General features: G+C 42.6%; 1 protein-coding gene across 5 annotated transcripts; it reads right to left on the bottom strand.

Annotated features, from left to right (window-relative positions):
* Positions 1-33,136: 33,136 nt before the first annotated feature.
* Positions 33,137-108,336, bottom strand: LOC124722028 (solute carrier family 41 member 1-like). 5 transcript variants are annotated; one of them, XM_047247214.1, is made up of 10 exons: positions 107,899-108,336; positions 104,264-104,313; positions 75,028-75,334; positions 72,677-72,856; positions 41,762-41,906; positions 41,542-41,688; positions 37,219-37,366; positions 36,896-37,104; positions 36,666-36,814; positions 33,137-33,550 (listed from the first exon to the last, which is right to left on the bottom strand). In XM_047247214.1, the coding sequence occupies exons 3-10, from the start codon at positions 75,310-75,312 to the stop codon at positions 33,365-33,367; spliced, it is 1,449 nt and encodes a 482-aa protein (XP_047103170.1). In that variant the 5' UTR covers positions 75,313-75,334; positions 104,264-104,313; positions 107,899-108,336; the 3' UTR covers positions 33,137-33,364. The 5 variants fall into 5 exon arrangements, with proteins under 5 accessions (XP_047103170.1, XP_047103167.1, XP_047103171.1 ...); XM_047247211.1 differs by having other exon boundaries at positions 104,294-104,313; XM_047247215.1 differs by having other exon boundaries at positions 108,099-108,336.
* Positions 108,337-144,179: the final 35,843 nt, after the last annotated feature.

Here is a 144,179-nt window from a genome sequence, read left to right as displayed (position 1 = left end):
GTTAAACCAGTAACATAAGATTGTACTTCTTAATGAGAAGATTATGAGAGCATTTTAATTTGTTTAATTCACTCAATAATTATATGAAATAATGACAATCAATTGGATAGCCATCCTAGACATTCCAAATAAATTTACAACAGGTGGTCAAAAAGTGTTTCCTTGACTTTATTATCTTTTCAATAATGACCATCTTTAGCATGGCAGTGCAGTTTCCTCTCATGCACCACATAACTGACTTGAAAAGTCAGCTCACCTCTGATGAGTAATGTACACAACACTCTTGACATAACTTAAAAGTAAAAGAGTCTATGGCTGTTAAAAAGGGGTCATTCACCAGAGATGAGGGGGAGGGAGCTAAGGAGGCAGAAAAAACATGCCATAGAGGTACCAGCTTTTTCATCACGGTATCCTTATCTGTCTTGCCAACATGCAACTGTTCCATCATGGGTGATATAGATACTTCAATTTCTTTTAATGAAAAGGCTCCTTTTAATTATGTGTACAATGCTAGTTGTGTCTGGAAAGGTAATTATTAAGTGACTATCTTAATTTAACTTCTGTATTAAACTGGAATGATGATCCACCTGACAATTACAGTGACTGACAGGATGTGCCATGTATTTGTTATGCCTGCGCTACAATCAGAGCAGCAGTCATACAAATCACAGGCGTGTTGGACAGTGTCTCTAGTATGCCTGTTGATCATATCATATCGCCGTACAACTGGTCTTGCCCACCAACTGCAATACTCGCACATAAACACTGAAACATATTGAGGTTCCATCATAGTGGAAGCATACCAAGTGGTGCCGTGTCCACCTGTGTGGCACTTGGAAACCAATAGTAAGCTGCTCCAGCTAAGCACACTGGCCCAAGTAGAGATCCAATAAGATGATTGCCAGCCATTCCAGCACAAACTGCATACAACAGCATTCAGAAAGTAAGGTCTGATAGGTCGCAAAGTGGGAACAACAGTGAAAACCTGATGAAGCTTTACACAGATGTGTTGGGCAGTGCCTCTAGTATGCCTGTTGCTCACATTGTATCGCCATTTCCAGTTCTGATCACACAGTGAGCATGTAAACATGCCAGAACAATAGTCTCTCCTGTAAAGTATGGGTTCCCCCTGTGAGATTTTGCCTGATTTTATGCAACCCCACATAATGTACCTGTCATGCATTTCCTTCTACATGACAATTCTCAGCCACACACTGCAAGGGCAATGAGGATGCCCCTGCAGCAATTTTGGTAGGAAGTGTCTGATCACCCGTCATGCAACCTGGACTTGGCTCTCTCCAATGTTCCACCTCTGCTCACATGAATCGCTGGCCACAAAGACAACACTTTGGCACAGACAATGAACTGCAGACCAGTGTAGAGAAGTGGCAGGAAGCACAGGCAGCTGCTTTCTATGGCAAAGGTATTATAAAGTTGGTACAACACTATAACAAACGCGTAAGTCGCAACAGTGACTATGTAGAGAAGTAGCCAGAAGGTGTAGCAAACTATTGCAAATAAAACATTTTTGATTTTTTACTGTGTTTTCCATATCATGACTGATAGGATCTTACTTTCTGAATAGTCCCTGTAACGTTCTCATAGCCCCAGGTGTCAATATTCTGCTTGGTAGAAAAAATAAGCACGCATGTAGTAAGCTGTATCTCGTGATAAAGTTATGAGTGTGCACAAGAGTATGTAATATAAGACAGTTAGCTCTTTGGTGACAAAACTACTGTATAAAATACATAAGAGTTGCAAAATGAGTTGGCTTTAGAGCTTGCAACTCTTAAGGTGGCACACTTGTAGGATCTACCACATGTTAACATTACTCAAGTTCACAGCTTGAGTACTAGTTGAAGGTGCATTGCTAAACCTCTAATAAATAGTGTAGTGTAAATCCACTGTCCTCACATCAGACCTTTCACTATCGATATGCTCAGAGTGAAGATGCCCTGTGTCTTCATGCTGCCAGTAAATTTTAGAAATGGTACTGTGTTGTGGCTGTCTCCTGTTATGAAAATGATGGTCAGAAATATGAGTGTCTCTCCCTCTCTTGCACTAGCCTTGCCTCATGTAACAGAATCACACCATTGCGCTTAAACAATTCACATTTCATGCTGGACCCAGAACCTCCCTTGTAAACAACAACTGGTAAGGCACACTGAATGCTTCAGAAGCAGAACTATGAATGCATTTAAATAATGCACTGAAATGAAATTAAATGTGTTGGTGGAGATGAAATTTCCTTGACAATGGCTGGAAGAGCAGTATTCTGACTGCACGCCTCTCCATATCCGCATCCAATGATGCCTGTGGGCTGAGGGTGACATGGCAGACAATTGGTACCCTTGGGCCTTCATGACCTGAGTTTAGTTTTAGATGGGGATGAAATGAATGAAGTTGCAATGACTTTAAATGGCATCACAGAAAACTGTTCAAGAAAGGTGAATCTGCAGTGTATTGAATAGTTTGTGTGTATACCTATGGCAGCTAAGTCTGGTCTCTGACATCATTTCCTTAGTGCTACTATTTCCACGTTCCCCGTGACAGAACCTCTGGTAACAGTGTTCAAATTCATAGGTGGAAACAGCAGTAAAAGTGACTGTTTGAATCAAACCTGAAGGCTTGCTCAGACAGCCTAATGGTTAAGGCGACTGCTCACAAAAAGCAGTAAATGCAGGTATGAGTCCCACCATGGTGGAAATTCTCCTTTGTCACATGCACCTTATGTGTGCACACTCTTTATAAACAAAAGAGTTAAAGAAGATAATTTCTTAGCAAAAAATGTGCTCTGCATTTAAACTGTCATCACCCAGTGTGCCAGTAAAGTCCTAGAACACCTGGTATAAAACTTTAGTGCAACTTGGGGGTGCCCGGAATAAATGTAACTGGTATACTCTCCCTGTAATAATGACAAATGTTTGAGACAGAGACAGTGCAATTCTCTGGAGGCCCAGTGATGGTCACTTCAAAGCTATGGAGCTACACCAGCACTCCCATTACTCTAGTACTGATATCAGCAGCCACGAGGGTTTGTGATCACACAGCTCCATTACCAGGACACCTTGAGGCCACTGCATTGCTTCCTCCTGTTGGATATATTTACCAACAATGAACAACTGCAAAAATATCCAGTCCAACCCCAGAAAAAGTAGAAAGCCTTCTATAGTGACATCACAGCTTATAGAAAGTGAAGTTTCCACTGAAGCAGTATCGTCACACATGCTGAAGGTTACCAAAGGTCAAAAGGATATTGTAACATCACTTATGATCCACTTATTTTCCTCAAATGGTTTATTTTCTGGGACACTGTAATCAATTACTTACATTCACAGTAAAATAAACTCTTCAAAATGTCAAGTCAGTTTTGACTATTGGGTGTGTGAATGAAATTATATCCTCATGGAAGGTTTGGGGAAGGTGCTGCGTAATCCATTAACAATGAAATTAATAAGCAACACTATCTTCAGGACAATAAAACAATGTTTCTGATCTTATTTTAAATGTTTATATTATTGTCAAAGACACAGCTGAAGGGCCTGTAGTATGATGTTAAGCCTCATCTCCTACTTTGCTGAATGGATCCACAACATGTTTCTGTATGAAGTGATGCCAACTATCTTTCACCGACTGGTTACAAAGACATAGAATTATATCTGTGAAGGATTTCAGTATCTTATGCATTTCTTCATCACAAGAAAGTGAAGGAAAGAAGAAAGAAAGGAAATTTACAGTTTCACATCCTGTTAAATGACAATATTATTAGAGATAGAACACCAAGCTTGGAAAGGACAAGGATTGGGAAGGAAATCTGCCAGGTCCTTTTCAAAGGCATAGTCCCAGCTTTCACCTGAACTGATTGAAAGAAATGATGGAAAATGTAGACCACAACTGCCAGATGAGGGATTGGAACACAGTTCTCCCAACTGCAAGTCCAGTTCCTTGACTGCTGCACTACCTCCTTCAGTACCATGACAATGAGCTGATACTGTTTGAAGCTTTCTTGTCGTGGATTCAGTTGATGTTGCGTTTTCTGAACTTGACATCAAATGCATGTTCATAAGGACTACAGTTCAAACTCCATCTAATACTCCAGCTTTATGGTCTTCCTAAATCATTTAAGACAACTGATGGCTCGTCTCCTGTGGAAAGGACACGGGTGATGTGTTTACCCAGTCTAAGCTTGTAGTAATGGAGCGGTGTGGATACTCTTTACATAAACAAAATGGCCACTTGGCCCAACCCTCTTAAACCTTTCCATGGTGAAGGCAGCTCTGCTGTGGCTGTAAAATGCTGAAACTTGTGCTGACAAATCACAATCCAGCCACTATGAAATACTTATCATCCAATTTTTAAAAAACTATCAGATGAAAAAATTTAATTTTTGCTCATCTTCCAGATCATAGATCATCATTACTGTGCTGCATAAAATTAAGTAAAACATTGCGTGAAATTTTAAAGAGTTTGCAGAGGTACAAACACATTATGAAAACTGTGTATGGTTGATTTTAACTCATACATCACAGTGTATGAAATGTAGATAAGATATCAAAATTTTGTTTGAAATTGAGAGTAAAACCATACCTCAGATCATTCTTGAGTTACTGATTATTTATTTATTTATTTATTTGCCAATGAAGGCACACAAAGAGGCACCTATGTTGTATGATAAATAATAAAAACTTTTTTATTCAGCATTACATGGAAGTAACTCATCCACAACAGTGAGCAGTCAACAGCTAAGGATGCATATAGATGTCAATAAAACTGTAGAATACCCAAGCAGTGTGCACATATACAGGGTGTTTCAAAAATGACCGGTATATTTGAAACGGCAATAAAAACTAAACGAGCAGCGATAGAAATACACCGTTTGTTGCAATATGCTTGGGACAACAGTACATTTTCAGGCGGACAAACTTTCGAAATTACAGTAGTTACAATTTTCAACAACAGATGGCGCTGCAAGTGATCTGAAAGATATAGAAGACAACGCAGTCTGTGGGTGCGCCATTCTGTACGTCGTCTTTCTGCTGTAAGCGTGTGCTGTTCACAACGTGCAAGTGTGCTGTAGACAACATGGTTTATTCCTTAGAACAGAGGATTTTTCTGGTGTTGGAATTCCACCGCCTAGAACACAGTGTTGTTGCAACAAGAGGAAGTTTTCAACGGAGGTTTAATGTAACCAAAGGACCGAAAAGCGATACAATAAAGGATCTGTTTGAAAAATTTCAACGGACTGGGAACATGACGGATGAACGTGCTGGAAAGGTAGGGCGACCGCGTACGGCAACCACAGAGGGCAACGCGCAGCTAGTGCAGCAGGTGATCCAACAGCGGCCTCGGGTTTCCGTTTGCCGTGTTGCAGCTGCGGTCCAAATGACGCCAACGTCCACGTATCGTCTCATGCGCCAGAGTTTACACCTCTATCCATACAAAATTCAAACGCGGCAACCCCTCAGCGCCGCTACCATTGCTGCATGAGAGACATTCGCTAACGATATAGTGCACAGGATTGATGACGGCGATATGCATGTGGGCAGCATTTGGTTTACTGACGAAGCTTATTTTTACCTGGACGGCATCGTCAATAAACAGAACTGGCGCATATGGGGAACCGAAAAGCCCCATGTTGCAGTCCCATCGTCCCTACATCCTCAAAAAGTACTGGTCTGGGCCGCCATTTCTTCCAAAGGAATCATTGGCCCATTTTTCAGATCTGAAACGATTACTGCATCACGCTATCTGGACATTCTTCGTGAATTTGTGGCGGTACAAACTGCCTTAGACGACACTGCGAACACCTCGTGGTTTATGCAAGATGGTGCCCAGCCACATCGCACGGCCGACGTCTTTAATTTCCTGAATGAATATTTCGATGATCGTGTGATTGCTTTGGGCTATCCGAAACATACAGGAGGCGGCGTGGATTGGCCTCCCTATTTGCCAGACATGAACCCCTGTGACTTCTTTCTGTGGGGACACTTGAAAGACCAGGTGTACCGCCAGAATCCAGAAACAATTGAACAGCTGAAGCAGTACATCTCATCTGCATGTGAAGCCATTCCGCCAGACATGTTGTCAAAGGTTTCGGGTAATTTCATTAAGAGACTACGCCATATTATTGCTACGCATGGTGGATATGTGGAAAATATCGTACTATAGAGTTTCCCAGACCGCAGCCCCATCTGTTGTTGAAAATTGTAACTACTGTAATTTCGAAAGTTTGTCTGCCTGAAAATGTACTGTTGTCCAAAGCATATTGCAACAAACGGTGTATTTCTATCGCTGCTCGTTTAGTTTTTATTGCCGTTTCAAATATATCGGTCATTTTTGAAACACCCTGTATATACATACACAGCACCTGGGGAACAGTTGAACAGGACATGTATACACATCCACAGCAGCAGAAAGGTTAATGACCCTTACATAAAGAAATCGGGCCCTGGCCCAAGGCCCTTATATAAAAAATATGGCCACCAATGCTTGTAGATTAGTGTAAGCTAATCACTCACTTGTCTGTGGCTCTTATGTAAACAAAATGATCATCTGATACATTTAACCTAACCTAATTTATGACCCATAACTATCGTCTTACCATAATTTATGAGGAAAATGGCTGCTTTCCCTTCATGCACTCCGGTAGTCTGATCCTACTGGTGCAATTTGAGCTCCTGCTCACCACTCTTTGCAGTATTTTAGTCATGAGATGGGCTTTGCATTCATGCTCTGCACATCACCCTATAAACATCATGAGGCATTTGCAGCTGTTGAGGCAAATTCAAGAGATATTTGCAGTTTGCAGCACAGTATCATGCCCAGTGATGTTTTCTGCAAGCACAACTACTTATGCTGCTATTTACAGTTTTGTGGCAATTTATTGTTGCTTTACTAATGTTCTCACACTTTTCAAGACTGCAATCCTAAGATACACAAAAATACATGACGTTAAATGGTTTCCACAGTGTGATGTTTTAACATGCACACTGATATTTCATGTTGAACTATTGGCACAATGAAACAAATGTACTCTTTCCACTTAACACACCCCTTTCACTGTTAGGAACTCATTCTAGCATTATGAGTGGGTTAAAAAGAAAAAGTCACTATCAGGTCACCTGAGAGGGGCGTATATTTTCATCCTGGACCTTTAGTGAGTATTCAAAGCTTGGACAGACATATTTGGACAGTACTTGGTGTTATCAACACAGGAGAAAAATCATTGTTAGGTGGTCATGGGGCTAGATTTTGTAAGCATAAAGATACATTTAAAGCTGTATTTAAAGTTAACGTACCTGCCCATGGTGTGCTTACAAACATTATAACACACCTCACATCCACCACAATCCTTGTGTCATAGTGTATATAAGGGTTTGCTTTGACAGCTAGAAGTTTCTGAGGATTGACATTTGGAAGACATACACTTTGTAGATACTCTGGCTGGGTGAGGAATCTGGATCACAGCTGGATGGTAAAGACAGCTATATATATATATATATATATATATACACACACACACACACACACACACACACACACACACACACACACACACACACAGCACCTGGGGAACAGTTGAACAGGACATGTATACACATCCACAGCAGCAAAAAGGTTAATGACCCTTACATAAAGGGTCTTAACTAAATTAGGGAATATGCGAAAAATGTGTTTATAAACCCATCTGCCCAGTTGGATCTGCTTACAAAAGGATGGTTATACTGTTTCAGGATGTGGAGGACTGGGACTGGGCAATGTACATCTTGTTATCCCACTGGTCTTAATTAAGATGCACCATAAACTGCTGCTGTTTCCCCCAAATACTGTCATTCCATGTGAGATAAATCAAGTATTTTTAAAATTATATATAGTTTACATTGCATTATAGATACACAGTCACAAATCCTAAGGTAAAATTAGCAAAAATGCTGTATAATTAGGTACATCCAAAAGATATAGCTGTTTTTCATTAAAGTGATATATTGCACATTCAAATACTACTGTTCCCTATGCCCCATTCAAAAGTCATTATTACATAACTTGATTACAATAAACTGTATTTCTTCAGCTAGTTAAAACAGCTATTTGAATGTGTAACTACGTGTTGCGGGGAAAAAGCAGTGTAGAAAAACAGTTCCGAAATGGCTGTTGCAATGGGTAAATTTATTTGTGGCTCCAAATGTTGTCTCCTTGTTTGGGGGATGATGATGATGATGATGATGATGACGATGATGATGACTAAGCTTTCTGTACATTGCAAAAAGAGAGTGTTCTTGCCAACTTCCACAGATTTCAGAATAAACATTGTTCTCAAATCAACAAGACTTTCAAACATTTCAGACCTTCTTACTTTTGGTGCACATCACAATGATATGTTAGCAAATTTCAAAACCAAATATTTTAAAGTACAGAATATATGCCAATTATGGACAAATGAAACAAATGGAATTTATAGGATACTTAACTTCTTTGAAGTCAAAGATAAAAATAGTGTTCTAAAGTATTACAGAAAAAAATTGGGCAACAAACAGATTTAAATACATATTTCCATACAATAAATCGATCACATGGGCTCCTCTTTTGAACATCAGACCTGCAATTTTAGATAAATGATTACACCATGAACTTAACATTTCCTCCAAAAATGCTGACCACCATTAAAGAATTATGATTTTAGCGACAAAATATAGAATTGTCATACAATATCACCATTTGTTTATGCAGGTAATATTCTATACCATTAATTAACATCATTTTATTCCCTACAGAATCTATAATTAAAACCTGCTGTATCATCTATTAACAAGTACTTTTCAATGTGGTAATAGCATTCCAGAGGCAACTTGCACACTTCACTAAGCTTGTAATGACTCAATGCTGTGTCAGGCTGTATTGCCTTCAGTTCCTACACATAGTAGTTATAATTCACCTCAAACACTGATGCTGCACCACAAATAAGTACAGACATGGAATTGGGGAATTCTTATAAATTACACACAGCTGTGGCTAGAAGGTAGTAGTAAAGGGACTGACAGGCACACCAGATGGCAGGTGCAGGCAATGTCGATATTCTTCAAATGATTCTGCGAGGCAGGTTTACGACACCATTCGCAGGTGGGAATGCATGGCCCGGGTGGCACTAAGTATGAAGTAATGAGGGCACCACAGGGCACTGACGTGATGTGAAGAACACATACATAACAGTTACAGCAGCGTGTAGTGACCTGTGGTAGGGACCAACATGGGCTGAGTAAAGCTGACTTAACCATTAAAGAGCACTCCACTTATCCCCTCCAGAGGAACTATGTCAGAAATGAGGGTGGGGGGGTGGGGGGGGGGAGGGGGAAAGACGTGTAAATAAGCCAGCCAGAGGCTCAAAGCAGGAAGTCGTGTTGACATTCTGTCCACGTCTAGAACTGTAGAGAATGACAATTGTTTAAGTTGCAGACCAACCACGATGACCTTTTGGTGATGTATAATGGCGGTCAACTGGCCCGCTGAAGCTACCTCCAACCTCTGCTGCATGAACGCATAATAGCTGTGGCGGGGCACCCCACACCTTGCAGCTGAACCAGTGTGAGGAAGAAGGGGACTGCTGGCATCTGATCTCTGGGTGACATCGTCTGGCGGACTGCACACTGCCATCCACAGGGGCAGGGCCAGGGTGCAAATTCACAGCCTCCCAGGTGCAGAACTGTCTGTGTTCATTGAACAGGCTGCCCTGGAAGAATCGTCAGAGCTGCTAAGGCTCACTACAACGGCAGCTGGCTCTTTCCCTTTGGCGCTCTACATAGGGTCCACGAGTCGTGCTTGACAGAGCAGTCAACCATGTTCCGGGCTATCGGCTGCAGTAACATATGCGGCTGACACTTAACCATTGTGTGAATAGGAGCGCTGCATCAGCAAGGCTGGGCGACCAGCACTGACAGATTCCGACATTGGCATTGGCACTGACCCACGCCCACCCAATGTGCGGCACCACCACCGAGTTCAGCAGAAGGGCCGTTGTGTACCTTCAATGTAATTAAGCCAAGACACACTTGCCTGTGTTTCTCTGCAAGCTTCAGTGTGAGAGGACATAGCTGTTTTTGGTTAAAGTGAGACATCGACATTCTATAATGACGCATGTAATATATAGATACAACTCTTAATATGATATTAACGATTCTCCTTCAAAAAAAATTGGCCAGCACTATACATTTAAGTGTCACCCATTAACAAGCATGCTTTGTGATGTTAAAATAGCACACCCAAGGCAACTTGTATAGCTTGCTAAGCTGAATCCGGGTGTATAGCACACAAAAATATTTGATTCCGTTAACACCCATAACACAGAAATTAAAATTTGTCACGTACACCTATATGTCACTTTACAGTGATGTTTTTGAAATCAGTATCCACATGAACCAACTGGAATTTTTAAGAAAAGATGGGGAGCTTTAATATACATATGTGTTCTTCAATAGAGGGAAGATGATGAAGAGTTCTATGTTGCAGATCAAATTACATAGTGCATGGGGCAAATAAACTATGTACGAGAAAAGATCAGAAAGTAACGCACAATTTTACTACCAAAAAGTTTAATAGGTAACAGACCAAAAAAAAAAAATCACAACCAAACTTACATCTTTTGTCTACTTTTCTACATAGTCAACAAGGTTCCCAACACATTACTCCCACCATGGTACCAGTTTCAATATGTCCTGTTCATAGAAGTCCGTTTGGCTTGAGTATAGTCATCTGCAGCCTGCTGATATCACTTCCATATCTATCGCGAAGTGTTGGCCAATCAGACAGACTGACAGTGAAAGGTCTGGTCTGTACAGTGGATGTTGAAGCACTTTCCACGCAAATCTGGCAGTTTTCTCATGAACAGGAGCAGCAAGATGGGGATGAGCACAGTCATGAAGAAGTTTGACACCATCAACATTAATGTTGTGCTGTTTGTCATGAAGGGCATGATGCAACTTAAAGTTTTAATGTAAGCTACAGCATTCACAGTGGTCCCGCGTTCAGCAGAGTCCACCAGTCACACTGTGCATATCCCAGAACACAGTCACAAGCAGTTTCCTAGCAGACTGAGTCACTTTGAAGTTTTTTCATTCTGGGGAACCAACATGACCCCATTCGATAGAGGCCTGCCTGATTTTGGCTGTGTAGTGATATCCCCATGACTCATCACCAGCGATGATTCTCTTGAGAAACTCATGTCCTTCTGCGGCATAACATGTTAAGTGGTCCACGCCGCTTGTTTGCTGCCACTTGTGGTTGTCTGTCAGGTTCTTACACACCCAGCAAACACTAACTTTGAAATTTTGTATTGTGTCATGAACAATATTCTACACCACACCATGAAAATTGTTGAACAGCTGTGATAAGATTCGCAGCTGCACACACTGGTCATCCAAAATTGCTGTGTCAATGGCTGTGGGGTTGCAGCTGTTACAGGCTGCTCAGAGTGTGGTGGATCACTAATGTTCAGACGGCCTTCTTGGAAGAACACACACCACCAGAAGACATTGCTATGGTCTATACAATTGCCCTTACACACCACACACATCCCTGTGAATTTCATTTGGTTTATGCCCTTTGACCCAAAAATATCGAACTCCGCTTTGCTACTCTTCACAAGCTGATGACAGTAACATGACGCCATGTTTGTTTCATGGTTCAGGTTCCTCTCACTACAGCTGTACATGAAAATAAAATAGCCTCTACAGTGTAAACTTCAAACTACATCATCATAAAATTTCAACATTCCAGCTACAACACCACAGAAGAAAAAATTATTGTGTGTTTCTGATCCTTCCTCATGAACACATGCCGTCAAATAAGATTATGCTGCAATAAAGAAGGGGGATGAAATTGTGTAAAGTAGTGCAAGTATGGATTAGGTGGGGTTATGCTTCTCTAAGAAGCCATAAAAACACATTTCCAGTCAGTCAACGATTCCTATGCTAGTAAAGGCACACGATTCAGTGCACACTGTCAGACATGGAGATGCAACTCCACAGTAAACTACCATTTGTTTTTCCACACTGATCCAACAACATCGTGAATTAAGATTGCAGTGTGCACAGGATCATCAAGATTGGACCACGGATCAATGGAAACGAGTCACCTGAATCACAATTCTTGTCACCCAAGGTCAATGGCCATGTTGAAAAACATCATCATCCACACAAATGGCTGCTTTAAGTATGCACCGCACCACACCACACGCACAGGAAAGACGGGGTGGTATTAGGCCATGTAGGACATTAGACTAGGCTTTCATCAGACTTTTAGTAATATAAGACACAGTGACAGCTGTGCACTATGTGAATAATACTGTGGACCACCTTAATCTCTTCACGCATATGTCTTCCAGCAGGATGACTGTCCATGTCAGAAGACCAGTATCATGTTCAGTTATTTTAAGAGCGTGATAGTAAACTCATGTTGATGTATTGGGCATCAGATTCACTTGATATGAACCAATGGCACACATCTGGGACATAATCAGGAGCCATATCCACTCCAAAAAACCACCGACCCATTAATCTAGGGAGATTGTGTGATCTACGCATAGACATTCGGTGTTGCATATTCCAGAAACCAGCCAAGGACTTGTCAAATCCCTGTCATGCAGAACCACTGTGCTGCATTGTGTTCCAAAAGAGGGTCAATATGCTATTAAGCAGGTTGTGATGTGTTGGCTCAACAGTGTTTCTTATTAACGCCTGTCAATTTCTTCTCGAAAGTGCCATGGAATATTACCTAATTCTTAATACAACACTGCAAGTGCATTCAGTTTTATTCAATGGACTATTCTTACATAACAGTGCCTATATTTCACTCAACTCGTGCATATGCGAAACACTTAATGATCTAACTAGAATATCGAGTAACTATCATCAGGTGACTTGTCTGGCTTAGCGGTAATAAATAATACACACAAATATTCCTTCTATCTTAGTGAAAATCTTATCATAAACCCTGTAGTGGTTCTTGAGATTAGTCTTCACATACAGATGGAAAGATGGTGCAGAGGACTTTAATTCTTCATAGGTCATCCAATTTTCTTGATATACCTGTCAAAAAAAGTGAAGCACACAGAAGTTATGGTCGAATGTCAATGTGACTTTATACACATGGACACCATCAGTGGGTCATTACAACTACAGCTCTCTCTCTCTCTCTCTCTCTCTCTCTCTCTCTCTCTCTCTCTCTCTAAAACACACACACACACACACACACACTCTCTCTCTCTCTCTCTCTCTCTCTCTCTCTCTCTCTCTCTCTCTCTTCTTTTGTTTTAGGGCGCAAAAACAACTGAGCTCACAAGTGCCGATGTCATAGCCTTAGAACAATAATAAGTAAAAGAAGTTAAAAGCAAATGATAAATCCTATTGACAGAAGGAAAGAGAGCTAAAACAAGGACTTTGCTAAAACAGCCAGTAACTCAGATGGCAAACATACACTGGAATGTAAGCAGTTAAAAAAAGGAGCATTGGGAGAGGAAATGCTGAACTGTCAGAGGTTGATGACAATGAGCAAAGAGTGATGGGGAATCACCAATTAACACATGGCGATGGCTAAAATAACAGTGCCCAATAAGTAACATAGCTAAAATGATCTCCTCGCAATGTGAGGGCCATGAGGAGGTCATCCAAGTCATTGGGAGGGGTTCAATTCTCCGGTGCTTCTTCCCATGAAGAGAAGAGCAGTGGTGTTGCCAAAGTTACATCATCTGCCAAAAGATGGCAACACGGAGATAATCCAAAGGAATGAAAGTGCTAGCAACTGCAGCCTTGGTAGCGGCAGCAGGAGCCTCATTTCGCATCAGACCAAGTAACCAGGAAACCACATGGCTTCCTCAACAGCGAGCAAGTGGAACCTTTCCTGGACCAATTGCACTAAGGAATGGACTGTGTACACCATGCAGAGGCTCTGAAAAGGACAGAGGATCTAAGGATACGACATGTCCACAGGCATTCTGCGTGGCCTGATAGAGGGTGAAGAGCTCTGCTGTAAAAATCTAGCAGTGTTCTGGAAACTGATATCAGAAATGGTCAGTGCCAATGATGAAGGCACACCCCACACCACAGTTGGTCTTAGAGCCATCAGTGTACACCAAGATGCTATTGCTAAGTTGTGTGCGAATGTAGAGAAACTTACAGTGATGTCAAATCCAGAGTAAGGTCCTTGGGAAGCAAATTAATTCCAACCTGAACTTGAGCCACTGCACAAAGCCAAGGTGGTGAAGGGTTCACACCAATTGGGAACGTGGCAGGTAGTGTAAAGTTAGCTGCCAGAGCAGTAGCCTAAAGTGAACTCTTGGAGGTAACAAAAGAAGGGTGCGCCCCATGCTGGCGTTCAAGGGAGTCATCAAAAAAGGGGCATAGGATGGGTGGCCAGGCACAGCAGACAAGCAGCATGACGAGGAAGACATTATACCAACATGACAGTGGTTGTTTGACTGCTTCTGTCGCTAGTGTACAATGTGTCAATGGCCAAATGTATTCCACGATGGTGGGTTGTTTTAAGACAGCGTAATATGGATGGACTTGCAGAGGAAGAAACAAAACACCCATAATCTAGTTTTGAAGAAACTAGGGGATTGCTACAAACGGAGGAGGGTGGTCTGATTCGCTCCCCGGGAAGTACAGCTTAGGACACACAGAGCACTAAGGGACTGGGTATAGCATGCAGTCAGGTAAGGCATGTGGGAGGACCAATAAAGTTTCCCATCAAGCACGAGCACCAGAAATTTCATAGCTTCAGCAAACAGAAGAGCAACAGGCCCAAAATATAAATACAGTGAAGAAATTCATTGTGCCACCAGAAATTCATACAAATGGTTTTGTCAGTGGAAAAGCGAAAGCCATTCTCAATACTCTACATGTAAAGACGATCGAGACATTGTTAAAGATGTCACTGAAGGAGATAAGTCTGTGGAGAACTGCAATAGATAGCAAAGTCGTTGACAAAAAGGGAGCTGGTGATGCATGGCAGGAGACAGGCCATAATAGGGTTAACGGCTACAGCAAAGAGAACACTCCTCGCCTTGAGGTGCCCCGTTCTCCTGGGCAAAGGTGTCCAACAAGACCGAACCCACAAGTACCTTGAAAGATTGAGGTCTTTTAAAAATTTCTGAAGGAAATGGGACACATGGCCTTGGAAGTCCCATGCGTATAGATTATCGAGGATACTGGTCCTCCAGCAGGTGTCATAGGCTTTCTCCAAATCAACAAACATGGCCACAGTCTGGTATTTCCACTGAAAACCGTTCATGACATGAGTTGACAAAGTGACAAGATGGTCAACTGTAGAACAGCATGCACAAAATCCACATTGTGCAGTGGTTAGTAGATTGAGAGACTAGAGCCGCCATACCAGCTGGTCACGCATCATACGATCCATCACCTTGCAAACACAACTGGTGGGAGAAATGAGGTGGTAGCTAGAATGAAGGTGTTTGTCTGTACTAGGTATGGACATGATGGTGGCTACATGCCAGCATCTGGGAAATCTACCATCTGTCCAAATGCGGTTGTACAAATGAAGGACAAAATTGCCTGCAGGAGAAAGGTGCTGCAACATCTGAATGTGAACATTGTCCAGCCCTGAGGTGGAAGGTCAGCATGAGGTGAGAGCAAGGTCAAGCTCCCACATAGTAAAGGCGGCATTGTAGCATTCACAGTTATGAGAGGAGAAGGATATCATCTGAGCTTCCTCCACTAATTTCCAAGGGAGGAAGGCAGGGTGATAGTGGGTGGAGCTCGAAATCTCCGCAAAATATTAGCCCAAGGTGTTGGAGATAGCAATAGGGTCCACAATGACATCATCTGCTACAGCCTCGCTGAAAAATCGGGGAATCAATATTGGTCTCAGAGAGCTGGCGGAGGTTGCCCCACGCGATAGAAGAGGGAGTGAAACTGTTACAAAAACTAGTAAAGGAAATACAGCTAGCTTTTTTGCTATCCCAAATAACTTCATACACAACTGTTTATAATGAATGAAGTTCGCCATCATAGGGTGATGGAAAAAATGCAGAGAGCATGTCTCCGTGCAAGAACCACGTTGTGGCATGCTTCAGTCCACCTGGGGACAGGGAAACAGCACGGTAAGGAAGAAGTTCAGGGTAGGGAACATTCTGTGGCAATAAGGATAACATTCATAATGTACCCTACCTGGTCATCACAACCGGGGAAATAATGTTTGATGAAGGTGACCAGGGAGGAGAAAAGGCTCCCGTCAGCCTTAGAAAGCTGTCACAATTGGTTTACACACAGGTGAGGTTGGAGTCAGCAAATGGATAGCACACAGGAAATGGTCACTTGAGTACATATCAGATTGAATGGACCACTCAAGGCGACAGGAAAGCTAAGCAGTGCAGTACAATAGGTCCAAATGGGAACAGGTGTGCGTGGAGCCTGAAAGGAACGTGGATGCCCCAGTGTTAAGACAGATGAAGTCGAGTTGACTGAGAAGGTCAGCCAAGAGGCCACATCTCAGGACAGGTTTTGGAAGAGTCCAAGAGGGGATGGTGAGCATTAAATTCAATGAGCACAAAAAAGGGGTGAGGGAGTTGACAACGTCTGCTCTGGTGACACCGAATGACAGAGGGATGTAAACATTCTGAAAAGAAACCGTGAAGTGAGGAAGGAAAATGTGGACTGCAACAGCTTATAGCTGGGTGTTCAGTGAGATGGTTTGACTATGATCATCATCCCAGATGAGCAGCATGATTCCCCTATCCCCCAGAAGATAGAATGTTGTCCTTGAAAGAGGGAGGGGAATCAGAGTAGACCAGAAGGAAACATGAGAAGTCAAAGTAGTTGCTAGGATGCAGTTTTGTTTCTCGACAGCAGAAAACAACTGGACACTGTGATTCCAAGGGCAGCAGATATTCTTCTTTGTTGGACCAAATGGCACAAATGTTCCATTGGAGAAGAGTCAGAATGGGGAATGGAGAGGACGGAACAAACGAAGGGCAGTCATCACAGTGGGTGCAGAGGGTGGAGAATCCTGTTCCATGAAATCTACGGAGGCGTCGGCATTCTCCCTGGCTTGGCCTGCAGACTCCACGTCAGGAAAACAGGAGGTGGTGTGTGCAGGCAAAATGGCTGTCAGCCAGGTGAAGGTATTGTGCATCAACACCACTGAAGAGGATCTGCAATTCGGAGAAGGAGAAGACCATTTGCTTTTGCTCAATTTCTTAGAGCCTTTACGATTGACAGATGGAGACTCAGACATTTGTTTTTGGCTGGAGTGACATAAGTGTTTGCAGGAGACTTCATTTTGTTTGTTTTGTTTTAGGGCACAAAAACAACTAGGGTCATATGTGCCCATGTCAGACCTGCAGAACATGAAGACAAAAAAGGAGTTAAAAGCAACTACATGTTAAACCCAATTGACAGAAGGAAAGACAACTAAAACAGGGACTTGGAGAAAGGTTCATAAAATACGCCATAGACACAATGGAGATCCTAAACTAATGATTAAATGTCCTTTGCCATATTGCTACGACAAATAAAAAGTAAAACGCAGTTGACAGCACATGTGTCATTCACTAAAATGGCCTATAATTCAGACGGCAAACATGAATGAGAATGTAAGTGTTTAAAAAAAGGGGCATTCTGTCAGAAAAATGGTGAACCATCAAAGGTTGAGGACAATGAGCACAAAGCAGCTGGCGATGGCTAAAAAGACCTAGCTAAAAATACCTAGCCTAAAATATCTCCTCACGGTGAGAGGGATGAGAGGAGGTTGGCCAAGCCACTAGAAGAGGTTTAATTCCCTGGAGCTAGTTCCCATGAAGGGAAAACCAGTAGTGATGCCAAAGTGACACCACCTGCTGGCAGACGGCAACACAGAGATCATCGGAACGATTGGAAGAACTGATGTACAAGGACTGCACCCCTGGCAGCAGTGTCAGCGGCCTCATTTCCTGTCAGACTGACGTGACCAGGGACCTACATAAACATCACAGTGGCTCCCTCAAGCATTAGTAAGTGAAAGCTTTCTTGGACTCGATGCACTAAGGGATGGACAGTGTACAGCACACAGAGGCTCTGAAGGGCATTGAGGGAGTTAAAGCAGATGACAACGGGAAAGCTTGTGTCGCCAGATGTACTGTGTGGCCTGCTACAGGGCGAAGAGCTCTGCTATAAATACTCAGCAGTGTTCTGGAAGCAGAAACTGAAAAGCATCGGCACCAATGACGAATGCACCCCCGACACCACGGTCAGTCCAAGAGTTCTCAGTGTACACAATGGTACTATTGCGAAGTTCCATGTGAAGGTCGAGAAATTTATGGCGATAGATCGAGTATGGAGTAGTGTCCTTAGGAACTGAATGAAGTTCAAGGTGAACATGGGCTGCTGCACGAAGCCAAGGTGGTGAAGGGCTCACACCCATTGCCAAAGTGGCAGGTAGTGTGAAGTTAACATGGCACAGCAATAGCCAAAAGCAAACTCCAGGAGGTAACAGAGAAAATAGACACACCCCATACTGGAGATCAAAGGAGTCATCAAAGGAGAGGCATGCGATGGGTGCTCAGGCATGGTAGATAAACGGCATGCGTATCTGCTGAGGAAAAAATCACACTGGGAGGACAGCACTAGTTTGGCAGCTTCTGCATACAGACTCTCAATCGGGCTAGTGTAAAAGGTGCCAGTGGCCAAATGGATGCCACGATGGTGGAGTGTATTGAGACAGCGTAAGATGGATGGACGTACAGATGCGTAAGTGAAACACCCATGGTCTAGTTTCCAACAGACAAGGGACCAGTACAAACGAAGGAGGGTGGTCCGATCTGCTTCCCAGGAAATACCGTTGTGGGCATGTAGGACACTGAGGGACCGTGTAAAGCAGGCGGTCAAGTAAGACACATGGGAGGACCAAGAAAGTTTCCTATCAAACATGAGCACCACAAATTTCGTAGTTTGAATGAATGGAAGAGCAACAGGCCCAATATCTAAAGACAGTTGCAGGAACCAATTGTGCCACCAGAAATTCCTACACACGGTTTTGTCAGTGGAAAAGCAAACGCCATTGTCAATGCTCCATAAGTAAAGATGATTGAGACAATGCTGAAGATGCCACTCAAGGTGAGAAGCCGTGGAAAACTGCAATAGACGGCAACATCATCAACGAAAAGGGAACCAGCAAAGAGGACAACCCTGAGGCACACTGTTTTCCTGGATGAAGGTGTTCGACAAGGCAGAACCCATATGTACCTTGGAAACTTGGTGTGTTAAAAATGCCTGAAACTGGGCATGTGGTCTCGGAAGCCCCACATGTAGAGGGGTATGGAAGATACCAGTCCTCCAGCAGTGTCATAGGCTTTCTCCAAATCGAAAAACACAGCCACATTCTGCTATTTACACAGAAAACAATTCACAATATGGGTTGACAAAGTGGCAAGATGGTCAACTGAAGATCCGTGCGTTTGAAATCCACATTGTGCACCCCAGGGCTGGACAATGTTCACATTCAGATGTTGCAGCACCTTTCTCCTGCAGGCAATTTTGACCTTCATTTGTACAACCGCATTTGGGCAGATTGTGAGACTCGAGCCACCATACCAGCCAGGCATGAATCACACATTCCATCACCTTGCAAACACCTGGTGAGAGAAATGGGGTGGTAGTTATGAGGTGTTTGTCCTTACCAGGCTTGGGAATGGTTATGACAGTTGCTTCATGCCAGTATCTTGGAACATGCCTCCTGCCCAGATGTGATTGTATGTATGAAAGAAAAAGTACTTGCCCACAAGAGAAAGATTCTGAAACATCTGAATGTGAACATTATCTGGCCCTGGGGCAGAGGATCAGGATGAAATGACAGCATGATCTAGTTCCCTCACAGTAAAGGCGGCATTGTAGCACTCATGATTCTGAGAAGAGAAGGGTATTGACTGAGATGCCTCCACCTGTTTCTGATGGAGGAAGACAGGGTGATAATGGTTGGAGTTCGAAATTTCCAAAAACTAGAGGCCCAATGTGTTGGAGATAGCAATAGGGTCCACTATAACATCATCTGCTATGGTCAGGCCAGAAATTGGGGAATGGAACTTGGTCCCAGAGAGCTGTCGGAGGTTGGCCCACACAGTTGAAGAGGGAGTGGAATTGTTAAAAGAACTAGTAAATTAACCCAGCTAGCTTTTTTGCTATCCCGAAGACTGCAATGACACTGCAAACACAACTGTTTATAATGAAGGCAGTTTGCCATTATACGAAGATGGTTAAAAATGCAGAGAGCATGTCTCCACATGCAAACTGCATTGCAGCACATCTCAGTCCACCAAATGGCCGCGACACAGTATGGTAAAGACAAAGTGTGAGAAATGGAATGTTCTTGCAGCGGTAAGAAAAATGTTTGTAAATTATTCTATCTAGTCATCACAAATGGGGAAATGTTCATCAAAGGTGGCCAGGGATGAGTTAAGTCTCCAGTCAGCCTTGGAAAGCTGCCATTTGGGTGTGCACATAGTTGGGGTAAGAGTCAGCAAACTGATAGCACACAGGAAATGGTCGCTCGAGTATGTCAGAGAGAAAAGACCACTCAAGCTGACAGGCATGCTCGGCAGTGCAGAGGGAGAGGTCCAAATGAGAATTTCCTTGAAGCCGGGTAGCCAAGGAGATAGTTTGACTATGAACATCATCCTGGATGAGCAGAATGACTCTCTCATGAGGTGGAATGCCATCCTCAGGGGCGTGGGGGGGGGGGGGGGGATGAGGTCAAAGCAGGCAGGAAAGAAATGTGAGAGGTCAAAGTGGTTGTGTGGACACAATTTTGTTTCCCAGAGGCAAACACATGGATGCTGCAATTCCAAAAGCAGCCATAATTCCTCTTTGTTGGATCTAAGGCTGCAAATATTCCATTGGAGGAGAGTACTGACGAGGGACGAAATGAAGTGGTGTCACCTCAGCGGTTCCGAAGCGTCAGCCTTCGAAGATTCACGGCTACAGGGCACAGAGGCTAGAGGCTTCTGCTCCACTAGATCTACAGAAGCGTTAGCATTCTGCCTCTGTCAGTTTGCAGAGTCCAGGGCAGGAAAACAGTTGGCGGTGCACACTGGTAACACAGAGGTTGGGCAGGTGAGGGTAGCATGTGGTGACATTGTTGAAGAGGGTCTCAGAGTTGTTGAAGCAGAAGACCGTTTGACTGTTTAATTTCCTGGAGGCTTTGCATGTGGCAGATGACGATTCAGATGTTTTTTGGTTGGAGGGACATAAAAAGTCACTGCAGGAGTATTCCCTCTGCCCTTTCCAGCCTGTCGATTGTGTAACAGGATTTAGAAAAGGAACTGCAGTGCGGTCTTCCTCTGTGAAACAGCTTTGGAAAAAGGTGTTTAGTATTTCCGCTTTACGCGTGTCATCCTCTGTTTCAATGCCATCATCATCCCAGAGTGTCCGGATATGCTGTTTCGAGCCACTTACTGATTTAGCGTAAGACCAGAACTTCCTAGGATTTTCTGTCAAGTTGGTACATAGACTTTTACTTTCGAATTCACTGAACGCTTCACGCATAGCCCTCCTTATGCTAACTTTGACATCATTTAGCTTCTGTTTGTCTGAGAGGTTTTGGCTGCGTTTAAACTTGCAGTGAAGCCCTCTTTGCTTTCACAATAATTTCCTAACTTTGTTGTTGAACCACGGTGGGTTTTTCCCGTCCCTCACAGTTGTACTCGGCACGTACCTGTCTAAAACGCATTTTACGACTGCCTTGAAGTTTTTCCATAAACACTCAACATTGTCAGTGTCGGAACAGAAATTTTCCTTTTGATCTGTTAGGTAGTCTGAAATCTGCCTTCTATTACTCTTGCTAAACAAATAAACCTTCCTCCCTTTTTTTATATTCCTATTTACTTCCATATTCATGGATGCTGCAACGGCCTTATGATCACCGATTCAATATTCTGCGCTTACAGAGTCAAAAAGTTCGGGTCTGTTTGTTATCAGTAGGTCCAAGATGTTATCTCCATGAGTTGGTTCTCTGTTTAATTGCTTGACGTAATTTTCAGATAGTGCACGCAGTATAATGTCACTCGATGCTCTGTCCCTGCCACCCGTCCTAAACATCTGAGTGTCTCAGTCTGTATCTGGTAAATTGAAATCTCCACCTAAGACTATAACATGCTGAGAAAATTTATGTGAAATGTATTTCAGATTTTCTCTGTTGTTCTGCTACTAATGCTGCTGGGTCGGGAGGTCGATAAAAGGAGCCAATTATTAACCTAGCTTGGTTGTTGAGTGTAACCTCCACCCATAATAATTCACAGGAATTGTCCACTTCTACTTCACTACAGGATAAACTACTACTAACAACGACAAACATGCCACCACCAGTTGCATGCAATCTATCCTTTCTAAACACCGTCTGTGCCTTTGTAAAAATTTCGGCAGAATTTATCTCTGGCTTCAGCCAGCTTTCTATACCTATAAAGATTTCAACTTTGGTGCTTTCTATCAGCGCTTGAAGTTCCGGTACTTTACCGACACAGCTTCGACAATTTACAATTACAATACCGATTGCTGCTTGGTCCCTGCATGTCCCGACTTTGCCCCACACCCTTTGAAGCTGTTGCCCTTTCTGTACTTGCCCGAGGCCATCTAACCTAAAAAACCACCCAGTCCACGCCACACAACCCCTGCTACACATGTAGTCACCTGCTGTGTGTAATGGACTCCTGACCTATCCAGCGGAACCCGAAACCCTACCACCCTATGGCGCAAGTCGAGGAATCTGCAGCCCACACAGTCACAGAACCGTCTCGGTCTCTGATTCAGACCCTCCACTCGGCTCTGCACCAAAGGTCCACAGTCAGTCCTGTCGACGATGCTGCAGATGGTGAGCTCTGCTTTCATCCCACTAGCGAGACTGGCAGTCTTCACCAAATCAGAAAGCTGCCACAAGCCAGAGAGGATTTCCTCCGATCCATAGTGACACACATCATTGGTGCCGACATGAGCGACCACCTGCAGATGGGTGCACCCTGTACCTTTCATGGCATCCGGAAGGACCCTTTCCACATCTGGAATGACTCCCCATGGTATGCACACAGAGTGCACATTGGTTTTCTTCCCCTCTCTTGCTGCCATATCCCTAAGGAGCCCCATTACGCACCTGACGGAGCTCCCAACTACCAGTAAGCCCACCCTCTGCGACCGCCCAGATCTTGCAGACTGAGGGGCAACCTCTGGAACAGGACAAGCAGCCATGTCCGGCTGAAGATCAGTATCAGCCGGAGACAGAGCCTGAAACTGGTTCATCAGACAAACTGGAGAGGCCTTCTGTTCAGCCCTCTGGAATGTCTTTCGCCCCTGCCACACCTCGAGACGACCTCCCACTCTACCACGGGTGAGGGGTCAGCCTCAATGTGGGCAGTATCCTGGACAGCCACAGCCCTAGTCCGATTGGGGGATGCGTGGGACGAGATGGCCATCCCTGACAAACCCCCATACGGACCCCCACAGTGATGCCCATTGGCAACAGCCTCAAGCTGTGTAACCGAAGCCAACACTGCCTGAAGCTGGGAGCGAAGGGATGCCAACTCAGCCCGCATCCGAACACAGCAGTCGCAGTCCCTATCCATGCTAAATACTGTTGTGCAAAGAACGTCTGAACTAATCTACAGAGAGCACAAACAATTTGACACACACTTTAAATGGTTATTAAAATACAAGATTGTCTAGTAAATGCAGTAATGCTGTTACTTGCGCACTGCTGACACACTGCTCGGCAGTAGAAGGAGACTACGCAATTTTACACTATTCAGGTATTAAAACGCAATGCTACAACTCGCAAATATTGTAATATGCCCGAAATTTATGAATTAAACAATGCAAGTACCAAAAAAACACGCAAAGAAATTAAGAATTAAACTACGTAACAAATAAGTGAGCTAAGAGTATACAACTTGCTGCTGGCAGCTGCTTATCCAACGGCGGCAGGGAGCACACTGGTATTCCTGAGAATACATAAGGTATGTTCCCCAAAGGAGGGGAGAAAGAACAGGAAGAGGATAAACACGCAGCACAGAAAGGGCAGAGATGCTGCAAAGGCTGGGGGGCCAATGGTAGCCAAGCATGAACTCACTAAAGAGTGGTTAGCCCCTGGGGGGCCGCAATTCTCTGCGACAGGTAGAATGGCCACCACAGTGCATTAATGTTGTATGTGTTTAATCGTGTTACTAGACCTGGTACAATATATGAGAGGAGTGAATGCCATCAGATGTTAAGTGATCATTGTGAACAACACGGAGATGCCACACACCCACCTGACACACAGTTATCAACACCTGATAAGAGTTTTGAAAGGGCCTCACTGTGGGCCTCCCTTTGGCTGGCAGGCTGAAACGTGTAATGTTGAGACAAGTGGCACATTCAGATGTGACAGTGGTCCAGTTTTGAACAACTGCTTGGGAACGTAAGGGCAGGCATACTCATTGTCAAGGTTCTGGTCAACCATCACAAGGGAGGATCGCTGTATTGTGCATCAAGCACATCAAGATTAATCCAAATCTGCTCCTTCCATCAGAGAACAAGTAATTGCCTCCTTGCAATATTCTATGTCATCCTGCCCCATTGGTCAGAGAACAGTAGCAGCCAGACCGAAGAAACACTGTCCCCCACATAGGCTGCTGTTAACAACACGAACAGCTGAATTTGGAGTTGTGCCATGACCAAGAAGCATGGACTTCTGATGAATGGCACTGCACTGTCTTGGACGACCATTCTCAATGAATATGGTGGCAACTTATGGAGAGGTCCCATTTTTCTATTGCTTTGCAGATGTCCTGCAGTGTTACTCCTCACATCCTGGTAATCCCTGATAGAATGTATGGGACCAACTCTAACATGAAATTCATCCTGGTGTTTGTATCCAGGACATCAAGGACCAGGTAGACCAATTGTGGGTCAGCTTGCCTCAGGAGAGGCTAAAATGTGTATGATACCCTTCCCAACCAAAACAGTACATGCATCCAAGCCAGATGGGGGTACAATGTCATACTCATAAATGGGCTCTCTCTCTCTCTCTCTCTCTCTCTCTCTCTCTCTCTCTCTCTCTCCATTGCAAACAAGATCACTGATGAGATATTGTCATGTATCATTTACTTGAATTTTCCGTAACGGAGTTTTATATTGTCTACCACAGCACCACAATATCTCTGAGGCAGTACTGCTAACAAAACCACCAAATACAAATAACTGGCCCGTACACAGACTCGGCAAGTCTTGAGAGAAACATAGAACAGCAACTACCAGTCAGTCATGTGTCTGAAGCCCAACCGTGTTGGTGCCATGTGTCTGAAGCCCAACCGTGTTGGTGCCATGTGTTCTTCTTCAACTTCGTAGATTCCACTGTGAATAATTTGAGATACATTTTTAGGGAATGGCTCTTCGAACATTTTGCTCTGAGCAAGATTACAAACCATACCAACGAATGAAACCCAAAATGATAAATATTATTGAATGGTTTTGTCAACCATTCTTTTTGTTCATCAAACAACCTAAGGTATATAAACGTATCCCATCTGGTCCTGCTGTTTTCCTGTCTTTCATTGCCCTTACTGCTGATCTCATTCTACAATAATACCTGGTCCTGTTCCTCCAGCAACTTAAAGTGGTTCTGACCTATCATCATGAAAAAGTTCTTCCTCGTAGTTCTTCTGACCATAGATTCTTTTGTTTTTGTTGACTATCATCATATACAAGTACATGAGGGTGTTGTATGGAAGTTTCGTGTCATATCTTTTACTTTCTTATAAACACTAAAATTGTCATATCTACTTCGTAAAGTTTCAGTATTTGAGTATTTTTGTTCCAGTTTTTCTTTTGCTTCCCTGATCTTCTCCTTCACGACTTTATGCAGTCTTATACATTTGCCTAGGTTTCTTTTGCAGCTGCTTCTTTGACCCTTTTAGTTGTGATATTTTGTCAGTCATCCACAGCATCCTTTTACTTGTTTCAGGTTGTAAAATTTCTTTTTTAATTGCTTTGACTCTCTCACATAAATTATTAATCATTTCCTCTACTTTTGTATCAGACAGTGCTCCGAGGTTTTTGTTCAGTTTGACTTCCACCTTACATTTTTACCAATGATTCTTTCAATTTTCTTATATCGTATTTTACTGTCACTTTATTTTTGATCCTTTTTAATTTTACCCTGAAAAATTTGACAAAAGGATTGTGGTTTCGGGGTACATCAGCTCAATGATGTTTTAAACAATATAAAACTATTATTTTGTTTATTCTGATATAGTCAATCTGATTTCAGATTATGCTATCAGAGCTATATTCTAGTGAATTCCAGGTGCACAGACTTCTTGGTGGGACTTTGAAACATGGTAAGTATTACATGTACTTGTTCAATAGCAAAAGTACTTAGGCTGTTACAATGTTCATTTCTTTCCCTTGCCCAAAAGCACCTATGTCGTTATCCAGTTATCCTACTTTGGCAATGAAATATCTCAGCATTATCGAAATTGTCTTGTTTTGTTGATTTATGTACGACATCTGAAACAGGAAAGCTCCACTGTCCTGGCCTCAGATGGGCCAACAGGGACTAACTGACCACTTTGCCATTCCCAGCCAATGGCATCATTTGGATGCAGTATGGACAGGTGTGGGATCAGCACACCTCTCTTCCTAACATTGTCAGTTTTGCCAACCTTGGAGCTGCTACTTCTCATTCAAGTAGCTCCTCAGTTGGCATCATGAGGCTAAGTGGACCCTGCACCAGTCCTCCAGACGATGGAAAATCCCAGGCTGTGCCAGGAATTGAACTTTGTTCTCCACATTGCAGTCAGCGACACTGACCACTCAGCTACTGACATCTGATATACGAGTACAGAATTATTATCTTTCTTCATTATTATGCTGAGTAGTACAATATTTATCTGTGCTCACTTAGTATTGGAGAGGATATTATTATATCAAATAAATGCAGTCACAAAATTAGTAACCCATTGTACCAGCGATTTATCCACTAACATACCTAATCCATGTTATCACCCTTTTTATTTCTTTGATGGCACTGTATTTTTCTGCTTTTTGCCATTGTGCATTTTGTGTGCACATCCTTGTGTCTATATCATGAAGTTTCTGTTTCCCTGGTGCATGACTCAAAACATTCCTACCCAGAGATCAGAATGGACGACTGTATCTGTAACACTTTGCTTTGAGCCCACTCATAACCATCACAATACACAATCTTCTTATTTTTCAGATTATGTGTTCCCTTTGTGTTACAAATTTTTCAGGTATTTTTATGTGACAAATTTACATAAATATGTAACTTAACAAATTTTTCAATTACATTTTATGCAAGTCTGTTCTTCATGGCTATCTTTGCTCACTCAGAATGTGTCTGTCTCAAATAACTTTTGATCGATTCCACACACGAATACTCACTTTCCTTTCAACTGTTGACTGATCAGCAACTGGCTCTCTTCTTCAATAGTAAGGGTCTTCGAACCATTGTCATGTGCTATTTCCTGAAGTGTTTATAAAAAAAATCTCTCTTCACTTATGAATCCGTGACAATCTTTATGCATATTTCTGCAGTTGCCGCCATGGTTGACGCAGAAATTCTAATTCTGATCTGCAGTTTCTTAGCTCCTATGTTGGAGTTTGTGCTGTTCTCAATAATTCATTACGTCCCACCCAGGCAGTGTAACACTTTGATATCCAGTTAATTTACAGAGCCACAAACTGTAGAAGAAAACCATTAATGTTTGCGTGACAGATGTCAGTTTTATCTCATGGAAGTAATACCTGAGGAAGTGCTCTGTCTGCCACAAACAAGCTGAAGATATTGTTCTTGATGTGACTTACCTTTCCTCTAAAGAAAAAGACTACTGGGGTGGTCCAGACTGAGCTGTATAAATTAATGGCTGGTTTTATTTTGCCTTCTCTATAGCTACTATTGGGCCACTGACCCAATGTCACCTGCCCAATACGATTTATCAATAAAGCATGTTTTCATTTCAGGAAACTGAAGTACATAATCTATCCATATTAGCTAATGATAATTTATCAGGCCAAGGTAATACAACTCAAAGTTGGTGGTACTTTTTTCTGGATTTTTCATTTTGGAGCATCCAGGTGCACATTTTCCCCTTCTCCTACCGAGTCCAAATTACACACATTCCAGCGTAACATCAAGCGCCAGCACGTCGGCCTGGAACATTACAGCAGAGAGAGCTGTGAGACGATGTCAGCCAATAGTACACTGACTAGGACAACACCGCAATAGGAGCAGCCCCTATATGAAGAGAATATAAGCACTGCTTTGCCTAGCCGTGGCCGCACTAGAAGACAAGCCGTCATCCAAACACTTTAGCCATGACTTATGAACTGTTGTTTTTAGCTTGAACTGAAATTGTATATTCCAAAGGACATTGATCATTAGCATGTCGCCAATTGATTGCAACACCTCTTTGTGGAAACAAAATTAAGTATTGTCAATTTAACCTCCTGTAACAAACTCCATTAATATGATTTGCTTGAATTCTTGTCCAGCTATCCGAGAAAATAGCTTCCTAGGCACCCTACATTAGACAAGTGGGCAGGAAACGACGACACATATCTCACTTTTACATGGGATACAACCACGCTGGTGTGGTAGCCCAAGAAAAATTTCAACAGGTGTCATGAGGAGGAGGAGGATATTAGTGTTTAACGTCCCGTCGACAACGAGGTCATTAGAGACGGAGCGCAAGCTCGGGTGAGGGAAGGATGGGGAAGGAAATCGGCTGTGCCCTTTCAAAGGAACCATCCCGGCATTTGCCTGAAGCGATTTAGGGAAATCACGGAAAACCTAAATCAGGATGGCCGGAGACGGGATTGAACCGTCGTCCTCCCGAATGCGATTCCAGTGTGCTAAAGGTGTCATGAGAGCCACTCTTGTGTATACAAGTACCATTTTATGGTTAAAGCCAAAGTCCTTGTGGAGTTTGCATATTTCTTCATTCAGCCTTGTGTGGCAAGTTAAGACCATAAAACCATTAACTAATGGTAACCGGTCACTGCACATACAAAATATTTAGCTGCTTCACATGGCTGACTATACTCAGAGAGACGATTGCTTATGAAGCCAGTAAAAAAATATTTGCAATACACAATAATAGTTCAGGCACAAGAAAATGTACTTTTGATAAATTCTGTTAAGTCACCACAGATGATGACCATCTCAGCCACAGAAGATACATAGTAATAACATTTGAAATCAGCCATTCTAACATGAACATGTAGAGAGAATTATTGTGATATATTTGGTGTAATCTGTTATGAGTAGAATTTATAAAAGTTCGTGATGAATTAAGAGACCACTTTTGTTTTTGCAGATTTTTATGAACCATCACGTCCATGTATCTGTTGCTTAGTCCCTTGTTTCCTCCAGTTTTAGTTTTCTGTTCATACATTTACTTGAAGTAAAACAATGTCTCTTCTCCAGTAAGGACAAAACATACAAACAGAGAAATGTTCTGTATTTTAGTGTGTCATTGCTGTCAGCCACATTGTGGTTATTCTGACAACTGATTAAAAATATTGTGACTGAGGTTATGTTAACTTGCATATGCAAATTTTAGAGTTTCATAAATTTAGGTAGCAAAATTTATAACTTTATATAAACATGATGAGCACTTAAGATTAATTGGAAAAAAATTTACACAGAAAAGAACCTCTTCATCATGGTGAGGGATTCCTCAATCAATTTTTACCTTTTTTCTAAAAAAAGCAGTCTTAATTCCATAAAATATTTATTAGAATGGTAACTGGTTTTGACCAGTTGTGATAATATTCAGACCAATCTCTGAAACACAGACAACATTACACCTAATTGGGATACAAAAACAATGAAAGTTAAAAACTAAGACCTATAAAGAAAAACAAAATTAATGAAAAGATGTATACCATCATTCATTGAGCAGAAGCAGTGGGCATAGCACGAACTATATGAGCAAAGGCTCAAACTTTGACTGCTGAATGGCGTAAATTTGCTTTGGGTCAAATAGGAAAAGCTCCGTCCAATGCCTCCTGCACGACATTGGTAGTAGGAGCCAATGAGGAGAAACATCCAGTAAAAATGTGTCAATAATATTATAATTACAAATCTGAACATAAAAAACAGAAATAGTACATTAAATTACATCAGCATTATTAATTGCTGTGAGCAGCATTTAATCTGTAAAATGATAAAAAAGTAAATATAGAAACCAACAACAATCGGTTTATGGGAATGATAGCTGCTCTCACTCTGGCCAGTACGTGAAAGTACAAAACAAACCAGAGGAACGTGTCTGCAGCAAACTTTACCTACTGATTAACTACTACTCATAGCAATTAATGATGATTTAATTTATTATTTCTGTTTTTTTAATACTCAGATTTACAATTCTAATATTGGATACTTTTACCTTGTATTTCACCTCAGGTGGCTCCCTCTGATGTCATGCAGCACAGGTGTTCGGCAGAGCGTCTCCTATTTAATCCACAGCATATTCACAGTATTCAGCAGTTGACGTTTGTGCCTTTGCACATAATGTTGGTGCTCCACCTGCTGCCTCTGCTCATTACCCGAGGATATACATCTTTACATTAACTTTGTTTTACTTTACAGGTCTTAAAATTTTAACTTTCATTGCTTCTGTATCCTTTTAAGTTGTAACATTACCTGGTTATGAACTACTGGTCGAACGATGATAATAATTTATTGAAACCAGTTACTATTTTAATAAATATTTTATGAAATCTTTTATGAAATCAAGGTTTTTTTGTTGTTAAATTTTACATACATTGCTGCTTTTGCACTAGTGTTTTCCATAATCATCCTCAAAACATATCAAAGATTCAAGACCATTCCTGACTTCCATAAGCAGACTTCTAAAGAGCAGACATTTGATTTCAAGAATATTTTATCCAGCGAGAGCCTGGAAGCCAGAATAGTAGCTTGTTATACGGTCCTCTCAATGTATCGCCAAGTCCATCAACACTACTCAAATTCCGTAACATCTGGATTTTGACAGATGGAAATTCATTCTAGTGAGTGCCATACAATAACTTCCCTTGTTGCAATATTTTCTAGTTTGTCCGACAGTTTGAATCACAGTAAATTTTACACATCACTTCATATTAGTAGGTGGTATTATTCAATTTTTTAATTAATTTGCGTAAGCTTCCTGGATGAGAAATTTTAACAGAGGATGAGAAATACCTTAACTTAAAGAGAGGGTGAAGTGGTATGTACCATCAATATAGTAAAAAATGTTTGGAAGATAATCTGGTACTCAGAAAACTGTGACATTAAGATGCAAAAACTAGTGTATCCTGTAGCAACGCAGTGAGAATTTCTTGTTTTGAATTCCAAGTTCAAAACATTATTCCAGCAATGCAACGATGAAGGAAAGTATGGAACAGAGCTTAACTAAGTACTACATGTCCACCATTACATTGGAGAAAAAACCTACCTAGTCTGTGTAACAAAGTCTGACAAAGGTGAAAGTAGTAATAATGGTGTGTTGTTACCAAGATGAATGACAGTCTGAACTTCTTAAAAATATAATAGATATGTCTACAACAACCAATTAACTTAGTTTGTAACCCCTGAAACATGGTTGTCTGCTATATTCATGTTATTCATTTGATTAGGATGAGAATATGCTGTTGCTTATGTATTAATAAAATTCTCTCATGCTTCTAGCTATTTCAAGTTGTAGAAGCACTCAACCGAAAGCTCATGGGAATGGCCACACCATTAGAAATAATTCATGATGTTAAATCAATCAATGAAACAAAATATTTTATATTCTTAGGTGTTAATAAGAGCCTGAACTGGAAGTCATAGATTATCTGAAACATCTAAGCTCTGTAACTTTTGCATTACAGAGAATGTCAGATTTTGAAGGAAAAATGTAAAAAACTTGACTGACTTTCCCTATTTTCATTCACTAATGTCTTATAGCTTCATATTCTAGGGTTATATGTCACTGACAAAAAAGTAGTTTCTCGCACAAAAATTTGAAATTAGGATAATGTGTGGTATCCACTCAAGAACTTCCTGTATGCAGTGCTTTAAAACAATTGGGCATACTGACAACAGCATCGCAGTACATTTACTCCCTTATGAAGTTTGTTGTCAATAACAGTTTGATTACAACAGTAGCATTTGTAATTATAATACCAGAAGGAGAAATGATTTATACAATCCACCACTCATCCTTAGTGTGGGACAGACAAGAGAGAGGCATTCAGCCATAAAAATCACAGCCAACCTACCCAATTATGTAAAGAACTTAAAAAGACTTAACTTCAAACACAGCCAACTGAATTCTTGTCTGCTTTAGACATTAGAAAAAGTTACGAAACCGTGTGGATTGTCAGTATGTTGCCATATTTTCCTCTGAGAATGTGTATCTTAACTGTAAAACTGACTCATTTCACATCAGGGTGAGAGGTCACAATTACGATCCCCGCAACATGCACGTAACTGATCAACTAACCAACCACCTGACATTCATACTTCTACGAAACCACGCATCTGCATACTTTGCTTAAGGACTTTAAAATTTTTCCAGTTAGTGAATAGACAAGCAAGAATAAAACTTTTAGGAACAAAAAATAAGAAATTTAAAAATTAACCAAAATAAAAGAGGTGCAGTATGTACAAATCTAAGAAAGAATATTTTGTATTTTATGATTCCACAGTAGTTCAATAAGTGTTTAATACGACTTGCTCAAATAAGGTGAGCACTTAAACATAACATCAACCCAGAACTTTCTTTAAAATGTTATTCTTAGAACTTACCAGAAGTTGTCGACAGTATCATAATGACAAAAATATTCAACACACATTTTAATAATGTAGTATGAATGCAAGGGTAGGATGACCTCCTTTGTCTGTAGGTCCACAATTTTCTGTCGTCTTTGTTTAGTTTAAAAATATATAGTCACACAATCTTTGGCATTGTTCACACTTATCTGAACCAACAAAAGGAAAGAAACAAACTGAAAATGTCATAAAAATGTGTGAAAGTACAGTTCATGTACTTAACCTGCTATTTCTCTCTCCTGCACATTTATTTTTATTACCTGTCTGTATAGACGTGGTCCAGCATGTGCCTTAAAAGAAACAACTGTCTCTTACACTTCTCTTTATTATTACAAATATCTATTTTACATTCAATATTTCTTTATAAATATTACAAGTAAAATTTATTCAGTATTCTTGTTTAAAGCATTGAGTTTTCAAATTTACAATATGGTATGGAACACATCATTTTACCGGTCATGATTTTACCACAGCTTTTAATTCATCCACAACGGAATGTTAACTGTAGTGCAACAATGAAACAAAGGTCCTCTGACTAATCACCAACATCACTATCGTGATCACCAATAATGTACAGGAATTGGAATGCAATTGCTAGAAGTCCAGTGCCTAAAAAATCACCAATGGCAGTTAAGTACGGAATGGCAGAATTGTCTGGATCAATTGCTTTCTTCCACATCCAGTGTACCATCACATGACAGATATACAGCAGCAGTAATACCTGAAAACACAATCTAATATTAATGCCTGAAATTTAAATTTATTTATGTTAATTCAGATCCTTTCAAGGTATCTGAACAGAAATTTATACCACAACATACATATGTGACATGAGATGGGGGAGCCAGGAGTGCTAACATCTGATATATATAGTTTCAGAGTTGTATTAGCAAATGCTTGTGATGTTTTTCCATGATGCTGCTTGGAATGCTAAGCTCCAGGAGGTTTGAGAGACTATTAGCAGTTCCTCTATTTGACTCACAGATGGCAGAGAGACAATTTCAAAATGGAACTCTGTTGGACTTTGTTGTTTTGAACTGTACTCATCATCTTTGGAGATGTGTTAGCACATTTTGTTCTATGAAGAACCAAAGTGATAGTGATACAGTGGGATCTCCCACCCCTTCTCTTGCAAGTCACATTACAGATTTAGTTTTTACACACACACACACACACACACACACACACACACACACTTATGGGAGTACTTCCCAAACCTCTTTTTTTTTGGCAATTCTAAATTTATAAGTCTAGATTTGATGTGGGAATTTCATCTCTCCCATGCACAGCAGTCTCATTTTCCCCATTACAAGAGGCACAGGTGGTTTCCTGCCTTCTCATCTAGTAAATTCCTGATGAAATGTGAGCTGGTTAAAATTACCTGGCAGCCAACCTGCTTGCGTCCTCCAGAAATAAATATAAATGAATTATGAATTGGAAAAAGCAAGATATATGTAGTATATCAGAAAATTTTAAATACTTCACTGATGAAATTTTGTCTTCTGCTGTTGCTGTGTATTTTCTCACTTTATGCAGGCTGACATTTATTGCACTTTTTTTTCATTTTAGCCAATACTGGGTATCACCTGGTAATCTCAAACACATTCAATCTATTTCTCTGCTTTTCCTCTTTCCCTGGCGAAATTTCTTCTCTTACAGAGGCATTTGGTACTGAAAATAGCCCAACAAAATGACACTTGTTTATTGATTCCCATAAGTTAGTTTCAAAAGCAGTGTTTCTGCATAACAGCAATAAATTCCCATTGGTACCTGTGGGCGCACTCTGCTAGTATGAAAGAAACCTATGAAAACTACCATTTATATAGAAAAAGCTTCAATACGCAATGTATGACTGGAATAATTGTGATTTATAGGTAATTGCAGTTATTATTGGTCTGGAGATTTGCTACACAAAGCACTGTTTTCTTTTTCCACTGAGACAGTAAGCACAGGAAAAACTATAACATTAGAAAAGAATGGCCTGTAAGTCATTTATTGCCGGAAAAAAAAGCGAAACATGACAATGTGTAATCCTAAAAATTTGTATCTACCTCCATTACAAATGAAACTAGGATTTATGAAGATTTTTTTCAAAGCCATGGGAAACACACTTGGTTTCACATACTGAAGACATCAGTTTTCTCAAAATAGTGAAGCAAAAATTAGAGAAGGAATATTTTGTTGTCCACAAATATGATCACTAATTTGTGATGAAAAGTCTGAGGAACTATTGAATCCACTGGAGAAAGCAGCTTGACAAATATTTAAGAAAATTACTCAGTTTTTTTGGGAAATCAAAAGGTAAATTCATGTGGTATTGTCCATGATCCTACAACATTTTATTTAAAGTCAGGTTGTAATATGTCACGAAGGGTCTACTTCTGCAATTGCACTTACATTCCTTCCTGGAAAATCTTCGCACAGTGAGCAATGAGCATGGGGAATACTTTCATCAGGAGATTTCAGCTAAAGAAGAGAGGTATCAGGGCAAATTGAATCTTAGTATGCTGACCAATTATTGTTGGACCATCAAGAGGGGATGCTCTACATGCAGAATATAGCAAGAAGTCTTTATTCTCATTTTCTATTTGAGTTAATGTGTTTGAATACTGTATAGTTAAGAATGTCAAAAACATTAGTGTTTGAAATTATGAATGGCTGTCTTTTGGAAACCTGGTGTGATGTGGAAAATTCAATGGCATATTCGAATTCAGGAGAAAAGATACTAGCAGAATCTGGTACTGGTAATAATTCTGTCTAAACCTATACTCCACCAAACAACTATTATTTCATTTTCATACTCTTGTATGAGCCATGCATACATTGGTGCACTAATATATTCTCTCAGATCTCCAAATTTCCTGATGTTGCACTTAACCATATGCTTTCTCTGTATCTAGAGAGACCATATGCAGTTCATGGATTCCCTCCCAATAATTTTCCATGAGAATTTAAAGATCATTACTTCTGTTTCTTTGTGTGGTATAAATCTCTCCTTATGTTTTATCTTTGAGAAGTTTCTTCCATGATCTTTTCCCAGACTTTCATGGTGGGTGCTATCAGTTTAACTTCTCTATTGTTAGTGCAGTCTTGCATGTCATCTTTCTCCTTGCAGATGTACACAACTGTACTGTTGCTTCATCCACTGTCTCAAGGTTTCCTCTTGCCACACCTAGACACTTTCAAGCTTCTATTGGGATTCTTCTTGACAAGACATCTGTCCAGTTTTGCTTTTATTTGCAGCTGTTATCACTTCTTTCCATAATAAATCCCATGTCACATTCTGGGAGGAATCACCCGCTTCTAAGACTGCTTAAGTTATTTTCCCCCTCCAGTCAGAAGCTTTTCAGGGTTATCGTTCTGTCATTCCTTAATCTTAACCTCATCTTGGACTACAAATCCCACTTTGTACTTTGCTTGTGTAATTTGGGTGTTTGGCTGATTTGACTATGGCCTTTCGTATTTGAAAAAGATTTACATTTCTCTCTTGTGCTCCAAATTTCATCACACCACTCTTGGCATTTTGCTTTGAAAGTCTCTCACACTTCAACACTCCATTCTTCAAGATAGCCTGGTTTGATGCCTTGATGTTAGAAAGGCAATGCAGCTAGAAGTGTCATTGCAAAAAAACAATTTTTTAAAAGTTTGTGACAAAAAATTTAAGCATTTCTGATAATTCCCTAAAGATGCTATATTCTGTATGTCCAGCAATATGCAATAAAATGTGATATTGTCTCTAGTACTACTTACCTACAGAAGTTCATTGTGTAACAATTATATTAATTCTTATAATTGATTACTGCTGACAAAAAAAAATTAAAATTACTGCAACTGACCTGAAGTAATGCAGCTAACAAATAAACTGCTACAAAAATAGGGGTTATTGATGTATGACCAGCCTGCAAGTAACTTATAGTACATGTGAAAATAAGATGGCCTGGTACAACCATCATAAGAAGAACACGAGCAGTTCTTGCATGACCACCTGCAACAAGATGTACATGCGATCAGAAACACACTCCATTTACATATCAATGCTTTCACCCCCAAAAGCATCACTGTTTACCTCGGCTGCAAAGTGCTTCCAGAGGATTAAGGCAGATGGTTCTGGCATGCTGAGGTAGCTTTCCCAGACGACTAGAGCGATGAAGCGATGTAGAAATACGACTGGCTTGCACAGCAACCAGATTTCCTCCTACACCATTTATAACTGGCTGAAACACAGCTATTCCTTTGAAGTTGGCTACAGTGAAATCTAAGATAAGGCCCCCGACACTGGAATGGTACAGAACAAATCATTACTCCATAACAAACATCCTTTGGTCAATATACAAACAAATACAGTCTGCTAATTCACAAAGAAGCAAAAAAAGGCAGTGCAAATATTACCTGCTAATAAGCATTGCAGATATCACTGGTGTCCATCCTGTGTATAACACTTCTTTTGTGAAAGTATTTCTTGATGCAATGACAATCCATACTGGAGTCAGTACTAAGAAAAAACCAATTATAGTTGGTGCCAGCCAAGGTTGTGTGTCTATGGATTAAATTAACACACATTTTAGTGTCATACAGTAATAAATATTATGTTACGCACATTTATTTTCTAAATACCAGACAATTAAGTATGTCCCAAAGCAGAATATACAACAACAAAACATTGTGGTAATCCAGTATGAAATATTCACTGTGTTGCAGTGTGTGTTATTATGAAATCCCTTAACAACTAAAACTGTGAGCCTGAAAGAGTCTTGAATGCAGTCACTGACAGTTTAGTCAGTAGGAGCTTTGCCCTTGCATGGCAAGGGTCTGGATCCAAGCCTGGGTCCACTGCACAATTCTAACCTGTCAAGCAGTTTCAGTTTATTTTCATTTTTCACTCATAGAATTTAGAGAGAAAATGGTTCAAATGGCTCTGAGCACTATGGGACTTAACTTCTAAGGTCATCAGTCCCCTAGAACTTAGAACTACTTAAACCTAACCAACCTAAGGACATCACACACATCCATGCCCGAGGCAGGATTCGAACCTGCAACCGTAGCGGTCGCGTGGTTCCCGACTGTAGCGCCTTTAACCGCTTGGCCACCACAGCCAGCGAATTTAGAGAGAGCATTTACGCACTTATTCCAGTGATTGAAAGTTACCATCTATTAAAAACTCCTTCTTATACCTAAATGAAACATCGTCAACATTTTATGGGGAAGAGTAATTAAAAGTGAAGTACCACAGGGACACATTCATTTCAATTAATTTTATTAAATTTAATATGGGAGTTTCATTTTCCTTCAGTTTTCAGGTGCAGGCTCAATAAATTAATGCAAATGCACACAGTGGAAGAAAAACTATTGCAAAAATGGCCAATTTACAATTATTTCAGCCATGAAGGATTACTTTAAAATAATCATAAACATTTATCGTAGACGAGTCTCTCACATCCTTTAGTTTCGATACGATGCTACCAACTCTACAACATATCATACGGAGAGGAAGGACCATAAAAATGTCTGAACACATCTTTGGAGCTGTTCGAGAACACTGTGCCACCAATAAGTATTTTAGACCTTCTTAATGTTGAAGATACACGCCATTGCGTGATGCTTGCACAATAAACCATGTGATATGGCCACTTCCATCATGGTCAGGCTACAGAGTGATCAGAAATGTTGCTAATAATGCCATCCATTTAGATTAATGCACAACTGAAATCTGTGTGTTAATGAATGTCTGACATGCTCAAAACAAACACAGGTGTTTCGCAAATAATGGCTGCAGCTTCAGCCAAACACATAACCAGCTCTTCTGTAGTGTATCAGTGCCTTCTGCACCAAATACTTCATATCCGCCTAAGAAAGGAAATCTGTAATACAACATTCTCATCAACACCTTTTACAGCACTATTCACTGCATGGCAGTTTGAACACCACCTTTGAACACCTAGCATTAAAATCCTCATGAACCGCTATTAGGAGGGAAGCTGCGCACTGACGACATTTTTTTCATTTAAAAATGCCTCTATTTACCTCCTCCAAACACTTAATTTTCTTATATGTCATCCCTTAAACAAAGAAAGCAAATTTCTTGATATCCCTACGTATGAGAAGAAACATGCACTCATGACAACAGAGGGAAAACAGCTATCTGGCTAAAGAAAAGAAAATAATCATAAGAAATTTCCACATTCAGCATGCACACTTAAGTTTTGTCTACGCATCGTGAACTGCCATTTATTTATGGACTTGCAACTTTCTAGTACCTGACCATACACCAACAAGAACAACAAAAGAAGATTATTATATTATTATGGAAAAAGGGTGAAATAATTCTATAAAGTTCAGTGCCATAAAATACTGCAGGAAATTGCCTTGTGTGTGCTGAAAACACTCAAAGAAGTGGTACAGGAAGCACAAGAAAGGATTACACTGGGATGGGATAAAAGCGATCTTACTTTTTCCAGATTTCAAAGTACGAGATGCAGTCCGAGACCTGAAGTTCTCAAATGTGAATAAAATCATGACCATTGTTGTCACACAGAGAAGAGGAAACCTATAAAATGATACTCATACACTCACTCCCACCTCACTCATGTTGACCCACACAATCACCATTTCATATGCCTTAAGAAAATGGAGAAAGGGTGAAAGGTGCTGTACCTGGTGTTAAAACAGAAGTAAAATGACAGGGAATCTAAAAGGAAAGCACAGGGAAACGTGACTGGTTAACCACTTATAAGAAAATACAGGTGAGGCAGTCACCCTGTAAACAAATTAAGAACATCTCCCTAAAATTTGAATAAACACATTGGACAAATCACAAAACCTTAAAATTCTCACCACACTCATTTAAATATTACTTAAAATAGATGGCAGATCTGTCAGCAAATCTGCTGCAGCCCTCTGTTTTGAAAACAATGTACAGTATAATAACCTATGGCACACAGTGATCTGTGTATCATTAGTACCACACATTGGGAAGGTCCTCTCACTGTAGCAAGAAGCCATATGTCATAGGGCTGTGGCCTATGCAAAAACAAGTAAGGAGAACCTCATCCTGTCTGCATGGCTGGAAGGAGGTACAGCACGGCCGAGTTGTGGGCTTTACTAGACACTTCCAGCCACTCATCTTTCTATCAACACATGACTGACTAAATTAAGGCAGCATACTTTGGGCATCAGGGAGGGGGGAGGATTCTCTCCGCACCTGACATTTTATGCTGGTTGCTCACATAGGAAGTTTGCATAAACTTGCTGAGCACAGCTTTCATGACTTGGATTGTTTATACAACAATGAGACACATTCTAAACATGTTGTCATTTAAAGTACTCCATTGGATGTAGTAAATACAGTTTTAGATCACTACAGCAGACCATGATTTTAACTTTCTCAGGAAGTGAATCCTTGTCAAAAGCGAGGATGAATGGTCCAGAGTGAAAACAGGCTTTGACATGCAAAAACGCACTTCATTAATTTTCTGCCTAATTCTGCATATATCTGCGGCATTAAACTGCGGGGGAAAATTAAACCTTGTACAATGTTTAAGATCTTATGGGGTGTATTGGTGACAGGTCTGTCACCAAGTTTTCTGCAAGCGAATAATGCTTCAGATTTGGGACGAGTTGCTCTTTTAAGACATAACCACTTCATAGTTTAATGAGGAAAGAGAGGTCTACAAATACATGTTCACTATTATCAATAAATAACAATGATTAGTTGTTAGACAGGGCCCTATGTCAGACTGGATACAAACCAGGAACTGAGGAGAGTACATTTCTATAGTTCGTTTGATTTTGCTTTCCTACCAAGGCACGGACATGGAGGGTAAGTTCTTTGGGTCAGAACTATCTGTGTTGAAACAATAAAGTCCACCTGGAGAGATTGCCATAAGCTCATGGCCTCTTATTGGTAACTTGGGTCTTTTCACTGTGTGAGATATTCACAATGATGCCACCTAATCTGGTTGAGGACTCTCCTGACGAGTGCCAACAGCCAGAGCAATGGCCACCTTGACTGATGGTCATTCTTCGGAGTCCCATTGCCAGCATGCCAGTAAAAGAACAGACACACACTTATAAGCATACACATGAAGGTAACAGCTTGGGCATTAATGGTGTGCCCCAATGCAATGTAGTTAGGCTGGTTATAACCATTTGAGTATCTGATTCCTCCTCCTTCACCCCCCCCCCCCCCCCCACTCCACTCCGCATGCCACATGGACTGGCTACCATACTAAGTAATGGGTATTTTGCGCACTTCCCTGTATGGCCTGGACATCCTGTGGGGGGGGGACATGAAGGTCAAACCTGGATCTAACAATCAAGCACGATGAACACAAGTTCCGAGACCAACGGTGTTGGAGGGGATCTAGCACCTTGAGGTCACCAGACAACAAAAGGAATTAGTACCGCAATGGCTCAGGGCTCCATGCTTGCCATCCACACACTCAAGAATAGTTCTGAGGCCCCAGGTTTCTCTTTTTCTTCACTTTTAAATGTGTCTATCCAGTCAGTACTGGAACTTTTCCACCTGAAGATATGTACTGGCCAACTATTCTTGTGCGTGTGTGTGTGTGTGTGTGTGTGTGTGTGTATAGAGAGAGAGAGAGAGAGAGAGAGAGAGAGAGAGAGAGAGAGAGAGAGAGAGAGGGGGGGGGGGGGGGGGAGACAGACTGATGAATTAAAGCACAAGCACTTTTAAGTGAAGTTTTTGCGACTTACCAATGGAATTGTACAGCCACATAGATATGCCCGACAGCAATGCAAGTGTTGTCAGATCTCCTAAACTAGCAGCAATAGGAGTTGCAATATTATCTGGATTGATATTGCACTGTCGAGAGCTCAGAATAACAGCAATCATTACCAGTCCTGCAAAAGGAATGATGATGTAAGCCACAATTAAATCACAGGGTAATCAATTTACATACTCACATGAACTTACCCAAAGCAAAACTTGCTAAAGATGCTGTTACAACACTGCTTGCACAAAGTAGTAGTCCATGAGCAACATCAAATTTCCCTTCAGGAACCCATCCCATCACCATTGCTACTACGGATGCTAGGAACCCAACAACAGTAGCCTGGCACTGTAAAGATGTCTCCCATTATACCAGTAATTTTCACTCGAAAAAAAAAAAAAAACAAATAAAATAACTAAACCAGCATATATTTACAAGCATAAAATAAACTACAACCTCAGACTACTTTCCAAGCTTTTTACTAGCTATTTATAGGTTTAAGAACACCAACTAAGGTCAACGTAAAATTTAACAGCTATTTTCTACAGTATATACAGTCATTGTTTGTGGCAGCATTATTATTTTTTTATTAAGCATTTCTAATCTATGAAAGCTCTTAGTAAATAAACCCAAATAATGTAAGTAAAAAGCTGTGGGAGTGCATATAGGCATTATCTGCTGCATATTATCATACTGTATTAATTGGTACCAGCACTATTATGGAGTTCCTTTAACACAACATTTATTTACTGCATCATATTTAGGGATATGACGTGTTACAGTAAAATCATACGTACAACTTCCACAGAGATAAGTCAAAAATGGTACAGTTTTCACTAACAGATAAATTGATTCGTAAGGAAGGTTTGTATACACATTGCTCAACAAAACTTAAGGAACAGTTAGGTAAAGTAATGTAGCACGTTAACTGCCAGGTAGAAATGAATGAAAGTGCTGGAGCATGTTGCCAGACATCTCCCAATTGTGTGCAGAAAGTTGGATGTCGTATGACATGAGGTCTGTGCAACTATTTTCACAGCATGGTTTCATGTGCATGGGGAGCATTCCGAACAACTGAAACTACTGTCTGAAAGAGGCAATGTTCGCTATGGTTAACAATAGCAACAGATGACTGCTACATTGTGCAAAAGGCAATTACAGGACCCACATCAAACAGCACACGCAATTGCAACCACATTTAACAGGTCTGCAAGGTAGGCAATCTCATGCTCCACGGGGTCATGGCGGTGGTCTCACTGCCCAACAACCAGTACGTTGTGTTCTGTTGACACCCACACATCGGTGGCACCATTTGCACTGATGAGTGGAGTTGTGTACTCTTCTTGGTTAAGAGGAGAATCAGCATGAATAGTCATTCTAGATATACCCTCCCATGGCAAGAGGTGGGAACATTTAATGCACCCATGAACAGTGTTGAACGTGATCGTTTTGGTGGTCCAGGTGTTAGGGTGTGGCAATCCATAATATTGCATGGATGTACTGACCATAAAATGTTTTAACACAACACACTCACCAGTCAACATTATTGTGACACCGTACTCCTATTCCATATGATTCTTTTCAGGGTTGCATTTAGCTCAGACTTCATTCTTCTCTCTTTGTAATGAGAGGATATTCGGCAAATGGACTGGCTGGCTGGTCAGCTCATACCATTCTTTAGAGCGCACGCTTATCAGACAATACTCAGCTTTCAGTACTTGAATGTTGTATCAACACGGCACTGCAAATAATAGCAGCTGTTATAAGGAGACGCCAGACCCTGTGACACACCAATTTTGAAAAGGTTTGTGTGTGAGACCTGCAATTTAGTAGTTATGAAGAAATCTAAGAATTTGTGATTTTGATCCACTGCTGATATATTTGTGGAGAGCCCTCGTTAACTGAAGTGGTGACCAAATGGTCGAATGCAAGCATTTAGATGACATTAAATTTCTGTGATCATGTGTTCGTGTTCAAACCACACTTCTTACAATATTGATTTTCTCTATAGTGTGCTGAAGGGTGTCAAAATCTGCAGATATCAGGGTCTGGCATCTCCTTGTTAGATGTTACATCACTTGATTGCAACCATTAAATGTCTTGGTAGTTTTTAAGTTTATTGTGAATGAGAAGAAAGCATGAATTTTGTATGGGAGATGCTCTAGTCCTAGATACACTTGGGACACAAAGTCATTTGAGGTCAGGGTAAAAATTAAATATCAGGAAGGCTGTTTCAAGCAACCATAGCTTCATTCACAAAGAGATTCCATATGCCAAAATAAGTAAACCTGGCCATGTGATGAAATATGTAAATTTTTGATGGTGCCACAGTGTAAATTCTCACTAATCAAAATTATTTATGATGGAGACAAATAGGATACAAGAGCATCACAGCACATTTCAGGAGCTTTTTCAGCGAGAGACTGTTAGTGCTCTCATGTGGAAGTTATCTTTTTCTTGAATTGAATGGTGAACCAATTATCTTATTTATCCAATTATAAGATGAGGTTTTCTCCCTGAATGCATCATTCAAAAAATCCAAGGTTATCCTACTTTCACCGATTAAATTATTGGTACTGAGGTTAACATTTTTAAGATATGTAATATATTAATATAGGGGTCTTACATTATAATGAATCTTTGACAATTGAGGTAATGTGCAGATTTATTTTGAAGAACTCAGAAGGTTCTGAGGGGAACAGTGAAACCAGCTCAGCTGAGAACTATGATGAATGTCTGAAGGTGAGTGGAAAGCAGGTAATAAGTTTCACTGTACTACCAACTCTGGGAATTATGCTACATACCTTGGCTTTTTATGAACATCTGCCATACTTAAACTGCAATTTGCCTGAATCCATTTGTAGTCAGAATTGAACTGGCTTTAAAATTGCACAAATACTCAATAACAACACAAGTTTCTGCATAAGGTGGCAGAAATCTAGATGGGGGTCAGTGGCGTACTTACAGTTTCATGTAGCAATGTTGTCAACACATACCAAGAGGAATTATAGAAATGACAGAGGGTATGTGCCGGCTCTTGGTTCTATGCTCCCAATGAGACAGTAGCAGGCTGAGAAAATGTATGAAAGGAAAAGACGAAAGAATATTGTCATATTATCATGTCAGTATACAGGGAGAAGAAAAATTTGCACACCGATTTCGTAGCGTGAATCCTCACATACTTGCAGGGCGAAAATGTCTGTCACAAAATTTCGTCCTGTGCATATTTTTGTCATTGAATGGATTTTAAAGATTGGAAAACTAGCAACACTGAATGGCAACTACCTCTGTCAGCATATAGGAGGAGTGCTGTGCAGTTGGTGCCAGGGACAGTGTTTTGGGTTAGCACGCAGGAGGCTGAGGGTTCAATCCTGGGTCAAGGCGTATTTGGTTTTATTTGCCAATTTCTTTCTGCCACATGATACTGTAGTATACACCTTTTTCTTAAGCCACATGTACCTGAAATTTACATAGTACATGTTTGGAAATTATTTGCAAAGCAAGTTGCTAGCCCTACTGGTAATGTATGGCCATAATGAAATGTAATGGACCTGAACGAGGCACGAATAATAGTTGGTAGTAATTGATGGCACCACTGGGGGAGGCTACACAGAAACAGGTTTCAAATTTTGTAGATGCAGTGATGTGAAACACTTTGGGTCCATGACATGCAAAAGGATTCTTTAAAAGCTGACCAGTGAAAATGTTTGTACTTCCATTTCTGTGTTCGTAGTATGCAAGAGCAAATGTGTTGCAGAAGACACATTATTAAGCTATGTATGATGATTTAACTATAGATACCGTACCATGCATATGACATTCAGCAAATAAAAACAAATATGCCTCGACCCAGAGTTGAAGCCTTCACCTACTGTATGTTAACCCAACATGCTATCCACTGCACAGCACTCCTCCCATATGTTGATAGAGGTAGTTAATGTACATGAGCTGTGTTCTCAAATTCCACTGTAATCACAACCTGAAAAACTGCTGCATACTGAGAAGAAACAGCCAAGTATTTGTGACAACCAAGAAAGCTGATCATTTCACTCGCAGAAACTTAAGCCCTGTAATTATTTCCCACCCTTACCTCCACCTCTGAGGCTTTTCAGTATGTACAGGATAAAAACAATGAGGCTTCCTGATTGCTCAAGAAATATCTGGATGCAGGTGTTGGAGATTACGAATTTTTCCAACTGCATCCCTCACAGAATTGAAAGCAAGTACAGGTTAGTTCATGAGGACAATGAAGAGGGCAAGACTTAAGTTATGGTGCAGAACAGCAATAAATAAGAAACAACTTCCCATGGTGTATAATGAGGAACTACTTGCCTATTAACATTACATAATGAATCTAAGGAAATGGCACATCCATTTGCTACACCATGTGGACTACGCTGACAGGATGCCTGTTTGTTTTGATATGGCATCAAACGTTACTGTCGATGTGAAGGGCCCTTTAAGTGTTCCTAGAAGAAGTTCTGCCAATGAAAATGCCTCAATGGTGAATGCACTAGCTGATGGGAGGAAGATACATCCATACATGATTCTTCACAGGAACAGGATACTGCAAGAAAAACGGCATCTAGGACTTGTCTGTAGATGCCAAGAAAAGGTATGGACAACAATGATCTGATTCTAAACTGCTTTAAGATTGTTTGGAACCAGAAAGTTATGGATCTACTGGCAAAGAACAACACAGACCCGGTAATAATTCATGTGACATGACCTGACAACTCCATGTAATGGATGTAATTGTGGAAATATCTTAAGGCTCACATGTGACATCTTTACAGTGAGCAGTGTCTTCAAAGAGACTACACCCTCACTCCAGGGGAGAAGTAAAAGAAACCCTCCATGTTCATGTTAGGTCAATGGATCATTACCTGCCTGGGGTACAATGTCATGTGATTCAGTTATGAAAGGATTCAAAAAGTGCTGCATATCCAATGCTATGGATGGCTCAGAAGATTATATACTATTGGAGGAGTGTCAGAAACAAATGCCAACAGGCTTGCAAATGAAGACTATGTCAGTGGTGGTTAAAAAGTGATACCACAGATTGGTTTAGATAGTAAGAAAAAAAAGGAAGGGAAGATAAAAATTAAAAATAACAATTAATGTACACAATTTCTCTTATTTCTCCTTGTACTATCAAAACTAGCTAATATGGCAGTCATGTCAACCCATCTCATTGTCTGTGAGAGGTTGAGAACAATCTGGTGCACTGGCACATGTATAAACTGAACTTTCCTATACTGTAGAATATACCTTGCTGATATATTTTACAAATTTCATCTGAACATTTACTGAATATTAACTCAAGATAAACACACCAAACCAGCTTCCACCTTTACCTTACAAGTGTTGCTACTGTTCTATTCAGCAGCCAAAACAGAGACACATATATATTATTCAGATGACATACTTCAAACGAAGTAAGAGGTTGATCAACGTATTTGCTGGACACACAGAAATTTCAGACATTGGCTGTGAGTGGGCACTGATTTAAATCAATGTCCTCCCACAGCCACTGTCTGTAATTCCTTTGTATCTTAATTCATATCGGGTGCTGGATCAAAACACCATCTGTTCTTTTGGACACGTCCAAAAGTACATACATCACATATGTATTTCCTAGACATGGGCCACAGTGCAAAACCATGCACATGAATGGAGGAAAAACCAATGACCAGCTGTAGGACAAACAGACAAAACATAACACACTAGAATAAATTGTGTGAATTTCCTCTAGTGGCAGATACAGTATGAACCAAGATGCAGCCTCAAAATGCCAAAAAATCTAAAACATAATTTGAGCAACGACTGACAAATGTTTATGTTCAATGCCTATTAATTGCACAAAAATTACTATTACAAGGAAAAAGTAGAGTTCAGAAATCGGGGGGGGGGGGGGGGGGGGGGGGCTACTGCCCTCCAAATTGCTGTGCCCAATAACAGAAAATGAAGGAAGGAGGACACTACATGATTTGAGTTTAATTTGAAGAAAGTGTATTCAGAAGAACAATCTGCAACAATAAAATATAATTTGTATGTTGCATAGTCATTGGAAAAAGTGGTATATGACAGTACACTGCTAGTGTGCAGTGGAAATTGTGATAGGTAATAGTCAATAGTGACAGTGATCCAAATTATGCAGACGTGTTATCTCAAGGGGAAAATTGATATGGAGCAGGACATTGTTAATATTAGTAATAATACGGTTTCATTGTTTACAGTCACAATATTTGATCAGGCAAATATCTGCAACTGAGGAAGTTATTGCTCAACTTCTGTATTAACACAGAATTTTTGTTCTCGCACCACATACACCAGATGCCGAAACATGTTGATATAACATGATCATAAAGCTGGGTTGTAAAGAACATGTTACAGTGTCCAGTGAAAGTGGTTGCATGTTGTCACACAGAATTAGAAAATGATAAATATGGGGACTGCATCATTTTATCTAATTGGCAGCTTTCACATTGGCCAACAGCTTCCATTTATTATATTCCTGCCATAAATTAAAATCAGTCAGTAATATGAATTTTGAATCTGAAAGTATAGTGGCTTCCACTTCCCTGTAGAACAGAAGACAAAAATTCTAAAAAATCCAACTCGTAGTAGTTATACTAGTCACTTGCCACTTTCTCTTGCACATACATAACACCAAATTGTGTGACAAAATCAATAGTATTGTCCAATGCACTGCAGTTAACTATGGTTCCAGCAATGTGTGCTAAAAGGGTCACCTCCTGCCTTTCATACTCAGCATTAGAACATACTGAAAAAATGCATATGAAGTGGTCCCGTGATGTTTGCTTGGCCATTTTTAAATATTTTAATTTTTTTATGTGTGATTGCCACGTATTTGAGAAATTCAAAACAGTTTTTTTACAATAATCTATCTTGCACCTTTACTGGATGGCAGCCATTTTTTATTTGTAGGCATGCGACGATTTTTCAGTCTGTAGACACTGGTGAAAATTTGAATATATCTGCACTGGGTTATGTTACAACATTGCAATTGACATGATTGTTTTTAGGAAAGTGTCCCCTACAACATTGTCTAGTACACAAAATACCCTAAATTCAAAAATGACCTCCGAAGTTTGATATCAAAATTTCCAAAAATCCACTTTTTAGGCCAAAAAATAACAAACAAGGAGTGATTTATGAGAGTCTATTTTTTCCTATAGTTAGATATCATACACTACTAGCCTCAAATAGAGCAAGAACACTTACAGATGTTTCCTTAATTTTTCTTAATGAATTTTTGAACTTTGATAATTTTCATTTCTTGTAAAGTTTGGGGTTAGTTATCTCAGGTGGGACTGAATATACAAATATGATTTTTGCACAGTTTGTACACCTATATGATAGCAAGATACTGTACAAATTTCAACATTGGTATCTGACTGAACAAAGATATGAATTTTTGAAAATGAGGAAATAATTCACATTACTCTACAACAGATCCTATGGCTGTTGCCTATTTAAATGGTTTATTGTTTCATTGTAATAAAATTTAATTGTGACATGTATTTAGTTAACACTATCACCCAATATTCATTTAGTTTATTTATTTTTAATTATGCAATATTAAACAATAGGAGCTTTCACTTTTGTTCTATGGTAATAAAAATGCCCATTTACATTTAGGTTTATTGTCAATAAAGAAGTACATTATTGCTGGGTGTGGCACTGTAGGAGTACATTATTGCTGGGTGTGGCAATGTTGTAGTCAGTCTGTTCTACAACCTCTGTTAGAGTGGATGTACATCCTTCATCGAGAGTGTAGAATGTGATATGTGCTTTGTTCTGTGTGTAATTTGAAATTAATTTTGAGAGATTAACTGGAATGCAATAACATGGATGAACAGTGCTCTGTTGGACAGACAGCAAGTGAAGTGTGTCACAGAACAGTTTATGGTTCAATTTCAAAAAACTTGAAAAATGTCAATGACTTTGATGAAGTTAGACAAACTTTGTTTAAATTTCGAATGGTTCTTCTGTATCATCAGTGTGTGAGTGTCATGAGAAGAAATATATTCTGAAGTACAACCACATTTTCGGAAGAAAGTGCTGTGATCCCTTAAAGTTCATAAAAAAAGCCTATTATTAAAGGTTTGAGGGAAATAAAACTTGAACATTTGTCCTTGTTATGTGAGAGGGTTTTTTTTGTTTGTTTGTTTTGGTTTTAGGGCGCAAAACTGCTATGGTCATTAGCGCCCGGTCAGTGACTTAGGAAACAGTAAAAACCGAAAATGGAAACCAGCAGCAATGGGAACAAAACTCAAAAAATTGGAGAAACTAAAAGCAGAAGGAAGGCTTAATATCCACTACAGAAAGGGGTTGGTTGTCCCAAAAAAAACCCTCAAATGACCGATGCCACCCCACTGGCACCAATAAACTCGAGAATGGGATCGGCCGAGCGCGTGTCATCTGCTAAAATTGACGATATATCAGGCAACAGCTGTAGACGGGCACGTAACGGATTAAAATAGGGGCACTCAATTAAAAGGTGTCTTACCGTCCACAGCTGAGAGCAGTGGGGACAGAGTGGGCGAGGACCACCGCTTAAAAGATGTCGATGGCTAAAAAGACAGTGCTCTATCCGGAGTCTAGTTAAAATTACCTCCTCCCGACGACGCGTTCGGGAGGAAGAGGTCCAAGCACAAGGAAGAGCTTTCACGTCCCGCAATTTATTATTGGGAAGTGTCGACCAATGTGCGTGCCATGAAAGAGCAACGCGACGACATAAAACGCTCTGTAGATCGGCGAAGGGAATCGATTGAATAGCTGGCCGAAGAAGAGAGACTGCAGCCTTGGCCGCAATATCAGCTGCGACCGACAGCATGGAATGGCATTCAGCCGAAGGCAGAAGATCCTGATCCATAGGTTGTTCAGGAGCAGCTCCTGCCACCAGAGATCGGCTGGTTGATCGGCCGCCAGCAGTGCGCCTCAGCGACACAGAAGACGGCCGAGGGCGATTTCTGCCAGGTGGTGCTGTAGATGAGACACGCCTTGGCGGAGAAGGAGATGAACTGGGTTTCTTATTAGCCTTCTTGGAAATATAATGTTTAGATGAAGAAGGAACCGATGGTCGTGAAGTTGGGTTACGTAAAAAATCTTCGTGAGTATGCTCTTTTTTCGAAGTCTTGGTGTCTGACTTTTGGGCTCGAGATTTAGCAGAACCCGATGAAGGTTGAGCCATAGAGTGGGCAGGCGAAAGTGGTGAGGTTGAACGGGCGATCTTTGCGCTGGCCGATCTGACAACCGTGGCACTAAAGGTGAGGTCGCAAGTCTGCGTGGCCGCCTCCTTTGTTGGCCGAGGAGAAGCAAGGACAGTGCTGTATTTTCCTTTCTGAGGCACGGTGGGCTGTCGACTGGCGAATAATTTTCGAGCAGCAAAGGTCGACACCTTTTCCTTCACTCCAATTTCCTGGATGAGCTTTTCGTCCTTAAAAACTGGGCAATCTCGAGAGGAAGCAGCGTGGTCACCCATGCAGTTGATGCAGCGAGGGGATGGAGGTGCACAAGCACCCTCATGGACATCCTTGCCACACGTAACACATTTGGCCGGATTGGAACAGGACTGGCTGGTGTGATTGAACCGCTGACACCGATAGCAACGCGTAGGGTTTGGGACGTAAGGGCAAACGGAAATTATCTCATAGCCTGCTTTGATTTTCGATGGGAGTTGAACAGTGTCAAATGTCAAGAAGACAGTGCGGGTTGGAATGATGTTCGTGTCAACCCTTTTCATAACTCTATGAACAGCCGTTACGCCCTGGTCAGACAGATAGTGCTGAATTTCATCGTCAGACAATCCATCGAGGGAGCGTGTATAAACGACTCCACGCGAGGAATTTAAAGTACGGTGCGGTTCCACCCGGACAGGGAAGGTGTGGAGAAGTGAAGTACGCAGCAATATAGCAATATTTGTGCCTGGAGGGCACTGACTGTTTGTAACAACTAGGTGCCATTCCGTAATCTGGAACAAGACTTTACAGGACCTGCAATAGCGTCGACACCTTTCTGAATAATGAAAGGGTTGACCGTGGAGAAGTCGTGACCTTCATCAGACCGAGAAACAACAAGGAACTGTGGCAACGATGGAAGAACTGTCTGTGGCCGAGACTCAGTGAACTTACGCTTGTGAGCAGACACAGTGGAAGGTGAGGAAACCATTGCGGATGAATCCCCATGATTACCGGCGTCTCCGATGGGGCGCTCCTCCCTTGTGGGGGCCCTCTCTGAGGGCACTCCCGCCTTAGGTGATTGTTCACACCTCTGGTCATACCTCCCGACAAACGGACGGAGGGACCAATCGGCACTTTCGGAAGGTATCAGCTCGGGTAATCACCCCTCCCAGGGCCTGGCCGTTCCCAGGGGGCACGTACGTGTCCTACCCGTCTACCCAAGGGCGGGGAATTACGCGTTACCCCGTCGCCGGCTACGCACGAAAATGCGTGGGTCGGCCTTCAGACACGCACAGGGAGGAAGAAAGAGAAAGGGAAAAACAAGGAAAGGGAAAGGAAAGAAGAGAGGTCTCAAACGCCGCAGCGGAGAAAAGGGTAAAGAGAAGAGGTAAGGAAAAGAGAAGGACAAAGGAAGGATGAAGACATACAGGCAGAGAAGGTGAAGAATGTGTTACATTTACAAGCATCCGTCTCCGGACGTAGGCACAAACCATACTCCCAGAGGGGGATAAAGGGAAGGAAAGAGCCAGAGGTGAGGGGAGGGGGGGGGGGGGGGGGGGGCGAAGACGGGTGATAGGGAAGGATGCGGAAAAGGAAGGTATGCAGCCCGGAAAGGAAGAAGGGCCACATTAGCTCGGGGTCCCGTGCTCGCTACGCACGTATCCACAAGAGAGTTGTGGACCCCCTGGGGGGTTATGTGAGAGTGAAACAGGTTCCCAAGTGAAACGTAATGTGATTCCTGGAAATTCCCTGTGCCCAAATTGTTACTCAAAAATATTTGTTGTGAATCCAGAACCAGAATCACCTAACCTTGTTAATGACATTTATATTCCTAATGAGGAAGCTGTTAGCATATTGGATTTTGCTTGTTCTAAGTTAGACGTATCTCCTGCTTCGAAAATAATAAAATTAAGTAGCAGAGAAAGAAAAGCAGCTATTGAAAATAAGGTACAACAAATTTCAGACAGAGTTCGAAAAGACTTGGAATCACGCTTTAATAATACAGATACCAACATTATTTCTAAAGAAGAAGAATACCTCTCACCAGCATCATCTGACGCTGAATATTTGAGCTTAATAGAGAAATTAAAAATTAAATGTTCAGTGACATCTAAAGAGGAAAACTTTAAAATTTTAAGTTCGCTCCCTGACTCATGGTCAAGAGAAAAAAATAGTTCACGAAATCAACATTTCTCATCGTTTGGTTAAACTAACCCAAAAATTAGTGAAAGAGCAAGGCATTCTTCCAGTTTTAGGAAAGAAGAAAGGAGTAGGTATTAGTGAAAACACAATTAAAAAGATACAGCAGTTTTTTTAAAGATGATGAAAACAGTACAATATGCCCAGGTTGCAAAGATAGCAAAAGAGTTGTTATAAATGGAGTGCCGTCAAATTTAAATGAACTTAATGTAGCATTCAAAAATTCTCATCCTGAATGCAAAATTGGAAGGTCAATATTTTGTGACCTCTGCCCTAAGTGGTGTATTTTGGCTAGATCCTCAGAGAGACACTCCATATGTGTTTGTTTATATCATCAAAATGTCAAACTGGTGATTATGGGTGCAAACCTCAGTGATCTTAACTACAAAGAGTTACAAGATTTAATGGTCTGTGACATTAACAGTTATGACTGCATGATGAGTTTGTGTAATAAAAGCCCTGGTAAGGAAACCATCATTGAATTGTTTCACGGATATGATGAGGAAACGTCAGACAGTATTACCTTCAAACAGTGGGTCATAACTGACTGGGCAGAAATGATAACAGTGGTTAAATCTCAGTAACAGTACCTGGAATCTTTAATTGATAACTTATAAAAACTCAAGAGTCACCACTATGATTCTAAAATGATTTTGCAGAAAATTTTACATTTGTGATTCAGGATGCAATGGTTGGTTGGTTGGTTTAAGGATCAAAGGGACCAAACTGCAGAGGTCATCGGTCCCTTTTTCCAAAATACTAAAAATACCCACAGAGAATAAAAAATGTTCAACGGAACAGGAGACAGACGACACAGAACGAAAGAAACATAGACAAGGACCAGACAAAACGAAATAGAATCACACAGAGTGTGACGGTGGTTGGCCGACCATAGGAACAAAAAAAATGGAAAAGCTAACCACCGAAAACACATTAAAAACTTAGTTTTAAAACCGTAGGCCAAAGGTCAGAATCAACACAAAACAATAAAATAAAACAGAAACACTCAGATTAAAGAATAAAAACTCCCCGCCCTAATAAAACGTAAAACTAAGGCAGCCATAACAGGGTCATCAGATAAAACGGCAGGGAGCGTATCAGGCAGCGCAAATGTCTGCCTGACCACAGCTAAAAGGGGGCAGGCCAACAGAATGTGGGCCACTGTCAAAGCCGCCCCGCAGCGACAGACAGGAGGGTCCTCCCGGCGCAGTAAATAACTGTGTGTTAGCCAGGAGTGGCCAGTGCGGAGCCGACAAAGGACGACTGAGTCCCTGCGGTTGGCTCGCATGGATGACCGCCACACAGTCGTCGTCTCCTTAATGGCACGGAGTTTATTGGGTGTGATCCGATCGCGCCATTCAGCGTCCCAAAGCGCAAAAACTTTTCGGTGGAGGACTGCCCGCAAATCAGTCTCTGGGAGGTCAACACCGAGAGATGGTTTACACGTGGCCTCTTTCGCCAGGCGGTAAACATGTTCGTTGCCCAGGATACCGACATGACCGGGGGTCCACACAAAGACCACAGAGCGGCCGCAACGCGCAAGAGTATGCAGGGACTCATGGATAGCCATCACCAGACGAGAACGAGGAAAACACTGGTCGAGAGCTCGTAAACCGCTCAGGGAATCGCTACAGATCACGAAGGACTCACCTGAGCAGGAGCGGATATACGCTAGGGCTCGAAAGATGGCGACTAGCTCAGCAGTGTAAACGCTGCAGCCAGCTGCCAAGGACCGCTGTTCGGAATGGTCCCCTAGAGTTAGCGCATACCCGACACGACCAGCAACCATCGAACCGTCAGTGTAAACAATTCCAGAGCCCTGATACGTGGCAAGGATGGAATAAAAGCGGCGGCGGAAGGCCTCTGGAGGGACCGAGTCCTTTGAGCCCTGTGCCAAGTCGAGCCGAAGGCAAGGGCGAGGAACACACCACGGGGGTGTACGCAGAGGCGCTTGGAAAGGAGGTGGAACAGGGAAAAACCCAAGCCCGCAGAGAAGCTCGACGCGTACGGCGATCGGACAACCCGACCAGGGCCGATGGTGGTTGTTGGTATGTTTAAGGGGGACTAAACAGCGAAGGTCATCAGTCCCCCATTCCAAAATCAGGCGAGCCGAAAATCTACGGAGCAGATAAAAACCAAAGGTGGAGGAGACTTCCCCCCAGGCGCTAAAAGAACACAAATGCAGCAAGAAACACTACAGACAAGAAGAGGACAGAGGAGCACCAGACAGAAAGAAACAGAAGAAAGGAGGATGGCCGGAGACTGGGTGACTGACCATAAGGAAAAAAAAGGGAAAGAGTCAACCATCTGACCGCACACCAGAACAGCAACAGACACAAGGACAAAAGACACAGAAAGGGAAAGGTGCAGGACCTCCCTAAATCGAACCATAAAAAGGACTACTACGGATAAAATGTAAAACATTGTCAGCCATGGAGGCATCGTCGGATAAAACCAAAGCCAAAGTGCCCGGGAGATTAAAAGATTGCCGGAGTGTGCGCAGTCGAGGACACTCCAGCAAAATGTGGCCGACCGTCAGCCGGGACCCACACCGACACAAGGGGGGATCCTCTTGACGCAACAGATGGCCGTGCGTCAGGTATGTATGGCCGATGCGCAGCCGACACAGGACTACCGAGTCCCTGCGAGAAGCCCGCAGGGAGGAACGCCACACATCGGTCGTCCCCTTGACAGCCCGCAGTTTATTCGGGGCTGTCATGCCACGCCACTCAGCAGCCCACATCCCAATCAGCTTATGGCGCAACACCATCTGCTGGTGGCGAGCCGTAAGGCCGACCTCCAAAGCCGGGGCGTCGATCGCCCCTTTGGCCAGCCTGTCTACACGTTCGTTCCCTGGGATGCCAACATGACCGGGCGTCCAAACCAAGACCACCGAACGACCAGAACGGGCAATGGCGGAAACAGTCTCCTGAATGGAGGACACCAGAGGAGAGGAGGGGTAGCAGCGGTCGATGGCCTGAAGGCTGCTCAGGGAGTCACTGCAGATCACGACGGACCTACCTGAGCAGAAACGCATATGCTCAAGAGCGCGCAAGATGGCCACCAGCTCTGCAGTAAAAATACTGCAGCCAGCCGGCAAGGAGCGTTGCTCAACATGGGCAGAGTGAGCAAAGGCGTAGGCAGTGCGACCATCAACCAGGGAACCATCAGTGTAGACAGGCTCACAGCCCGGAAATGATTCGAGGAGCGCAAGAAAACGGCGACGGAGGGCCACAGGAGGAACCGAGTCCTTAGGTCCCTGTGCCAAATCCAGACAGACAGACGGCCGGGACAAACACCAGGGAGGCGGAAGAGGGAATGGCCCCAGTTCTGACAGCAGGGACTGGACACGAACAGCTACGGAGAGCCCAGACCTAGGTCGCCGTTCGGGCAGATGGAGGACCATGGCAGGGAAAAGCAGGCGACGATTGGGATGGCCTGGCGAGCAATGTACGTGGACAGCGTAGTCGGCGAGCAGACGATGGCGGCGAATCCGCAGCGGGGGAACCCCGGCCTCCACCAGTAGACTATCCACGGGACTAGTGCGAAAAGCGCCAGTTGCAAGCCGAACCCCACAGTGGTGTATGGGGTCTAACAACTTCAACACTGAGGGTGACGCAGACCCATAGGCCAGGCTCCCATAATCAAGCCGGGACTGCACAAGGGCTCTGTACAATCGCAGCAGCGTGCAGCGATCTGCACCCCATGACGTGTGGCTAAGGCAGCGGAGGGCGTTGAGGTGCCGCCAGCATTTTTGTTTCAGCTGAGTAACATGAGGAACCCATGTGAGCCGGGCATCAAACACAAGTCCCAAGAAGCGGCAAGAGTCCACCACTGCAAGCAGGTGGCCGTCGAGGTAAAGTTCAGGATGAGGGTGGACCGTCCGACGCCTGCAGAAGTGCATTACTCGAGTCCTGGCAGCAGAGAACTGAAAACCATGAGTAAGAGCCCATGATGCTGCCTTGCGAACGGCGACTTGCAGCCTGCGTTCGGCGACTCCCGTAGTCGTGGAGCTAAATGAGATGCAGAAGTCGTCGGCATACAAAGAAGGAGACACCGACGACCCCACTGCTGCAGCCAGACCATTAATGGCCACTAAAAATAAGGAGACGCTCAACACCGAGCCCTGCGGGACCCCATTTTCCTGTATACAAGAGGAACTAGAGGTGGCACCGACTTGCACCCGGAAAGAGCGGCGCAATAAAAAGCTTTGAAGAAAAGCCGGGAGCCGACCACGAAGACCCCACCCATGCAACGTGGCGAGGATGTGATGCCTCCATGTGGTGTCATACGCCTTCCGCAGATCGAAAAATACAGCAACGAGATGCTGACGTCGGACAAAGGCCGTACGGACAGCAGATTCCAGCCGCACCAAATTGTCCACTGCAGACCGGCCCCGACGGAAGCCACCCTGGGATGGAGCGAGGAGACCGCGCGACTCAAGGACCCAGCACAAACGCCGCCCCACCATACGTTCGAGCAATTTGCACAAAACGTTGGTGAGGGTAATGGGACGATAGCTGTCCACCGCCAGTGGGTCTGCACCGGGCTTCAAGATGGGGACAATAAGACCCTCTCGCCATTGCGACGGGAACACGCCTTCGCTCCAAATGCGATTAAATATCGCGAGAATGTGTCTCTGGCAGTCCCTGGAAAGATGCTTCAGCATCTGCGCGTGGATGCAGTCTGGGCCTGGTGCTGTATCAGGGCAATCGGCGATGGCAGCAAGGAATTCCCTCTCGCTGAAAGGAGCATTGTATGTTTCATAATGACGCGTGTGGAAGGAGAACGGCGTCCGCTCGGCTCGCTCCTTTAGAGAGCGAAAGGCGGGGGGATAGGATGCAGTCGCAGAGCTCTGAGCAAAGTGCGCGGCTAGCCGTTCAGCAATGGCGGCAGCGTCCGTGCAGACAGTGCCGTCCAAGGAGAGCCCAGGGACACCCATAGGGGTCTGGGATCCATAAATCCGCCGGATCCGGGACCACACGAGCGAGGAGGAGACACGGGAGCCCAGGGAGGAGACGTACCTCTCCCAGCACTCCTGCTTACGCCGTGCAATAAGACGACGGGCGAAGGCACGGAGCCTCTTAAAAGCGATGAGGGTCTCCAGAGACGGGTGCCGCCTATGACGCTGGAGAGCCCGCCTACGGTCGCGAATAGCCTCAGCAATCTCCGGCGACCACCAGGGGACAGCCTTCCTCCGAGGGAGGCCAGAAGAACGGGGGATGGAAGCCTCGGCCGCTGAAATGATGGACGTGGTTAAAGCACGGACCACCTCGTCAATGTCACCCTGTGGGGGAGACTCAATGGTTGCAGCGGAAGTAAAAGCTGGCCAGTCAGCCCTGTGGAGAGCCCATCGGGGCAGGCGCCTAGAAGAATGACACTGGAGCAGTGACAAATAGATGGGAAAATGGTCACTACCACACAGGTCAGGATGCACTCTCCAGTGGAGGGATGGGACACAAGTCCAGGGCTGCAAATAGAGAGATCGATGGCCGAGAACGAGCCATGGGCCACACTGAAATGCGCGGGAGCACCGGTGTTCAAGAGGCTAAGGTCGAGCTGAGCCAACACATGCTCCACGGCCCGACCGCGGTCATCGGAAACAATCCCACCCCATAGAGGGTTGTGGGCATTGAAATCGCCCAGCAGCAAAAAAGGTGGCGGCAGTTGGGCTATCAGAGCAGCCAGGACATGCTGCGTGACAGCACCATCAGGTGGAAGGTAAATACTGCAGACGGTAATGGCCTGCGGCGCCACACCCAAACAGCGACAGCCTCTAAAGCTGTTTGTAGAGGTACAAACTCGCTGTGAAGAGAGTTCAGGACATATATGCAGACGCCACCAGACACCCTTGCATAAGCTGCCCGGTTCTTAAAATAACCCCGAGAGCCACGGAGGGCGGGGGTTCACGTTGCTGGAAACCAAGTTTCCTGCAGAGCAATGCAAAGGAAAGGATGACGGCTGATAAGGTGGCGGAGCTCAGCTAGATGGTGGAAGAAACCGCTGCAGTTCCACTGGAGGATGTTATTAGCCATGGATGGGAAAGGCGTGAAGGGACTGGGGAGGCAGATTACGCCTCCGGGGCCCCTGCTGCTACTGAGTCACCACCTGGACAACAGCTAGCTATTGCATCCGAGGGACTGGCGAGATCCATGTCCTCAGCGGACGCCAGAATCTCCACCTCATCCTCAGACGCAGAGCTTGTAGGAAGCGGTGGAATGGGTGCCACCGCAATGTCGGTAGCCTTGGGGAGTTTCTTCTTCTTCTGCTTCTCGCGCTGTGCCTTTGGTGGCGCAGGCTGGGAGGGCGCAACTGGGTCGATCTCAGGGACAGACGACGACCGTGTGTCCCTACGACCAGGGACCGGCGGTTGTTTAAGCCACTTGCGGCTGTCGGCCTTTGTACCGGACGGAACTTGGGAAGGGAGGTCCCCAAGGGACCCCTTCCTTACGAGAGTAGCCGCAGAAGTCTTACGCTTCTCCGGCTGGGAAAGGGGGACTGATGTCCCCGATGGTTGGGGGGGGTGTTGCTCCTGAAGTAGATGGAGCAGGAGCAACAGGAGGTTTAGTGCCCCCCACCATCAAGGGGGCAGGTATGGGACTTCGACTCTGAGAGCTGACTGGAGTGGATGGAAGTGTAGAAGGAGTGACAGTTGCGGCATAAGAAGCTGTCATGCGCACTGGATGAAGCCGATCATATTTCCGCTTCGCCTCAGTGTACGTCAGGCGGTCGAGAGTCTTTATTTCCATGATCTTCCGCTCCTTCTGCAGAATCGGACAGTCTGGCGAGCAAGGCGGATGGTGCGCACCGCAGTTCACACAGATTGGAGGCGGCGCACAGGGATGATCAGGATGGGAAGGTCGACCGCAATCGCGACAGACGAGGTCGGAAGCACAGTGTGAAGACATGTGGCCGAACTTCCAACACTTGAAGCACCGCATCGGGGGAGGGATATACGGCTTGACATCACAACGGTACACCATCACCTTGACCTTCTCAGGTAACGTGTCACCCTCGAAGGCCAAGATGAAGGCACCGGTGGCAACTTGACGATCCCTCGGACCCCGGTGGACGCGCCGGACGAAATGGACACCTCGGCGCTCCAAGTTGGCGCGCAGCTCGTCGTCGGACTGTAAAAGGAGATCCCTGTGAAAGATAATGCCCTGGACCACGTTCAGACTTTTATGGGGCGTGATAGTGACGGAGACATCCCCCAGCTTAGTACAAGCGAGCAAGGCCCGCGACTGGGCGGAGGATGCCGTTTGTATCAACACCGATCCGGACCGCATCTTGGACAAGCCCTCCACCTCCCCAAACTTGTCCTCTAAATGCTCTACAAAGAACTGAGGCTTCATGGATATAAAGGATTCCCCATCAGCTCTGGTACAGACAAGATATCTGGGCGAATACGTCTCACTGTCACGCAATGCCTGTCGTTCCTCCCATGGTGTGGCGAGGGAGGGGAACGATTTGGGGTCATAAACGTTACCTTTAAAATGGGCTCTCGAACGCTTAGAGACTGCTGATGGCTGGCCGCCAGCGAGAGATGATGTACCACGCTTCATTGCGGGTCATCCGCCCTGATGCCACCTACTCCGACCAAGGGCCCTCCCCACGGGCGCCACCCAGCCACAGCAATAGCCACCTGGCAGGATGGCCATTGCCGGGAGTCCTGATGCCCCAGGGAGATGGGCATCTACTCCTTGGCATACGTGGGGAGTGAACGGCGCAGGCATCAGTAGAGCGATCCCTGTGTTGTCAGGGGGCTACAACCAAGAGGGTACATGGCGGCCCCACCACAACGGACTGGCTACCGTGCTGGATGTTAGGTGACATGTGGTCCATGGGCGTCGTCAGTGCAGAAAATGGCCCTGCACAGTGCTTGGCAGAAAGTGCACGCAGGGGCGCATCGATGCCCAAGAGATGGAGAGCGGGCAAGACTGCAATGTAATGACGAATAAGATGGGGAAAGTTCTCAACACAACACGGACACAATGCACCAAGTAAGGCGCCCTTCCCCAATCGGCTCGCTCTTCGGAAAAATTTTGAGATATGGAGGTCAAACCCGACATGGGACCATCACATAAGGCCGAAACGTTTGAGACTCCTTTTAGTCGCCTCTTACGACAGGCAGGAATACCGCGGGCCTATTCTAACCCCCGAACCCGCAGGGGGGACCGGGGCCGACGGTCCGGCAGATGGACGACCGACTGCGGGAACAGGACACGGTAATTTGGATGCCCGGGCAAACTAAAAACATGGGCAGCATAAGCAGCCAGTAATTGTTGGTGTCGTACCCGCAGTGGAGGGACACCTGCCTCAACAAGGATGCTGTCCACAGGGCTGGTGCGGAAGGCACCAGTGGCAAGTCGGATCCCACTGTGTAGTATTGGGTCCAGCACCCGCAATGCAGAGGGGGATGCTGAGCCATAAGCCAGGCTCCCATAATCCAGACGGGATTGGATTAACGCCTGGTAGAGCCGCAACAGGGTAAATCGGTCGGCGCCCCAACGGGTGTGGCTCAAGCATCTCAGAGCGTTTAGATGCCGCCAACACGCCTGTTTAAGCTGCCGGATATGAGGCAGCCAAGTCAACCGGGTATCGACAACCACCCCCAAAAACCTGTGTGATTCCACCACTGAAAGAAGTTCGCCGGCAAGATAAAGCTGCGGCTCCGGGTGGACAGTGAGTCGCCGGCAGAAATGCATTACGCAGGTCTTGGCTGCCGAAAACTGGAACCCATGAGCTACAGCCCAAGACTGCGCCTTGCGGATAGCACCCTGTAGCTGACGTTCAACAGCTGCAATGCCAGTAGAGCTGTAATAAAGGCAGAAGTCGTCAGCATACAGGGAAGCAGAGACAGAATTTCCCACGGCCGCAGCGAGCCCATTAATGGCTATTAAAAACAGGCAGATACTTAAAACAGAACCCTGTGGCACACCGTTCTCCTGGACGTGGGTGGAACTATATGAGGCTGCGACTTGCACGCGGAAGGTACGATACGACAGAAAATTTCTGATAAAGATCGGCAGAGGGCCCCGAAGACCCCATCCATGAAGCGTAGAAAGGATGTGATCACGCCATGTCGTATCGTACGCCTTCCGCATGTCGAAAAAGACAGCGACCAGGTGCTGCCGGCGGGCAAAGGCAGTACGGATGGCCGACTCCAGGCTCACCAGATTGTCGGCGGCGGAGCGGCCTTTACGGAACCCACCCTGAGATGGAGCCAGAAGGCCCCGAGACTCCAGTACCCAAGTCAAGCGCCGGCTCACCATCCGTTCGAGAAGCTTGCAAAGAACGTTGGTGAGGCTAATGGGGCGGTAGCTGTCCACCGCCAAAGGGTTCTTGCCTGGTTTCAGAATGGGGATAACGATACTTGCCTGCCACTGCGACGGAAACTCACCCTCGACCCAAATACGGTTGTAAAGGTCGAGGAGCCGCTGCTGGCAGTCCACTGAGAGGTGTTTCAGCATCTGGCAGTGGATGCTATCTGGTCCAGGAGCGGTATCAGGACAAGCGGCAAGGGCACTGCGGAATTCCCACTCACTGAATGGAACATTGTACGATTCTGGTTGGTTGGTGCGAAACTAAAGGCTCCGACGTTCCATCCGCTCTTTAATGGAGCGGAAGGCCTTAGGGTAATTCGCAGAAGTGGAACTCATAGCAAAATGCTCTGCTAAGTGGTTTGCAATGACGTCGGAGTCAGTACAAACTGCTCCATTCAGTGAGAGCGCAGGGACGCTGACAGGTGGCCGATAGCCGTAGACGCGTCGAATCTTGGCCCAGACCTGCGATGGAGTGACATGGAGGCCAATGGTGGACACGTACCGCTCCCAGCACTCCTGCTTGCTTTGGCGGATAAGGCGGCGGGCCCCCGCACGCAGCCGTTTGAAGGTGATCAGGTGTTCAATGCAGGGATGTCGCTTGTGACGCTGTAGCACCCGCCGGCGATCTGTAATCGCTGCAGCGATCTCAGGCGACCACCAAGGCACAGTCCGCCGCCGAGGGGACCCAGAGGAGCGGGGAATGGCAGATTCGGCGGCAGTAACGATGCCGGTGGTGACCGATTGAACCACCGCATCAATGTCATCATTAGAGAGAGGCTCAAGAGCAGCAGTGGAGGAGAACAAGTCCCAGTCAGCCTTATTCATAGCCCATCTGCTAGGGCGCCCAGAAGAGTGACGCTGTGGTAGTGACAGAAAGATCGGAAAGTGGTCACTACCACACAGATCGTCATGCACACTCCATTGGACAGACGGTAAGAGGCTAGGGCTACAGATTGAAAGGTCAATGGCGGAGTATGTGCCATGCGCCACACTGAAGTGTGTGAAGGCACCATCATTTAAAATCGAGAGATCGAGCTCCGACAATAAATGCTCAACGATGGCGCCTCGACCTGTTGCCACTGACCCACCCCACAGAGGGTTATGGGCGTTGAAGTCGCCCAATAGCAAGAAAGGTGGCGGCAATTGGGCTATCAGCGCAGCCAGGACATGCTGCGAGACATCACCATCCGGCGGAAGGTAAAGACTGCAGACGGTAACAGCCTGTGGCGTCCACACCCGAACAGCGACAGCCTCTAAAGGTGTTTGGAGAGGGACAGACTCGCTGTGCACAGTGTGAAGGACATAGAGGCAGACACCACCCGACACCCTTTCATATGGTGCCCGGTTCTTATAATAACCCCGATAGCCACGGAGGGCGGGGGTTCGCATTGCTGGAAACCAAGTTTCCTGAAGAGCAATGCAGAAGAAAGAGCGAAGGCTGATAAGTTGTTGGAGCTCAGCTAAATGGTGGAAAAACCCGCCGCAGTTCCACTGGAGGATGATATTGTCAATGGCTGAGAAAGGCGTGAAAGGACTGGGAAGGCAATTTACGCCACTTGTTCACCCACTGCCACCGATTCAGTACCCGTACGAGAGGCATCCATGGCGTCTGAGGGACCAGCGAGATCAAGGTCCTCAGCGGACGCCAGAATCTCTACTTCATCCGCAGACGCAGAGCGCGAAAGGTGCGGTGGGGTTGGTGCCACCGCAAGTTCTTTGGCCTTAGAGGTCTTTCTCTTGGACTTCTCTCGCTGAACCTTGGGTTTCACTGGCTGGGAAGGCTTCACCGATTCAGTCTCTGGGACAGAGGAGGATCGTGAAGCCCTACGCCCGGCCGCTGGTGAGGACTTATGCCACTGGCGGCCGTCATCCTTCCCGCTGGTGGAACCATGGGAAGGGAGGGTCCCAAGGGAACTCTTACGGGCGAGAGTAGCCGAAGAAGTTAAGATGCTTCTCCGGCTGAGAAGCGGGGACGGACGTCCCCGACGGGTGGGAGGAGGTTGCTCCTGAGGTAGGTGGTGCAGGAGCTACCGGTTGGGTAGAGCCCCCACGGGCAAGGGGGCAGGAGGAGTCTTACTGCTGATCAAGCTGGCTGGAAGTCGCGAAACTGATGGGGCTAGCACAGTTGTTGTAGCAGCTGCATAAGAAGATGTCATTCTCACGGGATGGAGTCTGTCATATTTCCTTTTGGCCTCAGTATAGGTCAGCCGGTCCAGGGTCTTATATTCCATGATTTTGCGCTCTTTCTGGAACACTCTGCAGTCTGGCGAGCAAGGTGAATGGTGCTCCCCGCAGTTAACGCAGATGGGAGGCGGGGCACATGGAGTATCGGGATGAGATGGGCGTCCGCAATCTCGACATGTGAGGCTGGAAGTGCAGCGGGAAGACATATGGCCGAACTTCCAGCACTTGAAGCACCGCATTGGGGGAGGGATATAGGGCTTGACGTCACATCGGTAGACCATCACCTTGACCTTTTCCGGTAACGTATCGCCCTCGAAGGCCAAGATGAAGGCACCGGTAGCAACCCGATTGTCCCTCGGACCCCGATGGACGCGCCGGACGAAATGAACACCTCTACGTTCTAAGTTATTGCGCAGCTCGTCATCAGACTGCAAAAGGAGGTCCCTATGGAAAATAACACCCTGGACCATATTTAAACTCTTATGTGGTATAATAGTAACGTTAACATCCCCCAACTTGTCACAAGCAAGTAACCTGCGTGACTGGGCGGAGGATGCCGTTGGTATCAGTACTGACCCAGAGCGCATTTTAGACAAGCCCTCCACCTCCCCAAACTTGTCCTCTAAATGCTCGACGAAGAACTGAGGCTTTGTGGAGAGAAAAGACTCCCCATCAGCTCTCGTGCTAACTAAGAATCGGGGCGAATAACTGTTACCTCCATCCTGAGACTTACGCTCTTCCCACGGCGCGGCCAGGGAGGGGAACGTTTTCGGATCGTACTTCTGAGCATTAAATTGAGCCCGAGAACGCTTAGAGACTGCTGGCGGCTGGCCACCAGCAAGAGATGATGTACCACGCTTCATTGCGGGTCATCCGCCCTGATGCCACCTACTCCGACCAAGGGCCCTCCCCACGGGCGCCACCCAGCCACAGCAAAGGCCACCTGGCAGGATGGCCATTGCCGGGAATCCCGATACCCCAGTAGGATAGGCATCTACTCCTTGGCATACGTGGGGAGTTAACGGCGCAGGCATCAGTAGAGCAATCCCTGTGTTGTCAGGGGGCTACAACCAAGAGGGTACATGGCGGCCCCACCACAACGGACTGGCTACCGTGCTGGATCTTAGGTGCAAAAATGTCCAAGGTCGTCGTCGCAGTTAAAAGAAACACTGCAGAGTGCAGTGTGGTAATCGCACCCAGGGACGTATCCTCACCCAAGAGATCGAAAACGAGCGGGACGCCATTGCAACGACGAGAAAGCCAGCTAAAGGTCTAATCGCACGACGGATACAGTGCACCATGTAAGGCGCCCTTCTCCAATTGGCTCGCTCTTCGGAATGATTTAGAAAGATGGAGGTCAAACCTGAGAGGGCACCATCACAGAAGGCCGAAACATTTGAGACTCCTTTTAGCCGCCTCTTACGACAGGCAGGAATACCGCGGGCCTAGTCTGATCCCCGAACCCGCAGGGGGGGCAGGATGCAATGCAAGGGTACCACTGGGTCAATGACCAGGCAATAGTGCATCCATTTATTATCTACTTTAAAAATGAAGAACATTAAGTTTGCAGTTCTTCAATTTGCATTCTAAGTGACTACTTGGAGCACAACACTTTGGCTGCACTTGTTTCAGAAGTATGTAATAAATTACATAATAGACAATTTTCCCAAGGTTGAGAAGCTGATATGCTTTTCAGATAGAGGTGGTTGTCAGTATAAGAACAAAAAGAATTTTTCAAATCTGTGCAACCACAAAGTAGACTTTGGGTTGGAGGCTGAATGGCACTTCTTTGCATGTTGCCATGGTAAAAATGCACGTGATTGAGAAGGTGGTACAACAAAACGTGATGTAAGTAAAGCCAGCCATCAAAGGCCAACCACAGACCAAATTCTCACAGTACGGAACATGTATGTCTTTTGCAAGGATAATATTAAAGGCATTACCTATTTTCTGATAAAGAAAGAAGAACTGGCTCTGCATATGAAAACAACACTACAAACCAGATTTGAAAACTGTATAGCAATAAAAGGAACAAGACATTTCCACAAATTCCTTGGCACTGCAGAAAACGTAGTTCGATGCTATGTAACATCAGAAACTGAAATTTTTGAGGATCATTGTGTCAGTAAAATTACATCTCTGTCTTTAACGTTGAATGACATAGTGGCATGTGTGTATGATGGAAAGTGGTGGCTTGCAGAGGTTGAACGAATAAGTTTGGAAAACAATGACATTTTTGTGCATTTTTACCGCCCTACTGGCCCAAGAACATCATTCAAGAAATCTACTAGTGACGATGTTTGGATACCAATGAAAAATGTTTTACGGAAACTTTCAGTGCTTGAACTTACCACAACAACTGGGAGGTCTTATTCTATATCACAGAAGTTGTCTGAAGAAATAGGTGTTCTTAACATTCACCACCAGGTTTAGGAACAGTCGCATCTCGAAGGATGTTAATTGAAAATATTTATTTTAAGTATGTCAAAATAATATAAATGTTAATTTCAGTGATGTGTCCACTTTTTGTATATAATCCATACTTCAATAATATTTGATTATATCCCACCAATATCACACATGAATAGGCAACAGATGTAAGATCTGTTTTTGAGTAATGTGACTCCTCACTTCCAAAAATTCGTATCGTCAGATATCAATGTTGAAATTTTTACAGTATGTTGCTATCATACAGGTGTACAAACTCTGCAAAAACCATATTTTTATATTAACCATATTTTTATATTCAGTCCCACCTGAGATAACTAACCCCAACTTTACAAAAAATGAAAATCTTCGAATTTCAAAAATTCATAAAAAATTAAGGAAACATTTGTAAGTGTTCTTGCTCTACATGTGGCTAGTAGTGTACGATATCTAACTATAGGAAAAAAATTGACACTCATAAATCACTCCTTGTTTTTTATTTTTGGGCCTAAACAGTGGATTTTTGAAAATTTGGATATCAAACTTTGGAGGTCATTTTGACTGGTTACTTATGAATTTACGGTATTTTGTGTAATTGACAATGTTGTAGAGAACACTTTTCTAAAAAAAATCTTGTTAATTGCAATGCTGTAACTTAACTCAGCGCAGAGATATTCATATTTTTGCTAACATCTCTAAACTGAAACATCGTCGCGCGCTTACAAACGAAAATGGCCGCCATTTAGTAAAGGTGAAAGGTAAAATTTTTTTAAAAACTGTTTCGAACTTCTCAATTATAGGGTAATCACATATAAAAAATTAAAATATTTAAAAATGGTAAAGCAACCAACTTAATTTTTATTGGACCACTCCATTTGGATTGACACACATGATTCCGACAAACAATACAATGTGTGTGTGTGTGTGTGTGTGTGTGTGTGTGTGTGTGTGTGTGTGTGTTGTGAAGAACAGTATAAGGAATTGGAAACATTGATATCAGTCTGATAACTGCGCATAATCGCACAAATGGAAAGAGTAATTATCTCTACAGGGGACTCCCCCTATCATAGCACTGGCCATGCAGGTGGAGAGGTTTGCATGAAGCTGAGGGCTGTATCAGAAGTAGTGTAGCTACTGGCAAGAACTCCCTAGCTGGACAGGTCTCACTCAGCAAACAAACCTGACACAGCACAGCCTGCAGTGCCCCATCTATTCCCACATCCATTTCCATAGCCCTTCCACAAGCCCCAGGTACCCAACACAAGGCATGACAGTACGTGCTGACAAGTGCATAGCACATGGGAAGATGTGACATGAAGACAGCATCAGGGATACTGGGCAATCTCCTTGAGCAATTAACCTTACACTGGTGTGGGACGCCATCTGATATATCCCCAATTCTCCTGGGATCAGAATGAAGAACAATAGAAACAGCTCAAAAATTGGTGGACTTTTATGACACTTCAAATATATAAACATCAGGCTTGGAACTAATGAAAGCCATTTCAGCAACTGGATTGCATGATACAGTCCAAAAAATGAAAAACTTGACTGAAATTGGACTACATCAGGATCAAATTCTTGTCTGGGGCTCTGAGGAAGAAACTTCTCAGAGAAAAAAAAAAAAAGAAAAGGAAGGCAAAGAATGACTTCCTTAACATAAATGGAGGGAATGAAAATGTCTTGACCTAATATCTCCGAGAAGGACTGTCTTTCAGCAAAAGGGGTAAAAAGACTCCCGTCACCTCCAAGATAGGGCTCAAGAGAACAGAGGGAGTAGTCTGTTACTCTCACATCTCAGAATAATTAGATACAGAAAAAGTCAAGGCAGAAAATGGGGAACAGATAAGTCTGGCAACAGGGATATCTACTGGTCAAAATCACCTCACAGCAGAAGGAGCTAGTTCAGATGGCTCTCTTGGGGTTAGAGACACAACACTGCATTTGTCCTACACACTGGAGGCCACATCCACATGGGATGCTACGAATCCCTGTTATTTTAAGTATCCGTGGGTCTTTTGCAGACGAAGACCATCTTTCATCTTAGATGGAGGTTGGAAAATGGTTTTGATGCTATGTTTCCTATGCAGCTTCACAATCTTTGCTACATACACCACATGCGATTAGAGAAGGATAACACCACTTTTCACAAAACTGCAGTTTGAAGTAATGCACCTGGCGTGCCAAAGAATCTTGAAGAAGCAAAGAATAAAACTGTCTGAACATGCAATACCCACCACCTACTTCAAGCACAATGGGAGTTTTATGAAACAAGAGATTGAGCAGTTACACAATCTCTCCTTTCCCCTAGGAATATCATTTTTTTAAATGGAACACTTTGAGGTGGTAGCACTTCAAACTGCCTGGCTAAAACCTACGCACTACTGCTGTTACAACAATGACCAGTATGGTGTCAGATCATGGTATAGAGGTGCTAGACAAGTTTTTGCATCACTTCAACAGCATCCATCCGAACACTACCTTCACAATAGAACCAGAAGAGAATCGATGTCCTGAAAGATGAAGGTACACTAGGCCATGAAGGTTGTGGGAAGAAGATCCATGCAGACCTATGCCTACGTGTATCAAACTTCCATTATCTGGATCTCATTTTAAGTGCTAACAATCCTGGTCAATGGGCACAAGCCATGGAAAACAAAGCTAAAATGTCTTGAGAACGTGATTTTTCAAAATAAACTGAGTAAAGGCCAGCTTAGAAGTGTGTTCAAGGAAATAAAAGATGCAGCAATCTAGGAAGAAGAGTAAGGAGATACGAAATTTACTTTTCTTCCCTATATAGGGACACACTTGGCCAAGATTGTCATGTTGCTTGGAAAATATAACATCAGAATCAACTTCCAACCACAGCAGAGGACAAATGATTTTCTTGGCTCTGTAAAGGACTCACTTGAAACTTTACATATCAGGGATATATAGCACCTCGTGTGAATGTGGCAACCAGTACATTGGGCAAATGCAACACTGCATCTGTATAACACTGTGAAGAAAGATCAGCAGCGCCAAAGTACAGCCTAAATGAAAGACAGATTTGAACAATGTAAAATCTGGGATGGAATAACATTTCATACTGTTGGACATATACTTGATTTAGAGAAAATAAATTTGCTACACTGAGTCAATGGCTTATGAGAAAGCACAATAAAGGAATGTGCGGAAATAAGACTCTACACTGAGTCAATGGCTTATGAGAAAGCACAATAAAGGAATGTGCGGAAATAAGACTCTACATTAATCTTGCCAATAGAAGGAAAGTTGTCAAATAAGATTGGCGTGGAATTCCATGTTAGTGACTGTAAGCCGAGAGTGGACCTATCAGTGGACAGCACACTAGGTTGATAAAGAGTGCTCATCCAGAGATTTGAGCACAGCTTCTAGCCCAAACCCAGCACACCTTTCCCAACCCCACCGTACCCAGATACTGTTCCCTGCCAGACAACTGCTCAAGACCTTGGTGTCCACAGCTGTTCCTTGCATATAAATATAGAGACATGGGTAACATGTTGACACTTCACCAAAAAGATGATGAGAATAAACATCACCGCAGTGTCTCAACACTGCCATCCAGCTGGAAACCAGATAGCTTTTTCATCGGTAATATATGCCAGGAAAGTCTAAATTCACAAAATGTATGAGATGTGAGAAGATGATACTTCAAATATATGCTATGAATATATGCTATGTGAAGTCATTCACACACTATCACTAAAGCAACAACAATAACCACCACCACAGCTGCCATCAAAATTTTGGTTATGAACAACTTGCAAATATTACAAGAATCAGCCTCTACTAATAAAGTTCTATGTATAATTTCCTACCTAATTAAAATTAATCTAATCTAAATAGAAGTTGCAATGGGCTATTATAGGAGGCATTAATTCTGCTACTTCTTTACACTCGAGGCACGCGACAGTAGACTGAACTGTGGGTAAAACAGAATAAATAATATTGCTATAATGGTAAGTTACCTCCAAAACACCAAAGGCCAATATTGTCTGATCTTCCTATAAGGCTTACTATTTGGCACCATATATAGGTGACATTTATATTTAATATAGCTACAGCTGCATTGAGCCACATCCCCCCCCCCTTTCCCTGTTTTTAAAATGGTTCTGATATTACAAGCACAATTTTCAAACTCATTAACATATAGAAATGTTGCACACACACACACACACACACACACACACACACACACACACACAAAAAGTGCAGAATTCTATTTCGTTCCATTATCCCTACTTTCAATATCAATCGACCATTGCTAGCACAGGTGCTGAACCTATAGGTCCCAACCCTAAAAATGTGCCCAATACGTAGTCTGCATAACGAACTTTTCTTTGTACTTGGAAAGTGAAACACTATAAAAATCTTACTTTCTTTTCACAAATTCCCAATGCTTACACTTAATCTGTCAGTCTTTACCTAGTGAGATGCTGAGGTGATTACCCTCTCTAAACACTCTAAACATTGGCAATTCTGAAATTTTGGTGGAAAAAAGCAATCTGTTCATTATAGCCATCTTTTCTTCCCATTCTATTTTTTTTACAGCATTGCTACCACCAAATATTTTCTATTAACCACATTTATCTCCTGTATATGTACTGTTCACATAACTTCCAACTCTTCAAAACTCACATTAGCTTCCAAATTGGTGTCATTTACAGGATATCAACGTAGGATTTCTGCTTGAAACAAACTCTATAATTCTGTTTATCGAGAGTGAATCTACTGTAATTTTCAGACCTTCCTGATGAACAGCAGCCCCATGTTTCATTCTGTGGTCAGTTTAATCTTGCCATTCAGCATCAGTGTAGTTTGTATAGTTATCATTTGCATAATAACGGATTGACAAACTACTATAGATTTCATGTACTGGTATCTACACAAAAGAATCATTTGAGAATACATTCTTTACATTACAGAACTTTGTACACCTACTTTTATACTTGTTATTTTCACTCTTCCCTACCTTCTGACCTGTATTCCTGGCTTCAGCTACAATAATACTTACAATACTGTAATCCTGAAGGGTTACAAACATCATAGACACCTTCAAGTATAAACCAATAATGTTGGCTTCTCTACCATCAATATATGTAAATGTGACAAGCACTATACTTTTAGCCATGACCAATTAAGTTTGTGTGATTAGAGAGCACTTTTTTGAAAGAGGGAAGGAATCAGCAGTGACAACACTACTGACACAAACCTTGAACAGGACACAACAATTTTCAAAAACTACAAATCTTTCAGTTACAGATTCATTGTTTTATTGTAATGTTTATCCAACATTGTGTCAAGAACATCATATTTAAAAGTTATGGGAACAAAAAATCCAGTCAATGTTATGCACACCATGTTTGGCTATTTCAGAGCAGTTAGCCTGTGGATCCTTGCCTAAAATGATCATTCCCTAAATGCTGGTTTTACTATATGAATAAATATAAGGGTCTGCAAAAAGTCATGCTGTAAATCCAGTCTCAGTTAAACAATTAAAAACTTTTAACTACATTATAAATAGTTGTTAGACATTTCAAGATTTAAGCCACAACGCCTCTCCAGAAACAAAAGAAGTGTGACTTCAATGCGTTCTTCACTGCTGCTTGTTGAAAACAAATACTTTACAGCATCTACTTCAATTGTTTATGCATGCACCTATTACTGGCACAAAAATCTTCCTAAATGCAAACCACAAAGTGCAATGTGTAGCTTTGTGATATATATGTTAAAATTAAAATTTTAATTATACCTGTGTAAGGGCCATGTTTCCAACAATTAGGCTCCATTGTTTCTGGCGGCTGTCCATATTCCCTAGGTTTGCATGAGTAGAAAGTCTTGATGCTAGGGTCATTTCCAGATTTCCTTTCAATCCTAGAAGTGCCGGAACGAGGATGAATACTTCAGAGACAACTTTAAACACAACCCAATGCTGAAATAACAGGATGAGACATATAATTCACAAATTAATTTACATCCCAAATATACATTACAAACAGAACACTTAAATCAGTAGCAGCAGGAATTAACAATTTTCGTCTTGGTTGACTGCATCCCAATAACAAATGTTAAGTGACTTCAGCTCTACGAACCAGACGATACATAGTTCCATAAGGCAAATTATTCTGTTATCCACTCACCACTTCTCTATCACTGCCTTCATCATCCCTTTCTCTGTTACTATTCACACCCCCCCCCCCCCCCCCCAAGCGAAACTTCTCTAACTGCTCCCGTCCTTCCTCCTCTACAACTTATGACAACCTTTTGTCTAAAGCCAACATTACACTCACAAAACACTACTGAGAAAATTTAGAGAACTAGCATTTGCTGCTGACTGCAGAATGATTATACTGCCTCCAAGTTACATTTCACATATGGACCACGCAGACAAGATAATAGAAATCAGGGATCGTACGAAGGCATACAGACAGTAATTTTTCCCTTGCTCCATTTGCGAGTGAAGCAGGACAGGGAAAGATTAGCAATGGTACAATCTAGCCTCCAACACGCATCACATTGTGTCTTGCACAGTATGTATGTGGATGCAAATATTTATATGCACTACCTATTATTTTACAGAGTTTGGACTACTCAGTATTTCAGTTTATTAAATGTTTCTCATCACTTACAGTGTGCAGTTTTCAGTGATTTGTGCCCATGAAAATACAGTCACTTTACTAACTTTGTTAGTGCTTCCTTTACTACCAGTTAGATTGGAATGTTATCCCACCTTTCATAGTCTTGCTTTGTGCCCTCGAGTAACTAAAATGTCCCCACTGATTGTAGAATCTGGCAGACATTTTCTTTTTCTCCCTCTTCAAGAAAGCAGTGGAAAATAATACATCTCATTTTAGAGTTGAAAATTAGTGATGGCCTTGACCAAGTCGAGGTCTTCATTATTTTGAGCTTTACGATTTCTAAAAGGTTAGAGCACAACACAGTTTCAGAAGCGGCACATGTTGCAGCCTGAGTTCTACTACACATCTCGCATACTACTGGTATTTAGAGCAGCAATGTCTACATGCCATATAATGGAGTTCCTCTAGTCCTTTTTACTCCTTCCATCAGAGTACTGTCTAAGTAAAAAGTTGCAGCCTAGAAATCACACTGTGATTAGAGTATGTTTACAAGATTTCATCGAATATGGCAACTCATTGCATAAGCGAAAACCCAAATGTGATTTCTGCAGACCAGAAAGAATTTTCTGGTGCAAACTGACAGCAACTACGCAGAATTTTATTTTATTTTTTTTCTAATTTATCAAATTCAAGTACAGAATATGGACTGTTCCTCGTGATTTGCTTCAGCCAATTCCTTGGTATGATGCAGTATTAAGTTTGTTGCTTTGCCTAATATTGAAACTATACCCCAGAAATGCTATGATCTGTATCATGACGCAGCCGATCTTTCTTACAAAGAAGCTGGCTTTTAAGTTACTGAAATCAGTTCTTAATACATGTAATATTTTTATCATTAAGAGGGGGCAGAGAAGGAGGGGGGGGAGGTGATTGGAGGGGAGAGGGGGATGAAAAGCATAGTACCTGGATAGATGTAACATTACACCTTCTTTGGAAATGTTCATTAGATTTACAATTTGGAAAAAAACTTTCAACATTTAGCTAACTTACCCATGAAAACATTTATAATTTCTGTAGTTCTACAATACTAGAGCAAACCTTTAAAAATCCACTCTTTTACACCATTTCTTAAATTTTACAGAAGGTGATGAAAGGATGCCAACTGATAAAGCAATCTAAGATATTAGATACTTTTATATTCAAGATTAGTAACTATTCAGCTTAATGAAAGAGCAAGCTGCGTATTTACTTTTCAAAATTTTGCACAGAGGTAAAATTATACAATGTTTTGGTATTTCAAAACAAAATTTTCAAAATTTGTTATAAATTTAAAATTCAAGACCATGCCCATCTTTAAAAGAAACTATCATGGTCTTACACTATATGTATAAAAATCAGTATTTCCATTGTTTTCAATGGTCTATGGAAGGTGAAGCTATTTTTCCTGCAGAGAAATGCTGCCATCATTAATTCTATGGTAAGTTTCAACACATCACAGTCTGCAAAAGTATGAGAGGAATAATACCTGGACTTCATCAAGTACAAGCCCAGCAAGCACCATTCCAAGACCTGATATAACAAACGGAATGAACACTTGCACGGCTATGGCCCAAACACTTTCATCAGTGTCCGCACGCTCTGCATGCGACAGAGTCTTCAGCTGACTGATGTCAAGCAACTGGTGTGCCTCCTCTTCCACGTCCGGAAGATTTTCTTCAGTGAAATCGGCGCCCGTCATTTTTCGCGCTCCTCGCCGACGCCGGCTAACCTGTGAGGACCGGCCTCGGCTACCGACAGATCTGCGGGTCATGATGACCGAATTCTATATTACCCTGTAAAAGGAGCACACAAAATTAATTAATTACATGCAGCTGACTAACAGACCAATAATTTTTACAGAAGAAATTTACAGCAAATCTGATGCAATGAAATTATTTACTATTTATGTATTTATTCATCAAAGAATCATCTCACAATGATGGAGGATTTGTGAAGACTCAGTACGTCACGATCTTACTGGTAAGGAGCTAATGATACACATTCTTCCCTTACGAACATGCAACATCATGTGGGAAGCAAGCAGCAGTCTGGAGAGGGTGGGGAAGGGAAAGGAAAGTATTGTACAGGTGTGGAGAGACACAAATATTGATATCCCCCCCCGTACACTACTACCCCCCTTCCCTCCAGATTGTTGCTTGCATTCCCTGTCATATTGCATCCTGGCCCAAGATGCTGGAGTTGGTGGTAGTGTTGCACGAGATGTGCTTGCCTTTTTCTGCGCGCGTGCATGTGAAGTAACCAATCTATCTTTTCCTACATTGTTGATATTCCTATCTGAAGTTTCCACTGTTTGATTTTCTCGAAGTATATAATTTAATTCACAAAAATTTTGACACTGAAAATTGGTGGGATTAGTTTAGTAAACTTGTCGACTTGGAAAACCAGTGGGGTACATGTACACATGTATTTCCATTTAAAAAAAACTACTTTTTTCAATCCAGAAATAATGCCACAGTGATATAGGCACGAACTAGATTCAAGACCTTACCGAAAATACACCGGTGACACTTCGAATAAAGCTCTTGATCAAATGAAGGAAAGGAAAATCAGCTTTCGTGAGGCATCTGAAAGGCGAGTTGCTGACAAAACCTCTGTAGCTATGTTCTACATTATACATAAATGTAAATTAACTTTTTGCTTTAAGACTACAGTATTTATGTCATTTTAAAATTGGTACTACGTATATTCTCTTTCTTTATCCTCAGATTCCAAATTGCACTGAGTACTTTAATACTGGGAATAAAGAAGAACAAGCGAACAACAGAAGTACGAATGAACTACAGAACATGTTTCACATCAGAGGAAGAAAAAATGTTCACAGCTCACATTGTGGCACTTCCTCTTATGGGAATGTAAACAGTTAAAAAATGGGCATTCCGTCAGAATATGGCAGACAATTAAAACTTGGGGGTAATGTGCACAAAGTGGTGGGGGAGCACCACTTAACAAATGGTGATGGCTAAAAAGGCAGTGCCTTATATGCAACCTAGTTAAAATGACCTCCAGGTGGGAGTGCTGTGAAAATGTCGTCCAAGCCCCTGGGAGAGGCTTAATAATCCTGAGCTTAATCCCATGAAGGAAGGACCAATGGCTATGCCAAAGTGACACCACCACCTGATAGACAGCAACACAGAGATCATCGCAGGGAATATAGAAACTAGTTGGATGAGGTACGAAGACTGCAGCCTTCGCAGCAATATCAGCCGCCTTGTTTCCTACCAGACCGACATGACCAGGAACCCACATACACTGCACAGTGGATCCCCTCAAGAGTGAGCAAGTGACAGTTTTCCTGAGCCTGTTGTACTAAAGGATGGGCAGTGTAGACAGCAGAGATATTTTGAAGCGCACTGAGAGAATCAGAGTCTGAGCAGAGAACACAACTGAAAAGCCAGTGTTGCCAGATGTATTCCGAGGCTTGATACGGGGAGAAGAGCTCGGCTATAAATACTGAGCAGTCTACCAGAAGCTGACACTGAAAAACCGCAGCGCCAATGATGAAGGCACACCCGAGACCACGGTCAGTCCGAGAGCCATCAGTGTACACAAAGGTACTATCGCAAACTTCCATGCGAAGGTCATGAAACTGAAGGCGATAGATTGAGGCTGGAGTAGTGTCCTTAGGAAGCGAATGCAGGCCAAGGTGAACATGAGCTACCAAATGAAGCCAAGGTGGTGAACGAATCACACCCACTGGGAAAGTTGTAGGTAGTGTGAAGTTAAGCTGCCAAACAAGCACTGAAAGTAGACTTCAGGAGGCAACAGATAGGAGGGACACGTCCGACACTGGAGATCAAAGGAGTCATTAAAGGAGGAGGCATAGGATGGGTGGCCATGCATGGCAGACAAACAGCATGCATATCTGCTGAGGAGAAAATTGCGGCGATAGGACAGTGGCAGTTCATCAGCTTCGGCACAGACTCTCAATCAGGCTAGAGAGAGAGAGAGAGAGAGAGAGAGAGAGAGAGAGAGAGAGAGAGAGAGAGATGTCAGTGGCCAAACGGACGTCATGATGGTGGACAATGTTGAGACGGCGTAAGAGGGACAGATGTGCAGACGCATAAACAAAGCACCCATAGTCTAGTTTCCAACGGACAAGGGACCCGTACAAACACAGGAGGTTAGATATGCACCCCAAGACGTATCATTGAGGACACACAGGACACTGAGGGAACTCTTACAGCAGCATGCCAGGTAAGACACATTGGAGGACCATGAGTGTTTCCTATCGAGCATGAACCCCACGAATTTCATAGTTTCAATGAACTGAAGGGTAACAGGCCAAAAATGTAAAGATGGTGGGGAAAACCAATTGCACTGCCAGAAATTCATACAAAAGATGTGTCAGTCAAAAAGGGAAAGCTATTATCTATGCTCCATGAGTAAAGATCATCGAGACATCGCTGAAGATGTCACTCAATGAGACAAGTCTATGGAGAACCGCAATAGATGGCAAAATTGTCAATGAGAAGGGAGCCGAAGGTACCCTGCAGGAGACCAGCGCTTATACGGTTAATGGCGATAGCAAAGAGTATGACACTCAGGACAGAACCCTGAGGCACACTGTTTTTCTGGATAAAAGTGTCTCAGAAGACAGAACCCTCACGCACCCTGAAAACTTCGTCTTTTACAAATGCCTCAAAAAAACGGGGCATGCAGCTATGGAAGCCCCACATGTAGAGAGTATAGAGGATACCAGTTTTCCGGCAGGTGTCATGCACCTTTGCCATATCTAAAAATGCGGCCACTGTCAGATTTCCACAAAAAAAAAAAAACCATTCATGACATGGGTGGACAAAGTAACAAGATGATCACATGCAGAATGGCGCGCTGGAAATTCACAGTATACAGTGGTTAGTAAATTGTGAGACCTGAGCCACCATGCCAGCCAGGTACAAACCATACATTCCATCATCTTGCAAATACAGCTGGTGAGAGAGGTGGGGCAGTAGCTAGAAGGAAGGTGTTTGTCCTTACCAGGCTTAGGTATGGGTACGTCGGTGGCTTCATGCCAGCATCTGGGAACCATACCCTTTTCCCAGATGCGGTTGTATGTATTAAGCAAAAAGAGCTTGCACGCAAGAAAAAGGTGCTGCAACATCTGAATGGGGATAGCATCTAGCCCTGGGGTGGAGGATCGGGATGAACGGAGAGCGTGATCCAGCTGCTTCATAGTGAAGGCAGCATTGTACCACTCACAATTCTGAGATGAGAAGGGTATCACTTGAGCCGCCTCCACTCATTTCCGATGGAGGAAGGAAGGGCAATAGTGGCCAGAGCTCAAAATTTCCACAAAATGGTGGCCCAAGGTGTTGGAGATAGCAACAGGGTCCACGATGTCTACTACGTCAGGCCGGAAACTCGTGAAGGGTCTTGGTCCCAGAGAGCTGTCGAGAGATTAGCCCACACGACAGAACGAAGCGTGGAACTGTTAGAAGAACTAGTGAATGAAATCCAACTTTTTTACTATCCCAAAGAACACGCCACTGTGCACACATCTGTTTATAATGAATGCAGTTTGCCATCATAGGATGACGGTAAAAAACACAGAGAGCACATCTGTGCGTGAATTGCATGTGCATCCCTCAGTCCACCATGCGATCACCATGCGATGGCATGCCAACCTCAGGGGGATGGTCAAAAATGAACCGGAAAGAAATTCGGAAGCTCAAAGCAGTTGTGAGGACACAATTTCATTTCCTGAAGGCAGAGTACAATAGGACACTGCAATTCTAAAAGCAGCCGTAAATCCTCTTTGTGGAATCGAAGGCCACAAACAATCCATTGGAGGAGGAGAGTCACAATGAGGAAAAAATGAAGGGGGTGTCACCTCAGTGGCTGCCAAGTGACAGCCTTCAAAGTCTCGCTGCTACAGAGCACAGAGGCAGGATGATCCTGTTCCATGAGGTCCACAGAAGTATTGGCTTTCTTGTGCTGTTTGTCTGTGGAGTCAAACACAGTAAACCGTTTGGTGGTGCGCATCAGTGACACAGAGGTTGGCCGGGCAAAGGTATCACATGGCAACACCATCAAAGAGGATTTTTGAGTCAGTGAAGGAAAAGACCATTTGCCTTTGTTTGACTTCAAATCTTTCCGGTTAGTATAGAAACACTCAGGTGTTGGTTGGATGGAGGGATGTAGGTGGTTATCACGGGAGTAGTACTCCTGTCCTTTTTGGCTTGCAGTTGTGTAGCTGGTGGTTTCACCCCTTGAGGTGCAAGTTTGATGGCTTAATGCACAACTGGATAAGGGGACGGCAATTCTACCTACACATTGGGAGATTTCACAACCTAAGAGCTGAATTTGATGTTGCATGTCTGTGTGGCCACATCTTTCATGTAGCGAGATGTAGCAAGAACAGAACTATGAGTGCCAGATGGTAGAATGCAGAGTTTGGGAGGGGGGGGAGGAGGAGGAGGAGGAGGAGGAGGAGGAGGAGGAGGAGGGGGAGGGGGAGGGGGAATGGCAAGGGGACACACATGCAGCACGGGAAGGGAAAACATGCTGAATGGAAAAAAATAGCAAATACTGGAAATGGCCAACTCCAGTTGTTGAAATCTCGTGCTCTCATGAGCAAATAGTACCCAAACTTCCAGTTCCCAAACAAAAATGTAGAAAGGTGGTTTTTTGTTGACATGAAATATTGAAAGTTTATTCCTCTGATATTGTGACTTGAGATCCCTTTTATTGATTTTCTGACACTACGAGTGAATTAACCGAGTTAGTATTATGTGATCTATTGTCATTTCAATGTAATTTTCAATAATTTTACCTAAAACGAAAGAAGCTAATGGACTCATGAAAAATTTGGAATTGTTGATTAACTGTGTTGCAATAAAACATTCAAAAATAGTAAATGCTGAAATAATTACTTTGCTGTTTATATTTGATTTGGCTTTCAGCAAACATACCTAGATGGGATAAGAATGGTACATTTTGTCTTGGCTATGATTTTCAGAAGTTTTTGAACTAGTACTAAACTGGCCCTATTTTATGTGGTAGCATTAGTACAAAAAGAAAATTATTTCAAAATCTGTTTAATATATAAAGATTATAACAACAGTTGAATAACTTGAAGCTGGAAGAGACAAAGCAGACGCTTCTAACAAACACAGTGTGAAACGTGCTCAAAAATATGTCAAAACTGTGCTACACTAAGGCATGTACAAGTTGAGCAGTGTGAAGACCATGTATCAGGTTTAGTTTTCCCACAAATGACACTTCCAGTGACATGGAAAGGGAGAATAAAAATTGTACGGTCCCAGCAAAGTGTGAACGAAGTGACAGGAAAAATCTGAAACTCCTGTAGAAGGATATTAGGGAAGAATAAATCAGCATACTACTGCACCCTGAAACAAAGGACTAAACTTCTCAATGGACAATGGACGATGGACGATTCCTCGAGTCTGATGGAAACACGAAATAGTCATAGTAGCACAAAATCTATGCTGTCTACATGGTCCAACCATAATGCAGCAGTTCACAAAGCACAACATACATAATTCTCCACATCAATTACCACACATTCACCAACAGGATTTCCCTCAATCTCTCTCTGCCATAACTAATGTTACATAGTTATTCCACTTTGTATTGCCCTGGCCACAATTTGTGACTTGCCACAAGAATCTTACTCCTCTGTGTCCTCTCATCATAACAGATAGTACTGAGTCAGTGGACAGTTGTCCACTGACAAACATAAAAAAATAATTTAACCTTACCTCTCATAATTGGGAGAAGCTATTTTACAGCAAAACAATTAGTCTAATATGGCAAACTTTACGTTCAACTTCCAGCCACCGTATGTTTGTACCATGAGGTAAATTTGGGCTATGAAATGACTGGTAAGCTCACTCAGACCTCGTTAAGGCATACCTCATAGTACAGTGTACCTATTAGATTGGTGCCAAAGTTCATAGTATTTAATAAACACAACAGATACAAACAACAGACTGTAGTCATCAACAATATATACTCCTTCAATATTTACAATAGCCTGTTAATGCTGGGGTGACTTTTCGATTCCTCGACGGTAGAAATCACATGGTCTTGAGTCAAAGAATTTGACGAACCATGGGGCTCAATCAATCCTTTCTTTTACTTATGTTAGCATAAAGACACCATTTCTTGTCACCAGGAACGATATACCATAGGAATGGTCAGTGTTGTTCATAAGCCAATTGATGAGCCAGTAGAGATGCACATATGGCCACACACAAATTTTTGTGATTTTGGCTTAAAGCATGCGGTACCCACACACCCAATTTTTAAACCTTCCCCACTGCATGCAAATGTGGCACAATGAAGGCATGATCACAGTTAATCACATTTGTCAGCTCTCAAGTACACTGACGTGGATCATTAATGATTAATGATTTTAAACGACCTTTATCAAACCCTGGAGGTCTTCCTGAATATGGAGAGTCGCTTATGTCTGGTACTCCATTTTCTAGTGTCCACAGCTCCACTCACTATTTCCAACTGACAAAATGTAGACTCAAATAACAACAGTGAACTAAAAATAAAAAATGACACTTGATAAATAAAACCGTAGCAAACAGAACACAAAAAAGCAAAATAAAAATTCTATGAACTTATGGCCAGCCTTACAAGTTTAGTTATTACTACACAGAGCAGAAAAAAAGCATAGCACAACATCTACGACGCATCTTACAGAAACTGCTAAATTTTATCAGTGTTCTGGGTTAGTTCATCTGAGGGTGATGTTTTGATTCCCTGGGCACAATTATCAAGACAACACAGCTATTCTCATAAAAATGTTAGTGAGAAACTGAAGCTGAGTAACAGACTGTAAATCTAATCTCAATTACTCTCTGCAAACTGAGGCAACTGGGGACACCTCGAGACTGACAAACTGTAACTCACTGAAAAACCCATCCACATTACTTCCGAATTCCACAAAACTGTCCTCTGGTGATGTGGAGCAAGCACACCTGGGGCAAGAAAACTTACTGCATCAAGTTTAATATTCTGCACAATGTACACACTGTTAAAAAAGTTTGACAATTTTATATCTGAGAACTTTCCTCAGGTATGTGGTTAATCAACATTTGCATCTGTATACTTCCTCCCACTGGTTTGAGTCCCAAAGCAACATGAGAAAATCACTCTGAAGTCTTATGAAACAGAAGTACTACTAATATAATGGAAGGAAACATTCCACGTGGGAAAAATTATATATAAAAACAAAGATGAGGTGACTTACCGAACAAAAGCGCTGGCAGGTCGATAGACACACAAACAAACACAAACATACACACAAAATTCAAGCTTTCGCAACAAACTGTTGCCTCATCAGGAAAGAGGGAAGGAGAGGGGAAGACGAAAGGAAGTGGGTTTTAAGGGAGAGGGTAAGGAGTCATTCCAATCCCGGGAGCGGAAAGACTTACCTTAGGGGGAAAAAAGGACAGGTATACACTCGCACACACGCACATATCCATCCACACATACCCCTAAGGTAAGTCTTTCCGCTCCCGGGATTGGAATGACTCCTTACCCTCTCCCTTAAAACCCACTTCCTTTCGTCTTCCCCTCTCCTTCCCTCTTTCCTGATGAGGCAACAGTTTGTTGCGAAAGCTTGAATTTTGTGTGTATGTTTGTGTTTGTTTGTGTGTCTATCGACCTGCCAGCGCTTTTGTTCGGTAAGTCACCTCATCTTTGTTTTTATATATAAGAAGTACTACTAACAAATACAAACATTAGGCCAATACGTGAAATGTACCTGGATGGATCAAACACAATAGCCACCTGTCTACAGTTTCAATTTATTACAAACATTATATACTACATATACTTAGATAAAAGATAAGACAATTGATCTTCACGTTCTAGTTCTTTATGAGCAGTCATTTATTGGAGTGATCTCAAAATACAGAAAAACTGCACTTTGTCTACATACAGGGTATTTGAAAAACAGCGTCTGACATACATAGAGGAGAGAGTACTGGTCAAAACTAGAAACAAAGGCCTTATAAATATGTATTACAAAAAACTACATACTTGAGACAGGAGCCACTTAAATTTTATTAAAAACTGTTAGTACTCAGTGGTGTGGGTTGTCTCCTTGCTGATCTTCAGGGCTGACTCCCTGTTATCCTCATTGCTCATTTTCTACTGGTTGTGCTTGTCCCAACATTTAACTCTCTCACTGTGATGCTGTTGTTTGACATAGCACTTACAACCGTCTCCTAGATCAGCCATTCTTTACACATCTTTTGGAGTTTTACTGGCATCAGATTGGGGTTACTAATTCTACTGAGTGCAAACAATGTAAACAAGAAAATGGAGACCTATTATTCCAAGGTGGGAAATCGCAGACATGATATTCTGTTATGGCTTAGTCAACAGTGTTAATCATGAATATATGAATGAATGTGTCATGTGCACTCAATGACCTTCAATTTCACTGGAATAAAGCAGCATATCATTACAGCAATTTTCAGGAATGGGAGTGTTCACAAGTCCAAGGGACTGCAGTCAATCAACCATACTTTCCATGCCAGATGTGTTGGGGAGATAGTTGTGACAAAAAGATGATGATCCTGAAAGAAGTGAACAAAGAACTGGAGCTGCTAAAGGCATAAACCAACCTCTTGTGAGGTCAGTTCTGCATGAACAGTTAGTTTATCCACATCCACAAGAGCAACAGATGAACACTCTCTCTGATATCATCTAACAGATGAATATCATGGGACAAAACTGCCCTTACCTCAACACTTCGTATTCCCAGATGTTTTTACAGGACTTTCTCCTAGTTTTGACTAGGAAGACCTGAAAGATTTCATGACGCTTTTTTTTAACGTGATGTATAACACACACACAATGCAAGGACCATCAGATAATTTCTAGAACAAACATTGGAGGAAATTACCTCCCTGGCCTTCTTAAGCCCATACACAAAAGGCACACCAGAATTTTAAGACTGCAGTGATAACACAGTTTCCTTTGCCAAAGGCTTTTACCTGTGGACGGCCTCAGTTACGGGAAGGTATACATGGAAGGAGGACAATATGACTGTTATAACCACCAACTTTGTGTGTGCACCACTTCATAGTTTGAGCGTGAAGTTTGTACTTGATTTGGCCAAAAGCGGCCACCCATACTGCTAGTACGACAGCAGTTGCATGCGCAGCCTCCCAGCTGCACCCTTGTTAGAACTAATGACTATACAGGCTGTTGCACAAGGCTCCACTGGCCACTTGGGTGTTGTCTGTTGTATACACTTTGTCTCTCATGTGTTTATGGTTTGTCATATAATAAAGTTACAGTATTGTTGGGTTAGAACACTTTGGCAATGAGTACAGGATTAGAATCAATAAGTTTCACTTCAGTCATTGGTCCGTTGGATTCCGTTTCCATGGAGGCAGTATTTAAATCTCTCTTTGAGTAACAGTAGGCACTGACAGTTGTTATTTCCAGTTTAATGGATACAAGGGCATAATGTGCAGCCCTGCCAACAACATATCCGCCACCATTCCCTGCATATGGTAATGCAGCAGAAGACTGGGATGCTTACTAAAAACACTCCAGACAATATTTCCGGGCATTTGGGGTAACATACATAAACTTGGGCATGGCTCTTTTCTGCCGTGGATCTCACTTTGTGTGTGTATCTTTTGTTGTGTCAGCTTGCCCCCTTAAGAGATCATTCAAGTATCTCTTTTGATCGGATGTGAGAGTTACTTTCAACATATCACTGTAAATGTACTCGCATTATTGGTGCTCATATGGAGTTTTACCATTCCCAAAAGTGGCCAAAACAGTCATACAAGGCATGGGCAGTAGAACTCCACAGACTTAGTCGTCATCGTAATTTTGTGACAAATATTCATAAGGAATTCTACACAGATCAAATGGTTCAGTATGCAATCATACGTCTTGCTCCTGACAGGAAAGTTCATCAAGAGTGATCTCTACAGTGTGAAAATCCTATGCTTATTGAAGTATTAAACATAGCTCAGTCACTTGAAGTTTCATGGGCTGCAGGTAGTCAGAAAGAAACCTGCTCTCAAGTTTCATAAATTAGTTCCTCTCACCCCTCCCAGCCTTCAGTCAGATCACAAGGAAACCGAGAAGCTATTGCACAGCAGTGTCAACCTCTAAGACCAAGATGAAGGCACCAGTGGCAACCTGATTATCCCCTGGACCACGATGGGCAGGCCGGACGAAATCAACTCCTCGTCGTTCTAAGTTGGTGCACAGCTCATCGTCAGACTGCAACAGAAAGTCCCTGTAGAATATAATACCATGGACCAAGTTTAAGCTCTTATGAGGTGTGATGGTAACAGAAACATCCTCCATCTTGTCACAAGCGAGTAATGCCCGTGACTGGGCAGAGGATGCCTTTTTATCCACCTCCCCAAACTTGTCCTCTAAATGCTCTACAAAAAACTGAGGCTTTATTGAGACAAAGGAGTCCCCATCAGCTCTCGTACATACAGGGTACTGGAGCGAATAAGGTTTGCTGCCATCCTTAGCCTGGTGTTCCTCCCATGATGTGACCAGGGAGGGGAACGATTTAAGATCATACTGATCATACTTCCTAGCATTGTACTGAGACTTGAAACACCTAGAGACTGCTGGTATTTGATCACCAGCATGTGACGACGTGGTACACTTCATCACGCGTCATCTGCCCTCATGCCACCTACTCCGACCAGAGGACCTCCCTGCGGGCGCCACCCAGCCACAGCGAAGGCCATGTGGTAGGATGGCCATTGCCGGGAGTCCCGATGCCCCAGGATGACAGGCAACTATTCCTTGGCATACGTGGTGAGTTAACTGTGCTGGCATCAGCAGTGTGATCCCTGTGTAGTCAGGGGGCTACAACCAACAGGGTACACGGCGGCCCCACCATAACGGACTGGGTACCATGCTGGATATCAGGTGCAAAGAATTCCATGGTCATTGTCAGCACAGAAAACGACACTTCATAGTGGGTTGAGGAAAACGCACCCAGGAAGATGTCCTCGCTCAAGAGATGGAGGACGAGCGGGACTGCAATGCCACAACGAGAAAGTGGGCTAAAGATCTCAATGCACAATAGACACGATGCACCATGTAACGCACCCTTCCCCAATTGGCTCGCTCTTCAGGAAAATTATAAAAATGGAGGTCAAACCCTACAGGGGACCATCACAAAGGCCAAAAGGTGTGAGACTCCTTTTCGTTGCCTTTTGCAACAGGCAGGAATACCTCAGGCCAATTCTAACTCCCGGGGTCACAGAGGAATTAGCCCCAGGAATTTTGTAGTTTCAACGAATGGAAGGGCAACAGGCCCACGACGTAAAGATGCTGAGAGAAAATTTGCACCGCCAGAAATTCAGACAGGTAATTTTGTCAGTGGAGAAATGAAAACCACTGTTGATGCTCCGGGAGCAAAGACGCTCAAGACATCGCTGAAAACGCCACTCAGTGAGACATATCTGTGGAGAACTGTAACAGATGCCAAAATCGTCAACCAAAAGGGAGCCAGAGATGCACAGCAGGCGACAGGCCATTACGGGGTTAATGGCAATAGCAAAGAGGGCGATGCTCAGGACGGAACCCTGAGGCACACTGTTTTCCTGCATAAAGGTGTCCACCAAGGCAGAACCCACACGCATCCTGAAAACTTGGTCTTTTAAAAATTCCTGAAGGAAACAGGGCAGGCAGCCACAGAAGCCCCACATGTAAAGAGTATGGAGGATACCAGTTCTCCAACAGGTATCCTAGGCCTTCTCCAAATCAAAAAACATGGCCACAGTCTGGGATTCCTGCGGAAAACCATTCACGACATGGGTGGACAACGTAACTATATGGTCAACTGCAGAACTCCATGCTCAAAATCCGCATCATGCAGATGTTAGCAAATTGTGAGACTTGTGCCACCATACCAGCCAGGCATGAATCATACGTTCCATCACATTGCAAACGCAGCTGGTGAGAGAGGTGGGGGAGTAGCTAGGACGGTTTCTGTCCTTACCGGTCTTGCTTAGCTTCACACCAACTTTTGGGAAATGTGCCCCATGTCCAGATGTGGTTGTATGCATTAATCAGAAAGTGCTTGCCTGCAAAAGAAAGGTGCTGCAACATCTGGATGAGGACACTGTCTAGCCCTGGGGCAGAGGATCAGGATGAACTAACAGCATGATCTAGCTCCCTCATAATGAAGGCGGCATTGAAGCACTCACGATTCTGAGAAGAGAAGGGTATCACCCGAGCCTCCTCTGCTGGTTTCCGATGGAAGAAGGCAGGATGATAGGGAGCAGAGCTCAAAATTTTCACAACATGGTGGCCCAAGGTGTTGGAGATAGCAATAGGGTCCACGATAACATTGTCTGCTAGTATCAGGCTGGAAATTGGCGAATGGATCTCGGTTCCAAAGAGCTATCTGAAATTCGCTCATGCGACGGAGGAATGTGTGTAACTGTTAAAAGAACTAGTGAATGAAATCCAGCTAGCTTTCTTCCTGTCCTGCAGAACACGATGCCATTTTCCACGCATCTCTTTATAATGAATGGAGTTTGCCATCGTAGGATGAGAGTTACAAATGCAGAGGGTGTGTGTGTGTGTGTGTGTGTGTGTGTGTGTGTGTGTGTGTGTGTGTGTGTGAGAGTGAGTGAGTGAGTGAGAGAGAGAGAGAGAGAGAGAGAGAGAAAATTGCATCCTGGAATGCCTCAGTCCACCAAGGGACTGGGACAGGACATGGTAAAGAGGAAGTGTAAAGAATGCAACGTTCTGCAGCAGTAAGGATAACTGCTTGTAAGGTATTCCACCTGTTCATCACAACTGGGGAAATCCTGTTCTCCGAACATCACCACGGAGTAGCAAACTCACCAGCCAGCCTTTGTAAGCTGCCATTTGGGTGTGCATGCAGGTGGGGTAGGAATCAGCAAACGGATAGCACATGGGAAATGGTCACTTGAGTAGGTGTCAGAAATAGCGAACCACTAGAGATGATGGGCAAGCTGGGCAGTGCAGAAGGACATGTCCAAATGGGAATAGGTGTGCGAGGAGTCTGAAAGGAATGTGGGTGCTCCAATGTTACGGAAGAAGAGGTTGAGTTGATGAAGGTGGTCAGCCAAGAGGGCAGCTCTCTGACAGGTTCAGGGAGAACTCCAAAGGGGATGATGCACATTAAAGTTACCGAATAACAGAAATGGGGGAGGTAGCTGCTCAATAAGCTGAAGGAAGTCTGCCCTGGTTACATCGAATGACACAGAAATATAAATGGTACAGAGGGAAAAGGTCAGGTGAGCAAGGAGAAGGCAAACTGCAAAAGCTTGAAGACAGATAGTCAGGGAGATGGGTTGACTATGAACGTCATCCAGTATCAGCAGCATGACTCCCCTATGAGATGGAATGACAACTTCAGGGGGAAGGGCAAAACAGACGAAATGTGAAAGCTCAAAGCAGTCATGAGAACACAATTTCATTTCCTGAAGGCAGAGTACTAGGGGACACTGTGATGCTAAATGCAGCCGTAAGTCCTCTTTTTGGGGCTGAAGACCACGAACGTTTTATCAGAGGAGTGTCATGATGAGCAAGAGATGAAGGGGTGTCACCTCGGCAGCTGCAGAGTGACAGCATGAGAAGAGTCGCTGCTACAACGCACAGAAGCAGGAGGATCTCGCTCCATGAGGTCCACAGAAGCAGCGAGTTGCTTGTGCTGTCAGTCTGTGGAGCCCAACACAGAAAAAAGGTTGGTGGTGTGCACCAGTGCAATGGAGGTCGGCCAGGCTAAGGTGTCATGTGGCAACACTGTCGAGGAGGATCTTTGAGTTGGCAAAGGAGAAGACCATTTGCCTTTTGTGGACTACTTCGAGCCTTCCCGGTTAGCATAGGAAGATTTGGGTAGTGTTTGGCTGGAGGTATGGAGGAAGTCTTCACTGGAGTACTACTACTGTCCTTTCCGGCCTACCGGTTGTGTAGCTGGTGGCTTCAACCCTTGAGGCGAGAGTTTGATGGCTTGTTGCACAGCTGAATGGGGAGATGGCAATGCTACCTTGACACTGGGTGATTTCACAACTTCAGAATTGAATTTGAGGTCGCATGTCTACGTGGCCATCTCCTTCATGGAGCACGGGATAACAACAACAGAACTATAGGTTCCAGATGGGAGAATACGGGGTTTGTAACTGGCCAATAACTTACGAGCAACAGCATAAGACACTATTTCCTTTACCCAGATCTCTTGGACAGCCCACTCAAGATACATGGGACAATCTTGAGAGGAGGCAGCATGGCCACCATTGCATTTGACACAATGAAGAGAAGGAGGTGGACAATCGCCCTCGTGCGCATCCCTACCACAGGTTACACATTTGGCTGGGTGTCGACAACACGTTTTACTGCGGTTGAAATGACGACACCGGTAGCAGCGCATCAGGTTAAGACTGTAGGGTCAGACTGTGATAATTTCATAGCCTGCTTTGATCTTGGACAGAAGCACCACTCTATCAAAGGAGAGAAAAAGAGTGCCAGTGGGCACTAAGGTGGAATCTACTACCATCACTCGATGGACAGCAATGACACCCTGATCAGTGGTATGACTGGATTTTGGTCTCTGTCAGACCATCAAGCAGACTGGTTGTGAGGTAACAGGCAAATTGTGGCGCCCTGAAAATATTCTAAATTTGCGCGGCTGCACGGGCCGCTCGGCCAGGCGGGGCCCGGCAGCAAACACGTGGTGGCAAACGTTAGCCGGACGAGAGGGGTGGCCCCAGCGCATGATCCAGCCGCGTGGTTGGGAATTCCGCTGTGATGAGGACGGTGTTTTTGTAGCAGTGAAGGAGATGTCTATGCCAGGAGTGCCAAAGATGGCGGACTTTGTGAAACCATAATAGCAGACATTTCACAATTTGTATAGAAATTAATAGTAGCCAGATGAATCGTGATACCTCAAAAAGAAACATGCACATTACTATTATTTGCTCGGTGATTCTGAGGGTCTAATCAGATTTTCAATATCTTTATTAGTTTAAAGTTTAGTATCAGATGGTGAATTATAAAAGTAACAACCAGCAACGAATTTCCAAAATATAAACGCTTCATCCGATTTTGTCGATCATCATGTCTTTAGAAAGCTATTAGTGTAAACCTAAACTGGTATGAATCACAGGTATGTAACTTAAATAGTACACGAGTTATTGGAGTTCAAAGTGGCCGATTACTATCGATCGCGTCAGGTTACAAGTACTCCACAGTTACACGAAAAAATGGTAGCAGCATGCTTATCAATATATTTATTCATCTATGTCTTTGTATACATCCGATATATACTATTCGTGAAGAAATTGGTTAAATATTTACTGTGTTGTAGAAAGCACAGAAACATTAGGCTACTGGCCTACCTTTTGTTGCTATTCCTTTGATATATGTTTAGTTAATTAGTTTATGTCTTTAATAATGTCTGTTAAAGTTTGTTTATGGTCCAGCCATAGGAATATTTATTTAATTTCAAGTATTTAAATGTAAATCCAGTATTTCGAATATGTTTCATTATGTTTGTGACTCTGTGTTGGCATGAAGACATGGCGCGAGCACTCTAGCCAATCACAGCGCTCGTGAATGGGGAGACTGGATGGAAGGGAGTTTCCAGAGAGGACACGAGGTAGTTTGAAGAAGTGCGGCAGTTCGGGGGGGTATGGCACAGGACATGGGAGTGAGTGCTGGACACGGACAGTACGGCGCGATGGACGCACAGTCGGCGGAAAGACTTGGACAGTAGAGCAGTCTGCGAATGGTTGCGGAGGATAGAAATATTTCGGAGTGCCGACCTGTCCTCTTGTGTGATTTCTGTGGCTTCTGCAGTGAAGTCTTAGTATGCGTTCAGAAGTGAATATCTCGCAAACTATGTTGCTGTTCATAACTAAATATGTGAAGCAGGAATCTATTGTTTCCCTGTTATTCAATTTATATTTTATTTAATTCCTGGACCACTGACACCAATAAGTGTTTTGCAGAAATATACACACTCTTAAAAGTACTTTTACTATCATACTCATCATTTAAAGTCATTAAGATAGTACCTGCAGATTTTATTTAATTGCAATCTTTCATTTATAAATTTACATGCTACTTTCATAATTCGCAACTGCCGAGTGATAGAAACCTTCGGCCATTTGATTAATGCGTTTTTTCTTATCATATACTGTAGACTCGGCAGTATTTGGCCTGTAATGTGGCAACTACGTATCCCAGCCCCTAGACAATGAAACCAGACAACACTTTTAATATTTCAATGTAGAGTCCGAGGGTGCATAGTCATTTTTAAGCTCGCATGGTGTAAACAACACCTTAGGAACAATTTATAGTTCTATGGACCTCAACATGAACAGGGTAGCCATGGAGAAGTGAGGTGGCAAGCAGTTTTAGTGCTTGAGAATCAGAAGTAGTCTCCAAAAGCAAAGTGCCATTCCATAAACGAGAGCAGCATTTCACAAGGCCGGCAATTGCATCAACACCTTTCTGAATAATAAACATATTTACCATGGTGAAGGACTTATCGTCTTCAGTGCATGAGACCACGAGGAAACATGGTGCAGTTGGAAGGGTCTTTGAATCGTTAGCCTCATTAAGTTTACATTTCGTAGACACTGAGTGTGTAGATGATTGGCTCATTGCGAGAAAATCCCAATGATTGCCAGTGTCTCCGATGGCGTGCTCCTTCCCACTGGGGACTCCCTTCACAAGGAACGCATCCACCTTAGGTGACTGTTCACATCTCCGTACACCTGACAGAGGGACCAATTGGCAGTGGTGAGGTTGCAGCTCAGGCAGTCACCCCTCCCTGGGCCTGCCCTGTACCAAGGGGTATGTGCGAACCCTACCTGTCAACCCGAGGCTGAGAATTACGAGTTACCCAGTCCCCTGTTATGCGTCAGACCCGTGTGTCAGCCTGCAGGAGTGCACAGGGAGGAAGAAGAAAAAGAGGAACCTCAAATGCCGAAGCGGAGGAATGAGATGAGAAGGGAAACACAGAAAGGACAAAAAACAGTGGTGAGACTGTGCTTATGTCAGTGACAAAACGTGGAACATTCCCAAGAACACCCCAGACATGTTTCCCAAGGGAAGGGAAAAAGAATAGCAAGAGGATAGACATGCGGCACGGAAGGGAGAAGATGCTGCAAAGGCTGGGACTCTGTGGTAGACAAGCACGAACGAACCCACCAAAGAGTGGCTAGCCCCCAGGGAGAGGAGGAGGGAGTGGGGGGTGAAGTGAGAGCACGATCTAGGTCCCTCATACTAAAGGTGGCATTGTAGCACTCATGATTCGGAGAAGACATGGTTATCAGTTGAATCTCCTCCACTCATTTCTGATGGAGGAAGGTAGGTTGATAGTGCGTGGAGCTCGAAATCTCCACAAAATAGCAGCTCAATTTGTCTGAGATAGAAGTATGGCCCTCAATGACATCATCTGCTACTGTCAGGGGAGACATTGGGGAATGGACCTTGGTCCGAGGCAGCCGCTGGAAGTTCACCCACACAACGAAAGACTATGTGGAACTTTTAAAAGGACTGCTCCACGAACTAGTAAAGTTTTTATGCTATCCTGAAGAATGCAATGACACTGTGCATGCAATATTTGTAATGAATGCAGTTGGCCATCGTAGGATGACAGTTACAAATGTGGAGAGCACGTTTCCGCATGCAAATTGTGTCCTGGTCCACCTCAGTCCACCAAGGGACCAGGACACGGTGCAGCAAAGAGAAAGTCCGAGGAGTGGAACATTCTGTGGGGATAATAATGTTTATAAGATATTCTGCTTGGTCCTCACAACTGGGGTATTAATGTTCATTGAAAGTCGCCAGAAAGAAGTAAAGCCTCCAGTTGGCATTAGAAAGCTGCCATTGGGTGTGCACATAGGTGGGGTAGGAGTCAGCAATCGAATAGCATACAAGAAATGGTCGCTCGAGTATATGTCATGGAGAATGGACCACTTGAGATGATGGGCAAGCTGGGCAGTACAAAAGGAAAAGTCCAAATGGGAATAGGTGTGAGTGCACTTGGAAAGGGACGTGGGTGATCCCGTGTTATGGAAGATGAGGTTCAGTTGATTAAGGTCAGCCAAGAGGGCACCTCTCAGTTTCTGGGCGAGCCCAAAAGGGGATGGTGCGCATTGAAGTCACCGAGCAGCTTAAAGGGGTGCCCAATACGCTGGAGGAAGTCTGGTACAAAGGAAAATGTGGACTGCAACAACTTTAAGCCAGGTAGTCAGGAAGATGGGTTGACACTGAATGTTATCCCGAATGAGCAGCACGACTCCCCTATGAGATGGGATGCAGGCTTCGGGGAAGGTCAAAGCGGACTCTTAAGAAATGCGAGGGCTCAAAGTAATAGTCAGGATGCAATTTTGTTTCCTGGAGGCAGAGAACAAGCAGACGCTGAGATAAAGGGCTCTCACCTCGGTGACTACTCAGTTCCAGCCTTTGAAGACTCACTGCTACAGGGCACAGAGTGTGGAGGAAACTGCTCCACGAGACCTACAGAGGCATTCTCCCTCTTGTCAATCTGCAGGGTTCAGGGCAGAAAAATGGTTGGTGGTGTGCACTGGCAACACAGAGGTTGGGCAGGTGAGGACATCACGTGGCGACACCATCTAAGAGGATGTCCGAGTCGGCAAAGGAGATCATATGCCTTTGTTTGAATTCTTGGAGCCTTTCCGGTTGGCAGAGGGATACTCTGATATTTATTGGCTGGAGTGATGTAAGAAGTCTTCGTGGAAGTATTCCTTTTGATCTTTCTGGCCAACCGGCTGTGTAACAGGTGACTTCAACCCGTGAGGCGAAAATTTGGTGGCTTGTTGCACACCTGGAGAAGGAGACAGGGATGCAACCATGACACTGGGCAAATTCACAACTGCAGTGCCAAATTTGAGATCATGTCTAAATGGCTCAGTCTGCAAAGTGTCAAGGACTGACGTAAAACAAGTTGCAATGACAGAGGCTGCTGAGCTTTAAAAGCTTTTCTTAGGTTCACCATAGGGGTGCATTTCTGAACTTTCAACTCCTGAATTTTCCTATTCTCATTATAAGCTCCACACATCCTGCTTCATAATGGGTGATCCCCAGAGCAATTTATATCTTTTGGAGAAAGTGTACAAGAGTTGCCAATTTTTTAGTTGGGCCTCCACTATCTCCACAGTTGGCCCTTTTGTTACATGTTACAGTGGTATGACCAAATCTGTCATTTATAGCTTTTGAATGGGAACTACAGTCAAACCTTAAGACAGATATAGCCTGCAACCATACATTCAGATTATTCCGCAGTGTTGAAAGTTAAAATAAAAGTCTTTTTCCAATGTGCACCTTTGCAGAAGTTACAGGTGTTACGTAATTCAGTCATATCAAGATCGTCATCGAAGGAGTTGCATCACGGAAGTTTTAGGTACTTGGCATGACATGGCAGTTTCAACTAGAAATGTACCATTAAGAAGTGGTTTAACACTTTTTAAGGAGGTGGTAATGCCCTCCCCCCCCTTATGAATATAGGGAGGGCAGATTATCTCAAAAGTTCCCCTGCTCTCTCAATTAGGATGAAAGTGTTATAGCAGACTAGTGCCCTGTTGTTATAATTCTTCTGAGACTACTTTTCGGATGGATTGAGCACCCAAGCTCGCTCTGTTGGGTGGGTGTAGGCACTACTTGATGGTACATCCATCTTGTTATGGGTAGTTTTAAGCTGAGGTCGCTCCACAGGAATATTAAGAGCCATTAGGGAACAAATGTAAACCCAGGCAGGGCACTCAATGTCTGAGTAAGCCTTATATTACTGGGGTGTGGGTGGCAGATGCCCCAGAGGCTGCCCACTAGAGGCCGATTTACCTCAACAGCTGTTCACCTCATCAGCATGTAGCACACCTTGAGGATGAGTTTTTGAGATGTGTATCTTCAGAGTCCAGGCAGTGTAGCAAGCGACATGAAATCCTCAATATTCTACTGCGACACATAATTATGGTCCCTGGAGTCCTGACATTGCCCGGAGTTTACGGCAGAAGAGGTCTGGCAGTGCTGACCAGTCTCCAGCTTGGGAAACCTGGGATCATTGTACCCATACCCAACCACTGCTGGTAGAGCTCCCCAGGGAAAAAAGAAAGAAAAACTGGTACACCCTTCCTTCAGCTGTAGGACAGTCTTTGCCTGACCTCTCCACTGATGCCTGTCTAGCCTGGGGTTGACCCACCAATAGCTACCCTATCATCAGCATAGCTCTCAACATTACTGAGGCATGCAAAACCTCCCACCTGACACTGAAGGTGCCTCTGATACGGTGGCAACACCATGGAAGGAGTTTAAGAAAAGAGGTCATAAAAAGATCCTAATTAACAGGGACTGATCAGGGTCACTACTTGCCGATGACAATCGGTTTCAAACTGAAAAGAAATTGCTGCTGTCAGTGAAAGTAGGCCCCATCTCCATAGTTTCCAAGTGAACAATGCAAAGGAAACTGTATGCAATGGACATTTGGAATCAAGTACCTTGCAAAATGCAACTGCTCACAGCAGCATATACAGTTTTAAGTCTTCAATAGAACAAACAACCAAAACTGGATAGTAGCCGACAGAGAAAGCAGGAAGGAATATTAGGGTTCAAAATCCTGTCGACAATGAGGTCATTAGAGAGAGCGAGCATAAGGTCAGATTGATTCAAGGACAGGTAAGAAATATTGGGCATGCACTTTCAATGGAACCTTTCCACCATTTGCCTCACATGATTTAGGGAAATCATGGAAAACCTAAATCAGGATCATATCAAATGAATTCAAAACTACGAATAATGGCTACCATCGGCTGTAGAATGGAATGATGACAATGAAAATTTGTGCCGGACCGGGACTCGAAACTGGATTCCCCACTTATCACGAGCGGTCGCCTTACCATTTGGCTATCCGTGCACGACTCATTGCCAGACCCAAACCTCCATACGTCGTCAACCATACATCACTGATAGCTAAATGGTAAGGTGACCGCTCGCAATAAGCAGGAAATCTGGGTTCGAGTCACGGTTCAGAACAAATTTTCATTTTTGTCATTCCATTCTACAGCTGATGGTAGACATTATTTGCAGTAGCAAATTCATCTGATGTGTTTCATAAGGGTTGTGGTCACCGCAGTGCATCGTCATCTGAATAACACAGGCACTGCAATATCGTACCTAAATCAGGATGGTCAGATACAGATTTGAACAGTCTTGCTTTTGAATGAGAGTCCAGTTTGTTAACCACTGCACCACCACACTCAGTAGTTACTGACTGGAAGCATAATTCTGCCTCTTTTCAAATGAAGCAAGGCTCAAACGCAGTAGTGGCCCTGTGAGGATATTTAAACCACAGTGTGTGAAGGATGTTATTCTTGATACAGATGGTTCTGTGATGTTTTGGGAATGTTTCTCGTACTATGACTTGTGCCCATTCATTCAGGTTACTGCAAAAATGGACTACAATGTTTATTTCAACATTCTTGTCGAACAAGTGCTACCCTCTCTCCTGCATGTTCGTTGTTGAATCTTCCTTCTTCCGTAATAACAATAGCCACATTCATAAGATTGCACGCATATACTCCTGGTTTAACAAAAACTTACGCATCCAATCATATTTCTGCTGGTTCACAAAATTACCCAACGTTAACTCCAGAGAAAAGTTCTGGTACTATTTTAAAAGAAGGTGAAATGTAGACAACCATCCTAACAATTTGGTAGCTCCGCTGGATCTAATCATCAGTGGGATTTTGAATACCTGAATAAACTTGTGAACACACTTCCTCATCCAACTGATGCTGCTACTACTAAGCCCAGAGATGGTACTGCATGGCATAAGTGTGATATCTACTGGAAGTGACTAACTTTTTGTTCAGTGTGTTTATTTTACTTATTGCATACTTCTGTGCAACACACACTTGTTTTCTCACTGCCAAATACCCAACAATATGATGATGTCAGACAGTGAACGGCAATAGGTACATTCATTCAAATTTGACATTTTCATCTCTAAAATTAAGATAATAACTAATATAAAAGTAGCAGATATAAGAATGTCTGTGACATGTGACTTACCAATACAAGATATAAGACTTTAGAATATTTGTTTCGTCTATTGATCTATCCTCGTGAATCATTTTTAATGGAGTGATTAGGCACTGTGCAGTACAGTGGTATGAAAAGACATTTCTGTTTCCCTACACTAGATATGGAACTGGTTCATCTGTCCCAATTATAAGTCTTTTGTAGGGTCATCTTGAAAACAACACACTTTTGCATTGGGGGAAAAAAAGAAAAGAAATTCGCTCAAATGTATCTGATCACTATAGGCCAACTGGAAATACTTATCTATAACTCGCCACACAAATTAAAACATTGTGTTAGACTGCCAACAGGTTGTTAAACAAGATTGTAATTTATTTTTTCATTCCTCATCACTACCAAACTGAGTTATACCCAGAGAATTTTTCAGAATGGGAATATAATGACATCTCTCCACAACACCTATAGACATCTCTCCATGACACCTATAAAAATTTCATAGCCAAAACTTCGAAGTAATTGTTGAGGCTTTGAAGCTAAGTGGATCTCATCTCATATACTGAACGCCACCTCTGCTCCTCTAAACTGTCTGAATGTAAGCCTCCGAGTTAATTGTTTTCCGTTTCAATATCAATTCCTACAAAATGACAGCACCCAACTCCCAACGTGGTCACCTTAATTCATCACATAAATTTGACCTATGACTAACAACACTTTGTGCATCATGTGATTGCCACAGACTTACGTTACTTGATATGTATTTGGCCAAATTACCACCATCATATAACAATGTCACACTTTAGCTTAACTTTAACCTTAACAATTTTTGTAGCAAGTTCTCTAATTGTGAATAAGGGTGAAAGTGTCCTTGTCCCCACAGATTACATCTATACCTAGGACTATATAGAGGTAACAACAGGACGAAAACCAAGTTGTGAAGCTAACCTTTCAAACAAAAAACTGATGTAAAGATATTAATATTCTATAAACTGTCTTCAGATTTACACTTGATAGGAGAAAAAGTTACTAATGTAATTTCAGATTCACGAATAGTAAAATCTGATGACTGTATGAACTGTTCAGTGCTGTGGGTCAAACTGTTATGTACCAGAGTCCACCAAATTTCCATTTCCGCAAGTGAAAAGTACGTGGCTCTGCGTGTGCCTGTACATTCAAACACACACACACACACACACACACACACACACACACACACACAAGTGTGTGAAAATGTCTCTGGGGATGAAAGTCTTTGCTCTCAGTAACAGAATCAGGAGCACAAAGATTTGCATCGTTATCAGATTGTGTGTATCATCATTGGACAAATAAGTACTGATGAAAGTGTAAGATAAGCATATACACTGCAGATGATTCTTATATACTGTTAAATTTTTGCATCACACACACATCTTTAAAAAGATGTGATGCAATGCTTGGAAGTAATCTACACACACACACACACACACACACACACACACACACACACACACAGGAAAATTTGTATTAATAGTTTTTATATCACTTGTAATGTGTCTCATCAGCATTACAGATAACTGATACTGGATAAATATTTCCTCAGCTATGATACGTGTGATAACTTGATTGCACAACCAGAAAGACAGCAAATAAATTCCAAGGAGGGTGAATGCCATGTACATATTGGCTGAGAAGTTTACTCAAGTTTAACATAGTAATGAAGAGCAATTACCTGATCAATTGGAAGCAAACAGTAACACAAGACACAGACAACTAATTCTAAATGCAATCACATTGTTTGCACAAAACAGCACAACACATAAACAACTTCATTAACACTGCTTTTGTGTGATCAGCCTCCCGTATCACATCTAACTGCCTGTAGGTGAGCTTTGAGCCATTTTGGTAACAACACAAATAAGTTTGCTAGATAAAAGGAGCAAAGCAAATGCTATTTCAGGTTCCTGCCACCAATTTGGCGAGCCTCCATGAACTGATTCCAGAATAAGAAGAGCTTCAGCTTTATAGGTAGATTAGTTGTCTACCTTTCTGGCATTGAGCCAAGTGCCTTACAATGCTAAAGGAGGGGAAGGTGGGGTGGGGTGAGGTGAGGTAGAGAGAGAAGGGAGTTTTGCATTTGGGAGCAATGCACTTCCATTCAAATAAAAAACACACAGAATATAGACAACCATGCTCTATGAAGTATATAATTTAACCCCCCCCCCCCCCCCTCCATACACTCATTCACACTCTCTCCCTCCACTGTTTGCTCAGACTCTTGTGCTTAGGAGTTAGTTACACAACATACATTTCAGTGAATGAATTGATATTCATCTCATTCTTATTGGATACAGTGATAATGAACAGCTAGTCTTCTTAGTTATAAATGTAACTTCTCTTCGCAGACAACATTAAGAAAATTTGAATTGTTTATGACTGATTATGGCAAAATATATATTTGAAATGTTCAGATGAAGCACAGTGATAAGTTTTGTTTTTTTAACTAAGTGGTTTGGCAACCCAAACTCAAAGTGCACATGAAGTCTGAAAATGTCTACATGGGAAAATACAGGGAGGACATTTCCACCCTTGATAGAGCCAAATGCACAGTATTTGCCTAATTTTAAATCCAAACTACTGCACAATAACTTCCAATGTATGTCCTGATTAAAATGAAGGAGTTAATAGAATAAGCTTTTCAGTAGTTCCTGATAGAGGACTAACCTTATTTTGCCACAGGATAAGGAAATATACTGGTTTGCACTTTCCACAGGAAACTTTACAAGAATGGAATGAAACAAACTGCAGTCTAAAGTACTGAGAGTATTTCCAGCACTACATATCAAAACAGCCCATCATTCACTTTTCTCATGCAAATATAAAACAAACAGGTCCATACAGCGGTCTTTCTGGGTCAAGGGTTGATATTAAGAATTACTTCTTCACTAAAAGAGTTTCAGCCTTAAGCTAACCTGAAATCTACTGATTATAAGCAGAATAATATGCCCCAAGCCTATGCTCAAAGGGAGAAAGATCAGGGTTTAACGGAAGTGAGAATGGAATTTTTTTTCACATTTTCGGATTTTTATCTCATAAAATGATTTATATATCTCCCCTCTTCTGGACATGACCTTTATAACACAGCAATCCACTGCCTTCTATATAAAAAATTACCAATTTTATTATACCTCTAAGTACTGCACGTAAAAATGTTAACATTTTGAACCGGTGTAGATTATATTTAAAAAGAAGTGAGTGTGTGTGTATAAAAACAAAGATGATGTGACTTACCAAATGAAAGCACTGGCAGGTCGATAGACACATAAACAAACACAAACATACACACAAAATTCTAGCTTTCGCAACAAACGGTTGCTTCATCGGGAAAGAGCGAAGGAGAGGGAAAGAGGAAAGGATGTGGGTTTGAAGGGAGAGGGTAAGGAGTCATTCCAATCTCGGGAGCGGAAAGACTTACCTTAGGGGGAAAAGAGGACAGGTATACACTCGCATACACACACATATCCATCTGCACACACACAGACACAAGCAGACATTTGTAAAGGCAAAGAGTTTGGGCAGAGATGTCAGTCGAGGCGGAAGTACATAGGCAAAGATGTTGTTGAATGACAGGTGAGGTATGAGCGGCGGCAACTTGAAATTAGCTGAGGTTGAGGCCTGGCGGGTAACGAGAAGAGAGGATATACTGAAGGGCAAGTTCCCATCTCCGGAGTACTGACAGGTTGGTGTTAGTGGGAAGTATCCAGATAACCCGGACGGTGTAACACTGTGCCAAGATGTGCTGGCCATGCACCAAGGCATGTTTAGCCACAGGGTGATCCTCATTACCAACAAACACTGTCTGCCTGTGTCCATTCATGCGAATGGACAGTTTGTTGCTGGTCATTCCCACATAGAAAGCTTCACAGCTCGTTACCCACCAGGCCTCAACCTCCGCTAATTTCAAGTTGCCGCCGCTCATACCTCACCTGTCATTCAACAACATCTTTGCCTATGTACTTCCGCCTCGACTGACATCTCTGCCCAAACTCTTTGCCTTTACAAATGTCTGCTTGTGTCTGTGTATGTGCGGATGGATGTGTGTGTGTGTATGCGAGTGTATACCTGTCCTTTTTTCCCCCTAAGGTAAGTCTTTTCGCTCCCGGGATTGGAATGACTCCTTACCCTCCCCCTTAAAACTCACATCCTTTCGTCTTTCCCTCTTTCCTGATGAAGCAACCGTTTGTTGTGAAAGCTAGAATTTTGTGTGTATGTTTGTGGCTGTTTGTGTGTCTATGGACCTGCCAGTGCTTTGATTTGGTAAGTCACATCATATTTGTTTTTAGATATATTTTTCCCACATGGAATGTTTGCCTCTATAGACACACAGACACACACACACACAGACACACACACACACACACAGACACACACACACACAGACACACACACACACACACAGACACACACACACACACACAGACACACACACACACACACACACACACACACACACACACACACACACACACACACACACACACACACACACACAACCAGTTCAAAATGTTAAAATTTTTACATGCATTACTTCAAGATCTTATAAAATCGGTAATTTTTTATGTAGAAGGCTGTGGACTGCTGTGTTATGAAGGTCATGTCGAGAAGAGTATGGGCACCAGGTTGAAGTTGAAACAAAGCTTGAGAGGCAAGAAACTTTCTGATGGTAAAACCATAAGAGGCAGGCTCACAGACAAAATGACTGATTAACTACAGCAGTATTATGGGATGGCCATAAGAAATAATAAGGAGGACCTATTGAAAACTAAGCAGGCAGTATGGGCTACCCTCTTCCACAGACTGTCAACTGATGAAAAACCAGTACACTACCTTTGTCCTCCTGGACCTGATTCATGGTGGAATTACCACAATGTCCAGTACTCAAACAGTTCATACAGCCATAAACAACACATCCCAGCAACAGTCATGGATCTCATAAAACCTATTTACAGAGACCTGGCAAATCCTGAATTACTGAAGAAGTGTCTGCATGGTCACACTCAAAATCCGAATGAGTTGTTCAATAATCTTCTATGGACTCACACACCAAAAATTGTTTGTGTTGGAATGAAGACACCAAAGTGGTGGGTCAGTGATGGCAGCATGGTAGGGTGAAGGTGCTACAGCATATGGTAATTAACCCTGAAGCAAACTGCATCAGGGAACTTTAACAGATGGACGAACTTCGCACTGATACAGCAGAGTATGCAGCACAGTTGGCCACTAAGGAGTCCAGAAAGAAGAAAAAACTTGGAAAAAGGTCAAGAGGATGATACACAGTATGGTGCAGGGTGTCTCTGAATGACAAAGGAAAAAAATTAAGCACAAATTAAGCGAGTTAAAGTCTTTTTAAACTTTAGAAGCCGTTCCTGAAAATTTACATTTTCTTTTGCATTTTTCCCAAAAGCTCAGAAACCACTTTGAGTAGAGTATTCCAATTTTCAGGGAGTAATAACATACATATCCTGAGTCTACTGAACTAAAAGAAGAACATATGCTATGCTTAATTAAAATTATTTAGAATAACGCACAAAAAAGTGCACAAAATTTTAACTGTGTAATTAAAAAATGGTACTTCCGAAAGCAGTGACTGAAAAAAATGTTCAAATGTGTGTGAAATCTTATGGGACTAACTGCTAAGGTCATAAGTCCCTAAGCTTACACACTACTTAACCTAAATTATCCTAAGGACAAACACACACACACACACACACACACACACACACACACACACCCATGTCCGAGGGAGGACTCGAACCTCCGCCGAAAACCAGCCACACAGTCCATAACTGCAGCGCCTTAGACCGCTCGGCTAATCCTGCATGGCAGCAGTGACTGAAATGCAATTATTGTAGCTCAGTAGACTCAGAACATACAGTTTAGTGTCCTGTAAAACTTTTATGTCAATGACTACAGTGGTTCCTGAAATACAGGGAAGCCAAGTCACTAGATTTAACATTGTTGGGATAGGGCCTTTCAACTCCCCTTAACACTACATCAATGACAGTCATTAGAAGAGTACAAGCTTAGATTGGGGAAAGCAAATGGCAGTGTCCATTTGTGAGGAACTACCACAGCATCTGCACAAGCAACTTAGGGAAACAATGGAAAAATCTCAACAGTCAAGAAGTTATGAACGCCGCTATTCTAAATACGAGTCTAGTGTCTTACGACAGCATCATTCAGTACGTCCCCAATGAAGCAAACTAACGTGCCAGCCACAAAACTGGTGTAACAGTCTTGCGTGTCAGAAGGTAAACTCTATCCCCATGTAGTTCCTCCTCCAACACCTAATATCCCCTCCAATTCCACAGACAAAGTGGACTGTTTATTTTGGCGAAATGGTCCAAAAAATTAATTTCATCAAGTGCTGTGTGTGTGTGTGTGTGTGTGTGTGTGTGTGTGTGTGTGTGTGTGTCCTTGGGTATGTCAAACAAGAGATGGAAGGAACTGCTGGAGGCAACTGGAGAGAAACACTTTGAGCCAAAATGAATTCAAGATTGCATAAGGTATAACACGAACACCAACTTTGTTAACAAGAATGAAAATAAAAATTTTCATGTTAACAGCCATTTAACTCTAAATCATCATTTTGCTTTCAGACTTTAAGTGTACACATTAGTTAGTAATTTAAATATAAACAGTACCTTGATAATCAGTTACAGAGACTGACTTACCATTGTGTAAGTGAAGCAGTCTGAAAAAAATAAAACAAGAACGATTATTACATTTACATTGCAACTCATCCTATGTGATATTAAAACTACAGGGAAGGATACAAATTTCATATGAACTAACAGACATGGAATAATCAATGGTAGATGATTCTTACAAATTACTTAATAGCAAGTGTATTTTGCTTAAAGTTTGTTGCTGTATAATCAGCAATGTAACAAACAGTAACATTTTGAAAGGATTGATGTAGGAACTACAACTGTCTTCTTGAGAAAAAACTGCCGCGAATGATTAGGAAAATAACCTAAGACTCTACAGTATAACCATCTCAGATGCCTAGTGAGTGTTTAGAACAATAAATCTACAGCCAAATATTTGTGGTGAATAGTTATGGTGTTAGTAATTTTACAGAAGTATCAAGCCTTTCATGACCATTTATTAATGTATTGCCTGCTGACGTCTATCTCAGGATCTTCAACCAATGTTTGTTTAATGATTTTCCTAACATTTCCCCTGATCAAGAGGCTGGCATTGTCAAACATTCACCCACGATTGCAGGTAACAGACCTTTGATGATGACAGCTACTCGTACGGGTGTAACATCAAGAGAACCATTAGTATGTGTTTGCTCACTTTATTTATACTCTTATTTCTCATACTGCTCAGAGCCCTTTGACACAGAATAAGGCATTATATTGTGGAATGTCTGTGGAATTTGTAGAAGTTCAATCATAATCATAACAGATCTTCATTTGGCCTTTACTACTTACAGTTAATACAAATTAAATGGAACTGCAATACTGGAGGTTTGCGTAACATGTTGCACCTTTCCAAAACAGACTATAATGAAATAAATTTCATTACTGGGAGGAATTATTATACTAATCAGGAGTAGGTTACTTTTTTTTTTTTTTTTAGATGTAGATGCTACATATAATTAACTGGATAAGTTAATATCACTGAAAATCAGTTTCATGTGAGTAGGCTCTATATGCAACAGAATTCCTACACTCCTGAACATGCTCCTACATCGATATTCATGCATTAACATGTAGGCTACTTCCTTGCCAGCACACAACTGACAGACAAATGCTACACCAAATCTCAAATACATAAAATCTAAAACAACACACCTCTTAAATGGTTGTGATTATGGGTTTAAAGGGTCTGAACAGCTTAGTTACCAGTCTCTCCTTACTCAGAAAGTTTAGTTAAATGGCGATATGAAAAGAAAAAAGAAGAATGGTCTGCTAAAGAGTCTTTGACATCGTTGCAGAGACCAAAATGTGTAGTATGTGAATAGTAAGAAAGAGGCAATTACTTCAGAAAACAAAAGAAATTGAAGGAACAACAATTTTTCATTAGTTTCACTATTAGTGGATAGTAGTCTGGTTAAAATAAAAGTACTTAGTTTATTTACACAGTAATTTCCCACTACTTTCAATGACACATCTACAAGGATGGGTTACACAGCAACACAGAAATATAGTCTGATTAAAATTACTTATTAACTGACAAAGCACAAACTGGAACGTTGTTCTTCCAAAGAAAGGGCTCATCACACATGAATTGCCCTGCATTACCAACACATCACAAAAAAGATCACTTCAAAAAAGATCACTTCATTGCAGTTTTCAAGTAGTGTAGTGTACATATGTAGTACATTACAAGACACTGTCAGCAGCCAATTTACTTTTATCCTGTATAAAACTGTTCCTGTTGATCGCTCACTCCCTGTTGACCATGGGATAATTGGCTGCAAATGTATCAACACTATCGCTATGACAGACATCAAATAACAAGTAGTTTTAATAAAGAGTGTACAGTGGGTGGATTTTAATTGAAAGTCTCTCAGACAAACATCTTAAATTAACCATAATAACACTTATATGCTCAGTCAGCAGATATGGGAGTCACTACAAAAAGATTGCCTTCACATTAATCAAATGCGAAAAGGGCACAATCCATTTGCCATTCCCAAAGGAATATCATGAGACTAGTTGGAAATGATCACAGAAGAATAGCAACAACTGAGTAAAGTTTACAAAGAGGGCAATGAAATTTTCCTGTCTTGTCAGTCATGAGACCACTAAAGGAGACAATCTGATGACAGGATGCTTGAATGACTTTGGTAACTGTTCATACTATTAGGTGACAACATTCAGCATCTTCAAAATAAAAACACTGCAAATACTGACCACCAATGTCATATGTACAATACACAAACTGTATCTGTGTAACGAACACTTGCAGCAACCACCACAAAGAGGTCTGCTAAGAAGACCTCAAAACTGTGCAGGAGGGTATGCAAGTTATTCAGTCAGATCAGTTTTATGCCTGCAGTCATACTGTGAGTACTGAAAGACATAATTAAGATTCTCTTACAGTCTTCATTCTCAGATGCTGTAACAGGGATGCTGGACACTAGATTGTAGTATCTCAGTTCTTCCCCTTTCTGTTTTTCAATCTTTTTGACATGTTGAAAGGTTCCTAGCAGGAAATATGTGCTTTTCAAATTTAGGCGTATTACTCGTAATGTAAAAATGGTTAGAAGTAATAAACAACTTTTCTATGAACAAGGTAGGATATTTTGAATACCAACGTGGCACACAGTTGGAACTTTCAACGTGTTCCACATATGGCGTCACAGTGATACAACTGTCCCCCAAAACAAGCATTACACCGAGAAATGTTCCAATAACTTAGACTTTCTGAATTAGTTTTTCTGTCTCATCAATTCTGTGAGGGGACTAAAGTGGAGGTATAATTTCTGGACAAGCACAGAAAATTCCACGTGTTCGTTACCCGCTATGTGGATGGAAAAAGCTCATTCTTAAACTAATTTATGAATGTAAAACTGAGTCACCTATGGTAAATTGCAATGACGTGTTGGCCTATTCGCTGTGCAGTAAATGATACGCCGATGGCAGTACATGAACGTACACTACATTGGATACAGGATGATTTAAATGGTATAATGCGACAAATTTGTCATACACAACACCACAAAAAGATTGTAAAATGTTAATATGTTGGAGGACACGTCACTGGTGAGCGTATAGCTTATGGAGATTGAACCCAGTACCAAGCACAACATATACACAACAGCTATTACAATGACTTCGTTTTAATTTGTAAGGCTGATGATTGAATATTAGATTGTCAACGTTTATAGTAAACTTGGAACGAGATGAAAGAGGTGTGAATTCAAACGTCAACCCATACCAATTAGCCATAATACTGGACATAGCAAGCTGATCAGGTTGTAGAAAACTGTATCTAACCAGCTTCACAGGACATACATACAAGTTTAAAAAGACACGACCGTGGTGAGAGACGACAAAAGGCGAAAGTAGGCGGACTAACACTTAGACGCGTTTAATTTTTTGTGCATTGTAACGAAGTTTACAAGCTACATCTTACTCCGGGAAACAGATACAGTAACTGGTATTTTGGGTAGCTGTACACACACACACACACACACACACACACACACACACACACACACACACAGAGAGAGAGAGAGAGAGAGAGAGAGAGAGAGAGAGAGATTTTTAGAACAGTCTCCAAACAGAACCAAACATGTGCAGACTTTCTATTAATTTACCTCAAAATACGCAGGCACAAAACATACGACGAAAGAAGTTATTAAATACGCTACAGTCACTTAAAATAAAACCTACTGCACCGTGGCTGAATGCCACCTAACAAATAACGATAATACGTGCAAACTCCGCTTTTATCGCAATAGCATGCAAAACCTTGGGCATGCAATAAATAAAACTTTCTGGATTTTACGGTTTATACCTCTCGACAAAAACGTTCTTGACGCTCACTAAACGGAAGAAAATCCTTTCTGAAAGTTTTTATTTTATGAAACGAAAATCGGGTGACGCTAAGAAAAACTGCGTCAAAAATTTGGTACTGCCCGCTCATTTTTAAAGCCTATACAACATCACCCGACACGCACACGTAAATCCTCACGACCACATCACCGGACGCACACGCAATCCCTCACATCCACAGCATCACGCGTACTGTTGTTCGACTGTCACTTGGTTTACCACGTGTTAGCACTTCGTTCGAAGATATGCACAGCAAGAGATATGCCAGGAGATCGCCAACTATACAGGAGGTGCTCTGGAACAGTTGCTTCTTGTGGTGAGATTACACACAGTAGTAACTTCATATGAAGATGACATTTCAGATGTATGTGAGAATCTACAGAGCATTAATTCATTCCTTATTGAAAATTACAAGAGAACAATTTACGTCTATACACTTCTCTTTTTTCCAGAACTGACTTGAAAGCTAGTATGAACACATTTTCAATGCAAGTCTGACTGCCAGTATTCTGGTGTATGCGTTATCCTATATTGTAATACATTAACGTAAAACACTAAAATCAATATTTATTTAAGATCTCCAATGGAGTAGGAACTGCTCAACGGAAAGTTATTTAATTCAGTCTTAAACACCATCACATTATTTACATGAACATATTGACTAGTAGGTTGTTAAAAACATTTGTACTAACTCCATGTATCCGATTCCTGTATGTAGTAATGGCGTAAGCCCTTAGAAGTCTTAGACATTTTTGTGGCCCTAATGCTCTATTCGTACCTTTCAATATTCTAGGAAAAGAGAAAAATACAATAATTTTACAAGAGTTCTCGGTAAGATTTTCTAGCATAAACATCAGATATAATTGTTGCGACATCATTCTGTATTCTGAAATTAATGTCACTGTACTTTGAGTTTTGCCAGGAAACGATTCCAGAACTCATTACTGAATGGAAAATTTCAGATTAAACTTTCCTAATTTTTGACTCCCCTATAGCAGTAATCAGTCATGTATACTGTTAAGAATCTCTGTACGAGATGAAAGGACAACAATACAAGAAGTGGCAAGTAACTCTACATAACGAAAAGTGTGAAGTCATCCACATGAATACTAAAAGGAATCCACTAAGTTTCGGTTACACGATAGATCACGCAGGTCTAAAGGCCGTAAATTCAACTAAATACTTCGAGATTACAATTACAAATAAATTGGAATGATCATACAGATAATTTTGTGTGAAAAGCAAACTAAATACTGCAGTTTATTGTCAAAACAGTTAGAAATTGCAACAGGTCTACTAAAAACACTGTTTGCATTATGCTCGTTCACCCCATTCTGGAGTACTGCCGAGTACTGTGGGTCCGAATCAGATACAACTGACAGAGGATATCGAAAAAGTACAAAGAGCAGCAGCTCGTTTTGTATGATCGTGAAATAGGGAACAGAGTGCTGTGGATATGATATGATATAATTTGGGTGACATCATTAAAACAAAGGCGTTTTTCGTTGGGACAGGATCTTCTCATGAAATTTCTATCACCAACTTTCTCCTCAGAGTATGAAAATGGTGTCCACCTACATAGGAAGAAATGATCATTGTCATAAAATTAGGGAAATCAGAGCTCACACAGTGAGATTTAAGTGTTAGTTTTCTCTGCACGCTGTTCGAGAGTGGAATAGAAAGGAAATAGGTTGAAGATGGTTCAGTGAACCCTCTTCCAGACAATTGTAAATTTTAGGGTAATCATGCAGATGTAGCACTTCATTAATTCGAAGCAGTGGGTTTTTCAGATAAGGTTGCAATCTACCTAAAGTCCCAAAAATTTACACTATATGCTTCGTGAATTTTATTGTTTGAGAAACTATTTTTATAGTCTGTCAGGTTCTATGCGAACTACAGAACTGCATTTTTTAAATTTACATGTCAAGTTCCATAGGACCAAATTCAAGAGCAAATCTCCAAGCTCATGGAACGTATCAGTACATGAAACAACAACATGAAAGTAATAACAGATAAAAATAAATGTTTATGAACCCGAAAAAAGTCAGCCCACAAGATTAAGTAAACTCAATCAACAATACACTAAGAATCAGCTTAATTTTTCAAGGAAATCGTCGATAGAATAGAAGGAGTGACCCATGAGGTACCTCTTCAGTTTCAATTTGAAAGTATGTGGATTACTTCTAAGATTTTTGAATTCGAGTTGTAGCTTATTGAAAATGAGTGCAGCAGTATACTGCACACCTTTCTGCACAAGAGTTAAGGAAGCCCAATCCAAAGGCAGGTTTGATTTCTGCCAAGTATTAACCAAGTGAAAGCTGCTTATTCTTGGAAATAAGCTAATATTGTTAACAAGAAATGAAATATATATAATTTATTTTTGAGAGGCCAATGTCAACATACCCAGACTCATGAACAGGGGCTGGCAAGAGGTTCGTGAACTTGCACCACTTATTTCCCAAACTGCCCGTTTCTGAGCCAAAAATATCCTTTTAGAATGGGAAGAGTTACCCCAAAATATAATACCATATGACATAAGTGAATGAAAATAAACAAAGTAGACTAATTATTGTGTCAAACAATCACACCCTTCTGATGCCATTCGAATAGTAAAAATGGCAGCATTAAGTGTTTTTACAAGATCCTGAACGTGGGCTTTCCATGACAGTTTACTATCTATCTGAAAACCTAGAAATTTGAACTCTTCGGTTTCGCTAATCATATGCCCGTTCTGTGAAATTTAAATGTCAGGTTTTGTTGAATTGTGCGTTAGGAACTGTAAAAACTGAGTCTTACTGTGATTTAGCATTAGTTTATTTTCTACAAGTCATGAACTTAGATCATGTACTGCACTACTTGAAACTGAGCCAATGTCGCACACAACATCCTGTACTACCTAGATAGTGTCAGCAGCGAACAGAAATATTTTAGAGTTACCCGTGATACTAAAGGGCATACCATTTATATAAATAAGGAACAGGAGTGGCCACAACACTGATCCCTGGGGCACCTCCCAATTGACAGTACCCCACTAACACCCCATGTCACATCTATTACCAGCAATGTGAATAATGATCTTTTGCTGCCTGTTGCTAAAGTAAGAGATGAACCAATTGTGAGCTACTACTCGTATTCCGTAATGGTCCAACTTCTGGAGCAATAGTTAATAATCAACACAATCAAATGCCTTAATTAAATCAAAGAAATATGCCAAGCGTTCAAAACCTTTTGTTTAGCCCATCCAGTACCTCACAGAGAAAAGAGACTATAGCATTTTCAGCCGTTAAACGACTTCTAAAGCCAAACTGTACATTTGATAGCAAATTGTGTGATATAAAATGATCAATTATCCTTACATACACAACCTTTTCAATAACTTTTGCAAACACTGAGTACTACTAAGTACTGAGTACTTTAATCGCTCACGAAACTGACCATTCCTAAAGGAAAAATTACAAATATTGGTAAATATCTGTATCACAGAGAAGTATTTCAGACATTAATCTTGGAGAGCCATTTGCCAAGAAAGTTATACGATTTCATGCAGAAACTAAATTTTTATTTAATTTATCAGCAATACTCAGAAAATGATTGTTAAATACTGTACATATTTCTGATTTATCAGTAACAGAAATATTTTTACTGTGAACTGACTTTATATCGTCAACCTTGTGCTGCTGACCAGACACTTCCTTGACAACTGACCATATGCTTTTAATTTTATCCTGTGAATTAGCTATTCTATTTGTATACCACAAACTCTTTGCCTTCCTAATAACATTTTTAAGCACCTTGCAACACTGTTTGTAATGGGATACTGTAGCTTGATTGTGACTACTTCTAACATTTTGATATAATTTCCACTTTGTTCTACAGGATATCCTTATCCCACTAGTCAGCCACTCGGGCTGCCTATTACTGCTAGTGCCCTGTTTAGAAAGTTCTAATGGAAAGCAACTCTCAAAGAACATTAGAAATGTGTTAAGGAAAGCATTGTATTTATCATCTATGTTATTGGCACTATAAACATCCTGCCATTCTCGTTCCTTGACAAGGTTTAAAAAACTATTGCTGTTGGATTAAGTTCCCTACATAGTTTGTAATTATATTTGACATTTGTTTGAGTACAAAAGCCTTTTACTGTTAAAATTTGTGCATCATGGTCTGAAAGGCCATTCACACTTTTACTAACAGAATGCCCATCGAGTAATGAAGAATGAATAAAAATGTTGTCTATGGCTGTGCTACTGTTCCCCTGCACCCTAGTTGGAAAAAACACAGTCTGCAACAAATCATATGAATTTAGGAGATCTACCAACATCCTTTTTCTTGCAGCACCATATACAGAATTTATATTGAAGTCACCACATACAACTAATTTCTGGTACTTCCTACAAAGTGAATCAAGAACTCCCCCTAGCTTGAGGAGGTATGCTCTGAAGTTGGAGTTATGGGACCTATAAACAACAACAATTAGAAGTTTAGTTTCACTGAACTGAGGTGCCCCTGCACAACATTCAAATATCTGTTCAGTGCAGTGTCGTGATAAATCTATGGATTCAAATGGAATACTGTTTTTTAGCACAGCCATTGATGCGATTGTTACGGAAGGGTGTGAAATTTAAGTGGGCAGACGAGTGTCAGAAAACCTTTGACAAACTGGAAGAAATGTTAACATCAAGTCCAGTTCTTGTGTTTCCAGATTTTGAAAAGGAGTTTATACTAGCATGTGATGCATCGAATCAAGCACTAGTGTGTTGGTTGGTTGGTTGGAGAAGGGACCAAACTATGCGGTCATCAGTCCCTCCGACGTCGTTGTTGTGGTCTTCAGTCCAGAGACTGGTTTGATGCAGCTCTCCATACTACTCTATCCTGTGCAAGCTTCTTCATCTCCCAGTACCTACTGCAACCTACATCCTTCTGAATCTGTTTAGTGTATTCATCTCTTGGTCTCCCTCTGCGATTTTTACCCTCCATGCTGCCCTCCAATACTAAATTGGTGATCCCTTGATGCCTCAGAATATGCCCTACCAGCCGATCCCTTCTTGTACTCAAGTTGTGCCACAAATTTCTCTTCTCTCCAATTCTATTCAATACCTCCTCATTAGTTATGTGATCTACCCATCTAATCTTCAGCATTCTTCTGTAGCACCACATTTCGAAAGCTTCTCTAGATTAACTAAAACTGATGAAATCCCACATTAAAAGAAGGAACTACAATATTCATAAAATGATAAACTATTGATAGGGAACGAAGGAAAAGGATGGAAGAAGAGGTGAGGGAAAGAAAGTGACTAATGACAGGGGCATGAAGGAAGAAGCACAGGAGACAAGAGAGATGCTGAAGACATAACAGACCCCATAAGGAAAGGGGTGGGAAGACAAAGGGCCGGGGTGAGCCACCAAGCCCAGTTGAAGTAAATCCAGTTGGGGCGAAGGGGGGAGCAAGAGGGCCTGCCACCCCCTCCACTCACCGATAAGGTGGAAGGTCCCTCTCTTAAAGTGACAAAAAAACCCACCACGGATAAAACGTAAAACGAGATCCGCCGTTGAGGCATTGTCAGCCAACACCAGGGGTAGCGAGTGTGGAAAGCTAAAAGTTCATCGCAGGGTGGCTAAGTAGGGGCAGTCCAATAAGATGTGAGCCACAGTCAACATCGATCCACAATGAGAGAGAGAGAGAGAGAGAGAGAGAGAGAGAGAGAGAGAGAGAGAGAGAGAGAGAGAGAGAGGGGGGGGGGGGTCCTCACGACGGAGGAGATAACCGTGAGTCAACCAAGTATGGCCGATGCAGAGCCAGCATAGGACGACAGAGGCCTTATGAGAGGCTCAGGAGGAGGACCGCCACCTTGAGCTTGTTTGGCAACGAAAGAGTGTGCCATTCTGCATCCCCAAAGGCCCAAAACCTGATGACCTAATGCAGAGCGAAGGTCTATTTCCGGAATACCAATAGCAAGAGATGGCCTGGTAGTAGCTAACTTAGCCAGTCGATTGGGAAGTTCATTGCCAGGAATCCCAACATGGCCTGAGGTCCAAATTAAAACCACCAAACATACACGTTGAGCAAGGAGAGAAAGGGAGTCCTGGATAGCGATAACCAATGGCTGGCGAGGCAATCACTGGCCAATAGCTTGCAAACTGCTCACTGAATCACTACAAATAGTGAAGGACAGTCCTGAGCTGGAACAGACATGGTCCAGTGCGCGCAAGATGGCTACCGATTCTGCAGTAAAAACACTACGTGCAATGGGCAAGGAAAGAAGTTCTGTGCATCACGTATAGGTGTAAGCAAACCCAGTGCAGCCAGCAACCATGGAGACATCAGTATAAATCACTTCTGAACCCTGGAATGAACTGAGGAGGCAGTAGAATTGGTGGCGAAGAGCCATCAGAGGGACAGAATCCTTTGAATCGTTTGAGAGATCAAGGCAGGGCTGTGGCTGAGAGATGCACCAAGGTGGGGTATGTGCGTGAACAGAGAAGAGAGGTGGTAAAGGGAATTGATGGAGTTCAGAAAAGAGCGACTGAATGCGGACAGCAATGGTAAGCCCACATCATGGCCGCGACTGTGGCATGGTGATCTCTGTTTCTGGATAAAGGAGACCATCATTAGGGTGCTTTGGGGTGCAGCGAATGCTTAGCGCACAAGATATCAGCTGTTGTTGGCGCAAAACTCACAGGGGTAGAATCCCTGCCTCTGCGAGAAGGCTAAGTATGGGGCTAGTACGAAAGGCACCAGTCGCAAGTCGGACCCCACAGTGGTGGATGGGGTCTAGGATCCGCAGCGTCAAAGGTGATGCAGAAACATAGATTGGACTTCCATAGTATGAACAAGACTGGACCAATGCTTGATACAATCGCAGGAGAACAGAGCGGTCTGCACCCCAGGCAGTATTGCACAGACATGTAAGAACATTGAGCTGGAGAAGATGAGGGGGCCATGACAACCGGGCATCGAAGACCAGGCCCATGAAGCGATGGGTGTCCACTACCTCGAGGGGCTGGCCATCGTGGAACAGTTCCAGATGGGGATGGACTGTACGGTGATGGCAGAAATGTATGACACATCAGGGCCACCAAATACTGAAAGCCATGGGAGAGAGCCCATGAGTGCGCCCGGCAGATTGCACCCTGTAGACGGCGTTCTGCAGCGCCCATTATGGAGGAAGCAAGGTAGATACAAAAATCGTCAGCATACAAAGAGGGGGAACACCATCGGCCCAACAGCTGTCACCAGACCAATAATGGCTGTGAGAAAGAGAGCGACACTCAGCACGGAACACTGTGGAACCCCATTTTCTTGCCGATGGGGAGTGCTGTAGGAGCAGCTAACTTGGACCTGGAAAGAGCGACAAGAAAGGAAGTTATGGATAAAAATGGGCAGAGCGCCACAAAGGCCCCATTCGTGAAGGGTGGTGAGGATGTGGTGGCGCCAGATGGTCTCATGGGCTTTATGCAGATCAAAGAAGACTGCAAGGTGGTGTTGCCAATGGGCAAAAGCCGACCAGATAGCAGACTCCAGGTGCACAAAGTTATCCACCGCAGAGCAGCCACAGCGAAAACCACTTTGAGTCGATGACAAAAGGTCACATCAGAAAACTTTTCACATATATCATCTGATTACAAATGACACTCCGCCAATGCATTGCCCTTTTATACCTTGTGTATGTGATACCCCCCCACCATCTGAATATATGCATATCGCTATCCAATGATTTGTTACATCAGTGTGTAACTGCGTTAAGAGGCCGTGCTTGCGCTTTATTAAAGCAATGTGCACGTGGAAACATTTTAAAAAATGGCGCAAATGGAATACATGCATTCAAACAGGAGTAAGTTAATAAAAGTTTAAAAATATTCGCGTGAACTTTGTAATAAATATAGTTTTCATGTTGCACTTTAGTTACGGAAGATTACGTAGCGAAGAATGTACGAGAGCGTGCTGAAAAGTAATGCCCCGAATGTTTTATGTGAAAGCTCAAAACTTTTTAAATAAAACAACCGTTATTAATCTGGTTTATGCAGGGCTGCTCCCTGCATCGTTCGTTCACAACACTTCTGTCTATGTTTAACGTATCGGGTACTACTCTAAGTCTGTGTGGTCACTTGCTCACGTGGTACCTCGCCGAATCCTTCAGTACTCTGTTACTTAAGTCTGCGCTCCGCCCAGACGAGGCAGTATATATAAGTATAAAATATATATAAATTTCGAGCACTTGCAAGAAGAATAAATTGTAATAAAAATAAAATGTTAAAACGCTGTGGCTGAAAAGGGACACCAGCATGCCCTCAAGCAGACAGTCTGACTGCATCGATATCACAACGAGCGAATAGCTAGTTAGGTATTTCGGTCAGCACTAAGGGCATCTTCGCCTTATTCAGCGTAACCTTGTTTTTCTGACAACTCTCACAACTTCGAATGTACTCTTCTATGTCTTTCTTCATACCTCTCCATGAGCTACACCTTTTAATAAGGTTGTATGTGTGGCTGATTCCTTGGTGCCCATCTATTGGCAAATCACGAAATTGCTTAAAAATGGTTCGTTTCTCCTCTTCAGCAACCACCGGATGCTGGCCGTCTTGTTCTTCCTCGTAGACCTCATCCACATTCCTACTGACTACAGCCGGGTCTTCTATGATGTATCACAACCCATTTACTACTTTGCGATCTTTTTTGTATATTATCTCAAAGTATTTCATTAATCTCGATGACAGTTCACTTTATGCGCCAACCATTTCAAGGGTTTATGATCAGTACGTAGAATGAATTTCCTTCTGTACATGTTAACGATCGAAAGTGCTTCACGGCCCACAACATGGCTAAGAGCTCTCATTGGATCGTACTCTGTCCTCTCTCGGCGCGGTTCAGCGTTCTGGATGCAGAAGCTACTGGTAGATCCATGCTAATTATTCTCAACTCTGTAAGCCACCGATCCACTGCTTACTAGCATCCGTTGTGATAAACTGCTTCGTAAAATCAGGATACTATAAGATTGGGGGCTTAACTATTTTCTCTTTTAACTCCTGGAAGGCTGTTTCCTGCTGAATCGAACACCCTTAGTTTGCTCCATTCTTCAGTAATTCCTGTAACGGTTTCGCTATCGGAAGAAGTCCTTGATAAAACGACGATAAATTGACACGATCCCTGGGAAGCTCTTTAACTACTTTGTGGTACTGGGTCTTGGATACTCTTATTGCGCTCATTTGTGTAGGTCTGGTTTAAATCCTAAAGTTCAATTCTTTTATCTTGGCGGCTCGTGCATGCCCGCACAGACGCGGGAGACTGCTGTGTTGCCAGTTGCACGCGCCAAGAGAAGCAGCGCCATAGTATAGTATAGTTCGCAAACTTACGTTGCGGGGGGAGCGCGCAGTTTGTGAAGTAAAGCCACCGCGGCCGCATTAACGCTTTCGCTGCTACAGAGACGTGCTCCCCGCATTCCGCGCTGTGCGCGATTTTGTCATTACGACACTGTTCGCCTGTGCAGACACATTGTGTTCAGACTGCTTTGACACACTTATCATTCGATTTCACAAAAACTATTTGGCCCAGAAATTTGATTTTTACACATCATCTTGACTGATACCTTCCCCCCATAAATGACATTTTTGTTTCGATGTTCAACGCAGTTATTGTGCAGCATTAAATGTAGTAAACTATTGCACGAAATTTTGAAGAGTTTGCAGAGGTAAAAGTCCACAGCGTATACTTTCCATATGGTCGATTTTAGTTGCCACTAGAAATTTCAAAAAATTACATTCAAACGAATAAAATTCATGAAGTAAGACACTTCGATATTGTTTTTAAATAAAGAAAATATTTTGAACTCAGAACCATTTGCTTACCAGCCAAACACCATAACCATTATGCTAACGCAACTAGTCATTCAATAGATGACTTTAAAGACATAAAATACCGACAAACACGGTTGGTATAACTATGAATTACGTTTCGTCGAAGTACAATAGGAAATAAACAATTGCCGCTGTTCTGTATTTCGAAAAAGCGGTTAGTGAAAATGAATTTCCTTGCTATCGCCTGAATTAGCAGGCTTATTGCTTGTTTGGTTTAATTAATTAACACAATATGAAGCAATTGGTATAAAGAATGCTTTTTCCAAGTTTTCTTTTATAGAAAGTCTGCTATCAAGACATTACTTTTGTTCAGTTTCTTTATTTATGACTGAACGTTTCTGAAACTGAAGACACTCGTCCGTGCTCTGCACTGCAGTCGAGCTCTGGCAACATCGTTCTTTGTTCATTGGCCGACTGTGTTTTGTGACATCAGATGCGCAGAAACTCGGCCGCCGTCATAAATGACGCGCACTTTAGTGTCTGATGTGTTGTAAAGTAAGTTACTTCTTTCTGTAGGAATTTGCACGTGTACAAGTGTAGTTTTTAGTTGTGCTAGTAGAACCTCTCAAACGCTTCTCCAAGTATGGCATTATGCTATTCTAATGTACCGCTGAACAACTACATTATTTACATATATGAACATCTTGTATCCCTGAAGTTCGGTTGGTACTGTGTTCAGCGCTCGAAACACTTGTGATGCAACTGCCTCTCTGCATGGTCATTAAGGCTTCAGGCAGATAAATCCCCATTTGCAACTGCTGCTTCTACATTACTTTCTGTAGTCAGATCTGTGTTCTGCACTTTTGACGTTAAAATCTTTTCTTCTCGTGGGCCTATTCGTATAACGACACACATGCCCTCTTTACATTCCGTCTGCTGCTCGTCTTTGTTCCTTTTTCCCCTTACAAGTGGCACCCTGTCGTTTCTTATTTCTTCTCGTTCCTCGCTCTGAAGGTCTCTTCTCTCTCGTTTTTAAGTCCGATCCTACCTGGATTACTAATGATAATTTTGGTGTCGCATTTGCCTTCGCAATCCGCTTCTCTCGGCCGCCTAATGTCAGTTACAGGGGACAATGTTTCTCTCTTTGCAGCTGTCTCCTGGTCCGCAAGATTCGACGGTTTGGCTCCTGTTCTGTCTGTAACCGTACTGGTCTGTCCTTGACCCATAGCGTCTTGTCGCGTAATCTGACTATTTTTTAAATCTCGCAGAAGTGTGCCTAAAATTCCTCTATACGGGACAGTCTCTTACTTCTTCAGTGATCGCTTTAATTTTTATTCTTTCGTCAGCGTTAGTACACATCGTATTCTTCAATGCTGATTCATTCATTACACTCATCTGGGCGACGCTACCTACTATGAAGCTTGTGGCTCCCGCGCTTACCAATGCACATCTTATGTTTACGAAATCATTCCTGCCATTACAGTTTACTGAGTACAGCTTTGCGGCATTGATTGACTGCATACTCATGCTGTTCTTTAATTTCCCGTTTTCTGGTTCTTCGTATTTGGTAGCCTAGCATTAAATGATCGGGCGAAGAGTCTTGGTTCTTTACAAACTTAATGTATCATGGTTCTTCAAAAGGCCCCGGATGCCCTCGAAGATCGCATTGATAACACACCGTTGGTCGCATGCTACCAATTTCCCTGTGATGAACTCTGCACAGTGTCTTCTATCCTTCTCGGCGGTGGAGGAGGATGGACTTTTCGTTTCTCTGCTCGACTACAAGTCAACTATAAGGCGTCTTTGTTCATGACATGTCTCTCCGAAGTGCATTTCCTTCGCCTCCTTTACTGCATTTAAAACAGTAACCTCTCTGGTGACTGGATTCACCGAACTTTTCTTTACATGAGACGAAGGATGCTGCTTTCGTTAATGCTAGAGCCACTGCTTGGGCTAAGATTAAATCCTCTCCTCTCCTCTCTCTCTCTCTCTCTCTCTCTCTCTCTCTCTCTCTCTCTCTCTCTCTCTCTCTCTCACGATGGTTTTAATCTTCTCATCTTCGATTCCCTGTATGGACACTGCTAGCATCAGCTTCCCAATTAGAGCTAGACTTCTCGGAAAGTCCGATTCCCTCTCCACTCCCTCGACAGCTTCTCGAAATTGGTGCTGCAATGTGTCAACGCGACTCGCCCATTCGGCCATACCTGCGGTCCTTTTCTACCTGCTAGAGAATAACAAACATGCACGGTGATCCAGAGTCCATTTTGACTCTTACAAGGGAATCTCCCCATCGCACCCCCCTCAGATTTAGTTATAATTTGGCGCAGTGGATAGGCCTTGAAAAACTGAACACAGATCAAACGAGAAAACAGGAAGAAGTTGTGTGGAACTATGAAAAAATAAGCAAAATATACAAACTGAGTAGTTCATGGGCAACATAAGGAACATCAAGGACGATGTCAGCACAGGAGCGCCGTGGTCCCGTGGTTAGCGTGAGCAGCTGCGGAACGAGAGGTCCTTGGTTCAAGTATTCCCTCGAGTGAAAAGTTTTCTTACTTCATTTTTGCAAAGTTATGATCTGTCCATTCGTTCATTGACATCTCTGTTCACTGTAATAAGTTTAGTGTCCGTTTTGCGACCGCACCGCAAAACCGTGCGATTACTAGACGAAAGGACGTGTCTCTCCAATGGGAACCGAAAACATTTGATCCAGGAAAACACGTCTGATATATTCTATACGACACTTGTGATGGCATGTGCGTCACATGACAGGAATATGTTGTCGACCCACCTAACTTGCACATTTTCCAATTTTTTCCGTGTGAAGACCGTCAAATCCTGCATATGTCCAAGCAAATCTGAACATGTCCTGGAATTTTGGAGAGCGAAGTTGATTATGTGTGAGTGCCTGAACTCTGATAATTGTCTGTAAATAAAAATTTAAACTTTTCACTCGAGGGAAGACTTGAACCAAGGACCTCTCATTCCGCAGCTGCTCACGCTAACCATGGGACCACGGCGCTCCTGAGCTCACATCATCCTTGATCTGGCCTATGTTGCCCATTAACTACTCAGTTTGTATAGTTTGCTTATTTTTTCATAGTTCCGCACAACTTCTTCCTGTTTTCTCGATTGATCTCTGTTCAGCTTTTCAAGGCCTATCCACTGTGCCAACTTATAACTAAATCTGAGGGGGGTGCGATGGGGAGGTTCCCTTGTTAGTTCTCCAATGAAATTCCCTTCACATCTGGGCAAGTTGCTGTCAAATCGCGTGCGAGTAGTTTACTCCGAGCTGCACGTACAATCCGAATTTAAAAAAAAATATTGCACATTACGACTATGGTTGGTTGGTTTAAAAGAGGGGGGGGGGGGGGGGGAGGGACCAAACTGCTAGGTCATTGGTCCCTTGTTCCGAATAAAACAATGCCACAAGGGTGAGAATAAAGCAAGTGAGACTGACAACACAAAACGGAGAGAAAGGAAAAACCACAAGAACAACGGAAGGGCAACAAACACTTAAATGGACAGAAAGGGAGAAGAAAACCTCAAACGCAAGAAACAGAAGAGATTAAAACGACAAAACAGATGACCATGGCTGGCTGACAATGAGAGTAAAACCGAGAAGCCAGCCACTCTGCAACACATTGAAACCTCCACCCTAAAAGCACTAGGGTGGAGAACACAGTGGTACAAAAGACATGTACTTCAACTTAGATCAAATGGTAAAACCCACCATCACGAATAAAACGTAAAACTAAATCAGCCGATGAGGCGTTGTCAGATAAAATTAGCGGCAATGAGTCCTGTAACCGAAGACTTCGTCGCAGGGCAGTCAAAGTGAGACAGTGCATCAGAACATGGGCCACTGTCAACGTGGCGCCGTATCGACACTGAGGCGGGTCTTCACGGCGTAGGAGGTAGCCGTGCGTCGCCCAAGCGTGTGGCCAATGAGGAGCCGACAGAGAACCACAAAGTCCCTGCGAGAGACCCGCACATTCGTAGTCTCCTTAATGGCACGCAGTTTGTTGTGCGTACGGTACGGAGACTATGCCATTCCGCCTCCCAAAGCCGATAAACCTGGCTGCGTAAAAACGGAGGTCAGTTATTGGAATGACGATCTCCATAAGCGGTTTCCGTGTAGCCTGTTTGGCCAGCCTGTTAGCAAGTTAGCAAGTTCGTTGCCTGGGATTCCGACGTGTCCTGGGGTCCACATAAACACCACTGAACGACCGGACTGTTCCAGGGCACAGATGGACTCTTGGATGGTCGCTACCAAAGGATGACGAGGGTAGCACTGGTCGATAGCTTACAGGCAGCTCAAGGAGTCAGTACACAGAAGAAACGACTCCCAGGGCATTAACGGATGTGCTCAAGAGCACGAGATGTGGCCACCAGCGCTGCAGTGAAAAAACTGCAGCCATCGGACAAGGAATGCTGCTCAATATGTCCTCCATGGACATACGCGAAGCCGACGTGACCATCAGCCATCTAGCCGTCGGTGTAAACCACTTCATGGCCTCGGTACATGTCAACAATCGAGAGGAAGTGACAGCGGAGAGCCGCAGGGTGAACTGAGTCCTTTGGGCCATGTGAAAGGTCCAGGCGAAGCCGCGGCCTAGGTGTACAGCGTGGAGGTGTACGCGAATGGACTTCGAGTATAGTTGCTAAAGGCAAGGACTCCAGTTCAAATAGAAGTGATCGTACGACTATGGCTTGGCGTTTGTTAGAATGCTAGGTCACAACTGTTAACGAATTCTCTGAGTTCATGTCCATTTCCATCAAAATATCTCGGAATCAACTTAAATACTTCAGACAAGACTATATACTGAGGGGGACCTCACGACCTTCCAGATTCATATTACACGTTTTCTTCCTTTCTGAAAGCCATAGACATTGCTTCCATGCTGCACTGTAACTGACTCCCCACGTTTGTCGGTCGTGCGGCGGTGCTGTGCTGGCGTCTCGTGCAAGATCAGTGTTGGAATTTGATGCGGTCAGCAAACACTTGTCGCAGATTCAAGTGTCAGTGGCCCTGACCTCGACTGTCTTAACTGCTGCGAAAGGCGCCCTTTCATGTTTACTGCAGCAGGCTGTCCACTGTTGTCTCATAATTCTGCTACAAGGGATGTTGACTACTTCTGTCTACTTTCCTGCCTCACTCTTGCTGCATGCTAAGAAGGAATACTCTGCCTATTCACTGTACCTGATCCACCTCGAAAACTCAAGTCAATCCGTCGTACGATGGGGCTGCTTAGTTCTCCTACGAGAAACTCCTCTCTTTCATACTCTGAGGCATCTTGCTTTTTGGTAAATGTAGTCAGCCATTAATCGAAGCCTGGAATCCATACCTGGGACCAGTTTAGATGTCGTAATCCGACAAGGGTTGCGACATAAATACTTAGAAACTCACGCTCAGGTCAGCGGTGACGCGAGGTTTTGGATCATCCGTTTCTTGATACACGGGTGGCTGTGTTCCAGAGTGAAACGGCGACAGGGTCAAGTTCAGATTTTTCATGTGTGATTGTAGAGAGCGCTGAATGCCTCGGATATGGTGATAAGGAAACTAAACTCTGCATTGCTTACTGGTCTGTTGTTTATTTGCTTCTTTGCGTGTTTGCAATTAACATGCGAAAGAGCACTGGCACCAGTTTATAAAACATAGCTGGAGCCTACTAGATTCTCCAAACAATCACTAGATCAAGTGGCCACCGCGGCCTGTAACTTTATTAAGATTCGGGCATACACGGTAAAGTATGGTACTGCAGACCACGAACCATGGAACTGCCAGATTCTATTGCTCTTATCGAACCCTTAGGTCCAAGTACTTGTCACAGCGAAGGAGTCATACAAACATAGGTACATGTAGACAAACGAGCGATAGAAACCAATAACCCTGGTCCAGAGGTATGTACTGGTTAGATTTGCAAGCCGTTCTTAGTGTTCAGGCTAATCTGAATATGATTCTCACTTGCACAGGATTTGCTTTAGGCTGTTGGTTACCCGAGCCTGCTCGATCTGGAAGGCTACTCGGCCTGGAACTCTGCTGTTCGTTGGAACTCTAAAACTCTGCCTTGAATGACATTTATACTCCATTTGGGATTGTTTGCTTACTGATGCCTCGGTTTTTACCTCAAATTCGCAGTCAGTAAACGTGAAATTGGCGGTTTCCCAATGCATGTGACTTAACGAAGTGACGAAAGCGGCTTGCACTGTACGTAGTCTTTACCTTAGTTACAAGGCTTACAGCTAATGTTCTTACTTACATGATTTTTCTTTTTTGTCTGGCAATCTTTCACGATTCGGGCATTACAGCATACGAGACGTGAAACGGTGCCAGTGAACACGAAATAATTATAGTTCAAACAGCTCTGCAGCATGTCAACTTGATGCTGAGAAGTCACTGCTACTATAGCTAGACGTTTCATTTTTTTATTATAGTTCATCGATTCCAAATAGTTAAACGCTGCACCAATATGTAACCGTAAGGAGTATGATTCTCGTGGGTCTATACTACCTGAAGTCGACTTTTTAAGGACTGATGTAAGCATATTAATCTCAATACCCTTCGTCGTCTTCAGGACGAGTTACTAAAAGCAATGGTTTCAGACTTGCTTTCACTGTCATCCGGTGTTAGACAAAATGACCTTCACACAGCTGTTGAGCACAGACAGTGTAGGAACTTTACGGCTAGTCGAGCGCAGGGAACGCTTAAGAATGCTTTCCTCATTTTAGCGACAAAATCTCGAGTCGGAAACGGCTAGTTGATTTGATTTCTTCTTACTAAGGCAACAAATTGTACGAAACGATTCAACGCAGCTGGGTGTAGTGTTACTTGCAGGTATCACACCCAAGTCGCGCAACAAGCTATCGAAGAAAAGGTCATTTTACGGAAACAACGGAGTCATTGTTTCTGAAATACTGCGTGACAGCAATATCGCGAAGCTGTACATTCCATTTGAGTTGTTTTGTTAATCAATCCAGTGCCTGATTTAATCCAGCTGTCCATTCCTATTAGTTGCCACATGCCCTCTCCATTGCAGTATAAGTGATTGTAACATTCCTGTCATAAACGGATACAATTTTTTTAATTACTTATGCCGAGCAACATAGCTTACTATAAAAACTGGCCAGGTACGAGCAGGACTCCCCCTCTGAGGGTTCCGTAGAAACTAAATTTCTTATATATATATATATATATAAGAGAGAGAGAGAGGATTCATCCATCATGGGAATCAACAACCTCGACAAACTGTCCGTTATCGACACTGATACTGGCAAGATTACGAGACTTTCGACAATGTTTAATTTTTTAGTTTTAAGTCTTATAAAAAATTATGAAATAAATACACTACTGGCCATTAAAATTGCTACACCACGAAGATGACGTGCTACAGACGCGAAATTTAACAGACAGGAAGAGGATGCTGTGATATGCAAATGATTAGCTTTTCAGAGCATTCACACAAGGTTGGCGCCGATGGCGACGCCTACAACGTGCGGACATGAGGAAAGTTTCCAACCGATTTCTCATACACAAACAGCAGTTGACCGGCGTTGCCTGGCGAAACATTGTTGTAATGCCTCGTGTAAGGAGGAGAAATGCGTACCGTCACGTTTCCGACTTTGATAAAGGTCGGATTGTAGCCTATCACGATTGCGGTTTATCGTATCGCAACATTGCTGCTCTTGTTGGTCGAGATCCAATGACTGTTAGCAGAATATGGAATCGGTGTGTTCAGGAGGGTAATACGGAACGCCGTGCTGGATCCCAATGGCCTCATCACTAGCAGTCGAGATGGCAGGCATCTTATCCGCATGACTGTAACGGATCGTGCAGCCACGTCTCGATCCCTGAGTCAACAGATGGGGACGTTTGCAAGCCAACCATCTGCACCAACAGTTCGACGACGTTTGCAGCAGCATGGACTATCAGCTCGAAGACCATGGCTGCGGTTACCCTTGACGCTGCATCACAGACAGGAGAGCCTGCGATGGTGTACTCAACGACGAACCTGGGTGCACGAATGGCAAAACGTCATTTTTTCGGATGAATCCAGGTTCTGTTTACAGCATCATGACGGTCGCATCCGTGTTTGGCGACATCGCGGTGAACGCACATTGGAAGCGTGTATTCGTCATCGCCATACTGGCGTATCACCCCACGTGATGGTATGGGGTGCCATTGGTTACACGTCTCTGTCACCTCTTGTTCGCATTGACGGCACTATGAATAGTGGACGTTACATTTCGGATGTATTACGACCCGTGGCTCTACCCTTCATTCGATCCCTGCGAAACCCTACATTTCAGCAGGATAATGCGCGACCGCATGTTGCAGGTCCTGTACGGGCCTTTCTGGATACAGAAAATGTTCGACTGCTGCACTGGCCACCACATTCTCCATATCTCTCACCAATTGAAAACGTCTGGTCAATGGTGGCCGAGCAACTGGCTCGTCACAATACGCCAGTCACTACTCTTGATGAACTGTGATATCGTGTTGGAGCTGCATGGGCAGCTGTACCTGTACACGCCATCCAAGCTCTGTTTGACTGAATGCCCAGGTGTATCAAGGCCGTTATTACGGCCAGAGGTGGTTGTTCTGGGTACTGATTTCTTAGGATCTATGCACCGAAACTGCGTGAAAATGTAATCAAAGGTCAGTTCTAGTATAATATATTTGTCCAATGAATACCCGTTTATCATCTGCATTTCTTCTTGGTGTAGCAATTGTAATGACCAGCAGTGTACTTTTTTCTTGTGATGTAATTAGAAATGAACAACTTTCGGATTTTTTCCATTTAGTTTTACTAAGAGACCTCGCTTCTTGTCAAATTTCATGATTTTAGGTCAACGGGAAGTACCCTCTAGGTTTTGATTAGTGTTTGCGAGTATCAAAACATGCGACATAAATAACCGTATCTTATGACTGCACTGATGGAGAAGCTTCAAGTTTGTACACCAAGGAACCGTAGACCTTACTATGCGACAAGTTTCAACTTGATACGTCTACCCGCCCCTGAGAAAGAGTGTTTTTAACAGACAGACAGACAGACAGACAGTCAGTCAGACAGACAGACAGACAGGGGACAAGAAAGTGATAATACAAGGGTTTCGTTGTTACGATTGATGTACGGAACCCTAAAAAGAAGACGAATGCTTCGTAGAATGTTGGTGAAATAAAAAGATACACGAAGGAAAGCTAAATACTAGTAAGAGGGAAAGTACAGTCTTAAAAATAAATTGTCAATCAGCATAGCATCTTTAAGGAATATGGTCAAGTAAGAAACCTTATTCCTTGAGCGCTGGAAGTATAATTTAACTCTAATGAGTTTTTGAGATCAGTTAAGAGATGACTAACTTCGAAGTTTTCTGTGACTAATCCGTAGTAGGGATTTGGTTTTCCTACTATGGATTAGTCATGAATGCCCGTCAGCCGCTATAGTTGGAAACGCACGGAGATTGAGATATCATACAGCACATCCTTTTACTTTTTCTGGAGTATCTACTTTATCCTCTGGCCCAGATCCCTAAAAACTTTTTTCTTTCCAATCTTCAGCCTCTGTCTGTACCAAAGATCTTTTTAACTTACCATCATGTGTAAGAGGTGTGGTGCATCTCTTATGTCAATATGTGAAGGTTAATTTAAGCCGCCTCAAACTAAATTGTAAATGCAAGGCTAATATTATTAATGTTGACATTTCTTGCGTTAGTGTATATCGAATTAAATAAAAGAGAGGAAAGTTAACAGGAAGGCTGCTCGATAGTAAAGTAACAGTGAAGAATATACACAAATTAGACAATATTTCAAGTACAAAAGTTTTTAAAAAATGCTAGTTTTTGAAAAGACAATGATGAATGTTTTCACACTGACAGATTTCGTTTTTATTTCATCTTACTTTTGTAAAAGACAGAGACTGGAAGATTTTCTCCAAAGTAATAGGAAGTTAGGCACATATGAGTGATGGGAAGTGTTACTAATGATGGGGAGTAACATTTTGTACAAAGGCCAGGGGTCATTCTAGGACTGTAGACGAAGAAGACCTAAGGCTTCGATTGTAGATGAATACGATAAGTTCAGTCACGGAGAGAGTGGAAAAATCTTACGAGAAATAATTAAAATCTGTATGCGTCTGGTCCCACGCCGGGCGGCATTCTGGTCAGCGTCTGGCCTCCATGTTAGGGACGACTCATCTAATGAAGTCTGCGACTTAGTCTCGCTCTTGATTTCTGGAATGCAGAATTCTCCCAGAATTTCAATAACTATGCAGATGGAAACAAATAAGGTAGAAATTACTTCACGCTGTAAGCTGAAAGGATAACAGATCTACAAGTAAAAAACTGCACAGGATTTTTACAAATTTTCTTATTGATTTCAACTGGATGAAAACAAAAACAAAAAAATCGTTACTAGTATTGGTTGAAACAGTCTCGGTTGCAATTTTTTGTTTTTTTTATTTTTCAACTAGGCGTTTCATCTTATTTAGGCATCTTCAGGTTGATCTACATAGAAAACAGAACAAACGCATGTATTTAAGAATCACGGTCGCGTTGTGAAGATTTTGATAACCTAAAGGCATGTATAAACAGATCAAATACTGAAAGAACAAATACCTTAGGTTGGTATTTCTTAGAACAATCTTTTAGACAGTATAGCCAAAGGGCAACGTCGAATACATCAGGCCAACATCGCCTTCGTTAACCTAAGTAAAAACTAGAAATATAAAATAGTAAAAACAGATAAGAGAATTCACCAATGATCGGACACTCAGAAATGCAATCATATTGCCGAAGCCTAGATGGACGTGACTCAAAGACCTGCATAACGCGTTAACTTCACAGTTTTATTTATTTATGTTTATGTGCATTAAATTTATAAAGTTTTAGTGGCTACGTGTATCCAGTTTACGATCTCTCATTCTCATCAGCAGCTGCGTGGCAGCGCCACCTATTGAGGTGAGTCTGTATTAGGTGTCAGTACTAGCACACGACGCTATGGTGCTTTATGCTTACTACTTGAGCCCCAACTTTTTCTACTACTCGCTCCTGTGAACGGGAACGCTTTATGCCATGTCCTGGAGTCACGTCAATCTAGGAAGGTAAGGTCTTATCATAAGGCTTCGGCAATATGATTGCATTTCTGAGTGTCCGATCAATGGTGAATTCTCTCATCTGTTTTTACTATTTTATATTTCTAGTTTTTACGGAGGTTAGCGATGGCGATGTTGGCCTGATGCATTCGACGATGCCCATTGGCTATACTGTCTAAAGGATCGTTCTAAGAAATACCAAACTATAGGTACTTGCGCTTTCAATATTTGATCAGTTTATACATGCGTTTAGGTTATCCAAGTCTGCACAACGCGATCGCGATTCTTAAATAGATGTATTTGTTCTCAGTTTTATATGTAGATCAACCTGAAGATGTCTAAATGGCTGAAACGCGTAGTTGAAAAATAAAAAATAAAAATTGCAACCGAGACTGTTTTTAACTGATACTGTTAAGCACTGGTTTGCCGTATGCAACAGATGGATTGGTACAATTCATTACGTCAATTTCTTTCCTATACTTAAGGTTTCTTTTATTTAGCATAAAATCACTAACTTAATTTTTTTTAAAATGGCCTTAAAACTAACAACTTCTTACATTAATTTTATCAACTAAAGTTGGACTGGGCAACAAATGACAAAAAAAGTGAATTGTTTACGAGAGTAGTGGTATGGGGAGGGGGTAAGAGTTTTTGTATTAGATGGAAGGTTTAATGATCTTGTTGAAACAGATTAAATTACTAGTGATGTTGAGCATGTCTTGACGTGTTATTTGTGGTAAGAAAAATACATGTAAACGAACCTGCCGTTGGATTAGATAGCGTTTCAACAAGCTGAATAAGTTCAGTTTCTCGCTGGCCATCTAACGCCACATTCACTTTGTATACACCATTCGAAAGCTGTTGGGTTTGTATAATTTCTCCTGACTGCTTCTGTTATGTTTGTGGTGAATACACAGTGAAAGTCAACAAAGAAACAAAAGCGAGTTTTTAAAGAAAGCCAATTGAAACTCTGAGGTCAAGACGAAGCGCGGACTCCGCATAAGGTACACAGAAGATGCGAGGAAGATCTTCGTTTGCGTTTTAAGGGTAAGAAAAACTCTTCGTTTTGGCATTCCTATGATATGGGATGAACAGAAAAATCACCCAACTGACTGTTACTTCTGTTCGGTAGATATGAAAGAATTTTATACAAATATAAAAAGAATGTATCTAAACCTCACCTTGATTCAGCTATTCGTCCAGTGCCCACGGCTCTGAAATACTTGCTCCCTAGCCACCCTCTAATTTAGATGACATCCTGAATGAATCAGATGACTGACACATTAACTTCCCAGGACGAATCTAGCTCAGATTTTCCTGTAGGTGAGGTTCAAATGGCTCTGAGCACTATGGGACTTAACAGCTGAGGTCATCAGTCCCCTAAAACTTAGAACTACTTAAACCTAACTAACCTAAGGACAACACACACATCCATGCCCGAGGCAGGATTCGAACCTGCGGCCGTAGCGGTCGCGCGGTCCCAGTTGTAGCGCCTAGAACCGCTCGGCCACTCCGGCCGGCCCTGTAGATGAGGGACTTCAACTTTTTCCTCAGAGTGAGCTCAACGACCTAGTAAAAGACTCAGGGTTTTCAAAAGGTGCAGTCGAATTGCTAATATCAAGGCTAAAAAATGAAAACCCACTGTCATCTGGGATCTCATTTTCGTGGTACAGGCATCGAGACAGAGAATTCACTCCGTTTCTCTCCAAAGATGGAAATCTAGTTTATTGTAATGAGTCTCATGGCCTCATGAAACGTTTTGAAATAGAATACGATTAATCAGAATGGCGCATATTCATTGATTCTTTTAAAGCTAGTCTCAAAATAGTCTTGCTATATAATGGAAATGTATTTGCATCTCTTCCTATGGGACACTCGGTTCATACGCAAGAAAACTATAATGATTGGTTACGATACTTGAGAAAATCAGTCATCAAGAGCATCAATGGATGGTTTGTTGAGATTGCAAAACACTAGCCATATTGTTAGGTTAGCAAAGAGGATATATGAGAGATCTTCGCGTTCTTTGTGTGACAGTAGGACCACATAGCGGTACTGCACAAAAACTTACTAGCCACCACAAGAACGTTTAATCCCCATCGATAAAAACGTCACTAATGCGACCTAGATTCCATATGAAAATTTTTTATTAACACCTCTTCATATTAAATTGGGGATTGTAAGGCAGTCTATCAAATCACTACCAACAGACGTGGATTGTGTTCGAAGTTCCCGGATCTCACTGAAGCCAACTTAAAAGAATAAGTTTTCACTGGCCCTCACATAATCTTTTTATCTGATTCCTCTTTTTGGAAACTATATAAGAAAAGGAAAAAGAAGCGTGGGTCTCTTTGAAGAACGTAGAGAAAAATTTTTTTGGCGAATGCTAAGGATCCTGACTACAAAACCACTGTACAAACGCATTCTGGCAGTATATGAAGCTCAAGTATATCAGATGGGATTAAAAGTTCATTTCATACACTCCCATACTGACTGTTTTCCAAAAAACTTGGGAGCCTGCACTGAAGAACAGGGTGACAGATTTCACCAGGCTCTCCGTGATATAGAGAGACCTTACTAACGAAATGCGACGTCAATATGTTAGCTGACTACTGTTGGTTGCTCCCTCGAGAAACCAGAGAAGGAATTCGGGAAAAAAGGAGTTCGCAGAAGAATCAATGATAAGAAGAAAATGTTTCATAGGGAAAAAAGTGGACCTAAAATTGTATATAAATCAGAAACAATTGTTTGATTAGTTGTAATATAAACATAATATCTTTAGTGCATCGTAAATAATAAGTGATGGGACGTTATGGAAGTCATTTTTGGAATCTCCGGCCTTTAAAACTTATAATTCGGCAAAAATATCCCACGCAGCTGGAAAAATAACTTTTTTTGCAGACCCATGTAATCAGTCATTGCTCTAAAGAATGTAATTGGGCCATTGGATCCAGGAGGGCCATTACCAACGTACAGGGGTAAGAAAAAGTCTGAGCGTTTTGGAAATGAGAATTCTAATATACGATCGAAACCTAAATTAATATCAACACAATTTTACAACCAGGAAAATTTAAACAGCTTACTAAAATCCCTTATGAACAGAACATAATAATTTTGGCTTTATGAGGAACAAGATTCGAAGATGAACATGTATTGGAGTTCAATAATTGCAGGTTTTTTAAAGAGAGGCCCTGTAAATGCATGGGCAACGGCCTTGCCGCAGTGGATACACCGGTTCCCGTGAGATCACCGAAGTTAAGCGCTGTCGGGCGTGGCCATGCGCTGTTGCCATATTTCGGGGTGCACTCAGCCTCGTGATGCCAATTGAGGAGCTACTCGACCGAATAGTAGCGGCTCCGGTCAAAGAAAACAATCATAACGACCGGGAGAGCGGTGTGCTGACCACACGCCCCTCCTATCCGCATCCTCAACCGAGGATGACACGGCGGTCGGATGGTCTCGATGGGCCACTTGTGGCCTGCAGATGGAGTGCTGTAAATGCATAATGACAAACTTGGGAACGCTTTCCTTGCGAACAAGAGAATCACTGACTTTGTGAAGGAATTTACATCTCCCTCTGAAAGAATTTCTCTGCTGATGATAAGATGTGCAAGCAAAACATATTCACTAATTAATGCCCATGCATCAGTCAATGTCGATAGAAAAAAAAGCAACCGAAAGAAAGTAGTTCTGAGAACTACTATAATCGGAAGCCTGGAAAATTCCAGGTAATGATATCGAAATTTTACAGTGTGATACTTCAATGCCAAACCTTGGAAATAATGTTTTCACAAAATCGTCCGAGACTTTCCAGCATAAAAGAGAACAAATAAAAATTGTGAAAGACTTCAAGGATTGTGTCAGTCGTTCCAACAAACTAACATCCATAAATTTCAAGAGATTACCACTCACAAAGAAGACCTGGATGTCGCCAATAAATTCTTTAGACAATTCCAAATAGACCCTGTAGTTTCATTAGCAAAAACCAGAAGGGAATAATGAATGTGTGGTTAAGGAAGGAATAAATATCTAAACAGACCACTAGTTAACATTTGTCAAGATAAAGTTCATCCCTCTCAAAATCAGTTTATTGTTAAGACAATATAAAACCAACTCCATCAAACTTAAAATGGTTTTCAAAAAACAGGACCCAAGGCTTCTACAAAGTGCTTAAATATAACAAAAATATACTCCCAAGTCTTCGTTGTTGAAAATAAAATGGAAATACAACAATACCCAAGAAAGAAACCTGAATTATTAACTAAATATTTAGAGAAAATATTTAACTGCAATGAACCGAAAGTGAGACTTCTCACTTCAACTCTTAAAGTGAAATTATCAAAATCGAAGACACGACATAATACAAAACTTGCAGAAATTATTAAAAACATGGAAAAACAGCAAAGCAGCAGGCTAAGATGGAACCGACACAGCACTGAGACTTATTGCAGAAGTTAAATGAATAATGCAGAATATATGGTTAACAGAAGAAGTCCCAGAGGATTGGAAGTGCGCATTAATTCATCTTTTATATGAGAATGGAGGTAATACTAATGCCAATAGGTACAGAGAAACATGGAATACATAGCAAATTCTCACCAAAGTACTACTTATCAGGCTAGAAAAGGGTCTAATCTCGTAATCACGGCAGAATAGCATGATACTTGCACTATGTCGCTGTGTTTGTGAACTTCAGAAAGATATAAGACACTATTGTCAGGACATTTCTGTTTTAAACACTGGAAGATATGGTGAGATTGTCTATGATAAAACAAGAAAAACAATTTGGCAAACGCTAATAAACACAAATCTAAAAGTTAAATTTTCATGTTCGCTAGTGTGAAACATCTCTATTGCACAAATGCTCATAGCTCTTAAGGTATGCATTTTAGAGCTCATGTTTACTAGAGTTTTTTCCTTGTTTTGGTCCATACTACACCTCTAAAGTTGCCTACCCTACAATTTTAGGAACAACAGTACCGGTACATGTTTTCCACAGTTAGAGGTATTAGAGTGGTTTTCGCTTGTATCTGTCGACTCGTTCGATTCCTAACGAAGGGTCCTGACCTCAGATTGATACATTTATCCTTCTCCACCATCCCTGATAGTTTGTATCACCACGGGATCACCCTGTATACAGGGTAGTCCATTGATAATGACCGGGCCAAATATCTCACGAAATAAGCATCAAACGAAAAAAGTACAAAGAACGAAACTCGTCTAGCTTGAACGAGGGAAACCAGATGGCACTATCGTTGGCCCGCTAGATGGCGCTGCCATAGGTCAAACGGACATCAACTGCGTTTTTTAAAAATAGGAAATCCCATTTTTTTTATTACATATTCGATGGCAACCCCAGTGATGTCTGAGACTTGATGTTTTGCCGGACTCCTGATATTCACGGTACGCTCGTGAAATGATAGTATGGGAAAATCCCTACTTCATCGCTACCTCGGAGATGCTGTGTCCCATGGCTTGTGCGCTCACCATACCACCACGTTCAAACTCACTTAAAGCTTGATAATCTGCCATTGTAGCAGCAGCAACCGATCTGGCAACTGCACGACACTTCTTGTCTTATACAGGCCTTGCTGACCGCAGTGGTTTACATGTATCTGTATTTGTATACGAATGCATATACCCGTTTTTTTGGCGCTTCAGTGTATAACATGCTTATCAACATGAAGATACGGGTTTCAGCGGTCATGAGAAATAAATATTATTAGTGCATGCATGAAATGACTCAGTAATTGCCAGTGAGGTTCGAGGTATTTAGCGTTCGACGGCTGTAAGAATAACTTCTGTAACATGAGTGACCTGATTGTCGATGCTGGAAATTGACGGTCATCAAATGTTGCTAGAGAGGAGAAAAGTCTCCAATCGGCTTGCGAAAACATCCAGCGTCTTGGGCGCATAGATGGCAGTTGTGGCCGTAATTGAAGGACACATGGAAAATGGTCACTCGAGTGTGTATCAGCAAGAGTGAACCATTCAAAGTGCAGTGCTAGCCGAACAGTACCGACCGAAAGGTCCAAATGAGAGTAGGTTGACGTGGAGTCAGACAAAAATGTAGGTTCCCCAGTGTTAAGGCACACAAGATGCGCTTGGTGGAAGAGGTCACTCAATAGGGAGCCTCTCAGACAAGGACACGGAGATCCCCAAAGCAGGTTGTGGGCGTTGAAGACCCCAACCAGCAAGGGTGTTCTTGATCTCGGGCGGACGGCAAATCTGTCGGAAAACGACAGGCACAAATGTTGCAAGCAGTGGGAGGAACGAATGCAGGCGTATGCCGTCCTGCTTTGAAGGCGGCCACCGTTAATGTAATAATAGCAAACCTGGCGATGCTTCTCAAATGCTAAATCTGTGTGAGAATTGGTGGTACATCGTAATCTCCTTATCTCCCCCTCTGTCCGTCCATCTCCTGTTCCCCTTATCTCTTTTCACCTCCTCTCACCTCTCTGTCCATCCTCTCCTTCCCCCTCGCTATGTCCATTTCCTCCCGCCTTTCTGTTGATATCCTCTTCCCCACTCTCTGTTCTCGAACCTTATTTATTGTTATTACTAACGAATCTTTGATCGGGAATTGAAGTCACTTAAAATGAAGTGATAAATCAGTTGGAATTATTGGTATAAGCGATACGAGAGACACTCCTGCTCCTGGATCTGTGAGGATAGTAGCTTCATTTATAGTAATTCGCACAATTTACCCTGCAAACGGGTATCACTGCAAAGTTACGGACGATTCAGATTTCATAGTAGTATTCTAATGATAAGCCGATAAGCCATAAATATAACTTTCCCGTTAAAATCTAGTGCGAGGAAGAAAAACAACAGTACAAAGTTGTGTACAATTTTTGTTTAAAATTATATATAAGGAGAAAGAATATGTATGGAAGAAAGTTTGTCTAATGGTTTAAATGCCCATTATTTTAGTTAACTGCGAGGAATGAAACGAAACGGTATATTTTCACACCACGTAATTTTCATTCTAGCAGTAAATATAACAAAACATATACATTTTTCTTTAAAAAATATTTAGCCCATGTTTGAATATTTATTAGAGCACCGTGCAAAAATTTCAAGTAAACTGGTCAAGAACTTTGAGATATTTTCTTACAATATTTCCTGTTTAAAAAATTGTTACGAAAAAATTCGATATGCTCCGCAATTTCCGAGTTAATTAGCACTGACGGTGGCCAATCAGGCCGTTGTGCGCGCAAATTCAAGCGCCTGCAGGATAAAAGTAGTGTCAATTGTTCTCATAGTGCACGAGACGAGCAGTCTTTGGCTCCTTACTACCGTTCTATGTCCAATTTTTGCATAGCTCTCATGTTCGGTTTTAGGAAACCAAACGAACACGTTTTTCGACACCGTCTGTGGCAGGTCGCTTGACTTTGTGCGCGCAACGGCCTGATTGGCTAATATCAATTCTAATTAACTGCCTAAATTTTGATAAATAATCAGCATTGGTGGCCGAAGACTTCCGGCATAAGAAGTCAGCCTCATTTTGCCAACGGTCTTCTCAAAGAGGCTGGAGGAGCGGATAGAGGTTCAGAACACTCTTGTCCTAGGGGTGGGAAATTGCCCCTAAAGGCGGAAGAATCAGCAATGATCAACGACATGAGGATGCAGAAGGCAATGGAAACCACTGCATTAAAGACACGTAACGTGTATCCACAGGACATGTGGCCTGTAAGTGAAGAAGTGTCATGATGATCTCTCCATTGGCAAAAGATTCCGGAATAGTCCCCCATTCGGATCTCCGGGAGGGACTGCCAAGGGGGAGGTTACCATGAGAAAAAGATTGAATAATCTACGAAAGGATAACGTTCTACGAGTCGGGGCGTGGAATGTCAGAAGCTTGAACGTGGTAGGGAAACTAGAAAATCTGAAAAGGGAAATGCAAAGGCTCAATCTAGTTATAGTAGGGGTCAGTGAAGTGAGGTGGAAGGAAGACAAGGATTTCTGGTCAGGTGAGTATCGGGTAATATCAACAGCAGCAGAAAATGGTATAACAGGTGTAGGATTCGTTATGAATAGGAAGGTAGGGCAGAGGGTGTGTTACTGTGAACAGTTCAGTGAGCGTGTTGTTCTAATCAGAATCGACAGCAGACCAACACCGACAACGATTGTTCAGGTATACATGCCGACGTCGCAAGCTGAAGATGAACAGATAGAGAAAGTGTATGAGGATATTGAAAGGGTAATGCAGTATGTAAAGGGGGACGAAAATCTAATAGTCATGGGCGACTGGAATGCAGTTGTAGGGGAAGGAGTAGAAGAAAAGGTTACAGGAGAATATGGGCTTGGGACAAGGAATGAAAGAGGAGAAAGACTAATTGAGTTCTGTAACAAGTTTCAGCTAGTAATAGCGAATACCCTGTTCAAGAATCACAAGAGGAGGAGGTATACTTGGAAAAGGCCGGGAGATACGGGAAGATTTCAATTAGATTACATTCATGGTCAGACAGAGATTCCGAAATCAGATACTGGATTGTAAGGCGTACCCAGGAGCAGATACAGACTCAGATCACAATATAGTAGTGATGAAGAGTAGGCTGAAGTTCAAGACAGTCAGGAAGAATCAATACGCAAGAAGTGGGATACGGAAGTACTAAGGAATGACGAGATACGTTTGAAGTTCTCTAACGCTGTAGATACAGCAATAGGGAATAGCGCCGTAGGCAGTACAGTTGAAGAGGAATTGACATCTCTAGAAAGGGCCATCACAGAAGTTGGGAAGGAAAACATAGGTACAAAGAAGGTAGCTGCGAAGAAACCATGGGTAACAGAAGAAATACCTCAGTTGATTGATGAAAGGAGGAAGTACAAACATGTTCCGGGAAAATCAGGAATACAGAAATACAAGTCGCTGAGGAATGAAATAAATAGGAAGTTTATGGAAGCTAAGACGAAATGGCTGCAGTAAAAATGTGAAGACATCGAAAAAGATATGATTGTCGGAAGGACAGACTCAGCATACAGGAAAGTCAAAACAACCTTTGGTGACATTAAAAGCAACGGTGGTAACATTAAGAGTGCAACGGGAATTCCGCTGTTAAATGCAGAGGAGAGAGCAGATAGGTGGAAAGAATACATTGAAAGCCTCTACGAGGGTGAAGATTTGTCTGATGTGATAGAAGAAGAAACAGGGGTCGATTTAGAATAGATAGGGGATCCAGTATTAGAATCGGAATTTAAAAGAGCTTTGGAGGACTTACGGTCAAATAAGGCAGTAGGGATAGATAAAATTCCATCAGAATTTCTAAAATCATTGGGGGAAGTGGCAACAAAACGACTATTCACGTTGGTGTGTAGAATATAGGAGTCTGGCGATATACCATCTGACTTTCGGAAAAGCATCATCCACACAATTCCGAAGACGGCATGAGCTGACAAGTGCGAGAATTATCGCACAATCAGCTTAACAGCTCATGCATCGAAGCTGCTTACAAGAATAATATACAGAAGAATGGAAAAGAAAATTGAGAATGCGCTAGGTGACGATCAGTTTGGCTTTAGGAAAAGTAAAAGGACGAGAGAGGCAATTCTGACGTTACGGCTAATAATGGAAGCAAGGCTAAAGAAAAATCAAAACACTTTCACAGGATTTGTCGACCTGGAAAAAGCGTTCGACAATATAAAATGGTGCAAGGTGTTCGAGATTCTGAGAAAAGTAGGGGTAAGCTATAGGGAGAGAGGGGTCATATACAGTATGTACAACAACCAAGAGGGAATAAAAGAGTGGACGATCAAGAACGAAGTGCTCGTATTAAGAAGGGTGTAAGACAAGGCTGTAACCTTTCGCCCCTACTCTCCAATCTGTACATCGAGGAAGCAATGATGGATATAAAAGAAAGGTTCAGGAGTGGAATTAAAATACAAGGTGAAAGGATATCAATGTACGATTCGCTGATGACATTGCTATCCTGAGTGAAAGTGAAGAAGAATTAAATGATCTGCTGAACGGAATGAACAGTCTAATGAGTACACAGTATGGTTTGAGAGTAAATCGGAGAAAGACGAAGGTAATGAGAAGTAGTAGAAATGAGAACAGCGAGAAACTTAACATCAGGATTGATGGTCACGAAGTCAATGAAGTTAAGGAATTCTGCTACCTAGGCAGTAAAATAACCAATGACGGACGGAGCAAGGAGGACATCAAAAGCAGACTCGCTATGGCAAAAAAGGCATTTCTGGCCAAGAGAAGTCTACTAATATCAAATACCGGCCTTAATTTGAGGAAGAAATTTCTGAGGATGTACGTCTGGAGTACAGCATTGTATGATAGTGAAACATGGACTGTGGGAAACCGGAACAGAAGAGAATCGAAGCATTTGAGATGTGGTGCTATAGACGAATGTTGAAAATCAGGTGGACTGATAAGGTAAGGAATGAGGAGGTTCTACGCAGAATCGGAGAGGAAAGGTATATGTGGAAAACACTGATAAGGAGAAGGGACAGGATGATAGGACATCGGCTAAGACATGAGGGAATGACTTCCATGGTACTAGAGGGAGCTGTAGAGGGCAAAAACTGTAGAGGAAGACATAGATTGGAATACGTCAAGCAAATAATTGAGGACGTAGGTTGTAAGTGCTACTCTGAGATGAAGAGGTTAGCACAGGAAAGGAATTCGTGGCGGGCCGCATCAAACCAGTCAGTAGACTGATATATATTAAAAAAAACTGGAGCAACATTTCGAATTTTCTTCTGAACAATTTTTTCTCAGCACAATCTACCTTACAAGCTTTTCAAACTGTTTCGGACCACTCTCGATATTAAAAATATATAGCTTATATCCATCTGAACGTCTAGTAGAGCATCGTGGAAATATTTGCAGTAAATCGGTCAAGAATTTACGAGAATTTTAGGAAAAACACTAAACAACAACTTGCTTTTATATAGTATAGATTTGTTAAGCACACTAATTTTCAGCGTTCACCTGGATTCATTTGTAGTAAACCTAATTGACGATGTTTCCAGGTTCCGAAAAAACAGCCCCGGTTCCGAAATAAACAGTTGCGCACCACGACCAATAATTCCTAAGTATTGACGTGTAACTGCTTCAAGTGTTAAAAAGTTCTTAATTTTACTCCACGACAGTTATATTACAGCCTTTTAGATTGAAATCGGAAGATGGTTTCAATATAAATGCTGAAACCGGTCGAGGAGTAAAATAACGAAAATCTTAGCAACCGGAGCGGCTATTCATCAATTCAGTACACAGTTGGGAGCAGTAACGCTCTCGAAAAGTGGGAAAACCAATAAATAATTTCTGATAAATTCCAGCAATTCTTTTTGTTGATTTCATTTTAATACAACGGATGAAACTTTCCTGGCATATTAAAACTGTGTGCCGGACCGAGACTCGAACTCGGGACCATGACCTTAATGTGCCAGGAAAGTTTCATAACAGCCCACACTCCGCTGCAAAGTGAAAATCTCATTCTGGAAACATCCCCAGGCTGTGGCTAAGCCATGTCTCCGCAATATCCTTTCTTCCAGGAGTGCTAGTTCTGGAAGGTTCGCAAGAGAGTTTCTGTAAAGCTTGGAAAGTAGGAGGCGAGGTACTGGCGGAAGTAAAGCTGTGATGACGAGGCGTGAGTCGTGCTCGGGTATCTCAGATGGTAATTCCGTTTCAGTCGCACTAGCGAGTGGCCGCTGTTAACTGCTGCGCTGCACTTCCTTGTTTACATCGGTGTACTTGTGCTTCGCCGAGTGCTGTCTGTCCGTTAATCTCCGTGTTCCTTCGTATTCCTTGTGATCTGTTCGCTCTTTCTGGTCTTGCTGCTGCTAATTGTAATTTCGGTTGTTGAACTGAAATTGCGTCGCTGGATTAACCATGGCTACAAACCTCAGGAAGAATACTCTGGTATTTGTTTTTGACAAGGAATCCCGTCCTGTGCAGCCGACATCCCTGGAAATTGACTGGATTACACAGGTAATTGGTCTCAATTCTGAAACCGTCCATACCTGGCAACTGGATCAGGAAAAATAGTGTTTTTGTCAAGTTAAGCAGTGCTGAGACTGTTGGTAAAGTGTTACGAAAGTGGGGCTATGAAGTAGATATTGTGCATAGAAATGGTTATAAAAGTAAGGTTTCCATCTATAAATCGGAAATTCATTACAAAACCGTTAGTGTCTTGAATCTTCCCACTGAAACTGAAAATAAGATTAAGGAAGCTCTTTCGAACAACGGGGACGTTAAATCAATTGCAAGTGAAAGATGGTCGCCTCGCTTTAAACTGCAGTGTTTCAACGGGGTCCGCTGTGTAGAGGTGGACGTTAAGACGAATATTCGGTCTCACATAACTGTTTGTGGGTATAAGGCACAAATTGTTTATACAGGTCAGGAAGCTACATGTCATATACGTAACGAAACCGGCCACTTTATACAGGAATGTTCACGGCGAGCTTTTGTTCTTAAAAGTAATTTGATACAGCGTCAGAGCTTACCTTAAATGATCAGTTACCAAACAATAGCCCGGATCAACTGGTTGAGAAGGTTAACGCAGCGGGCCAAGCTGATGTCTCTTATCACGATAAGTCAATTCCCCCTGTTAACAACAAAGGGAAACCCTGTTAGCACTACTCGTGAACCGAAATGCAACCGGAAAAAAAACGACCTCCGGTCCACAACTGATAGTTGTTCAGAGGACGAGCTGTCCTGCCCAACTCTCTCACTTCGAAAGAAAAAACAGTGCGATGAGGAGGCAGAGGAACCGGAAGGCAAAATGCGAGTGGAAACTGATGAACAGAAAGATAATACACATACGGTGCCAGAAAATTAAGGGAGTGTAATCAGTATTAATTTGCAAGAAACAACAGGTGCAGTAACCGATTGCAAAGATCAGCAGCTATCTGTTAATAAACAAATTCAGGGACAGGCTGCAAAACTGCAGTCTCCATTTGTTTCCCTCGATCAGGAAGTAAGTGACATTAATAACAAACGAGGCAGTGGTGGCCAAACTGAAATCACGGTCAACACCTCAGGGCAGGCGCCGGAAACAGAAATTGCGAAAGTGTCTGCTGCTGCTGCTCCAGATAAGCTGCGAAGTAAACTACTGACGCAACCAAATGAGAAAGTAGCTCGTAACCATGGGAAGGGAAAATTCGGTAAGGACGATCCAAGGCCAAAGAATGTTCGGTCCGACACGGTCCTACACGAATCACTGGAAGAAAAATCAGAAAGTTTACCAGGAAATGAGCCTGCTTGCGGCTCAAGAGAAAACATCGGAAGTAGAAAAAAAACGAGACAGTAACTAATGAACTGATTGAAGTGTTATTCCATGTCCAGCCTTCCGAGAAAACTATTATAGCTTAACCGAACCCTGAACCACAGGAAACTGAATTAGTTCATCAAAACAACATAGTGACAGCGCGATGACGCAATCTTATTCTGTCGCCACAATAAACATAAATAAAATTACGTCTGGTTTGCAATTATCGGCCCTTAAGGAATTTTTGTACGAATCCGCGACTGATATTGCCCTGTTACAAGACGTTCTAATTTCGGATTTAGTAATTCCCGGTTTCGTCAGTTACATCTAATTTTATCCGTCATCCATTCCTGAACAAAAACAACAACCGATTAATTTTACTAAAATTACCACACGATGTACAGCGAACAACACTAAATTAAGCTTCACACAAAATCGTTAACTCACTGAAACGAACTCCACTACAAACACAGCCGACACTCTGACAATTCTGGATAATGAGCAAAAGCAAACTGAGCCCACTACACCACACAAACGAAAACCCTGAACATACCACCAGACAGCACAACAAACCACAACACTACGACATCTACAAACACGCCACACTCACAAACCAAACTCCGCGCCGTCATGACGTCACAAACAACGCCCTTACGTCACAGGTCAAAGCCGCCGCGTGGGATCGGACGCTTCTGTCGACCCGACAAGAAAGGGAAACCGAGGCTTTTTGAGTGTGGACAAACTAAAAATGAACACACGCCACTAAACCAAACGACAAAAATGATAAAACGACCACAACCTTCCCAAAATCAACTAAACAATATCCACTGGAATCGAACAGATCCCTTGACCTATATAGAGCAACAGAAACCACCGCTACAAAACTACCGATACCAAACCACCCACAGCTACAACCACACATTGAAACTGAATACTTCCCTTCATTTATAAAGATCAACAGCATCTCTCAGTACCAAATCACAAATAACAACAAACCACCAGACCCCCCCCCCCCCCCACACACACACACACACACACACACACACACACACACACACACACACACACACACACACACACACACACACACACACACACACACACACACACACACACAACCAACCAGACAAAAAATAGAGAAAAAATAAACAAAAACCAAACAACTCACCACATGAAAGCTCCAGTGCTGTCCTCTAGGTCAAACATCACAATCACACAGCCACACACGACTATACACACAAACACACCAACAGAATAAACCACAACCAAATAAAATTCCCCAACCCCCCATCGCCCATCTCTCCCCCCCCCCCCCCTCCCAAAAAATCGAAGACCTGGAAACAAATAACCAAAAACTAAAAAGCAGAATCACACACTACAACTAAAAAAACAACAAAACAAATCCTCCACAACAAAATCAAAAACCCACGACAACCCTTAAGAAAACCCTAAAACTACAATAGCCCTCAGGAATGCTCTTCCACCAACAGTACTCATCTAAATGAGCCTGAAGGTTATAAGAGTGCCTCTTCACCCTCCCAATAACAGATTTAACAGCCCCCCCAAAACCTCTATAGTATTAGTGCAGGCCCCACTCTCATAATTCTTAAACTCGACACTGTGGTTAACTACTAAATGCTGGTACCACTCCTGATCCAACCTGAAAAAAAAAAAAAAAAAAAAAAAAAAAAAAAAAAAAAAAAAAAAAACTCTGACACTACAGTATTACCCTCTTCTACATATTCCTGAATCAAACCCACTAATTCCCTTTTTTGTACTATGCTCTACGACCCTAAAAACACATTCTGAAGACCCAGCCCCCTACACCCATAAACCAACCACACGCTTACCCCTCCCATAGTTTCTCCTCCCAAATCTGCAACTCGTCAATCTTTACAAGTAGCCCAGGCCCACCCCATTTACCCCTGTATTTAATAT

Source organism: Schistocerca piceifrons, chromosome X (assembly GCF_021461385.2).
Source record: "Schistocerca piceifrons isolate TAMUIC-IGC-003096 chromosome X, iqSchPice1.1, whole genome shotgun sequence".
NCBI lineage: Eukaryota > Metazoa > Arthropoda > Insecta > Orthoptera > Acrididae > Schistocerca > Schistocerca piceifrons.
This window is presented reverse-complemented; position numbering and strand designations above follow the sequence as displayed.

Coding starts and splice junctions, on each gene's coding strand:
- LOC124722028 (XM_047247214.1), bottom strand. CDS start 75,312: ATGACCCGCAGATCTGTCGGTAGCCGAGGCCGGTCCTCACAGGTTAGC. Junction 41,907..72,676: donor GAAACATGGCCCTTACACAG/GTATAATTAAAA, acceptor ACATCTTTACAG/TGCCAGGCTACTGTTGTTGG. Junction 37,105..37,218: donor TCTGCAATGCTTATTAGCAG/GTAATATTTGCA, acceptor GTACCATTCCAG/TGTCGGGGGCCTTATCTTAG.